The sequence below is a fragment of the Protopterus annectens genome, chromosome 8.part0, assembly GCF_019279795.1.
Source record: "Protopterus annectens isolate FY-2018-M chromosome 8.part0, PAN1.0, whole genome shotgun sequence".
In the NCBI taxonomy this organism is placed as follows: Eukaryota; Metazoa; Chordata; order Ceratodontiformes; family Protopteridae; genus Protopterus; species Protopterus annectens.
The window spans coordinates 12522010-12666188 of record NC_056741.1 but is presented as its reverse complement, the minus strand read 5'-3'; the positions used below and the strand labels follow the sequence as shown (position 1 = coordinate 12666188).

The 144179-nt window shown below is 39.5% G+C and overlaps 1 protein-coding gene and 1 non-coding gene across 2 annotated transcripts; one reads left to right on the top strand and one right to left on the bottom strand.

Annotated features, from left to right (window-relative positions):
- The first annotated feature begins 28572 nt into the window (after window positions 1–28572).
- On the top strand, window positions 28573–142764 carry LOC122807960. The gene is made up of 13 exons (XM_044078992.1): window positions 28573–28660; window positions 36841–37116; window positions 51293–51382; window positions 75033–75155; window positions 75799–75924; window positions 107257–107382; window positions 108025–108150; window positions 123820–123930; window positions 124968–125093; window positions 127580–127705; window positions 130094–130225; window positions 131132–131401; window positions 141928–142764. Exons 1-13 carry the CDS (start codon window positions 28573–28575, stop codon window positions 142038–142040), a joined length of 1833 nt encoding a protein of 610 aa, XP_043934927.1. The 3' UTR covers window positions 142041–142764.
- TRNAK-CUU lies at window positions 73711–73783 on the bottom strand. The gene has a single exon. It is a non-coding gene; the product is annotated as a tRNA-Lys (tRNA).
- Window positions 142765–144179: the final 1415 nt, after the last annotated feature.

The following is a 144179-nucleotide window of genomic DNA, read 5'->3' as shown; positions in this document are numbered from 1 at the left end:
AAAGTATGTCCAGATAAATTAACAATATAAGGTAAATTGTTACCATTTCCCCTTCTTTGAATACTGAAATTGTTGGGGACGTTGGTTATTATATTTTTGTCCATTACCACTGAATTGTCCCTCCCGTTGTCGCTTCTTAGATTTAAATCCTCCTGGGCCATTAAAGTCACAAAAAGTCCGTTGCAAACCCTCTGGATTTTACGGTTTAGGCAAGGAAGGAAAATTGGTTACATTATTGCCAACACCTTGTCCATTCTCACCAGATGTTATTGACCCATTTGTAGATACAGCAAAAGAAAAAGAACGCTGCTCTGTTTGAAAATTTGCCTGTTCAAATGACACATGACGGGATGATTTCCTCTGATTGGTCTTAGTGAGGAAAGGTTTACTACCATCATAGTCCTGCGTATCACGTAGCAATTTTTTCTTCTTTCGGGTCATAAACCTATTGGTTATGAAGAGGAAATTATTATTAATATCACTCAAAATTTTGTCCAGAAACTCAGAATTCATTTGAGTGATAATATTATGACACGCAGAGTTAATATCTTTACATAATTCACCCTGCTTGATCTTGTCACGTTCAACTAATATAGATACCCACTCTAAAGAACACTTATAAACACTTATGCACTGCAAGGACCCATCGTTGATAAAATTTACGATCTGTTTCATCTTCCATGTTAAACGGAGTGGAGGGATCTTTAAAGGCTCTCAGACCCCGAGGAGTAATGTCTAATTCAAGATATTTGGACAAACTTTGCATATTCAAAAATATGGAAGTCACTTTATATAAGAGTTTTTCCAAAGAATCACATACTCCCTTAGTCTCAGAACCCGTAGTAGGTGCAAACCTCCTTCCTACCATGAAAAACGGATCAGTTAATCGATCATTACGTTGTACCTCCCATCTATGCAAAACTGTGGAAAAGGCGATGGATTATTTAATTTATGTTATTATTCATAGGTTCATAGGTTTATACTAGGCTATCTGCCCTAAGGCATTTATAAGCCTAGCCCAAATTTTTGTGGCTTACGCCACCCCTTATATGAAAAAATACTGTGCCCATTAGTTTGTTGTGCCTCTGTCCAGCAATGACACAGAGATGATTCCCGGGTAAACCTACGATCTCCCATCCACAGGTCTAGATTTCTCTTGAACAGAGTCAGCGAGGTGCTCTGCCTCACATGGACCGGGATTTTATTCCACAGCATAGGGAGTCTCTGAGTGATAAATCTATCCCTCCAGCACGTCCTATTTATATCCGTGCTAAGGTTTAAGTCGCTTGCTCTAGTGGTTTTGGTGGATTTGGATTTTTGAGGTGGAGCATGTCCATTAATTCCGGGTTGGACATGGCCTTGTATGTCAGGCACATGTCACCTCTGAGCAGACGGTATGCGACTGAATAGAGCTGGAGTTTCTTCAATCTGGCAGCATATGACAGATTTTGGAGTCCCTTTATCCTTTTGGTGAGGAACTTTTGGGGTCTCTCCAATTGCTGCAGATGTCGGGTGAGATACATCCCGAATGGGGCATTGTACTCGATCATTGGTCTGATAAGTGAAGAGTACAGGGGAACAATAACCTCACTAGATCTGGATGTGAATCCCTTCATGATCAGGTGGGCAATGTAGAAGGTCTTTCTAACCACTTTAGCAATGTGAGTGTCAAAGAAAGGCCACTGTCAACCTGGGTCCCCAGGTCCCTGATAACCTCTTCTGTGCTTAGTGGATTGCCACCTATATGGTAGCTTGGGGTTACCTTGTTTTTCCCGAAGGGTATGACTATACATTTTTGGCGTTTAACTTCAGGCCATGGCTCTGGCACCAGCTATCTGTTTCCGTGAGTCCCTTCTGAAGGATATCCGTGTCTGATGCACTTTCCACTATGGCGCCCAGTTTGCAGTCGTCTGCAAACTTTGTCAGCCAAAGTCCTCCTATGTTGGCCTGTACTTCTGAGAAGTAGATGCCAAACAATAGGGGGCCAAGGACCGAGCCCTGTGGGACACCACTTGTGACCAGCTTGGAGTCTGACACAGCGCCAGCAACTATAACCCTGTGGGTTCTGTCCTTAAGCCAGTTTGCAACCCATCTTGTGACATATGGGTTTACATTTAAGCTGGTAAGTTTTTCTACAATACCCGAGTGGGGTATTGTGTCGAAAGCCTTTGCAAGGTCAAGGTAGGCTGTATGGACTGCCTTTCCTCATCAATGGCCTTGGTGACTGTTTCAAGAAGTCGACCAAGTTCAAAAGGCATGATCTTCCCTTGACAAAGCCAAACTGGGTCGGGTCCAATGTCTGCAAGTCCCTATATCTTTGTTTATGAGCTCCATTATGATCCTCTCCATAGCTTTGCAGACTAGACTTGTTAAGCTTATGGGGGTAATTACCATGGTCCGTAGAGGCCGCCTTTGTGGAGTGGGACAACAGTTGCCGTGACGCCACTCCTTGGGCATGTATCCTGTGGTAAGGCTGAGATTAAACAGCTGCCTTATGTGCGGGTTTAATTCCTCATTTAGCTCGTGTAGCACACAGCCGGGACACCATCCGGTCCCATTGATGCTGTGTTTTTAGCTTTAGAGAGAGCAGCTTTCACCTGCGCATTTGAGATGTCCGGGAGGCTACACTCGGCTGGGATAGTTATCTCTCCTTTAGGGGAGAGGGGTGAAGTTTGCACTGAACCTGTCTGCCAGTATGTTGGCAATGTCTGTGGGTTCAGTGATTTTTGTATCATTTTGGACTAATTTTGAGCATATCTGGGAGTTTCCACCCAGGTTCCTAACATAGCTGAAAAAGGCCTTATGATTGTCCTTTGAATCCATGGCAATTTTTCTCTCAAAATTGGCCAATTATTGTTTTATTGAACTAATTAATATAAGTATATAAGCATGTGATTTGGGTTTGTAATTTATCTTCCTTGAAGGCTTTGTGCCGAGACGTCAGAAGTGAATAAATTGGTTGGCTGGTCGTTTTATACGTAAGCCTAACCAGCCTTATCTGTAAAGCCATGGAAAGAATCATCATGGACCTAACAAACAAGAATATAGGAGACCATTAAACTCTTGACCCAACCCAGTCTGGCTTTGTTAAAAGCAAACCATGCTTGTTAAACCTGGTGGGCTTCTTTGAAAATGTCACTAAAGCTTTGGATGATGGTAAAACAGTACATACTGCCTATCTTGACTTGGCCAAGGCCGTTGATACTATGTTCCACTCAGGCATCATCAATAAACTCACCCAGCTGGGGATAAACCCATACGTCATTAGCTGGGCAGCGAACTGGCTCACAGACAGAACGCATACAGTAAAAATACAGGATTCCACCTCTACCAGCAGAGCTGTTACTAGTGGTGTTCCACAAGGATCTATACTGGGTCCACTTCTGTTTGGAATTTATTTCTTAGATGTTCAGGTAAAAATAGATGGCCTGTGGCTTACCAAATTCGCTGGACTGGGTGCAATCACTGAATCCCAAAACAATGTCACCATACTAGAAAAAGGGCTTACACAGACAAATGACTGGTGCCAAAGCCAAGGACTTAAACATAACACAAAAAATGTATTATCATCCCCTCGGTAAAGGTGAAGTCCCAGCAAATTTCAACATTAACAATACTGCCCCTAAGTTCAAACCCAGTGGTGAGAGACTTGGAAACGTAGGTTGACAGCAGCTTTAAATTCAAACATAATGTGGCCACAGTGGTGAGGAAGGCCTTCTACATTGCCCATCTCATAAGCAAAGGAATAGCATCCAAAAAGGAGGAAGTTTGGAAGTTATAACTCCTCTGTACTTGTTCCTCATCAGACCAATAAAAGAGTACAATTCTCTCTTCTATATGTACCTCACCAGACACGTGCAGCAGCTGGAGAGATCTCAGAGGTTTCTCACCAAGAAAATTCAAGGCCTTCATCACATGACCTACACACAAACAGTCTGAAGGCTCTGTCACTATACTCTGCATCGTATTAACTGCTTAGAGGCAACTTGTACCTGGCCTACAGAGCAATCTCAGACCCTGCCTTAATGGAAATACTGGTAATAACAAGAAGACAAATCCCAAACACAGCAGAGTCCGCTCACTACTTTTAATAAAATCCACACAACAGATAACTTAAAGCGCTTTTCGTCTGCCAACAAAGCAGACTTCTTCAGAAGTAATTGATACAAAGAATAAAACATTTAAATAATCACTAGCACCAAAAACGCGGGATAGTTAAATCATTACCTATTTAAAGATACATTAACGTAAAAACAATACAAAACATAAATAACATGTAAACTCTTTTTAAAAATTATAACATATTAAATCAAGATCTAAAGACCATAAATACAAACATAAACTCACTATGATGGGAGAATAGTAACCATTTAAGCATAAAACCAGACCTTAAAATACACCTTTTACCTCTGTAAACTCTTTAATTTAAGAATACTACTGATATAGTTAGTCTCATTTAAACCAGGAACATTACTTGCATCTAGTTTAATTTGCCACTTGAGTTCTAACTCTTCTAGTTTGAGAGTAACAGGACCTCCTCTGGTATTGTACTCCACTTTGTCAATAGCTAAAAATTTAAACTTGTGGTTCATATTTAATTGGATACGTTTAGCCAGGGCATTATCAGACTTGTTGCGGCTTATTGCCTACAAGTGTTCTTACATCCTATCTTGGAGTCTACGCTCCATTTTTCCTACATAAAATGCAGGGCAATGAGTACACCTGGCTAAGTAAACTATACCTTTAGAATTACAATTAAATCTTTCCCTTAATCTATATTTACAACCGAGCACTGAAAATGTATTGGTTGTATCAACATGCTTGCAAAAAATACAATTCTCACATTTGGACATTCCACCTAGTCTAAGGGGTTTAGAATGTTGTTTTTCTAAGTGCTTCAGATTCCTACCCCGTTTGAAAATTATATTTGGAGAGTCACCAAATTTGTCAAATAAGGACTGGTTACACCTGAACAGTTCCCAGTTTTTCTTTATTATTTTCACACAAAGGGTACTATGAACACTAAATGAGGTTATAAAACCACAATGCATTGGTTGTCCACCATGTAGAACTGTTACACTAAGTGGAGATGGCTCAACAGTACCAGACGTTTGCAAACTAACACCTTCAAAACATCTAGGAGCCAGCATCGGCTTAAATATAAGACTTTCTCTCTTATACTTTACTTCCTCTATTAATGCTTCAAACAAAGACTCAGGGTAACCCCGATGTAAAAAGAGCTTTTTCAAAAACTGGCATTCTTCATGGAAGTCCTCATCCTGAAAGATGATATTTGAGGCCCTAACCAGTTGTTCTTTGACAACTGACCTCTTTTGAGTTCCTACAGTTCACTTCCAACTTTAGTTTGGAGTCTGTATCATATCTGGACATTTGGCTCACTAAGAATAGGGTAATGAATAGTTACACAGCAAAGATATTCAGGAAAAAAGACTTACTCTAACACATTCTTACACTTCTCTAGTTGCCATCCTTTTCATCAAAAGAGGACAGTTGTCAGAGGACAACTGGTTAGGGCCTCACATATCATCTCTCAGGATGAGGACTTCCATGAAGAATGCCAGTTTTTGAAAAAGCTCTTTTTACATCGGGGTTACCCTGAGTCTTTGCTGGAAGCATTAATACAGGAAGTAAAGTATAAGAGAGAAAGTCTTATATTTAAGCCGATACTGGCTCCTAGATGTTTTGAAGGTGTTAGTTTGCAAACTTCTGGTACTGTTGAGCCATCTCCACTTAGTGTAACAGTTCTACACGGTGGACAACCAATGCATTGTGGTTTTATAACCTCATTTAGTGTTCATAGTACCCTTTGTGTGAAAATAATAAAGAAAAACTGGGAACTGTTCGGGTGTAACCAGTCCTTATTTGACAAATTTGGCGACTCTCCAAATATATTTTTCAAATGGGGTACGAATCTAAAGGACTTATTAGAAAAACAACATTCTAAACCCCTTAGACTAGGTGGAATGTCCAAATGTGAGAATTGTAATTTTTGCAAGCATGTTGATACAACCAATATATTTTCAGTGCTCGGTTATAAATATAGATTAAGGGAAAGATTTAATTGTAATTCTAAACGTATAGTTTACTTAGCCAGGTGTACTCATTACCCTGCATTTTATGTAGGAAAAAGAGCGTAGACTCTGAAATAGGATGTACGAACACTTGTACGCAATAAGCCGCAACAAGTCTGATAATGCCCTGGCTAAACATATCCAATTAAATATGAACCACAAGTTTAAATTTTTAGCTATCGACAAAGTGGAGTACAATACCAGAGGAGGTCCTGTTACCCTCAAACTAGAAGAGTTAGAACTCAAGTGGCAAATTAAACTAGATGCAAGTAATGTTCCTGGTTTAAATGAGACCAACTCTATCAGTAGTATTCTTAAATTAAAGAGTTTACAGAGGTAAAAGGTGTACTTTAAGGTCTGGTTTTATGCTTAAATGGTTACTATTCTCCCATCATAGTGAGTTTTTGTTTGTATGTATGGTCTTTAGATCTTGATTTAATATGTTATAATTTTTAAAAAGAGTTTACATATTATGTATGTTTTGTATTGTTTTTACGTTAATGTATCTTTAAATAGGTAATGATTTAACTATCCCGCGTTTTTGGTGCTAGTGATTATTTAAATGTTTTATTCTTTGTATCAATTACTTCTGAAGAAGTCTGCTTTGTTGGCAGATGAAAAGCGCTTTAAGTTATCTGTTGTGTGGATTTTATTAAAAGTAGTGAGCGGACTCTGCTGTGTTTGGGATTTGTCTTCTTGTTATTACCAGTATTTTGTGCCTTGTTGTCGTTTTTAATGGAAATACTGCACATATGCAAATCTTATGGGGACAAGACTCACTCGCTCTAGAGACCTTAACCTAGCCTGTAACATAAACAGGCCTTGCTGAAGAGAGAGATACATCTCCCACAGGCTGCCACTCCTCCGGAACAAACTCTCAATTCAAGTTAAACAGAGCTCCTTAATGACTATTTAAGTGTAACTTGGACAGTTGGATGGAAAGCTATAAATTCACCCCGGGAGTTTCATATATGTCCCTCTTGGATAGGGGCAGTCGGTGCTGTTCATAAGTTCACATGCTAATACAGGCTATTTCTCCTGGTCTGTGAAGGTACCAGGGTAAAACATGGCTAAGCTTGTAAAGGCCCTAGCAACCTCCTGTGATTCTATGAAATCTTGTACCTTGTGTTTGTGAGGTAAATATGCCAACTCCCAATCCCAGGTTAATTAAAACAAATAACCTCTGTGTTAACAGACTTAAAACATGATGCACAGAACACTGAAGTTTTAAATGATATATTACTTCTATTGTTAAAATTATTTTCTCTGCCTGTGAGTTACAGTTACTGTCTTTTGTGCTAACGTTAATGACTTTCCTTATGACTTCCTATGTTTCATTTTCTGAGCTACCCCAGATATATCCAAAACATGTTAGAATCCTAATGTCAACCTCTGTTTCCCATTTCTGAATTAACTATTCTGTACTTTTTCGGTTGTCCCTTACAACTAATTACAGTTTTGCTCACTTTCCACTTGCACCCTATCTCACTTTAAAACTCACATGCTCCATATACATCACTATTTACACTTTGAAAGGAAAAAATATCTTCTAATCTGCTACAACTATCCTTGTCTTTCCATTGACATTTATTTTACTCTAGTGTTAGAATCACTGATACAGCCACACCACTGCAACTGTTTAAATGAATGAATATGGGAATTGCGATCCTCACTGAATACCCACAGTCTCATGTGTTGCCACTATTAAGGCTCTGAAACATGTAAAAAGTCATTTAAAATGTCAAAGAAAAGCTAACACTTTCCTTATGAAACTGTGCCATCTTTTCATTTCACTAGGAAGAGAAAGAAGTGGTAAACAAATGCAAGCGTTAATCATACCCCTTAACCTTCCCTCTCCAAAATGAGGAACACAGTCCTTCCTGGTGTTTAAGAATCAAGATGTAGTCGATGCCAATAAGGAGATGAAAAAGCAAACCCAATATGAAAAAGAATACTTGTAGCACTGAAACCAATCCAAACAAGGAGCCACCACACGTTCCTTCTGCAAAACCGCTTTATTGACCTAGGTTTCGTCCATACGAACTTCTTCAGAATACATACTATTACTTCAACACAAGGCTTTTATATGATTTAATATATTAAATAATTACTTAATTGATGTAATTAACTTTCAATAGTGGATTCTTAAAAGGGAAATGTTCCTATTACAACACATTTCATACTTATTAGAACCCATTGTGACAACCATATATATATAAACCTAATGCATGATGTAAAGTATATATACATAATAATATATAAAAAATTGGCGACTTGTACTAAAAACTGCTGAATTAATTATAATTAACATAATCAACTATACCAATTCATAAAAAACATACCCTACTTATACTGTACATATATTTATATATTTATGTTAAAATACTTATCTTATGTTGTGTGTGTATAATATATACATTAAAATTAAAATTAATACATATAATATTACATCTAACTATTATATTTATATTGTAAGGAATTGTAACAATATACTAAAAGTCTTGTATACAATAAATATGATACTTAAATTCATAATAAAATAATTAATTAAATAGATTGAGCATATATTTAAAAACTACTAACAAGTGTTACTTTAGGTATTCTATTATATTTAATTTGATTCTATAATCCACCATTTAGCCCACTATAATCAAAAATTGATATAAAAAATATATATATGATAAATATTTTGACATAAATTGAACCATGTATATAATACATAAATATGATTGATGTGTATATATGTATGATTATTTTTATGACACATCAACTATTTCCCATAGACTCTATTCAATTTCAATAATGGCATAATGGTCAAATATTCATTTATACCTGGTGGGTTACATGAATTCAAACGTATTTGCCATTTCAATTCCTCCATGTCTAAATGGTACATTGTCGTCTTCCCTTGCAAATCATATTTAACTTGGTTAATGACCATAAATTTAAATTTATGGTCATTATTATCAATTATATGTCTCGCTAAAGCATTAGTACTCTTATGATGTCGTATATCCAAAAGATGTTCTTTAATTCGTTCTCTGAATTGTCTTTTTGTTTTCCCTATATAGAAGGCTTTACATTGTTGACACAAAGCCGTATACACTACATTTGATGTTGAACAATTATAATGCCCGTTTATCCTAATTTTACAACCATTAATTGTTATTTCTGTATCTGAGCAATATATGTGGCTACATATAGTGCATATTCCACATTTGAAATTGCTTTTGCTTCTGTTACTATGTATGTTACTATTTCCTTTATTCTCTAATATATTTTTGAAAGATGGACTCTTTTTGTATACAAATTTTATTGGACCTTGAAAAAGCTGTCTCCAAGTTGTTTCATTTATAAAAAAACCCCAATTTTTTCTAATTATATTCTCTATTTCTTTGAAACAATCATTGTAATTAATTACATACAATGGAACATTATTATAGTAATCTTTTTCTATTATTCCTTTACTATCCAATGTTGTTTTATTTATAGAACCAGTTTTTAAAATTGCAGTATAAGTTCCATTTTGTCTCTTATTTATTACTTCATTGTATATTCTAACACATAATTGTTCTGGATATCCTCTATTCGTAAATAGTTGCATAATATGTTTTAATTCTTCTATAAAATCCTGTTCTTCACTTACCATTCTGGCTGCCCTGACCATCTGCCCTTTAATTATAGCTTTTTTCTGATGGTTAGGGTGCCAGCTATTATATACATATATATACATTATATACAATGAAGTAATAAATAAGAGACAAAATGGAACTTATACTGCAATATTAAAAACTGGTTCTATAAATAAAACAACATTGGATAGTAAAGGAATAATAGAAAAAGATTACTATAATAATGTTCCATTGTATGTTATTAATTACAATGATTGTTTCAAAGAAATAGAGAATATAATTAGAAAAAAATGGGGTTTTTTTATATGTTAATGTTGTATAAATTATACACACACAACATAAGATAAGTATTTTAATATAAATATATAAATATATGTACAGTATAAGTAGGGTATGTTTTTTATGAATTGGTATAGTTGATTATGTTAATTATAATTAATTCAGCAGTTTTTAGTACAAGTCGCTAATTTTTTATATATTATTATGTATATATACTTTACATCATGCATTAGGTTTATATATATATGGTTGTCACAATGGGTTCTAATAAGTATGAAATGTGTTGTAATAGGAACATTTCCCTTTTAAGAATCCACTATTGAAAGTTAATTACATCAATTAAGTAATTATTTAATATATTAAATCATATAAAAGCCTTGTGTTGAAGTAATAGTATGTATTCTGAAGAAGTTCGTATGGACGAAACCTAGGTCAATAAAGCGGTTTTGCAGAAGGAACGTGTGGTGGCTCCTTGTTTGGATTGGTTTCAGTGCTACAAGTATTCTTTTTCATATTGGGTTTGCTTTTTCATCTCCTTATTGGCATCGACTACATCTTGCTTCTTAAACAACAGGTTTGCTGCATATATCGGTTAACAGTCCTTCCTGGTCTTCATAATGTGGAACAAACAAACAAAATGTCGTAGGGAGAGAGTATTTCCACCACAAACAGCTATGGAAAAGTAAATACATGTATTGAATTAATATGGCAATAGGCGTGACCAAACTTTCAAATAACCACGAGAATATCGCTACCGCATTTTAACTACGGCATCCGAAAAACTTACAGAAAGTGGGACTTCAAGGTGCAGTAACATAGTTTAACACAACATCAGTGATGGTTAGGGTTAATGCCCTCAAACAGTACGGAATGTTGCGTAGCCTCGAGTACCTTGTGCTTTTTTTTCTTCAGCTTTTGCTCAGACAACCTTCTCTCGGTCTCCCTGTCAGGTACTTTCACAGTCATGATGGAAGACGCAGTTAGAAGAGACACTCAGGATCTTAGGGTTATTAAGTCATCTGACTGGATCCTCCAACTGAGTGTTCCATCATGACTTGTGAAGTAAGACGGAAAGATAAATACTTAAACAAAAATAAAGCTTCTGTGGCTTGAAATCGGAAAATGTACAAGCAAACGAGGTTATGTGTTCAACCGTATACCACTTTTGCTGTATATTTTCTGATTTCAATTGAAAGAGAAAAAACAGCCATTTTTTGTACCAGGCTGTAGGGCTGCTTAAAAATAAAACAAGTTGGGGGGTGGGTGTGTGCCCCTGCGCCAAGGCCTAAATCTGCCATTGTCTCTATTAAGTCAAATGGTACATGGGTTACTCCCTCTAAAGCCCTTAACCTGGTATGTGACATTAGTAGAACCTGCTTGAGGGACAGATTTGTCTCCCAGAGGTGACCACACCTTTGGAACAGACTCACACTTTATGCCAAACAGAGTACATCATTGGCCCACTTCAGACGTAATCTGGACTATTGGATGGGTGACCATAAATCCACCCCTGGGGGTTTCACCTGTGTACCTCTTGGACAGGGGCAATAGGTGCTGATTGTGGAAATAATGGTAGAACTTGGCTAGGCTTGTAAGGGCCCTAGGGCCATTAGCCTAGTGACTTTGTATGATTCTATGATCTTATGTATCATCACAACAGGATCAGTCCTGTTTAACTTAATGAGTTAAAAAATGTTGGCAAAAAAGCAGGAGACATATTTGTATAGTTTAAAGTGTAAAGAAAGATCATGCTATGTGTTATATTGGGCAGGCATGTCAGTGCAGATTGACTAAGAAGTTAAGAAACTTTTTTATGAATATTACATGTCATAATAATAATCTAAGAGAAGAGGCATTTTTTGTACAGTACCAGTAAGACCAGAGAATGAAGCTGGATCATATTTATTTCAGTTTAGAGACTGTGTCTAGCATATTGTGATTATCATGTGAAGTTTTCAAGTTAATTGATACTGAAAGTGTTAGTGGTAGTAATGCATCTAAAGCTACATTTTTGAAATATAGGGTACCTGATGTTGTCTTACATTTTCATTGCAGTGGGGATTTCACAGTTCAAACTATAAAAAACCTCCTGAAGGAAGCCCAGAGCATTACTTATCACTGTTACTTAGATGTAAATTTAGCTTTCTTACAATGTCGAGATTTTCCCTTTGTGTATCTATTGTCAGCTTCTCTCTTAATGGTTTGTAGTCTGAAGAGTAAAGTGTTTCCAAACTTCAGCCTGCAAATGTGATTTCAGTGTCCGAGAGACTGAAAGCAATCCAATCTGTTCTATTATGACAAAAGATCCAGGTGCTTGTTTTCTTTGCAAGAGGGACAGGGAAAGTACAACAAATTCCACAGAATATCAGCCAGAAACTGATCGTTAGGAAACGCGAGTAGCTACTTTTCACTGTTTGTACTGAAGATGGAAATTTGCTGAGAAAAGACCTAAGAAATTTGCTCAAAATGAATATATCCCAAGGGGCTGTGATGAGAACAAAAGCTGTATACAAGAGGCCTCTAGCCAAGAGATATAAACTGAAAAGTGTCTAGAGAGGTATCCAAGAAGACGTTTACAGAGACGTTGCCAGAAACAAAGCCAAGAAATGTTCATCTCCAGCTAGAACATCCTGATACTTATTTATTTTTAGTTTTTATTTTCAAATGACCCCTTTTAACCATGACAGTAGTCAAAAGCAGAACAATGCATAGACATTAATTTACATAGGAAAAAAAGAATGCTCACGTTTACATATGTTTGCTGACTGAGGTTAATCTACATAAACTATATGGAGCAGTTTAATATGATACATACACCAGCACACCTGGAAATTTACAGATGCTACAACAATGACTGCTTTAGCGATAGACTTAAGGTATTCGTATTAGCTTTTCCCTTGCATATCAAACAATAGAATTAAAAATTATAGAATTTCCTAGCTATTTATAGTATACTAACTTACTGAGGCAGCCAGCAAGATACGAAGACATCTCCGGAGACTGAAGAGTACTGAACTTTTTGTATTGTACGGCTGAATATTGTACAGGTAAGATGTTTCAGCTTTCTGAATAAAATGTTGAATGAAAGTATGAAAGAATGTTAGAATGTCCTTGCATTTTGAAAAGGTGAGATGTTGACAATTACTACTGAATAGTATAAGTGTATCTGATAGTAAGTACCTGTATATTTAAAGTATGTTTCCTCATGGAAGGAAAATATGAATCTTTGCTTTAATAGACTGGATGTAATATTATGTTTTTTTAAAGGTCTGGCATCTTTGCCATATAAATATATATATATATATATATATATATATATATATATATATATATATATATATAGAGAGAGAGAGAGATAGCATGGCCTGACATTATGTATGATTACATAATTCAAAAGACATGCTGAAGAACTTGGCTGCATAGTTTCATAAGTTCATACCAGACTAATTTCCCTCACAAGCCATTTTAAGCCTAGCCAGTTTCCCTTCAGAGGTGAGAATTAAACCATGTACCTTGTGTCTGTGAGGTAAACACCTTAACCAATATTCCAGCTTCATGCATTTTATTCATATTGATAAACCATATGGTACAGACCGGGGTGCACCACATCAGGTAAACAAGTATTTTAGATGGAAAGGCGCACTGTTTCCAAATTTCTTCCCAAGAACCACATTGTCTAGAAATGGCCTTATTTTGCTCAGTAACTTTCATCCTCAACTCTGTCAATTATTTTCTGATTATAACATAAATCAACCTTAATATTTCTTTACCTGACCTAATATTTTCTCAGGAAATCACTTCCTTGTCATCCAGAGAGGTACCAAATCACCAAGCATATAATGATCTACCTTTACAGCAGTGGACACTAACCCATATGTCCAAGACAAGCACAAGGTAACGCCTAAAACCAGGAACAACAGAAAACAACAACACAGCCTAAAGAATGAAGATGGAGCAGGCATGGCACAGTAGTACATATAAATGTAAACTTTTAATGAAAAACAACAGTAAAAAAAAACTTAAGCACTTTTGTCCTTATTTGGCACTCCATGAAAGTAATTGTTCCCACTTCCATATACACATCCTTTCCAAAACATGCCTCTAGATTTATTGTCACTTCCATATACACATCCTTTACAAAACATGCCTCTATTTATTGCCAGTCAGTTATGCTATGTACCTGATCATTCATAGCCAGAATTTTTCTCTTATTTCTGTAATTTTAACTTTTGCCTGAAAAAAACATTACCTTTGCTCCACATTATAAAATTGTAAAATTTGAATATTTTGAAGATGTCAGACCCATCTTCATCCTCTACATCTTTTCTAAAACAAAAAACTGTGGTACCTTCAGGTCATTCGGTATGCAGATACAGATGTCTGACTCTCAGATGCTTAGTATAGCATTCATGCTAGTCATGAGACTAATATTTCTATTTTTACTGGTGCTGCAGTAGCGTTGTCGCCTCACAGTAAGACATTGTCCTGTTCGATTCTCAGCTAAAGCGTCTTGTGTGTGGAGACATGCGTGAATGGGCGTACCTTCGTTGAAGGTTGTGCATCAGGGCTGGCAACTTGGTACGTAAAAAAAATCTACTGCCAATCATTAGCAGACCAGAGTTCCGCTGTGGCGACCCCTAACTGGGAAAAGCCAAAAGAGACAACTATTATAAATGCAGCTAAGTAATACTTGGTCAAATATCACCAACATCTACCAACGAGTCAAAAAAGTTACTAAAAAAACAATTGCCAAGACCCTGGAAGAAAACACAATGAAGCTTATAGACAGGACGACTTAGTCAAGCCTTGTAGTCTTTGATTTAACAGTGTAGTCCACAGAAGTTCACAGGATAAAAACGCCAAAGAACAAAGCTTTTCAGCCGTTTAAATAGTTTAATCCAAGCATTCGCTTCACAGAAAAAACACTGAAATCACACTAACGCTCCATATGCAAGTACGTTTTCGTTTCAAAAACTTCCTCAGATGTGGGCTGGTAACTACATCAGTGCATATATATATATATATATATATATATATGTATATATATATATATATATATATATATATATATATATATATTATATACATCAATTAACATTTAAAACCACCAAGAAACATTTAAAACACATTCTAAATGCCTTATTTCTTGCATGAAAAGTACTATTGACCTAATTATACTAATGATAACAATCAAATATCATACCAGTTGTCTACAAGTTTGCAAACTCTTTGATACAGTCACTTTTATTACTTTAATTTAAACTTTGAAATCTCTAAAAGCTTTTAAAACCTTTTCTAAAACAATTTTTAATACAGTGCCATCTTGTGGAATAAAGTTGTACTACCATTTTCTATTATAAGGAATGTATACTTCCTAGGAATTTCTCTGACCCCAAAACTTATATAAAGTAACTGTTGTTGTGTCTTTCGGCTTTTACTGGTTAGGGGTCGCCACAGCGGAACTTCGGTCCGCTAATGATTGGCAGTAGATTTTTACGTACTGAGTTTCTGGCTCTGACGCAAAACCTTCAACAGTACTTTTTATGCTAGAACTAAGAACCATAACTGTATAATTACAAGTACTGCAATTATGGGACAGTTTGGACTGTGAGGCATAGTAACCTGAGAAAAATGAAATAGGTTGATTGCAATGGCAGAGGGGCTGCAGCCATATTCGGCCCTACCTGCTGCTGTGATTGGCCTAATTGGTTAGCATACTGTGCATACTGAGATAACCATCAACAAAAAAAAAAAAGTTACTGACAAGGTTTGTTGTTTTAGTATGCTACACAAGGGAATGGTTGCAAAGATCCTAGTAGTGTCTCTAAAACGTCTTTTTTTAAATGCAAAATACAGTTTAAGAAGTTATTAGTAAAGAATTTCTCTGCACTTTCCCTTCCCACATATGCTGGCTGAGCACATCACTTATATTTCTTGGACTCCATTTATCCTGGCAGGTAAGTACTCAGCCAAAACTCCAACCCAGAGGTGTTGCATATAAATCTTTTTTACAAAGAGTTTGTACCAAATTCGAATATTTATGATGAGAAGCAAAACTTGACTAATCCCATTTACCAACTCAGATAATAGCTAAAGTACATATCCAATGGGAGAGAGTATGAATCAGGGTTCAGTTCTGAGCTGACTGCCATTCATACTGGTGATGAACTACATTAGCAAACAGATATGATGATCTGAAGAATACTGTCTGGCTAACAAAGAGGCTAAGAGAGCAGTTGCAATAACAAAAAACAGGGCATCAGAGGCTTTCTACCAGCTTCTGGACTGTGACTTGGTAGATGGTACAAAGAAACTCTATCAGGTTGCAAGGCAAAGGCAGAAAGATAAAGAAAATAGTTTTCAGATACCCTTCATAAGGGATGCCAGCAGCAACCTGCTCACTGGTCCACAGAACACGAAGGTATATGGAAGGAGTACGTCCAACAGCTTCTGAATGAAGAAAACTCCACAGAAGCTGTACTGCCCCAGACACAGCCTGTGATAAAAGAAGAAAAGCAGCTGTGAGGGAAAGAAAGTCAGGCAAAGCAGCAAAATCAGATGAGGCCACGGCAGATATGATAAAAATGTTGGATAAGTATGGGAAGAAATGGTTCCTGTGGGTACTCATAGAAGAATGGAGAGAAAGGCGTATCCCGGATGACTGAAGAATAAGCATTCTAGTTCCAGTGTACAAGAGCAGAGGGAACTTTCATAACTGTGGCTAGTATGGAGGTATCAGACATCAGTCACACTGCAGGAAAATTCTGGAGAGGGCGATTGATAAATGAATATGCAGAGTAGTAGAAAGTAAGATGGGAGATGAGCAGTTTGGATTCGGATGAGGATGTAGCACAACCAAATCCAGTGTTTGCAGTGAGACAGATAACAGAGAAGAAGCCAGAGATGAGGAAAACGTCACCTGGGCATCCCTAAAATTAGGAGATGCTTATGACAAGGTACCATAAAGCTGATTTTGATGGATCTATATTATATGTTCGAAGAATGAAAATGTCGACTCACCTTTAGTTGACATGAAAATGTTGAAGTCGCAGTTCATCGAACGGCCAAATCATTGATTTCTTTCCAAGGGAAAGAAATCAGTTGGCCGTTCCGTTACATCAGCCCGTAACCCGACTGTTGTGCGATCACGGAGTTAGAATATTTAGTTAGTGGGGGGCACAGCCCCCCATGTTGGGGGGTGTGCATGGCAAAGCCCCCCACCAAAAAGTGTTTATTTTTTGATGGTGTTAGTTGTTGGCCTAAAGATTTCTTTCTCTTGGAAAGAAATTGGTTATCCGGCAGTTCGATGAACTGTTGGTTCGAGATTTTCATGTCGACTAAAGGTTAGTCGATGTTTTTAGTGTTCGATTATATAACATAGACCCGATTTTGACAGTCTATGATGGTCTGAAGTCATCAGAAACATTGGTAGAATTAGTGCAGGCTATGTATAAGGACCCAATGACACAACTATGAACAGTGTTTGGACTCACAGTGGGCTTCCCAGTGGGAGACGGCATGCATCAGGATTCAATTCTGAGCCCATTGTCATTCATACTGGTGATGGACTACATTAGGAAACAAGTTGGATGGGACAGATCAAAGTTGCTGTAAACAGACAATGTGGCATTGCAGGCAGACTCTGAACAAGAACTTTAGTGAATGAAGAACAGATAAGACAGTTGTAATGGCAGCAAGGTTAATGGTTTTAAGTATCTGGGGGGGGTTGTTAATGAGAAGAGAAGTCTGAATGAAGAGATCAAAGCTAGGATCAGAGGGGCTGCAGTCAAGTGCCATAGAGTGCCAGGGGATAGTGTGTGATAGAAGAAGATCCAAAGAAGCTGAATACTAAGATGTATAAAAACAGTGGTGTAACCAATACTTGTGTATGTTACAGAAACCTGAGAAATGAAGGAAAAGCAGTTGAGGAAGCTTGAGGTGACAGAGATGAAGTGAATGAGATGAGAGTGGTAGGATCTACACCATGGTTTAGGTAAAGAACATGTGTCTTCAATGCAGAATCCCAAGTAGCTCCAATTACAGAAAAAGTCAAAGGGAACAGCTTACAGTGGTTTGAGCACGTGCAGGAAAATTTGAGAGAGACAAGAAGAAGTCAAGAGGAAATGATATTCAGCAAACAGATGGAAGGATTGTATAATAGAAGAAATGTGACGGTCAGGCTTGACTTTTGAAGAAGGTAGGAGAGTGGTAATGAACTGCAACTGCGACAGAGATAGAGACAGTTGGCATGACATGCTGACCCCATGTAGAAATGGGGGAAAAAAGGGGGAAGATGATGATGATGATGATTTTGATAATGCAGCACTTTGTGTACATATGGTTGCATCCAGACAGACACGGAGGCAAGCATGTGGAGAAGGCAGCAGGGGGAGATCTGTCAGTGCCCACAGCTCCAACCAAGGCTGATGTGTACATTTCATAGAAAGGGCCAGTCAGTTTGAGTTAGTCTGAATCTGAGCCATGGCTGTTGAGAGATAATTGGCTTTCCCTGGAAGTTGTTACTTCAAGGAGGAAAAGAAATGAGGTAGTCATATCATAGCATAAATTAGCAACATCACTGTAGTGTCCAAAGATGTCAGTCTTATTTTGGAGAGGGAGTTGGTAACTGTAACAATAAGGAGCTCAGAAAGACTTGTATATCAAGACTATACTTTGCAGAACCTGAGTGAGGAGGGTTCCGGCGTGTAGCTCACAAGGCATTTCCCTGCGAGCTACATAGCCGAAACCAAATGGCTGCAGCAGCACTTTGCTGTAGAGCAATACCACTGAAAAGCATTGCCGCTGCAGCTGTAAACTATGAACGGAAATATTCTACCTGGTGGTGATCCTTACAGACAGCTGCCTGTCTGTATTCAAGCAGAGACAGCCGTACCCGATGCACAACACATTCCTTATTCTCATTCAAGGAATGCTTTTATGTCATTATTTATTTATTTTGTCAGACATCTGCAGTCCATGTCTGAACTGCCTGCAAACAGCTAAAGTTAACTTTGAACCTAACACCACTCTTAAGTATTCAACTGCGGTACCACCTTTATCATTCTTATAAGAAAAGCGCAGTCCGGGTCTGAACTGTCTGCAAACAGCTAAAGTTAACTTTGAACCTAACACCACTCTTAAGTATTTAACTGTGGTACCACCTTTATCATTCTTATAAGAAAAGCGCAGTCCAGGTCTGAACTGAATGCAAACAACTAAAGTTAACTTTGAGTATGTGTCTGCCTGTTTGACCAAATATTCATTTTACCCTGGAGAGCACTCTGCTTTCGCTTGTAAGCAGCCGCCACCCCCCACACACACACACACACACACACACACACACACACACACACACACACACACACACACACACACACACACACACATTCATCTTCCACTTTCTCTCTTATTCCCTTCTGTTAGCAAATAGTATCCATAACTGATCAATACTGTGTGTTTGTTAATTTAAACTGAGACCACAGTAGCCTACTGATACAAGGTTATCCTGTTTTTCCACCTGAGAAATGGTTAAGAAATGACTTACAGTTTCAAGGCAGTCCTTGGTCAATTGTGATTGTTTCTTAAACACAAACTTGTCTTTGCTTTGGCTCATTAGCAGCAGTAGAAAGAACTGCCTGCTCACACCCTTGTTCTCCCCTCCCCCTTCCCTGTTTATTACCTTAAGACAATCCCAAAGTTAATAAATATTACCTGTGGCAGGCACCATTTTTAAAACTACAACCACCCTTGTCACTATCATATGTTCATTTATCAGTTAACTCTGTTAACTGATTGTTTCCAGCCCCCTCATAAGAGCAACTAACAGGGTCTCTACCCCCTTCGCTCCCCACCCTGCCCCTATTCCCTCCCGCCCCAGTGGTCCCACCTTTATTACACTCACAAACCCCTCCCATCTTTCCAATAGCCAACCACAGCGCTAACCCAACACTACCTCCTCCATCTTCCCACTACTATCACACCTCCTCAACTAACATGTACAAGCATACCTTACCTATGCTCACTGCATGCACTCTCCTTGCATATCTTACATCCTACCAAAGCTCCATCATTCCCCACTCAACCACTACCACTGTACTACTACTCACACCACCACTCATGTCTCACCCTCACTCAGCTCCCCTCCCACCAACTCAAGAACCATCCCTATGCACCCCCCACATATTCTACCAACTATATTACTCAAACATAAAGCATCCCTACAACTTAACATAGTAACCCTCCCACCATACCTATTACCCACAGAGCACAATCATAAAGTTTCCCTTATAAACAAACACATTCAAAAACTGAGAAAACTAATAACCTCATGCATATCAAAACTAGCCCTAAGTGGAGACATCCACCCCAACCCTGGCCCTATCATTTCCAACCCCAGTCCTCATAATCAGACTAGAAACCACAACTTCTCCCATTTTACAGCCAATAGAAAGCCAAGTGACTTCATTCTACTAAGCCTAAATATTAGAAGTATATCCAACAAAGTCCATGAACTCCATGCCACCATAGACTTGTACTCCCCAGATATAGTCATCCTGACAGAAACCTGGCTAAAACCTCACATTACCAGTGAACAAATACTCCCTACAGGTTACAGCATACTAAGAGTAGACCGGCTAAACAAGAAAGGAGGCGGTGTAGCTATAATATTTAAACAGCATCTAAACATCCAGATCTTAAAATCTTCAGCTCCACAATTAGGCAATGAAGAAATAATATATACCAACCTCAAAATAAACCAAAACAAAACCATCAAATTGGATGCTACTTCCCACCTGGCCAAAACATCCCTCCAATAGAAAACCTCCTCAGCTGGTCTACCCACCATCTCCCCCAAGAAACTATCATTTTAGGTGATTTCAATATTGACTGGCAATCCTGTTCTGGCAACCATCCAACCCATCATGTAAACCTTCATGGCTTCACCCAACTAGTCCAGTTGCCAACCAGGATAAATTAAAAACTCCAGCAAGCACACTACCCTGGACTGGATACTTGTCAGTAAGAGCCCCCAGTCATATATAACAGGCTGCTTATCAGATAGCCTCAGTGATCACTCCCCAACATTCCTACTCAAAAAATACCTATACCAAGCTAAACCTGTCATCTACCATCAAATACGTAAAAAACTAAACTTTAACCTACTCACATTCATCTCATCCCTCTAAGAATGTAACTGGCATCCTCTAAAGTACCTCAGTCTTGATGACGCAGTTGAATTTTTTAATACTACCTTCCTGAGCATCCTTAATTACCATGCCCCCATAAGACTTTCCAGAACCAAAGCACAACCCTCCCCATGGCTACAAAAAACCACTAAGTCAGAAATGAAAAACCGGGATAAAGCCTGGGAGCACTGGCGCAAAACCAAAACCCCCTCAACTAGACAGAAATTCCTAGAACTACGCAATAGAGTCAAAAATCTAATAAAACAGGACAAATTCCAATACTACCAGTCTGCCCTAGACTCCTCACAACACAGCCCCAAACAATTCTGGTCCTCCATAAACTCCATCCTCCACCCAGTTAAAGTCAGTACCCCTCCTCCTAACATCCCTCACTCCTCAGAAAATATTGCTACCTCATTCAACACACTCTTCACACAAACCATACTATCACTAGTTAAACAACACAACCCCCCTCCCCTCCAACCCACACCTTCAACTAGTAATTTCTCCACTGCCTTTTCTTTTTCTCCTGTATCTACCTTCAACATAAAAAACTCTTAACTAAACTTAAACCCACCAAATTAGCAGCAGACAACCTCCCAAGTGAATACCTACAAATTGCAGCTGATGCTCTGGCCTACCCAGTATCCATCTTGATTAACCGATCTCTGTCAGAAAGTTACGTTCCTACACTGTGAAAAGTATCACATATAATTCCCCTCCACAAAGGCGGACCCTCCACAGAACTAACCAATTACCGCCCCATAGCTATTCTCTCTCCACTCTCTAAAATACTAGAGAGATGCATACACACTCAGCTCTCAGACTACCTCCTTACTAACAACCTCCTTTCCAATACTCAGAATGGTTTCCGACCAAACCATAGCACCACCACTGCCTTACTCTCCTTTACTAACACTATCCTTCAGCATAAAAACAATGGCTATCTCTCCTCTGCTACTTTCCTAGACCTATCTAAAGCATTTGACATGGTCCCACACGAACAACTTATCTTTGTCCTCAGTAAACTATCCTTCTCTCAATCAGTCACCAACTGGTTTCAGAGTTACCTGTCTGACCGCCAACAATCTGTTGTATGGCAGAATGACATATCTCCCCAACTACCTGTCTCTATAGGGGTTCCCCAAGGATCCATCCTTGGACCCCTACTCTTCTCTGTTTACACCAATAATCTAGCCTCTGCCACCAAACATGGCACACTCATACAATACACAGATGACTCAGCCATCATCTGCTCAGCCCAGTCCCTACCCAAACTGCAAAAAGTCACACAGGAAGCCTTTTCCTCTGTTGAAACTTGGTTATCCGATGCCCAATTAATACTCAACCCAAACAAAACTAAACAACTCATCTTCCAACCCACCAAACATACTCAAAACAACTCTCACTTTAACATCACAGCAAAAGACAGTACCACTATATACCCAACTGAACACACCAAATTGCTAGGAGTGGAAATAGACAATAAACAAAAATTTGACATTCACATATCCATGACCATAAAAAAGTCCACAAAAAACTAGGAGCGTTATACAGAAATAAGCTTCTCACCAAAGCAGCAAAGATTTCAATATCAAATTCCCACCTTATCTCCACACTACTTTATGCCTCTCCAATATATACTAACCTAAGGCAATGCGATCTAAACAAGCTAGAGACCTGCTACAACAAAATCACCAAATTCACCACAGGGGCATCCTACCGTAGTCACCACTGTCTCTCACTTGCTGAACTGAGCTGGCTTGAACTCCCTCACCTCCTTCAGTGGTATCAACTCTCACTCGCCCACAAACTAGTAAACCATCCACTAAATGTCCCATCCCTCCAGAATCTACTCCAACCCTACCGCACCACCAGACCACTAAGATCCAGCAACAAAAATCACTTGCAGATCACTAAAGCCAATAACTCTGCTGGTGATGCACTATTCTCTTGCACCATAGCCAAATTATGGAACTCCCTCCCACCCACAATTACCTCCATACCATCATGCACCCACATCAAAACTTTACTAAATGCGCACCTAAAAACATGCTGGCTATGCCCTTGCAACTCCCACTCTAATATCACCCACCCCATCCAACCACTACCTTTCTTTCCACTCCACTAACTACCTTGATTATAGCAAGCTCAGATGCTCATAAGCCTAGTACTTATTATATAGCAGGAACTTCTTATTGTAACATTTATTAATGTCTGTTATGTACTTCACAGATAAAGATTCTAGTTGTCTACTGATATACTATGTTCTTCATCTGTAAATATGTTGAATATGTTGCAAGTAATTGCTATGTTAAATTGTTAATCGCTATGTAATCCAATGTAACTACTGTCTGTTTATTTTAACTGTGGAGCTTTTCTCCCCGGGCCTCCGCTGAAAATGGACCTACGTCCAGTCGGACACTCCCGGTCAACAAATGTAAATAAATAAATAATAAAATAAATAAATAAATAAATAATGTATGTACAGCTACTATCTCTTAAGGCTCTTTAATTTTAGCACACATAGAATAGAAGTCATTTCATTCAAGCCCACTGGAAAGCAAGCATTGAGTCTAAGCTGCCAAAAAAAGTTCCAATTTCTCCAACATAAGTGTAGACGCCTCTCCTCTACTATTCATCTCAATTGAGTCGATGGCCTTAAATTTGAAACTGTGGTTAGGGGTTTCAATGCAGTGTCTAGCTAGTGGGCTCTCCATTTTCCTTTTGTTAATGTAATAAACATGTTCGTAAATCCTTTCCTTAAACTTACTGTCAGTCTTGCCTACGTAAAAACTAGGGCAGCACTGACATAATGCTACATAGACTAAGGCTTTGGAGTTACAGTTAAACTTGTTCTTCAGGAAATAGTCTCGCCCCCTAATAATGAATTTTGACCCTGTAGCAATGTGTCGACACTGGTTACATGCCTCACATTTAAATGCCCCTGGGGTGCCTCCAAAAGTGCTGTTACTACTTTCAGTAAGTTTTTTTAGGTCCCTTCCTTTTTTCCAGGTGGCCAGCGGTTTGTCTCCCAACTTTCCTTGTATATCCCTATCGGACAGTAACAACTGCCAGTTTTTGCCCAGTATTGTGATCAGGGTTTCATAATCTAAAGAGAATGTAGTCATGAATATCAAACAATTTTGCTCCCTTTGTGGTCCAATACTATTCCTAACTATGGGGTTACTCAGTTCTATCTCTACTGAGACATTGGTTTCCAAAATGTGAGCTGCTCTCCATCCTTGGGAGAGGATGGGTCTGAAGTGGCCAGAGGCCCTTTTACTACTCACCTCCGTTATAAAGGTCAGCAATCGATTCAATGGGGTACCCCCTCTTGAGGAACATGGACTTCAAAAGTTCACATTCCTCAAAGAAGTTGTCATCCTCTGTAGTCATCCTGGCCGCTCGTACCAGTTGGCCCTTCACTACACTCCTCTTCTGGTGCAGCGGGTGAAAACTAGTGTAGTGTAAGAATGAGTCAGAGTAAGTACTCTTTCGGAAAATCCTTGCTAGATATTTTTTCTGGGCTCTATCTTTAGATAGTTCAGCATCCAAGAAGCTCATAGAATCTATGTGGAAGTTACTAGTAAACCTGAGAAAGGTGGTAGACCTATTAAACTGCTCCAGAATTTCAGCAGCTAGTTCAACACCCCCTTTAATAATCATAAATATGTCATCTAAAAAAGCAGGTGTAATAATAAATACACTCATTCAGTTCAGGGTTATCAAATATGGTGTCTTTTTCCCATTTGGCCATGACTAAATTGGCAAAACTAGCTCCACAAGGGGAGCCCATAGCTACACCAATCTGCTGTCTGAAAAATTCTTTTTCAAAGGTAATATAGTTATTGGACAGTGTTATACCTAGCAATTCCTCCACCAATCTCAGTTCTGAATGTTCTGCCCCTTTAAACCTCATATGGTCGATAACCCATTCTATTCCCAAGGTTTGTGGGATCACTGTGTACAGATTGCAAACATCCACTGTTAAAAAATAAAAGTGCTTATTATAAGCTAAAGAGTTAATACTCATCAAAAATGTCCAAGAGTCTTTGCAAATCTGAGGTTCCAGGGCCACAAATCTCTTCAGAATGTCATCTATCACCTTAGCATAAGAATAGGTGATTGATTGTCGAGCGTCCACTTAGGGGTGCATAGGTGGATCTCCTTGATTCTTGTGGATTTTAGGTATTCCAAAAAGTACAGGTAGTCTAGGTGATAGTACTGACAAATAGTTAAACATGTCAAGGTCGATGAGTAAGTCAATGAACATATCATTCAGGAACATTCTGATACGGTTGAATGCTATGTTCAGTTCGTTCAGGCTCACTTTAATATATGCGTCACTTTCAAGTATCTTCTCCATTCTTTCCTTGTAGTCCATTTTGTGCATAATGACCAGTCCACCCCCTTTGTCAGGTTTCATTAGGCGGACTGGTAAAAGTCTAAAGTTGCTTAGAGCTTTTCGTTCGTTCTTGTTCAAGTTGGCCCTTAATTCAGACGTGTTGACGGTTAATAAAAGCTCTGAAGTCCATTTCACACATTCTTTCAAATAGTAAAATGGACGGATGTAAAGGAGGATTAAATATACTAGAAATACGGAAGTTTGGGTTCCCATTGTGGTTTCCGTTACCCAACATTAATTGTAAATTGAGCTTTCTAGTGTAAAGTTTAAAGTCCAGTAATAAGGACACTAAATCAGTAGCATGTGTTGGAATGAATGTAAGTCCTTTTGCAAAAATTTCAACTAATAGAGGGTTGATAGTGTATTCGGTAAAGTTGTAAATTTTAAAATCTCTGCTTTTATTCATTACAACTTTACAAGAGGGATTGTTTCAACTGGCCCTTTGATGAAAGGTCACCTCTTGTTCCTGTTGTTGTTCCTCCTCCTTGTGTTGTATTTCCTCTGTTGCTTGGGGGTAGATTTGTTCACCCCCTGCCCCCAATGGTTCATGGAGTTTTTTGGAACATTATTTGAACTCATGCCCGCCATCTGAGAATTGTTGCCCTCATCATCCTGGTCTGTGAAGTAGTTGTTTTGGTGGGCTTCATTCTCATTTAGTGCCCCTCAGTTTCTAGACCCTGGTAAACCCTAATTTTGATTGCCGTTACTATTATCAGATGTACCCCTTATGGTATTAAAACCTCTAGGGGCATTCCATATTTGTGATGGGGGCGGGTCTGGGTAAGCTGTTCCATTTGCATAGTCCCTCCGGTCTCTATTCATTTTCCTAATTTTAGTGTCCCTAGTTTTTGACAGTAAGCTATTAATACTGGTGAAAGTCCTGTTATATTCAAAATGGTATCTTTGGAAGTCAAGGTCCCTTTTAATTTCTTCGTCGAGGGTACTAACTTCACTAGATAATTCATTAATGTGTACCTGATAATGCTTGGACATAATCTTCAATAATTCTAACCCTTGAGTGTTGAAAAATGTCACTAGCTCCATGTGAAAGGCAGAATCTTTAACTAGTCCAGTAGGATACTGCCAGAAACGTAAGCCTTTCAGCACAATCTTCTCTTTAAGACATTCACTAAAGTAGTTCACTTCCAGTTGTAGTTTTCTTATTTTAACAAGTTTAAAATCAAACAGTTTTAGTTTCTCCACAATACTCACACTCCCAGTCGCCGGTTGTCCCACTAAGTTGTCGGTAATGTTGTCAGCAAGTAGTTTAGGCTCATCCCTGAGCCATGAATTTAAGTCTGGGACTCCAATAAGCCCTGGTGTAGTGTGCCCTGCCATGTCGGCAGGTATTGTGGGTTGAATTCCACGGTCCCTCGCTTCAGTAACACTACCGGTACCAGTATTCAGATGAGTGTTTCTCAAAGTTCTCGTCACATTGGTACCTGCATTAGAAACAGTAATGTTGTTCATGTTTGAACTTTCCTCCATTCGGGTGTTTTGCGATAAAGTATCCATGTGTGTAGCCAGGTCGTCCAGCCTTTGAGTCATAACTTCAGTTATTAAGGTCAGGTTCCCAACTTCAGTTTGGGTTTGAATCTGTGTTAGAAATGGACTCTCAGTGCCGTTCGACTCCACAAGAGACATGTTTACTAAAAACGTCCAAAAACTAATAGGCACAAGACAAGGCGAGCGTACACTGCAAAGTCCAACAAGGTTTAATAGCTGAGTAAAAATGAGTTTACAGCAATCAGTAGTCTGGTGCACACTCCGGTAACTGCCAAGCAATAAAAAGTTAAAAACGATCTGGCTGCACAGAATCCAAGTCACTTAATCGTAAGTTTAAGGAGAGGATTTACGAACATGTTTATTACATTAACAAAAGGAAAATGGAGAGCCCACTAGCTAGACACTGGAATGAAAACCCCTAACCACAGTTTCAAATTTAAGGCCATCAACTCAATTGAGATGAATAGTAGAGGAGAGGCGTCTACACTTATGTTGGAGAAATTGGAACTTTTGTGGCAGCTTATACTCGATGCATGTTTTCCACTGGGCTTGAATGAAATGACTTCTATTCTAAGTGTGCTGAAACTAAAGAGCCTTAAGAGATAGTAGCTGCGTACACACTATTTTTGTTGGATGGTTAAATAATAGATGCTCATTAGCCCTAGGGAGGTTATAATTGCTAAGTTACACCCATCTTTTATAGGTTAAAAGAAACATTACACAACACAGTTTTTTATGAAAAGATTACTACTTCCATGGGTCCCTGAACATTAGCTATAAGTAAAGTGAACTAACTACAATTTTAATTAATACTATTTAATTTACTACATGTTCCGTTACAAGACAATAGAACTTTGTTTTTTTATAAAACTAAGGCACTCATTTTACCTAATGACTTAACAAAAACAAACTGCTTGACTTCAGTATTTTAGGATTATACCTTTAAATTATGTGACTGTGCTTAATTGGCTTAATTGTATTAACAAGTATGAGTCACTAGGATAGCACTTAAACTTGGTTTTTCTTTCTGAGCACTATTGTCTGAAGAAGTTAGGAGAAGTGTTTCCTAACGAAAAGCGCTTTGCACTTTGTGACTTGGATTCTGTCCAGCCAGATCGTTTTTAACTTTTTATTACTTGGCAGTTACCGGAGTGTGCACCGGACTAGTGATTGCTGTAAGCTTGTTTTTACTCAGCTATTAAACCTTGTTGGACTTTGCAGTGTACGCTCGCATTGTCTTGTGCCTATTAGTTTTTGGACGTTTTTAGTAAACAGGTAATAAGGATGAACTAGACACCTTTTTCAATTAGATTAATAGTCTAACCTCATACTTTAAGTTTACTATGAATATGTCACTTACAAATATACCATATTTAGATGTGCATATAGAGAGGTTGGATAATGGTTTACTCAACACAGGTGTTTATAGGAAACCCTGTCATAAAAATGCTTCGCTACATAGGAATAGCATGCATCCTGATTTTGTCTTTCAGAATATAATTAAAGGACAAGCTATGAGGATATCTCTACTTAATTCCAGTAATGAAACATATAAAGGTGAGTTAGCTGAGCTACAAAATAGACTACTTCACAGGTCATATAGTTTAAAAGAGATTTTGGAAGGGATAAATGGGTTAGATATACTTAGGAACAACCAAGTGGCACCATTCTCCGTCGATAGAAAAGTTTTAGCTAATACTGAGAATGACTCTATGAGTGACCCAACATGTACCGAAATGAAAGTTGTATTGTATTATACACAAGATGTTAATATGATCAGGAATATTTTTATCAAGCACTGGATATTTTAACTGTTGATTCAAGTATTAAGAATATAGTTGGAACTATACCACATTTTACATATAATGAATTTACACAGACTTCTGTGTTATCCATCAGTTGATAGGATGACTAGTTCACATATGAATTGTTTTGTACTATGCCTTGTAATAGATGTAATTTTTGTACTATGCCTTGTAATAGATGTAATTTTTGCCGTTATATAGATAGTAGTGCTTCCTTTATACATCCACTGAGCTCTCAGAAGTATGAATTTAAGACCACAGCGACATGTGATTCCGAACATGTTGTATATTTGGCTACCTGTACGCTATGTCCGGCATTCTGTGTCGGCAAAACTGACAGGAAATTGAAATATAGGATCAGAGAACACCTATACAATATTCGGATTAGATCTTGTAAGAATGCCCTTTCTAAGCATGTTATTGAAACATTAGAAGATCATGTGTTTACGTTTTTAGTAATATATATTAATATACCGGGCCAAAAAGATGGAGATGTTAGGAATTTTACAGAAAAATGTGAGATGAAGTGGATTATAAGACTTAGGGCAGACAAGAAACCAGGTCTCAATGATAAGGTCTCTATGAGACCCATGTTAAAAGGAAGGAAATTACAAATTAAATAAAATTAAATAATGTTATGAGGTTTCATACATATATATTTATTTTATGGTTGATTTTAATAAATGTTTAGTTTTTAATTATAATTGTATAAGTTATATATAAATGTGTTTTTGATTGTTACTTAAAGAATGTATTGCTTTTTATATATTACAGGAAGTTATGTTATATGAATTAAGGTATTTAAGATGTCGCCTTTTTTAAAAAATGTTGTTGGCCTGAGGAAGCCCAGAAGGGTGAAAGCACTTGCTATTAAAGCTTTATGTTGGAGCCTATTCGTTTTCTTGTTTGATTCATCGCTCTATTCAAGTCCATGCTGTTTTATGTGGAATACTGTTTTCAGCCTTGGTTTGTTCCTGAGCTCCGTTTATTTCTTCATTATCCATTTTTGGTATCACAGGAACGTTAACACCTGGATAGCCAGCTTTGTGGTTTTATTTTTTGAGAAATATATACCTTTACAATGGCATATTAAAAGTCTGAGAAATATGTACCTTTGCAATGGCATATTAAAAGTACATATTTTCAAGATTGCTTCATCAGGTCTAATCTACCAGAAACTCCGGCTAGTGTCTAATATTGAAAACTACTTGATATCAGGCATAGTTGATACAACCTTTGTAACTCTTACCAATGGATAATTCTTTTTCTGAATCATTCTGTTCAGGTCTTGGGGAGTCTATGTAGATTCTGAACTTGTCCCGATTCACAGCTGTAACCACAGTGTCAAACTGTTCAGTAGACTCTAAGCAATAACCGATGACATGGTGTGGTATATTGACGATTTACCCACGGTTGGTGTGGTTTAATCATGAGGGCGAAGCCCGAGTGATTAAATAAAGCCAAACGTGGGTAAATTTCAATATACCACAACCACGTAGTTGGTTATTGCTATTATACAATGACATTGTTTAAGAAAAAAATACTTTCTTTTCTTAAATAATGTCTTTGTATAACAGCACATTACTGTTCTTCCGCTGGTGTACTGAGCATGCGTATGGGATTTCCATCCCATGCATACCCAGTACATCAATGCTTTGAAACGGAAGCAATGGAGAAAAGAAAGTCTCCGTTGCTCCGTTTTTTCTTTTTCTTTTTTATTTGTTAAAAAAAAATGTTTTGAGCACTTTATACCAATGGAAAAAAATCCGGGCAAACAAACCTTTTCCCATTGGTATATTGTGGGATTTATAACGGGCACGCTGGCCAATCAGCATGCACGTTTAGGAATATTAATGGGGGTCATTGTATAATATCATTTTAACAATTCCACCTAGATTCTCAGTTCTTTTAAACTCTTGTCTTGCTCTTTCCCTTAGAGCTGTTGTTACTTTCCTAGGAGCAATGGCTACTGATATTGCATCAGGTGGTATTTTGATATGGAATACCCCTTGGAAACATCCATGCCAGTAAATAAATCTGCATGTTTTTTGCAAAAAATATAATCAACTGCATCTGATTTTGGAGCTTTGCAATTAATCTTCACAGTTTTCTGCTGACTGTTTGCTTTTACTTCAATGTTATAATGATACTGAAGTAAAAAGGTCTGTCATTAACAAGGACGAGAAACTTCTACAAGAGACTACCTGAGGTGCAGGTTGCAAGCAGAGATGTTTGAATTTCTCTGTGTAGGTCACCAACTCTTTTAAATGTCCACATATGGACAGTTGTTAAGCCATCACAGTACTCATACAGTAACAGGGACTGGAGTCTGCTTATTGACCTGCACTTTAATAAATGTGTTGTTGTTTTATTACTTCAACGTTTTGTCTTTATATGTGGAACAGTGTAATGCAATGTTCTGAAATATTCAAATGTCCTTGCAGTGCCTAAAATTAAGTACAGTACAGCATTTGTTTTCTACTGAAGCAATACTTAGAAACATGCCTCTCAAACTCTTAGCACAAGAAATCAGGGCACAGCCAAAAATAATGGAGGACAAAGGTCCAAAATCAGGGACAAATTTTAAATATTGCTCTTATAAACTTATAAAGCTGTTAGAATAATGGTTTTCCATTAGACTATATTTTCTGAAGGATATGAAGTCTGAAACTCAAATATATGACATTATTTACTGACTTCAATTTTCAGTGATTTGTCAGCAAACCACAACTTTTATGAGGAACAGACCAAAAATCTGAGGCAAAATGTGGACATTCTGCAAAAATATGGACAGTTGTGATGTATGCTCAGGAAATGTAGTACACATTGCATAACAGTTTCATGTCTTTAAATACTTTTATGTAGAAATCTTGAAAGTTAAGTGGGCACTTTTAACTTTTCAGAAGAGCAGTGTAATGCACACACACACACACACACACACACACACACACACACACACACACACACACACACACACACACACACTTACATAGACAGACAATGTAATCTAGTTCCAAGGGAATGCAGTCAAGCATTAAGGTCAGAGCACAATTTCCTTAAGGAAGAACAAAGCAAAAAAAGTGGGGGTGGAACCTTGTTGTACAGGAATGATATCAGCATACAAACTACTAAAATAAACTGTTGTCATGACTTCTTATGTAAGATCTGTATAAAAAATCACTTTACATTCTTACTAAAATAAGAAAACAACATTCCAGCTAGTATTGGTTGTTTAAACCCCCTGCCTCCGTTAGCAATACGTGCTAACCCTAACCCCTCCCCTAACCCTAATGTGCACTTTAACTTCAGAAAAGCCCTTCTCATAACACTGCTTCTGTTCAGGCAAATTTGAGATGAATGTAGGCAGGTTATGGGAAGTACATTGGAAAGGAAATGTGTTTCCTTTTTCAATGTATTGATTATCAATGTATTACTTGGACGATGTAATGAATGCTCAGCATGTTGTGGTACGTGTTTTGTATGTTGACAAAGTGACATATCTACTATTTATTATATAATTTTATATATATATATATATATATATATATATATATATATATATATATATATATATATAGGTCTACTTAAAAACTCCAAAAATCCACTTGTTTGAAAATGAACAGTGGATCCTCGGTTTCGCGAAATGGTTCAACGAACCATTCAGGAAAATGGGTGCCAAAGCACACTACAGTGGGGAAAGGGAATTTACATGTTTCCCCACTGTAGTGCGATCTCAGAGTTGGTATATTTAAGTAGGGGGGTGTGGGGGTGCAGGGGGGCTTGCCCCCCTGAAAAACAGTGTTTTATTGTTTTTTATCTGTTCAGTGAACCGATGTTCGTGAAAGTGCACTTTTGCGAAACTGAGGAGCCACTGTTCGTTTCCGAACAAGTGGTTTTTTGGAGTTTTTAAGTAGACTCATATATATATATATATATATATATATATATATATATATATATATATATATATAAGGGTCAACTGAAATTCATTGACTCTACCTTTGGTCCGCATTTGTTTAGCTGACAAAATTTAGTTGACTAAACATGACACACTGGTGCAGCAGTAGCGTTGTCACCTCACAGCAAGAGGTTCTCAGGTTCACTTCTTAGCTGGAGTGCCTTCTTTGTGGAGTCTACATGTCTTCCCTGCATTCGTGTGGGTTTGCTCTGGTTTCCGCCCTTGACATAAAGACATACGTCTGGAGTATTTCTCCACCGGCCTCTGTTGAAAATTGGCTTTGTTCCAAGTCGGACTTTCCCAGTAAACAAATGTTAAATAAATAGTTGACAGTTTTGTGAGATTGCACAATGGTTGAGGTAGATAAATATGCCTTTTCTTTGAGAATGTATGATCTTAGAGTTAGTATGTAAAATTAGCAGGGGGTGTCCTAGCATGGGGGGGGGGGTCTGCCCTTCTGCAAAAAAAATGATGTTTTAATATAATTTTTCTTTTAATAATCCTTTTTAGATACCATTAGCAAATTCCGTGACTCTGACTACATAGCAGCCGCCCTCTTTCTAGATCTATCTAAAGCATTTGATAGTATATCCCACTCTATCCTCTCTCAACTTTCTTCTTTAGGGCTGTCTTCTCAGTCTCTCAATTGGTTTAAAAGCTATCTCTCTGATAAGGAACATGCCGTCAAATGGCAGTACTCCATCTCTCCATACCTCCACAATTCTACTGGCATCCCACAAGGTTCAATCCTTGGTCCCCTTCTATTTAACATATTTATAAACAACCTACACCAAGTTTTACCACATACCTCCCTAGTCCAATATGCAGATGACTCAGTTATAGTCTCTTATGCACCCAACCCCAGTATCCTTCAACAAAGGACACAAATAGCCTTCTCTACTGTTGAATCGGGCTCCACAAAAACATCTTTCCTTAAACGCCAAAAAATAAAACTAACTTATGCTGTTTACCCCACAAAAACTACCTCTATCAAATTACAAGACTTTAACATTCTCTTGCTAAACTCAATAAAAATTGAAATCGTAGCCAGGACTAAACTTTTAGGAGTCATAACTGATGACAATCTAAAATTTGATTTACATATCCAATCCAACATCTCAAAAACTCACAAAAATTTGGGCTTCTCTACAGGCATAATAATTTCCTCTCTCCTTCAACAAAACAAACTTTAGCCCTCTCCTAGTTACTTCCGTCTCTAATCTATGATGCTGCATTTCTAACTAATCTGCAGTCATCCCTCAAACTAAAATTAGAGTCTTACTACAACAAGATTGCCAAATTTGCTTGTAACTGTCGTCACTCACCCCATCACTGTATTGCCCTAAGAAATCTCCAGTGGCTCAAATTCCCCCATTATCTACCACACCTTCAACTTACTACATCCTGCAGGTAAAGTCTTATACTCCTGGAAAATTGCCAGGCTATGGAGCAATCATCCCTCCTCCATCCATTTTGAGCTGTACCCCGTTAAATTTAAAACTGCCCTACACAAGCACCTTCTTTCCAACTGGATATGCAACTGCTTCACTTTGTCTAATGCTATCACCTAACTCTCATTACCCTAGACTCAAACCCTGTACTGCCCTTCTTAACTTTCTAACCACCTATACCATACTTTTCCTCCAACCAGATTGTCCCTGACAACCCTACTCAACCACTACTAACTCTTTTATGCTTTACTTTAAGCATTCTAACTACTAACTATAGCCTCCTGCGGCTTTAGTCTTGTTGTTTTTGTCCCTGCTTTCTTATTGTCCCCTCCACTTAATTTCAGATACAAAATCTTTAACTATTCTACACTCAGACCAAAGTACATTGCTTCATCTAACTTGATTTTCCTGATACTTTTAATTCTGTTTAAATTGCATATTTTCCCCATTCTTTGAATTTGCCTACATTTGTCTTTTTGTATCAGCTGATTACCATATTTTGCATTGAAGTGATTCCTGTAAATATTGTAACTACATTGTTGTAAATTCCTTGTATGGTAATTACTTTGTATTGTTCATTGGAGCTTTTCTTCCCGGGCCTCCATTGAAAATGGGCTCTGTTGATCAGCCCAGTGGACTCTCCCAGTAAACAAATGTCAATAAATAAATACTTATTTTTTTTTAAATTTGAAGTTTTGCATCTGTCAGTATTGTCGATTGGTGCATGTGTAGTGGTGTGCCAACATTTACAAAGTCAACTTTGTAAAAATCAATATTTGGGGGTTTCATTCAATTGCCAACTGGCGGTGTAAACCTTGGTTCTAGACTATTGTCAGTGTTGCAGTGACACCCCAACCTGATGTGTAAAAATGGAAAAAGGGTTGTGGATGGATGAATGGATATATATATATATATATATATATATATATATATATATATATATATATATATATATATATATATATATATATATATATATATATAAACATATATGGGTCCATGTCAGATGGACGAAAGCACAGTTCAACAAAGACCACAACGCCAAGATGACTCCACCAACAGGACAAATCCCCGACAATGGTAAGTAGTGCGGACAGGGAGTTAATCCCACTCCCTCACTGTAGTGCGATCTCAGAGTTGGGATATTTAAGTAGGTGGGTGTGAAGGGCATAGCCCCCCACATGGGGGTGCATGGGGGCTTGCCCCCTGCTATACATGTTGTAATGTGGATTTTGAGTGTATTACAGAAATGGGAATGTATTCCAGTCCATAATACATTGACTTATTGACATGGACCCATATATATATATATATATATATATATATATATATATATATATATATATATATATATATAGATCCATGCATACATACATACATAGATATAGATTTTATATATATATATATATATATATATATATATATACATACATACTATATATATATATATATATATATATATATATACATATATATACATATATATATATATATATATATATATATATATACATATATATATATATATATATATATATATATAGATATAGATAAAGACATACATAAATATAGATATATATCTATTTATATATAGATATCAATATCTTATCTATCTCTCTCTCTCTCTCTCGCTATATATATATATATATATATATATATATATATATATATATATATAGATATATATATTTATCTTTTTAGAGGTTTGGTGCCACTAACCTCTAACACTCATAGCTGTTAATGAGCTGTTAAATGTGCCCAGGGTACAAGGTTTGATTCTTTCCACCCCTATTTGCTTACCGTGTTACTCTGAGCAAATCTGTTAACCAGACCATGCCCCAGGGTTGCCTCTGTAAAGAGACAGTTATGTCCAGTTCATAATGTATGCCATGTGATCTAGATCTGGTATTCTGCCACTGTTACACAATCTGACATCCATGTCGATGAAGCTAATCCCATATAACTAGTTAGTGTCCTCACTCTGTCATCCTGGTATTCCAGATGCTACATCAACCTAATGAACATTGACCTTTATATAAATGAGGGAATACATGCTTCTGTTCCATTAAAATAAATATACAAACATAAACTAAATCCATTGCCACATATTATCAGGGCAGCATCTGTGAAGAACTGTGGAAGACTCATTATCAAATCACATTCAAATCTGTAACTGTATAGTTTGGTTAAATGTGTATGCAGAAAGAATCAAATAAATAGTTGTTTAATGCTGGAATAAATACACCTGGAGATGTTTCAAAGTGCCTACAGTTACAGTTGTACCTTCACAAGCATCAGGAGTTTAATTGAATTCATATCCCAGTTTGTTGCAAATTCATACCTGTATGATTTAAGGCATACAGTGTGTTCGGTCTGTTAGAAATTCATTGAAGCCACTGAAAACATTTAGGGTTACAGCAGTTTAAATACCTGGATTGATTTACCTTGTTTCCCAACCCATGATGCAATTTTGATACTTTAAAGGATAATACATGTAATTTATATTTTTACTTTCTGTTTCAGGGAACATGAGTTGGCTGAATATTACAGTAGAAGATAGAGGAATGGACAGTTTAACTCTTCACTGGTCACCAGTCTCAAAATACATCCGCCGCTATCGTATTCTGTATGGTCCAGTTGATGGAGGACACATCCAAGAAGTCATGGTGGATGGTAAATGGGATGGTGTCATCCTGAGAAATCTAAATGCTTCAACAGAATACCTCATCACTCTTACAGTTAACTATGTGTCAGGAAGAAAAAAATACTTCTCTTTGACTGAGACAACAAAACCTAGAGGTAAGCTTCAACAAACATAAGGTAGTACTTCCAGGGCAATATATACATCAGGGTAAAGAACTAGTAACAACTGGTGTGAACAAGGGATAAGAAAAAATCAAGTTTGGAAAAGAGTGTTAGGATATTTAAATGGGTTACATCTGTTTATATCAATGAGAATTGGGTTGCAATGGGATTTGTCAGTCATGTTTTCTTCAATCTCAGTTTAGTTTTGGTGGGACTGACGAAGCTAGGGAGTGGGGATGTTTCCCTTTGCCCTGAGCATGCATGACCTCATATTTAGTATGTTTAGAGATGCAGGAATGTGTGTGGGCATTTAGGGGGCTTGCCGCCTAGAAAAAAGTGTTTTCCATTCATAGTCATTTTGACTATTGTTCAGTTGACTAATTAATATGCTTCCATTTATATACTATTATCCAAGTAAGCAATGTAGGAAGGCAGTAAGGAATATAAAGGACAAGTGCCATTCATAGACTATCAGGTAACAGACTATCATAAGTCTAGCCAATAACCAGAGGTCAGAATTAAACCCTGTACCTTGTATCTTTGAGGTAAAGACCTTAACCCTTATGCCAACTCCTACTCAGGAAAAAATCTATCACTGTAGCGGACAACAAGCTTCTATCCTTGTGCACCATTGGTTACTGCTATCCCATCTGTTAAACTGTGCAGTTATATAGTATGCAGTCCTTGAAGACATGAGGCCTAAATATTCTGGAGCAAAGCAATGGTATGATTTCCGGCCCGCAGCAGAAGCATATCTTTCAGGTGTTAATCACTAATACCCATAGCATCAGCTTTTAAAAATTGTAGTAGAAGACTTAAATAGAAGCTGTTAGTATTTTACACTATAGGTCTGCAAATACTGGCCCTATATTATTGCTAATCAAAAATCTTATTATGGACTTAGTCTGTGACTTTGTGAGTGATACTAATACTATACTGGGATTTGGGAACATTAATAAATTGTGGTTGGAACAAGAATAAATATATGTGTAAAAATCAAAGCAAAAAAGTATTAGAATAAGTATATGAAAAGAGATTATTAGATATTACAATATGTATCCCAAGATAAGAGGGAAATGGGGTTATTGCAGAAACATTCAGGTGCTGTCTGTGGATCAGCAAAGTGCTTTGGGGAAAAAGGCTTTTAAATTAGCAGCTATACCTGCATGCAGAACACAACCAACATCTGAGAGGAAAGCTCAGGCCACAATGCAAGGAGAGTAGTAAATATATGGGGCTGCCTATGAATAGGTCATGTGTTCAAAACCAGCAAGGAAATTTATGAGTACATGATAGAAATAAAAGAGAATTCTAGTGAGAGTCATGAGAATCTGAGTTGTTATTTAATTAGGATTTATGGTATCTAATGTGCAAAGAAGTGAGCAGACCCGTACAGCCAGACCATCTTTATCTGTTGTCAAAGGCTGACTTTCTTTCTTTATATGTGAGCTATTACTACACGTTTTTAAATCTAGCAATTCTAGAATAAAGATTTTTTTTTTATTTGGCACGGGATTAAATTCACGCTGTTGGTTTGCTTTTTCTGTATTTATGCTGACCGGTTTATGCAGACTTAGCCTCTTCCAACAGAAGATAGTGTGTGTGTGTGTGTGTGTGTGTGTGTGTGTGTGTGTGTGTGTGTGTGTGTGCGTGCGTGCGTGCGTGTGTGTGTGTGTGTGTGTGTGTATGTTTATATGTAAGGAGGTACACACTAACTTTGTTCACAGATTCTCCATCATGAGACACTAGAAATGCAAGACTTTTTACAGTACTCCGGTTTCTGTCTACCTGGAGGAGATGCAGTCCATAGTTATGTAGTGGCAATAGTTCTGTGAGATCTCATTGCTGCTGTAGCTCCTACCTTCCCCAGCACGTCACTCTGGTAGATGGAGTAGGAATACCGAATGTGAAAACCTCACAGCTACTGCAGTTCCTGTTAATCTCAGGTGCCGTTATATTTAGGACTGAATATGGGAAGCTCTATGATGTTGCAGTTTCAACATTTGCCAGCAGGTGTCACCACTGTTTTATAATCCTGGATGTGGGACGTTCACTGCTACAACATTCCCTGGAGAAAATCAAAATATGTTCATCTGGCAGAAAAGAAAGTGCACACAATCAGTGTATGTAACTAAGAGCATTCGCTGTGGAATCTTGTTGATACTGTACTGCTAAACTCTCCCAGCAGGAATCACAAGTAATTTTGATGGCAGTCCAGAAGAAATCATTGTCAGTAACTATGTTGACATATTTTGTGCAGACATACCTCTAGCATGCCCAAGAAAGTTATGTGACTGTTGAATGCATGAAATACCATTAATCAAGTCAATTTTATGCAATGGACTACTTTGTTGAGAAATTAAGATAACAGCAAAACGGTGAACTGAAAATGTTTATTAAAATAATTTTATATTTCGTGTAATTGTTTTAATTATTTATATTTTTTAAAATAATGAAGTTTGATGAAGTAGAGGCAGTTCTCCCTCATCGCCTATGTGCACTGCCTTTGTAATCTAACCAATGCAGGGTCATGCTGTCTTGGGACAAAGTACTAGTTCTCCATGAACGAGTCTGTCACCTAGGATGGACACAGTTAATCATACACATTTGTTGCAGATTACCCCTTTCTCCTTTACCCTACTGATCCAACTGTGTCATGCCTATATTATTTTAGACTGTATTATCCACCCCAAGTAGTCATTCTACCTGTCAGACACACTTTCACTTAAATGGTACACTCTAATGTCTACACTAAACCTGGAATCTTTACAGCAGGTAATCTCCTGTCTTTGCAGCCTTTTCTCTTTTCTCTGTTCCCACACGCAGGTATATACTATGCCCATATTACATTTTATGTCTTCCCTCCTTTTCTCCACGAAGTGCAGTGCTAAACATCCAAGTCTTTCCTTATATGTACCCCTTTTAGCCCCCCTAAGTATTCTGCTGATTTTTATGTGCACCCTGTCAATTAGTGCCGTTACTCTTTATGTTTTATAGGGCTTGCTGGACTGAGATGAGGCCTCACCAGTGCTTTGTATAGGGGGGATCCTGCACGTATGTCTCTTGAGACCCCCTCCTACATTTTCCTCCCCTGCATTTATTATCATTTGCTTTCACATTCTCACACTATTCCTGCCTGGTCATGTATCCCAGGTTCTTCTTCGGCCCAGTATCTGGATGTAAGATCACCACCAACTTCTGCAGTGTCCCAGGATAATCTTTCCCTAGAAGCAGTTTATTGCATTCCTCTGGGATAAATCTCATCTGTTGTTTCTCTGACCAAGATGACAGCTTGCTTTTATTTTTAACTGCGTTCTCAGTTAATTAGTACCCCCACCTCTGGTGACATCCATAATATTTATTATCTTGTCTATAGCCAGTAGTGCCTATTCCAGATATTTACGTCTTGAATAATGTAGGCCCAAGGATCAGCCTCATAGGTTAAGTATAGTAATGATCACAACCTTTCTTTTTAATTCTCTTACCTCACTGGCATTGTTTGCATTCTTCCTTTTAACCATTTTTATGCTCACAGATATATGTTATAGGTTCACTTATACTCATTTTATAGGTTTGTAGGTAACTACTAAGCTAGCTGCCATTGTGAGGCATTTTAAGCCTAACCAGTTCCCTTTTAAAGATGAGAATCAAACCTTGCACCTTGTGACTTCTAGGTAAGCAACTTAACCATTATACCATCCCCCACCCCCTTTTCCTCTACCCCTACCCATCTCTGCGTACTCACTGGGTCAGAGTGTGGTATGTAACTGAAGGCCTTGCTGAAGTACAGGAGGGTAACAGCCACAGGATATAATTCATCTGTCTACCTCATTATATAGCTTAGAACTGGATCAGACTGGTTTTGATATCCTGTGTTAGCTGATGTACAGTCGATTGCTGTCCTTCAGAAATTATGAAAACCCCATTCTCAGAATTTTCTATAAACTTTTTCCTAGTACTGAGGCAAGAAAGAATGAACTCAGTTTTCCAAGCATGATCCTAGGTACCCTCATGGCAGAGTTTAGGCCTGCTCTTCCTTAGTAAGGGATCTGTTGAAAAGGTTCTTGAGAAGCTCTGTCATGATCTAGGTCATTCGTTCAGAAATATAGCAAATGAATAAGAACTATGTTAGATGGCTAGACTAAAAATCCAGCACACTGGATACCAACAGTGTGATTTGGCAGACTCTGGGGAAAACAGAGCACCTCAATAATCTTGTGGAAGAGTAGACTCCTTCATACTAATTGTGATGCCCCAACACTGGCCAGTAATCAAAGAGCCTCAATCCTTACCACTGTCAAAAGCTGGGGACTTACATACTGGTAGGATGACAAGTACACACACAATAAAGTGCAATTTCCCTTAAGATCACACAGAGATCACAGTCAGTCTGGGGATGGTTTCTCCTTCTTTTTTCATATTCCCAGTAAGACTCCCCACTGGCACAGCTATAGTGTTGAGATCTCAGCCATGTGGCCAAGCTAAGACCTCCAGCACCCTCTCTGTCCAACCAGTGTTTCGTGTCCCTGCCCAAGTAGCTGACACACACACACTTTGAGATTTGATTTATATACAAGCACACACAGACACCTGGGGAAGGCTGCCACAGGCTTATTAGCTATGCCTCCCTTTGCTCATACTATAAGATAGTTCCAGCTGCTACCAGCCAACTCTTTATCAGCTACTTAAGGCCCTTAACAGTGTCTAATCCTACTGTGTAATGTTACTAATAATCCAAACAGTAGTCTGACCAAGCAAGGCTATTTAGAAGTGACCTGTACAGTGTCACCAAATACATATGCAACTACTCTAAGAGATTAAATATGTCTCATAAATTTCAGCCACAAAGATAGGTTTAAATATATTTAATAATAAATAATAAAAGAAGAAGATAATACTCAGTACACAGACACAGTTACTTCAGAGTTCAGAATCACAGGAAATATTTTAAAACAACATTGCAGGACAGTCTCAAATAAATACAAAAAACATCTAAACTAATATTTACTATATTCCTATCTATATCTAAATGAGATACTGTGCCCTAACTCTTACTTACAGCAAGACAAGTGCAGATGGTGATGATGAGTGGATGTTCTTGCTAGGTCCAAGACAAAATACAAAAATGCACAGTCTCTCTCTCAGAGAGCTCTTAAATTAATATCAACTATCATTGCTGGGTTGCCTTTGATGACATCACTATTTGTCACCTGACTTAAGTTTGCAAGCTACCCCCCCCCCATTGTAGCATCTGACATCTCCTTGTGAAAAAAACATAGCCTTCAGATGTTTGCAGTTGCTAGAAGACATAAAGCAATAAAACACTTACAAAACAATGCAGAAGGTGCCCTAGTTCTAGACATCCTGTCTCCTTGCTGCATTGAAACTAACTTTTATAACACAATCGTAAAACAATTTAATTACAACTTATTTTCTTGAAGTTTTGCATGTTAACTCTATGTTCCAGTTTCTACTATTAAAACATAAATTTGCGCAGTTATATAGTTTATATACATTTCTGTTCTTTTCCAGTAGGGTACACTCTGGATGGGTCCGCTTCTAAATCCTGAAAGCTCATAATATTGAAATTCAAAATACCGAGTCCAAAATCTTGAAAGTTCAAAATACTGAAAACTCAAAATACTGAATTTCATAATATTGAAAAAGACTACAGGATACTAGCACTTACTATATTCCACCAAAAGTACATAGAGAAACAAATAAAAGACGAAGCATATTAGTTTACTCCAACTATTACCAGGGGAGCAAACCCCCTGCACCCCCCTGCTACTTAAATATATCAACTCAGAGATCGCACTTTATTACACTAAGATGAGTTATGTTGTTGTATACCAAATTAAAAGGGAACATGATTAAGGTTACAACAGGCAGTCATGAAGCATGTATTGGTATGTTTATCATTTTCTTCTGTGGAGTGCAGTCTTGGAGTTGATATATTTAAGTAGCGGGGGGGCTCCCCCCTTTTTATAGTTGGAGAAGAGTACTATGTTTTATTATGTGGTTGTGTTGGAATATTGTAAGTGTTGGTGTACTCTGTTTTTTTTCGATATTATGAAATTCAGTATTTTGAGTTTTCATTGTTTTGAATTTCAAGATTATGAGCGTTCAAGATTTAGAAGTGGACCCACTGTGGACACATCCTTGAAGCTCAGTACTGTACAAACCCTGTTCAGCACACACTTTTGTACCAGTAATTTAATATACACATAACATATTGTTGTAATACATTTGGTAACACAAGCAATTGCATCCTGCTGATATTCACAAATGACATATAACTATTTACAAAATTCCAGATAACTGGGCTGGCAGTATCTCCTTTTGTTACATTTCTATATAAATCATATTAATATTCTCAAATGACATGTAATTATTTTCAAAATTCCAGCTAGCTGGACTGACAGTATTTCCCTTGTGTCACACTTCTTCCCCCCAAAACACTCAAGCTAGTTTTTCAGGTGACCCTTGAGAAACGTTGCTTGAGAGGGATAAGCCTATATGGGAACACATTACCCCATTCCCTGTCTTGAGATTCCAGCTGCCTTGGCATTGCTGTTCCCAGTACAGTGCTGCACTGTCCCATCATATGCCTGCAACCCTAGGCTCCACCATAATAATTTGGGATTTGGCTGGCTGGCTCCCTGCTGCCATAGATCCCCCTCAGACTCCTCCTGCGTTGTACTGCAGATACTTAGCACAAGGGCCGTTGTCATGGTAAGGTTTCATCATGTTAACATGGTACAGTTTGTGCCCCTGCCTCCTGCTTAACAGTTCTACCATGTAGTTAACATCACTGACCTTCCTTACCACTTTGTAGGGTCCCTTCCAAGCTGCCCGCAGCTTGTTGTGTCTGACAGGAATGAGAACCATTACCTGTTGCCCTACATCATACTCTCTAGATCGAGCATTCCTATCATACCAGACCTTTTCCTGCTGGTGGGCTTCTGCCAAGTTCTCCTGGGCCAAGCCCACGAGTTCCCCAAGCCTTGTCCCAAGGTTTAAGACATGTGCCACAACAAACTCCTTGTGAGATTCACACTCACCGTCCCACTCATCTCAAATCAAATTTAGAGGTCCCCTCACCCTATGCCCATACAGCAACTCAAAGGGTGAAAAACCTGTGGATTCCTGGGGCACCTTTCTGTAAGCAAACAACAGATGGGGCAAATATTTGTGCCACTCCCTCTTAAACTGGTCTGCAAATGCCAGGAGCATGGTCTTGAGTGTTGAGTTTAACCTCTCAACAATAACATTACTCTGGGGATGGTAAGGGGTGGTCTTTAGGCGCTTCACCCCACAGTGCTTCCACAAACAAACTAACAGGTCTGACATGAAATTGGCACCACTGTCAGTCAGTATTTCTTTTGGGAAACCTACCCTGCTGAAAATCTCTAACAAAGCATTTGCCACCTTTTCTCCCTCAGTGGAAGACAGGGCCACTGCATCAGGGTATCTGGTAGCATAATCTACTACCACAAGGATATACCTTTTCCCTGTGAACCTTGGAGTACTCAGGGGCCCCACAATATCCATAGTTACCCTCTGATATGGCTCCTCCATTACAGGCAAATGCATCAAAGGAGCTTTCACCTTGTCTCCTGCCTTGCCTACCTCTTGACACTGCTCACAGGTCATGCAGTATCCTGTTACGTCCTTGGAAATCCCAGGCCAATAAACGTTCTGCATAATATGTCTCTTTGTACATTTTACACCCATATCACCAGCAAAGGGAATATCATGGGCTGTGGCTAGAAGTGCCAGATGGTAGGCTCTGGGCACTACCAACTGCTGTAATCTTTCACCCTCTAGCTCTCGCTCAAGGGTCCAATCTCTGTACAGTAACCCTTTGTCCCAGTATACAGATTCCCATTTCCCTTGAGAATCAGGTGCCTCACTGGCTACCTCCCTCAAACCTTTTAATGTAGGATCTGAGAGCTGAGCCTGTCTTATCTCTCTTTGTAACCCTCCCCAGCTCCCTTCCACAGGAAGTCTGGTATTCTCTGACAGTGGTGCCTCACTGTCAGCCAGGAAACTTCTACTCATCTCTGCCCTTGTAGCCACCCTTTCTAAGGGATCATCAGTACCCACAAGCAGCTGTGGCTCACCTTCTGTCTCACTGCTACAGGATAGCTCCCTCCCTGAAGTAACCACCTCACCAGTTCTGGCTGCAAGTGTGCGGTCTGTCTGGGTCTCCCCCAGGCTACCAGATTCACATGCTTGTCTCCAAGCCTGACTGCATGTCACTGCATGCACACAAGGTACTGCATTATCAAAATCATTCCCATATCTGCAGGGATATCCTCAAATACACCTACTTGTTGGCTTCCTTTTCTACCCTCCCAGTAAAGGTGAACCCTAGCCAAATGTATTTGGAATGGGGTCCTTCCTAAAGCTCTGACTGGAGTAGACTACCCAAGCAAGTAGTGCTCCTCTTTAACCATGGCAGGCTTCACAATGGTTAGGTCAGAGGCTATGTCTCTCTTAGCAGTGGCCTCTTTCCCATCCACTAATATAGGTTATAACCTCTTGTGGTACTTCGGTACCCTTGTTGTCTCCAGACAACTTAGTGCTGGCATTCTGTCATTCCCACTTACTGGCTCTCCCACCATTTGTTCCTCAGCTTGCCTCCATGGACATCTATATGCTACATGGCCCCATTGGTTGCATTTAAAACATTTAACCCTTGGTCCTGGACATGTACTTGTACTAGTGGCTTCCGCTGCAACTGGTGGACTCTGTTGTGGCAGTCTAGGCTGCCGACCATGGGTTCCCTTAGACTCATGAGCAGCACTAAGTGTCCCTTTCCTGTGAAGTGATGCCGTGTTTGCTAGGTATAGGTCTTCCTTCTTCTCCAACTCATTTGCAGTATTGTATTGTCTATCAGCTAACCAGCTGCTCATGTCCTCAGAAAAATTGCTAAGGGCTTGTTCCCTCACCCAAAAGTCTGCCAGCCCTTCAAAAGTGGTGACCTGACATCCACTCATCCACCTATGAAAATAAGTGCTTAGTTCAGCAATATATTCACACACACTTTCATCTGCCTTGCGTCTGTGCTCACAAAACTTTTTCCTATAAACTTCAGGTGTTAACATAAAGCATTCTAAAAGACAGTTTTTTACAATATTGTAATTTAAGCAATTAGTATCAAACAATTTAAAAATTGCAGTTACAGCTTTACCATGGAATAAGGGGGTCAGGAAACGTACCCAGACCCCTTGGTTAACATTATACCTTTTACATACCCTTTCAAACATAGGAATGAAACTATCAAAATTATCCCCCTCTGTAAATTGTGGAAGAAATTTACTGACCTTTGTTGCTTCTGGGGTTTGGTTACTCCCTTCTCCATTACCTCCATGACCCTGGTGAAGAGTCAGCACCTCCTTTTCATGTTGCCTCTGCCTCTCCTTCTCCACAGCCCCTAGACATTGCAGTTTCTCATTTTCTTCAGCCTACAGATGTCTCAGTCTCTCTGCTGCTTCTATTTCCAAATGTTTGGCCACCAGCTCGTCTCTTTAACTCCAGATGGATTTTTAAGTAATCTGTGGAAAGGTTGAACTGTCCATTTTCTGAGAGTTGTACATCTCCAAGGACAGCCTGGTCACTGGTCTGCAATGCAGCTGTACCCACAGCTACAATAATTTCTGGCCTTAGTCAAGTTGGCATGCACCAGTCCTTTAGCCTGGCACATCTCAGCCAACTGGCTCTTTGTCAGCTTGCCGTACTCCTCTGCTGACATGCTTGCCTGTTCTCCGTGACTAACTAAGCTAACAAAAAAAAATAAAACAATTGTGATATGAACTCTGAATGTTCACTGCATGGCTGATTGAGAGTACAAATGCCTTTAATAACCACTGTACACAGAATACAAGAATTCAATATCCACACCACTACTAGCCAATTAATATGTGATGTGGATATCCCACCACTGTCCACCAATTAATATGTGATGACCCTGCACAGGCCCAATAATCAAGGAGCCTCAATCCTCACCACTAGCACACACAATAAAGTGAAATTTCCCTTAAGAGCACACAGAGATTACAGTCAGTCTTGGGCTGGTTTCTCCCTCTTTCTCCAGATCCCCAATAAGACTCCGATCTCAGCTGAGGGGCCAAATCAAGACCTCCAGCACCCTCTCTGATCAACCAGTGCTTCATGTCCCTGCCCAAGTAGCTGACACACACACACTCTTTGAGATTTGGTTTATATACAAACACATACACACACTTGGGGAAAGCTGGCACAGGTTTACTAGCTATGCCCCTTCTGCCCAGACTATAAGGTAGTTTCTACTGCCACCAACCCCTACTTATCAGTTACTATAAGGCCCTTACAAAGGGTGTCCAATCCTACTGGGTAATGTTACTATTAATCCAAATGGTAGTCTGACCAAGACTTGTAAGGCTATTTAGGAGTGACCTGTACAGTGTCACCAAATACATATGCAAGTATCCTAACAGTTTAAATATGTCTCACAAATATCAGCCACAAAGCTAGGTTTAAATATATTTAACAATAAATAAAAGAAGAAGACAATACTCAGTACACAGACACAGTTACTTCAGAGTTCAAAATCACAGGAAGTATTTTAAAACAGTTTTGTAGGACAGTCTCAAATAAATACAGAAAATATCTAAACTAATCTTTACTATATTCCTATCTAAATCTAAAAGAGATACTATGCCCTAAATTTTACATACAGCAAGGCAAGTGCAGATGGTGATGATGAGTGAATGTTCTTGCTAGGTCCAAGACAAAATACAAAAATGCACAGTCTCTCTTTGAGAGAGTTCTTAAATTAATATCAACTATTACTGCTGGGTTAGCTTGGATGACATCACTTTTTGTCACCTGACTTAAGTTCCCAAGCTAACCCCCTCCCCCCATTGTAGCATTTGACTTCTCATTGTGAAAAATACATAGCCTTCAGATGTTTGCAGCTGGTAGAAGACATAAACAAAGGACGGCGCAGTGGTGCAGCAGTGGCGTTGTCACCTCACAGTAAGAGGTTCCCCAGTTTGATTCTCGGCTGGAGTACCTTCTGTGTGGAGTCTGCATGTCCTCCCTGCGTTCATGTGGGTTTCTACCAGGTGCTGCAGTTTCCTCCCACATTACAAGGACATGCATCTGGAGTGTTTCTCCCCAGGCCTCCTTTGAAAATTGACTTTGTTCCTAATCGGACTTTCCCAGTAAACAAATGTTAAATAAAATAAATAACTAAAACACTTACAAAACAATGCAGAAGCCCCTAGTTCTAGACATCCTGTCTCCTTGCTGCATTGAAACTACCTTTTATAACACAATCGTAAAACAATTTAATTACAACTTATTTTCTTGAAGTTTTGCAAGTTAACTCTGTATGTTCCAGTTTCTACTATTAAAACATACATTATACATTTGCACAGGTATATAGTTTATATACATTTCTGTTCTTTTCCAATAGGGTACGCTTTGGACTCATCCTAGAAGCTCAGTACAACTGCATCATGCTTGTATTTACAAATGACATATAACTATTTACAAAAATTCCAGAAAGCTGGGCTGGCAGTGTCTCCTTTTGTTACATTTCTATATAAATCATATTAATATTCTCAAATGACATATAATTATTTACAAAATTCTAGCTAACTGGGCTGGCAGTATTTCCCTTGTGTCACACTTATAGCTATATCTTTTGTATCCCCTATTAATTAGAACCAAACCTGAGGTCATTGCAGCTTGTAGCAGGAGGGAAGGATATTTGTCTGAATACATTAACCCCTCCAACTGTATCCCCAATCTGCAATGTACTGTGTATGGAATGAACATGGAATAGGCAGTATACTTGCAAAGGGAAAACTCACTGGCAAACTGTAAGTAGAATCACACAGAAATCTGCAACTAGTAAAAAAACAAAAAACACACACATACAAAAAAAAAAAAAACAATAATAAAATAAAATCACAGAACCAATGCAACAACATCCCACCAATTTTCAAATGGTCCCTATCCAAGTCATCCATTACAAACAGTTTGAGCTTAACAAAGTGTTGTCCATCTCTGGGGCTGTGCAATAGTGGTACTCCAGTGCCTGACAGCCTGATAAGCATCCCTAGGGGTAACCTGTCCAGTCCTTCTACCTCATCCTTACTAAGTTCCCATAAACTCCCATTTGTATTGTTTTGTCATCTCTCTAGTCGTTTGTCTGCTCTAGATCATTCCTACCTACGCTGATACTCTACTAATTTCCCGCCTTTTGATACCAATTTAAAGAATTTATTTGGAATTCTAGTCCGTGCATGTGCTTCCATTTACCAGCGTTGCATTTCCTCAGTTCACTAATTTCTCCCCTTGCTGTTCTTTTTTATTCACATATCTATATAACATTTTCTTCTCCTGCCTATTACCTTTGACCACATCCCTTCTACAACCCCCTAATCCTTGCTATCTTTACTGGGCTCTATCATCCTTGCTTTATCATAGTTTTTTTTTCTGTTTTTGTTCCCATAACCTATACTTCCTCTTTACCGCTTATTGCTTATTTCTCTCTCTTCCTTAAAATACTAAGGCTGAATGTTTTCTTTTTTACTCTCCCTATTTTCAGTCATTTCACTGTCCTTTGCCACACTGGCATTTCAAATGTCTCCAACACCAAGCCTACCACACATAATTTTGTTTTAGTCATCCATCCCTGCCCTTCCCATTTCTGTAATTTTTCCATAGTGGACTACTCTGTAGTCCTGTACCCGACACAGACTCTAACCTCCCCAGCCCTAGTGAAGCCGTAAACCATTAAGCTTTGTGGTCACTATTAACCAGTGGTGGCCTCCCCTTCACCTTCAGTGGTGGCATCTCCTCCTCCTCTAGTTTCAGGGTCATCTTCACATCCTCTTGTTCCCCTAAAACTATATTCACTAGTCTCTGCATTCTTGTTGCCTCTTTTACTTTTGCATGAACTCTTTAATGAATATTACTCTTTTAAACCTCCACACCCCCAGCATGTGTGTTGGATCATTCCTGCACACCCCCAGCATGTGTGTTGGATCATTCCTGCACACCCCCAGCATGTGTGTTGGATCATTCCTGGACACCCCCAGCATGTGTGTTGGATCATTCCTGCACACCTCCAGCACGTGTGTTGGATCATTCCAGTTGCCTTGTGGTATACTGAAATCCCCCTGATAATGAATCTTTTCATTGCCCACCCACATTATGGATTATGAAATGCTACAGCTGGAGTCTAGTAGTTCAGCATCCACATGGTAATTATCCTATCCATTCACCCCATGAATGATGGAATGTTCCTCTTGGCTGGTTGATCACCCCCCCCCCCCCACATGATAATCATCCTTATCTCAATACCAGTTCTGACTCTTCATTCTTTTTTTTTTACTTCTTTATGCTCTTTGTTGGTTGTCTTTAGGGTGGGTATTTTACAGTGTTTATATCATCTAGCAGTCTCATTCTGCCCCTTTGATTCTAATTGCCAGGAAGATGACATGAACCCCTATGTTCCTCATTTCTTTATCCTCCTACATGTTTTAACTATCTCCCCACATTGTTACAGCTCTTCTTCTGTCTTTCTTATTCTTTCATTTCTAATTAATCTGTGGTCTGGGGTTATTTTGTCACTTTATTTACTGGTGTATACTTAGTTTTCTGGGATACCTCCATGTCCATCTTTCTTGCCACTATCAACACCAGAAGTTTAGATGTTTGACCACAGGTTCCTAGCATTTTCTCAGCAGGACCAACTACCATTCATTTTATTTAACATTTGTTGAATATTTATTTAACGTTTGTAACCAGGAAAGTCTGACTTGGAACAAAGCCAATTTTCAGCAGAGGCCCTGGGAGAAACGCTCCAGATGCATGTCTTTATAACATGGGAGGAAACCGGAGCACCCGGAGGAAACCCGCACAAACACAGGGAGGACATGCAGACTCCACACAGAAGGCACCCCAGCCAAGAATCAAACTGGAAAACCTCTTGCTGTGAGGTGACAATGCTACCGGTGCACCACTGTGTTTTGTTTACACTGCATCCCTTTTAGTTTGTTCCTTCTTCCTCAAATGACCAAGGTATGTTTTTTTTTCTCTGTAATGATACTGTTTTATTTTCCTGATCCAGAAATATATAAAGCACAGCATGTTCTTCTTCAACCAGGTGGCACTCCCAGGAATGATGTAGGAGAACATATCAAGGAGCATTCCCAGTTACTGGAGCCCCAAACATTTTCAGTGGAAAACAATACAGGTAATGATACACCAACACTATCTGCATGAGGAGTTATACATTTAGCACTTACCGTGTCTGTTATAATTGTTATAATTGTTATTATTATTTATTATTATTATTATTATTATTATTATTATTAGCAGTAATGGTAGTAGTATTGTTGTCTACTTCACTTAGTCCCAAATGCTGCCTTTCCATTCCCTTTAGTTTTTATCCATGATGACAGAACAAGCATGACTATTAGCACCATGTACAATAATGATGATTTATATTTCTCTGTTTGCTAAAGTCAGTGGTATTAGCATTACTGTCTTTGAACCCATGCCCCTAAATCTCAGGTGTTCTCATACTACCAGTACAGTATACTTTGTCAGGCAGTAGCGAAGAGTATAACAGCTGTGTTCATTAATACTTTGTGTCATGGTAGGAGTAATATTTGATACACATTTCAGTAGGTATTTGTAATCTTTATTTAGTTCATAGGATCATAGGAGGTTGCTAGGCTAATGGCTTTGGGGCTCTCACAAGCCTAGCCAAAAGTTTATCCCCAAAAAAGAAACCTCAATCAGTACCTGTCACCCCTGTCATTGAGAGACACAGGTGAAACTCCTGGGACAGATTTGTGGAAATACTTCCCAGCTCGTACATTTTGCATTTGAAAGTTATGTTCTCCCATGCTCAGGATAGCTTCTCTGTGGCTGAGCTGGACTTGGAGCAGTGACTCCTGGAGGACATATGGGGTGTTTTCTCTTGGAATGAGGAGGCATAAACGTTATAGTCACTTGATTATATTTATTTACACTTTGTTGACTGGGTTAGTTCCACCACAGGGTAAATTTGGCCATGGCATTGGGGAACTTCCACTACCCTTTTTGAAAGGTGCCCTGGGATCTTCTACATACCCTTGAGCTACCATCAACTCAAGCAGATTGGACATTGGTTTAACATGTTATCCAAAGGATGGCACACTCAGGAGTGCAGTACCCTCCTTCCCCATGCTGCACTGCAGTGTCAGCAATCTATCTACCTGGTGTGGGAATGGAACCCACACCCTTCTGCAGATATGCTACCAGTACTGCTTGAATGAAATTAATCATGCATCCTTTTCTGATCAGTGGTCTAGTCTGAGATCTCTCTTACAATGTCACACTGGTCTATCATTTCCCACTGGAACTGCTTGTAGTCTTTCATTCTTCACTTGAAAATCTGGTTATCCATCTATCACAGTGCATAGCTTTGCTTGTTTTTCCCACCAGTGGTCAGTGGTGGTAGCAGTCAATCACTTCTTGTATACTCTATATTCTTATAGACTTACATGTCTAGCAACTGGCTGTAGATCATAGGTTCATAGATTCATAGGTGTTTAATAGGCTAAAGACCACAAGGGCCTTTTTAAGCCTAGCCATGCATCCCAAATTTCTGACAAGTTCTGATACCCTTGATAAGTGTAAGCATAGGCCTGGGAGATTAACCATTTACAGGTTACCTGTTTGTATCAGACCAGGGATGAATTTCTGGTTTCCCATCCAATTGTCCAAGTTGCACTTGAATTGGATTAGGGAGGAACTCTGCTTCACATGGATGGCAAGCCTGTTTCATAGATGGGGTAGGCTCTGGGATACACATCTATCTCTCCAGCATGTCCTATTTATATCACAGGCAAGGTTTAAGTCTTTAGAATGGGTAGTTCTGGTACTGTTTGTTTTGTGGATATGCAGGAGGTCCATCAGAGTGGGGTCTGACAATGCCCTGTATGCCAGGCATAGATCTCCCTTCAAAAGCCTGTAGGAGACAGAATACAGAGATAGGGCCTTGAGGTGGTCTGCATAGGACATATTACTTATGCCCTGTATTCTTTTAGTGAGGAACCTCTATGGATGTTCCAGTTATTGGATATGCCTGGTTAGGTACATACCAAAGGGGTCATTGTACTCAATGATAGGTCTGATGAATGCTGAATACAGTGGAACAATAACATCCTTGGACTTCGATGCCATACATTTGTATGCCTTTCATCTGTTTCTTGAGTACTTTTGATTGGTTTATTTGCCTTTTCTAGGTGTTGTCCCATTTTAACAATAAAAATGTACTTCTGAGACTCAATGAAACATTTTGTTTGGATTGCCATTTGCCAGTTGTGTAGTCTCTAGTTAACACCAATTTATCTAAGGAAAAACTCTCCCATAGTTATTTAACAAGTATATTACATCTGCATTTCTAACAAATATCTGGTTTCACTAAGTGAAGGCTAGAAAACAAATCTATTATGGATGTTGTTTTGGTGGTCTGTCTTGTGTGGTCCATTAGAGGTTATACATTTTACAGCTTTCTTGAACATTTGCACTTGTTCTTTCATTCAATCCATTTCTGATAATGAAGTGCAGGCAAAAATTCTTTTTTGGTTCAGAAATGTTTTGAATTTTTCTGATGTGAACTATGCATATTTATCACTAAACATTCCCTGTAAGTCTGTAACCCAGACATATTTAAGGGCGAGTACAGGGGAAACAATACAGAATGAGGGGAAGCGAAATGGGTGACATCGGTACACAAAATTGGGTTATAATGATATGTGAATGTTGGCGGGGGAAATGTTTAGAGTGTTTAAATTTGCCCACAGGCAAATGTGACAAAAGTGTATAAGATGTATTTCTGACATAAAACCTGCTAGACTGATATAATGATAATAAGTGTGAATGTCAATCCCACAGTTACAGACATAATTAATAATCAACTTACTGATAAAGGATGTGATTGGGGCCTAAAGCTGCAGTGAAACAAAGTGGAATGAAAATGTGATATACATGTTGATAAAATGTTGACCTGAGACTGCAGTTTGCAAGGACAGAAGATACATTATGGGACGAATGCATAGAATACAGTCATAGACTATCAGGATGTATATACAGGGAATTGACGTATGAAAGCTGACAGCACCGCTGTATTATCCATCCCACCATGCATATACCAGAACAAAAGGACTTTACAGCAGTAATATCAGGTAGCTCAGAAATGGATGTCTTTTTGCAAGGAAATGACAGTGGTACCAGTAAGAAAGGGGTTCATCACCTACAAAAGTGTAATAGATAAGTGTTGTATGGTTATGTAATTGATGCATGCCCATCTAATAATAAAGAATACACATATGTGACCAATGACAAAACTGAGTGGATGATATGTCAGGAGTCCAGTTTTGCTATTGCTGATTTGCAGAAATGTCTGACATGCTAATACCGGGCATGCTCACATACGATTACAGGGAACAGTAACAAAACAATAGAAAGTGTTGTAACAGAGGACCAGTCATATTTCCTGATGGGGTTGCTGCATGCCATACAATAAGACACCTTTATGGGATCACACATCTGCCAGTAAGACATATATTCTGATGGAAACAATTGCCATATGAAACATGTCTGGAGGATGACATGCAATACACAGCATAGTTATCTTCTGAATAGGTAATGCATATGAGCAAGGAATAACCAAAGAAACATTTGCATTTGTCCTTTTAAAACACATGCATGAACAGATATCGGAGAGATGTATAACAATCGTGGGAGCCACAGACATTTACATATCAGACACGTAAGGAAGAACACCCTTGAAAGGCGTACAGCACTATCATACCATATAAGGTGAACTAATGATCTACCAGGTATGAAAATGCATGAAAAAGCTGGCCCTATGAGTGTGTGTAAGCCACTGTAGTCTGACACATTTGTCTGACTGACAGATGTTATCAAATTCATATCCCTGCCTTTTATACAAGGGGGTCTCCAGACCTCTGTATTGACTGCATATCCCACATCAGATAACAATGGAGGCTTCACAAATAACTGAACTGAATGTATGTGTCAACCCAGGAGGTATGGATATAATAGGAACTATCAGATTTAGTCAGAATGCCAGAAAGGAGGGGCCCATGTTACTGTCCACATAATACTGAACATTACACTATGACTGATTCTTTGACAAGGAAGCTGTTTACGTCATGTAGGACACACATTGCCCCAGAAGTGAACACCTGTCTACCTGCATAGGCATAGTATGAATGCCAATACTCAATGCATATGCCACAGGAGCACTCCCAGCATGACATGCCCTAAATAAACATGTATATGCCATACAGTCACAGCCACTGATGATATATCATTGTTCAACATAAAAATAAATAATAATAACTAGATACAATAGTGTTTATGTAATGTCAATGCATTCATCTAAACTTGCCCCTGTTGGGAATTAAACAGCAAACAATTTTACTTTGCTGACTAGTGACATCTGAATGAACTACAAGCTCCACAGTGGAAGCCTTGTAACTAGTATGACAATTCACTGATGCTAACTTATTACATCATCTGTGTGTGTGTGGTAAAGGATATCTTAGATGCAAGCGATCAAGGAGGTTTGTTACAATGTCAATGGACATGTTATCAATGTGGTGCTTGCCAGTCATGCATTAAGTATAATGCCCAAGAATGCTAACAAGCACTGAATGTAGATGTTGAATGCATAAGCATTTGACAGACACCACATGATATTTTGCAGGATGAATACACCACAGAAGAAATGTCACTACAGTTGTGACGTGTGGTTATATGAAAACATTACATCATGTACTTTCTACAAGGGATATGTGTGTCTATGATTGCTGTAGTACATCAACAATAGACAGCATGTTGTCTCATTCCCTCATACCACAAGATAACAGTTCCTGCATATGTTATGTATGGAACATGAATGTCATCATTTCTCCAAATAAAAGCTTTTATAAGATGGATCAACATCTGTATGTGTACAAAGCCAATGTGCATGACAACAGTGTTATTGATATGTACAGTCACAATAAGACTGACATAGTGTAGTCTGAGCAGTAATGGATTAACTTCAAGTAACTACCTGAGATCACAAGCTAAACATCATATCCTGAATCACAAGTGTCAAACAACCATGCTAATGTACAGCTGAGATGGTGCACAGTTAAATGGATGACATCACCAGTGTTTATTACCTGGATGTTTATGCTAAAAAGTAATCAAAGTGCACAACAACACAATGAGACACATTGCAAGTATGTTAGCAGTATGTAATCATTGTGTGGACAAAAATGTTATCTTCCCTGGGGATGCTAGGATTTCCTAGTATCACAGAATGCCACTCTATTCAGTTTCATAATTCAGAGGGCATATAAAGGTGGTTGTGAGGTTGCCAGTGCTAAATGACACTAATAGCTGTTATTACTGAAGCAATGATGGAACTTAACCACCTACCTATCCACTTACAGTGTCTATACAGCAGATTATCAGCAGCCAGTGCTATAGGAGACTAATGAATACAACTGATACTATAGCATCTATGAAGGGATGGCATAAGTAGTGTATTAGCATGGAGATGTATCTGGTAGCCAGCCAGGGCTTGTAAATGTTCCCACTACATATGTGTGTGAACCAGTCATGACTCCATTGGCAGTCACACTTGTAGAAGTTATGCACTTCTGTATTCGAGCATCCTACCTATCTAATTAAACGTTATAGAGAATAGTGCAAGACATGCAGACACAGCAGGAGACTTCTGACATTCAAATAGCTTCAGTTTACTTGCAAAACAATGATCTCATCAGTGTGTTGAACCAGGGGTGTACATAGACAATATAATGTTGTAATTGTTATGCTGTTACTGATTCCACAAAAAACAAACAAAAAAAAAAACTGACATTTGAAGAATAGAAACATTCTTCCCTCACCTCACTTAATAAATGTTTGCATCACTTTCCCTCTAAAACCATTAAATGGGTATTTTTCAACCCTTGACACTGTTATTTTAAGCATTAATGTTCAGATTTGTTGACATAGTATTGCTTAAATAAGCAAAGTTTCCTTTACATAATGCATAGAAAATTGTAATCATTACATTACAAACAGCATGCATAGTTACACCCTTGTGCAGCAATGAAGTCATGGATGTGAAAAGTGGGCTTAGGCGAAGGTGTAGTCATCTTTGATTTAAAAAAAATATATATATCCAGAGTAGGGTAAATAAGCACATGCTCACCTAACTGTAAATGACGTCACACACAAGTCTACCTTGCTGGGTATTGAACATCCTACCTGTCTACTCACACAAATTGTATTACTTGCGAGTGCTACATGAGAAGTCTGATTCTCAAGAGAGAGATTTTATTTTTGTCAAGATGTCCTTATTAGTGTGTTTGATGCAGGATATTTCAATAAAAGACTGTATAAGGAAGCTATGTGCACGCACAAACACACACACACACACACACACACACACACATGGAAGTTTTTCATGGCAAGTACTGAACCTCCTACCTATTTAAGTTACATAATCTAGAGAGCACTGCATTACTTGGAAGTGGGACAGGAGAAGTCCGATTCTCAGGGGAGAGATTGTACGTTTGCAGGATGTGGTCTGTTTCAGAGAGGATAGTACTGTAAAACAGGGATAAAAGAGTTGTGAGAACAGTTAAATGTGTTATTCTTAGGAGAAGTGGATACAATAACAAGTGATACACACAGTCTCTCACACACACACACACACACACACACACACACACACACACACACACACACACACACACACACACACATACATGTCCTTCATATTGGGCCCTGACCCTCCTACCTATCTAAGTTACACAACCTAGAGAGCAATCTAATAGTCACAAGCACAACAGGAGAAGAGCAACTGTAAGGGGACAGATTGCAATTTTGTCAGGATGACCTCATCAGTTTGTGTCAGAGAGGTTGTTACTGTAAAATTAGGGATAAGGGAGGTGTGAAAACACTTAAATGCATTATTCTTAGTGGAAGTGGATACACCACCAAGTCTCACACACACACACACACACACACACACACACACACACACACACACACACACACACACACACACACACACACACACAAGTCATCTATGCTGGGTATTGGCCCTCCTTCCCTGTTTAGGTTACATAATCTAGAGAGCAGTCTGCTAGTTGTAGGCATCACAGAAGATGGACAATACTTATGTAAAACTCGACATTGGAGTATTTGTAAAAGCAATGCTTTGAAGAGATGGTACTATGCATCCCAGGTCATGCAACGAATGCATATGTGTGCACAGGACAATGGAACGTCACTATAATTGTTACACGTAATGACATGATTTTATAATGAAATGTAGATACTGCCCTTACTGTACACTGTGTTACTGTGAGAGACATTGACATGTTCCACATAATGTGCTGACATACACATTGACTGTTGCACACCACTGGATTATCAATCAAACATTGCAGTGATATCATTATTGTCTCATACGTACACTATGTGTATTGGCAAGACAAAGATGCAGCTTGTACATAGGACAGTGTACTGCAGAAAGACAGTGATGGATTTGGTGAAAATAGGTTAACCAAGCTGGTAACACAGTGCAAGTGTAGACACTGTAGAGCAGACATATTACTTTACATGAATGAAGTGAGTGAGTCAACATCATTCAAAAATATGAGCAACAGTAATACACACATATGCAAGTGATTTTATATGACATAAATTCATTGTCATGTTTAGGAAGGCTGACATACATTAGCCTGTGTTTATCTCTAAAACATTGATCATATATGCTAAACAGCACATTTTAATTATGCAAAGCTTATTCATACATTGCTTGCATGAAATATGTTTAGCATTATCATTTTTCTTGCTGTTATATTCCTGTTCAAAATGTTGTGAGAAATGTGCTTCTTGCATCCTTTTAAAAATTACTCTGTAGCTGGATTTTAACCCTTAATAGGCTGTATTATTTATTAAAAGTCACAGCCCTTCCACCTTGTGCTAGAGAGAACATCTCTGTGACAGGTGGAATTTCTCCTCTCAATACTGTCCTGAATGCTGAAGAAAGCACACAATTATCAGGTGTGCTACCTAAGGCAGCCTTGACTGATTTTTTTCCTTAGGTAGTGCATTCTGTTTTCACCCTGCCAAGTGAAGAACAGATGAACCTTAAAAATAATGTAAATAAAAAGACATATTGCGATAAATTGCAATGTGATTTCTACACAGGGCTCAAACAATGCTTCATGTGCCTTATGTAACTCGATTCACTTCAGTTACTCTCTTGTGCCACAAAATTTGGCATATGTTAGGTGCATTCACTGAAGCAAGTACTCTCCCTGTTGCATGTGACCACACAACTATGCCAGATGGGCTTGAGCTACCTAATGCAGCCTAGGTAGTGAACCCTGTTTGTGAGCTGCCAAGTGGAGAGCAAATTTTAAAGGCATTAGAAGAGGAATGTATAATAGAGAAATTCAGAAAGTGAATGAAATGTAGTGCATGGGTGTATGTAGCAATGACCAGAGTAAGAAGTGCCTTCAAATAAACAACTCTTCTTTCTTGCATCCTTGCAGCATCCGGCATGTACTGTGACACATTTCAGAACTGTAATTAATAACAAAGTATGTGAAAGTGAATAGACTAATGATCACATGTTAGCAATAGTGACAATAGTTGATTTTAAACAACAATGCAATGGTATCAGAAAATGTGATTAAATATATATTCAGAAACCCCCTATAAAAATGTCATGTAAGTGGATTTGAACCATGCATCTAATATCATTTATCTATATGCACACTGCACTTACATCTTGTGCAATGCAAAGAAAGTTACCTGTCAGGATATTTTCTTCCTTGAGTACTATCCAGAGTGCTGATGGCCACACAATGCCACCTGGCTGGTCTGCACTACCTATAGCAGCATAAACTAATTTTTTCATTTTTTTCCTTAAGCAGTGAATGTCATTTTCCCACTGCCAAGTGACACACAAATTATACAAGAAAAAAAAAATTATTGTAGAGCGAATATTTTACATGCACATGTTTGACCAAACATGTTATGTTGCAAAAGGCTCCAGTATGTATTTGAACCCTCAACAAAGAGCATTGAAAGTAATAATTTCACACTATTTCCAAGAGTTGCCACAAACAAGCACATATATCAACAAGGTGATAGGGTTTAAATGTTATGATAATGTGACATATCAATTCACACTGAAAGTGTGATAGAAACAAGTTATGAAAGTTCTTTCACATTTGACGGTCAATGTCTGGATGTTTGGGATATTGCAAAATGTTAGCATAGCTATGTACTCATAAAATGTGAAACAAAGACTGTAAACACAGCAGGTATATCTCTTTCTTTCTGTATGGTGCCTTGTTCCATTATCTATGCTTTCATAATAGCAAATCTTTCTATGTTTTATTGCCATATGTTATCTTTATCTATGCTTAAAGTACTCCCTTTAATATGAACACTTCTTAATAAAGGGCAGTAACTGCCATCATTAAAGTCAGCATTTGAATGTTAAGACTGTTGATCTCCTAAATAACTGCATGTACTTTCAGACTTTTTGGTAAGTGTCTTCTCCCTGACATACCATCAGTGTCCTTTAAAGAGGGGAGATTGTGAAAGATGATTGTTTTTGCAGTCAGAGGAATTATAGACACCTGAAAGTCATTAACAGTTCTCAGTGCTTGTCCATGCATTGTTAGGGGGTGTGCATGTAATTGTGTAAGTACTTATACCATGTTAACATTCTCTGCACTTAGTGTGACCACTGAAAAGCATTTGTATAATTTTAGATGTATTTACTTTGGGTCTATATTAGATCACCGAACGCTTAAAAAAGCGCACAGTGATTAATCGACTCTATGTAAGCGAAAGCTTAAAATATCAAAGCAACAGAAACCCAAATTTTTTTCCTAGGGAAAGAATTTGGTTGTCCGTTTCTGTTGCTTTGGTATTTTCAGTGCTGTGGTGGAAAGTTACGGGTCGGGTTTAGGTAAGTGTGCGATTGTGTGGATGTGAGTGTTAGGGCGGGTTAGGTGAGTTAGGGTTAGGGCGTGGGTTAGGTATGTGTGCGATTGTGTAGACGTGAGGGTTAGGGCAGGTTAGGTGAGTTAGGGTTAGGGAGCGGGTGAGGTGAGTGTGCGATAGTGACGGACCTTAGGGTTAGGGTTTGGGTTAAGGTAAGTGGATAGTTAGTGGTATGTGTATAGTTTAGTGTAGGGTTAGGTGTCAGATTTTAGGTGTATGTGTGAGGATTGCTGTTTGTTTGGTGTGCTTGTGTCGTGTGTATGTGTTTTGGAACAGCAATTTATTTCCTTAGGGAAAAAAATCGCTGTTCTGACAGTTCGAGATTGTAAGCTTTCATTTACATAGGATCGATTAATCATTGTTCGCTTTTTTAAGCATTTGGTGATCTAATATAGACCCTTTACTTTTACAGAGGAGACATTACTGACATAACTGTATACCTCAGGCAAAAGACTACTTAGGGACATAGAAGTATTTGCATATGAGAATAATCAATTATATAACATTCTTTTTTTCACAGGTTCTACACTTACCTTGTTGTTAAATTGAATTAATAACAGGTTACACAGACTGATACTGTTCAACTGTATATCGTATTTACTGAAAGATTTATTGAAACAAGCCGACCAAGCACTACTGTCAAGATTTTTATATTTTCTTTATAACACAGATTACTGTCACATACACTGCACTTCCTCAGATGACTCAAATTACAATATGTCTACCAGACAGTTCTTTACAGTCACTTGTATCTAGTTTCAAATTTTGTCCTTGATGAAACATTCTTTTCCTGTATTGAAACATTCTTTGTCTGCATCCTCATCTCATACAGAGAAAATCATTTCCTCAGCAAGCTTAAATGTTCTTTCATTGATAGGATAGTCTGTAAAATTGTCTGCTGTGTTAGCCATTTCCTTGAGCAGGTTTATTCACTTGAATATCTGTATACATTCAGATGTTTATGATATTTCAGCAAGCCTCTGTTGTCAATGCCATTTGTTACAAAACATTAAGAAGTATAATACTTTTTGTTCCACACAAGCACATTCTGTTAAGCTAATCATACTTGTTTACTACATATTACTTTTCTGTACTTGCAGATAACTGTATTTATGTGCTGTTTCTAAAAATATCACACTATTACTATGATAGAAAGCAGTTTTACTAAACCTCTGTTACTGTGAAAGAAAACAGTTCTACAAATTATGTATATTTTTCTATCAAATACATGTTATTACTATGAGGAACCAGTTTTACTTTATATAATTCTATTGCATCTCATTACTACAGGTAACAGTTGTGTTCTTGTGTGGTTGTCCCTGTCTGATGCTATCAGAACACAGTCATTACATGACTAAGTAAAAATTGTGGTGTCTGATAGGCATCAGTTTTCCTATGTATATGAGCATGGGATCTTAGGTTTTCAGCTAGGTAGTGATTGTGTGTGCTATCCTTTGCCTTTTAGCCAGAGCCAGGGCATACTGTGTATGCCTTCTTTTGCAAGCACCATCTGCAGCTTGTGGTTCTCCCTTAGACTCCTCATCTGTACCTGATGCTGCTGCTGGTTGTAACTGCGGTCCTGCCCCTTGCTGTCTTATTGAAGCTGTTTCCTGATAATTATGTTGTGTAACATGGCACAGACCTTAATTGTTTCAGCACAGGTGCCTGGGTTATACTGCACTGCATCTCCTGATGTGTCTAGACACTGGAGCCTTGATATAAGCAAGCCAAACACATGTTCTATGATATTCCAAGTTTGAGCATGGGCCTCATTGTATCCTTGCTTAGTGGGACTGAGTGGGTTTCTCATGGGTGTCATGAGCCAGTACTCCAGTTAATAATCTGCAGCCCTCACTCGATACTCTTGAGAAATGTAATCCCTAGCAAATTTGGTGTACAAAATCACAAGTATACCATATGTGTGAATCATGAAAAACTACCTGGGTTACCTGGACAGACATTTAGATGATCCCTTCTGCATTACAGACAACCTGAGAGTTTTTGCAGTGGTAACCTTTTCCACTGATGTATCTCCTTCCCTGTTCCCCAGGTGGGGTTTTTGTTTCTATGTGTGTCGAATCTATGGCCGCCACAACTTTAGGGAAGTGTGTTATTGCACAAAACCCATGCATGGTTCTTGCTGTCTCCTGTGGTGCTTGTGGGAAACAGATGTGCTCCCTTTCATGCAGTAGCATTGCATTGAAAAACTGATGTAATATTCTAGAGACTGACTGTGACACCCCCAGTATATCCCGTGTAGTTCTGTGGAAAGTACCCGTAGCTAGTACACATAATGCTACACATACCTTCTTTCCACTGTGATGAGTTTTCCATGATTTCCCTGAGGTGGGGGCGGTAGAGTTTGCATATTGCTTCCAGTATTTCCCTGTCCACCCCAGGCCTGACATAGGGGCGGTAGAGGTTGCATATTACTTCCAGTGTTTCCCTGTCCACCCTAGGCCTGAGGTGGGGGCGGTAGAGGCTGCATATTGCTTCAAGTGTTTCCCTGTCCACCCCGTATCGTTCACCCTTTTTGTTCTTTTCTGAGGTCTGGCAGCAGCAACAGCAGCAACTTGATCTAAAGCCTGTTGCACAAACAACATGATAATAGTAGCAGCAACCATTTAACATGTTTTTTTAAGTGTAATTGTGCCTGTATTCCAAAAGGTTTTGGCATAAACAGCAAGACTACACCGAGTGTACATGATTGCTTTATGGCTTCCTGAATAGGTCCGCCATGTTGGATTGATTAATTAGCAAGTACTTCAGCTTGTTATGTTGTCATTAGCGTATTCTGTTGTTTTCCTTTGTTTGGCAACTCTACATGTCTTGTAGAGTCGCTTAATGTATAACAAATAGTGCACTATCATGTTGGCGATGCTGCACAATTCCAACACAATCACTGCACTTCTTATAGCTCTTTATGAATCCTGGCCATTGTATTTAATATTGATATTGCCACCATATAGATTATTTCAAGCCATTCTGAATGCATCTGCTGTAGTTAGAAACTTTAAGTCCATGAAAGGATTTATAAATTCTACATCAGTATATTGTCATGGTGCATTTCTCATGGTGGATGGATACTGGCTCCTCAGGCTTTTCATATGAAAATTGTAACGGTCTGTCAGTGCAGCCATTTTGTTTGCTTTTTCATATTTAGTGTCAGATGCATGTGTCTTCTCAGGACCAGGGGCAAGCAGTGCAACTTGTCTGCCATCTCCATAAATACCACCATATTCTTGTAGTAACTATGACAACTGACAGCAAAGGCAGAATCAGCATAAATCTGATTCTGCATAAGTACTAGCTGTATTTTTCATTTCTCAGATCAGAGTAAGAGTTTTCATGTGCATGAGGGCACAGTTACATTTATCTTTTGTTAGTGACCTTGAAGTAAATGCAGTGGGTCTCTGTACCATCATTCATCCCTGTGTTTAGTTTATATAGATCATTATTTGTAATATTCCTATTGAGCCACTGTAGCTAGATAGCATGTGCATCTACATACTGAGCATGTGCGAGAACAATGGCATTTTGTACGGATAGCCAGAGTGAGTGCAAGCATGAATGGAGATGCACATGCGAGTGTGTTTGAAGTAATGTATGAGCCAGTTAGCTTAAATACTTGTACTTATTACAGTTCCTGACAATGTTTATGTACAATAAATATCTTGAACCCATACACTGTTTCATTGTCTCTTTTGAATGCACGAGACAAGTGACATGGTGTCAGAAGTGGCATGTCTATAATGACATGGTGCCAGAATGGGATCCAAAGTTGAAGCAACGCTCAAGCATTGAACCAAACGGTTAGAAGTGGGGGAATATACCAGAGTGAACTCGCAAACAGGTCAGCGGTTATTCAAAGGTGCTTAAATTCTTTTAAATGATTTTTCAGTCACCAAATAAGAGGCAAAGCATTTAAAATATTAAAAATAATTACCGAGCTAAACTAAATGTCCAAAATTGAGACATACTGATAAATGTATTCGAAATAAACACAAAAGTGTTCAAAATAACTTCCAAAATGTTTAAGATGTATGAAAGGGGTAAAATGACCTCATTTTTTAACAATGTACTACTTTTTTGCATTAATTAAAGCTATTCAAAATGTCCAAAGCTTCTGGAATGTTTGCAGTGTTTGCAGTGTCAAAGTGAAGCCTTTCTAAAGAGATTGTTGTGCATTTGTGCATATTTACAAGTACCTGGCCTATGCTTATGTTTAAACGTATTTTGTTGTAATGGCAGAGTGATTTCACAGACCTGAACCTCTGGTGTTTGATAATAATATTGCTGAGAACTGGAACATGTTTGAACAAGAATATGATATTTTCATACAAGCTGCTTTTTCTGATAAAGGCGTATGTACAAAAGCATTTATACTTCTTAATTTAGCAGGCTTGGAAGCCATTGAAAGGGAGCACACATTTGTGTACGTATCTGCCCTATATGCAAGGGAATGGGAGAACCACCATATTGTGATACAGGCTGAAATGTGGGAAGACCCCGAGTTCTTAAAACGGAAATTTAGAGAAATTTGTAACCCTCAAACGAATATTACAATGGAAAGGCACAACGTATTTTACACAAGCAATAAAAAGCCTTGTAAAACTATAGCAGCATACATCACTGACTTGAGAAATAAAGCAAAAATGTACAGATATGGTGATTTGCAAGATGAGTTAATAAAGGACTGATTTGTATGTGGTGTTAATAAGGATGCAGTGAGAAAGATTTTACTTTGAGATAGTAATTTAATGTTGAGCAAAGTCATAAATTTAGAGCTGAAAAGTTGATACTAGATCCAATTTCAATGTTATATCAGCACTAATGTGTGACAAGGTGAAAGCTGGTAAAAAACTTGATTCAGTGAATTATGCAAAACTAGTTGCTTGATATGGTGAAGGCTGGTAAAAAACTTGATTCAGTGAATTATGCAAAACTAGTTGCTTGATATGGTGAAGAGATTCAAACTGTTGGTGCAGTTATTCTCACTTGCCATTCTGCTGGAAACAGCTATGACTTGCAGTTTCGCATAGTCCAAAGACACGTGCAGTCACTGTTAGGCCTCAGAGATAGTTTGAGAATGGGACTGATTTCATTCAATAAGGAAGTCCACCATATTTTTTCCCCTAATTTAGGACATATAGATATTGTAATGAGCGTCTTATGTATTTTTTCTTGTTATTATAATGTTTCTGTTTACATTGTAACTGCATTTAAGTGGAGTTTTTCTCCCTGGGCCTCCACTGACAAAGGGCTACTCAGCTCAGTCTGACACACCTGGCCAACAAATGTAAAATAAATAAATAATAAATAAATAAATAAAGATTTGTCAAATATACAAGCTTATAGAAAAGCGCACAAGTATGCTTACAAATGAGAAAAGTATGCATGCTGTCTGTCATACAGTGTCTGCTAGTGCGAATGTTGATAGTGTGAGACACAAAGCTAAGATGAATAAGAGATATAAGCAAAAGAATGTGGCAGTACCCAGTTTTAACCATAAATTGAATGGGGCATCTACAAGTAATCTTATTGTTAACTGTCGTAATTGTGGAGGCAAGCATGAACCTGAATGAGAGAAGTGCTTAGCTTTTGGTCAGCGATATCACAGATGTAAATAATGCAATCATTTCAAAAAGCTTTGCAAGTTTAAACTGGCACATACTTTTAATAAAAAGAGAGCATTCACAGATGCAAGTAGATCAGTTAGAAAGCCGTGAGCAAACTTTTTATGTTGATGGTGTATCTGTGACTGATGAAACGATTAATACAGTAAACTATCAGCCAACTGGTAATATGGGAGCAAAGGATGAAATGTTTTGTACTGTTCAGATTAATGGGAAATTTGTAAAGTTTAAAACTGGTACTAGATCTAATTTCAATATTATATCAGCACAAATGTTTGCAAAGGTGAAAGCTGGTGAAAAACTTGTTTCAATGCACTGTGCAAAACTAGTTGCTTGTTGTGGTGCAGAGATTCAAACTGATGGTGCAATAGTTCTCACTTACCATTCTGCTGGAAACAGCTATGACTTGCAGTTTTATGTATTCAAAAGGCATATGCAGTCATTGTTAGGCCTCGAACCAGGGTTGCCAGACGTCCCTATTTGGGCGGGACTGTCCTGAGATCAGCAGCCTGATCCTGAGTCCTGCCCTGCCGGTTTAAATCCCGGCCAGCCTCCGCTTTGTTTTTTTTTGTTTTTGATTGGCCCGTATACCTGGCATACAGGCCAATCAAAAATCGCTAAACACGGAGCTACTTCTGTTGAATGCAGAACTGCAATGTTCCGCATTAAACATGAGAAGCTCCGTGTTTAGCTGGTATACGGGCCAATAAAAAATCGCTAAACACAGAGCTACTTGTGTTGAATGCGGAACTGCAATGCATTAAACACTAGAAGCTCCGTGTTTAGTGCAGAACTCTGTTCTGCATTAAAGATTTTTTTTGTGCTCTTCACTTGCCGTGAAAGACTTTTTTTTTTTTTTTGTCCCTACCTGGCTGGTTGGAAATCTGGCAACCCTGCCTCAAACACACTGAGAATGGGACTGATTTCATTTAATAGGAGGTTCACCCTATAAGTTTGAACAACCACAATAGTTTTACACAGAATATTTTTTGTGAATATGCTGATATTGTCAAAGACAAGCTTGGCAAGCTGCCAGTCACATATTCCATGAGGTTAAACCATGAAGTAAGCCAAGTTGTCCAACCAGCAAGGAAGATTCCAGTAGCAGTGCAGAGCAAAGTAAAAACAGCACTAGACAAAATGGTGAATTCAGGTGTAATAACTCCAGTAAAAGAACCAACTGAATGGGTATCCTTCATGGTCGTAGCTAATAAGAAATGCTCAGATGAAATTTGAATATGTATTGATCCTATAGATTTAAACAAAGGGCTTAAATGTCATTATCTGATGCACACAGTAGATGAAGCAGCAGCTCTCATGCCAAATGCCACTATTTTTATTCAGTCTTAGATGCAAAAAGTTCATTTTGGCAGATTTTGCTGGATTACAATTAATTGTTAACTTCTTTCAGTATGCCATTTAGAATGTACAGATTTTTGAGAATTTGGGATAAATTCTACCATTGAAGTATTTTAATGTGCAATAGAACACATTTTTTCAGGTTATCCATGTGCTATCATAGTAGACGGCATTATTGTAGGGGGCAATGGTGAAGACGAACTTGATAGAAACCTCAGTAAAGTTCTAGATCATGCATGTGAATGAAGCCAGTCTTAAACTGAATTCTCCAAAATGTAAATTCAAGCTGAGAGAAGTTACTTATGTGGGTCATTTGTTTACTAGTTCTGGCTTACAACCAGATGCATCTAAACAAGCTGCAATTCTTGAGATGCCAGTTCTAGATAATGTCACTTTTTTGCAACGTTTTCTTGTTATGGTGAACTATTTAGGAATGTTCATCCCACACCTGAGTGAGCTTTCAGCACTGTTACATGAGTTGACATGCAAAAATGTAAACTGGTCCTGGTTGGAACAACACCAAAGAGAATTTGAAGTTCTGAAACAGAAAATGTTGGTCAACCCACTTTGAGATATTATGATGTTCACAAGGCAGTAACTCTTTCATGCGATGTTTAAAGTATGGTCTTGGTGCAGCATGTCTTCATGAAGACATACTAGTAGCCTATGCATCCAGAACTAATACCCCAAACTGAGATACAATATGTGCAAATTGAAAAAAAAGCTTTGGCAGTAGTGTTTGCATGGTTGAATTTCCATGATTATATTTATGGCAAAACTGTTCAAGTAGAGACTGATCACCAACCTCTAGTGACAATTCTGAAAAACCCAATTCATTCAGCCCAAGCACGTTTGAAATGCATGATGGTAAAATTGCAAAAGTACAATTTCAATATTATCTACACAAAAGGCAAATATTTATACTGCAGATGCTTTTTCGAGAGCACTCAGATAAACTACAGAACAGCATGACAATGAGAAATCAGACCTGGAAGTCTTGGAAGTCAAAAAATTTTCCTCATCACATCTTGATCAGTTTAGACAACACACAGCTTTAGATTCTGTTCTTCAGAAGCTGACACATGTTATTAGTTAAGAATGGCCAGTGCGACAAACCAGTCTACCACTTGATGCCCAGAAATATTTTCCTTACCAAGACGAGCTCATGATGGAAGATGGAATCATCATGAAAGGTCCTAAAGTAGTAATTCCTACAATGCTACAACAGGAATATATCCAGATTTTACATCATGGATACCCGGGCATCGATTCTACCAAAAGGGCAAGAGGCATAGTATTTTGGCCTTCTATGTGAAAAAATATAGAGAAGGAAATTCTAGCATGTTCTATGTTCAATAGTACTAAATTGCACCAACTAAAAGAAACACTTCAGCTAAACCAGATTCCTGAACTACCATGGCCACCAAATCAATGACTGCTACTGATATTTTCAAATGGAAAGGTCAACATTACTTAGTGTTACTAGACTGTTACTTGAATTGGTTTGAAATTGACCTTCTTCCTAATCTAATGTCCAGCACTGTCATCACAAAACTGAAGAGCATTTTTCTGTGCATGGTAATCCACACAAGGTGATATCTGACAATGGTACGCAGTTTACAAATTAGCAGTTCAAGAAATTTGCTGAAGTTTGGGACTTGATCCATGTTACTAGTAGTCCTGAATACCCCCAGTCCAATGGATTAGCTGAGTGTGCAGGCCAAAGTTCAAAATGTTTGTTGGAGAAACCTAAGAAAGATGGTACTGACATTTGTCTTAACCTTCTCATTCTCAGACGCATTCCCCGAGATAACTTTCTTGGTTCACCTGCTCAAAGATTACTGTCTAGACAGACGAGAGCAACCTTGCCAATCAGTAAACCATTACTGATCGAAATGCAAAGAACAACAAAGAGATCAAAACCCAACTTTTGAAGAAACGTCAGTCACAAAAGTTGTACTACGATAAATCTTGCAAACCTCTTAGACCACTAAGACTAGGAGAAATCGTAAGTATGCAAACAACCAGAGGTTACGACTGAGTGGGTGTTATCAAAAATATCTGTGAGAAACCAAGATCTTATATTGTTCAATCAGGGGGAATGGAATTTTGAAGAAACTTAAGACATATATTTCCAAAAGCTCTATTTCTCAGAGCGACCTTACACGTGTTCCATTTCGCAGGACAGTGTATTTTCCTCAAATAATCCTGATGTTATCCCTAAAGTTCCTACTGAGAAGAACTCCCCAGAGACTGTCCCTGTTGCGTAACCCAGTCACAGCTTTTATATAACCAGATTGGGTAGATTTTCCAGACCCAATCCAAAATACACAGCTACTTCGACTGGAGTTTGATTTGTTATTAATATTGAAACATTATCTAGCATATCCATTGTTTTGTTCTCCTATTGCATGTTGAAGAAATCAAAGAGAGAGGATGTACATCGTTATGTATGTTCCTACTGAGCCACTGTAACTAGATAGCACATGCATATAAGCACTGAGCACATGTGACAACAGTGCCATTTTGTACAGTCCGCCAGAGTGTATGCAGGCATGAATGGAGATGCACATGGGCATGTGTTTGAAGTAATGAGTGAATCAGTTAGCTTAAATACTTGTTCTAATTACATTTCTTGACAATCTTATGTACGGTAAATATCTTGAACCCATGCACTGCTTCATCGTCTCTTTTGAAAACAAGAGACAAGCGACAGTTTAGAACAGCACTGTTCCTTAAAGTGACTTGTAACATGACAACCATAATGGCAAAAATGGTTCAAAGATTGTTATAACTTTAACTGACATTGTCATTTATTTTTCTCTGTGCTTTCTTTATCTGTGCCTGCTGACCACCCACCCCATTCCTACTGGCCCTGAATCCATTCATTCTCCCACTGCTCAAAAAGCCCCCTTTATGGGTAGAAAAAACTGCTAAAATGGGGATGTCATTCAGTCAGTCATTGAGGTTGCTTGCATCCTCTCTTGCACCAATCCCAACCCCTGCTAGCTGATGTCAGACTCCTTGTAAATATGGTGTCTTACTTCTCCCTCCCCATGTGTTTGAATACTCGCCCACATGCAGATGTGAGCCACCACCACATTACTTTTTCATTCCTGTGTGTGGCAATAACTTCTTATATTGTTGCAGAGAAATTACAGACAAAAGGATCTTCTATATGCAATTGCATCTTAAATTTTAGTCACGCTACTTGTGACTGGAGTTATCCAGATAATTTCTGTTAGCGTCATGCTGCTGATAGGTTTAAGGAAATTAAATTGTATGGCTCATTACTTATGTAAGGCCCCATTTTGTCTGATCCTGCATTACCGTATCCACCAATTTGTACAGTTTTTACTGTAACTTGTCGAGTTACAGTTTGCACCAGTTCAACAGGAACAACCTCTTAAAACAAAATGAGGGGACAGGGGCATTTCTCCACACCCCAAACTTTTATATACCTTTTGCATGCCAACTCCGTGGTCACACAAATACAATAAAAGGAGATATCTCCCCAAAGAAAGGAATCACTGTTTGCACACTCATAGCAACTGGACTGGTAGTAATTTGTATGAAAGGGTCACCAGGGGAGTCTGCACTAAATGAAGAGTAGAAAAGCATTTAGCACATGTCCATTGTCCCATGTTTATCCATCCTGCACTATTTGTTTGCCTAGCATTCCACGTTAATAGTGTCCACTAATGGATGCTCTCAGTGGCATTTTCAGTATTATTTTGTAGATTAATTCAACATTTATTAGCCTTGACATCCTGCTAACTGCACTCTCTTCTGCGACCTACTGTAATTCTAATCTTTCTCTGGCTACTGAATCTCTGGATCCTACTCCATTTAAGACTTCATTATATGTTATGTTTTCCTCAGAAAGTAATCACCTTTGCACCTTTTTAGAAATTGAACAGCTGTATCTCTTAGTACATCTCTTTCAATTGTTCACCAAACTGGCAATGTTTTGTAATCTACACTGCTGTTAGCAAATGCTATGTGTTCAAATGTTTCTTCAAAGTCTCTATAATTTCTTTAAATGTTTTTTATTTGGTCTAGCTATTGTCACCAAACATTATAATGGTCTGTTTGTTCTGGCACACACTATGTTTCACAACACTGGAACTATTTTTGTATTTGAGAACGTAATTTGCTGTATAATACACTTAATTCTTACATAGTTGCCTAATGTTGTATGCTACCTTAAAAAGCATTAATATAGCCAAGATGCTTAGTCTTTTTAAAGGTCTATCCATATTTCAGTCATAGGCATTTACTTTAGGTCTCCCTGCCTCACCCAAACTAGTACATATGCACTTTTTAGGGTCTTTCTCCCCACTGTGCCTGTGAACCATCAAGCCTCCTCTTATTTGACCCAAGTCTACTCATTCTTGAACAGAGAAGACCCCCAGATCAGCTGACTGGGAGTTGTCTGAAGGTAACATCACTGAGGCAGACTTCAAGGAGTTCATGTTCTTGTAGAAATTAGTTTCTTTGTAATTTAACCAAGTTTGATTTCTTATTTTACTTTAGTTTTGGGGGGGGGGTCAGAGTGCAGATACACAGAAAGGTCGGAGTGACTGCAGGTGAAGGTTTATAAACACTGATTATAGTGGAGGCTCTAGCAGAGGGTCACAGGTACACAGGGTCATAAATTCATACCAAGCTATCAGTATAAACTTAGCCACTGCAATTTCCACTACTTCCCCCTCTATCTATAAGGGCTTAAGAACATAGCCCATGGGTGAATTTATTTATCCCCATCCACTCATCAAGGCAATATTAAAGAGAGCTAGGTAGCTACTTTGCTTGATGTGGATTGTAAGCTTATTCCATAGGCAGGAAATCATTTGGTTGTGACATGTATTGTCCTAACAAGTTCTGTTAGGTCTGAGTGTGTAAACTTAGGTCCTTAGAGCAGGTATTGGTGCTACATCCCATTTTTCAAATGTGTAAGAGGTTAGTCAGGAGTGGGTCTTTCCTAACCCTGTATGCCAAGCAGAGGTCACCACTCAAGAGACTATAAGAGATGACGAAATGTGCTCTTAACCACTCTGTATAACTAATGGAGCTTATCCCTAGGAATTTTTTTATAGGTTCATAGATTAGTACTAGGCTAACTGCCCTTGTGGGCCATTTTAAGCCTGGCCAATTACCCCATGTAAGAATCAAACCCTGCACCTTGGGTCTATAGACTATCGCCCACAAATAAACACCTGTTCTGTATTTCAAACCCAAGACCATCACACCTGTAGATCACTGCATTAACCTGCCTCCCCACAGCTCTTTAAATTAGTACCAGACTAACTTTCATTGTGGGCTATTTCTAGCCCTGCCAATTATCCCATGTAAGAATCAAACCTGCATATTGTGCCTATAAGTTAAATACCTTAACTACTATGCCAACCTCCCACAGGGAGAATTCTGAGTTTTGCTCAATGTGGATAATTTCCCCTTAAAAGTGACACACCCAACATGGGGCTTGAACCCATGACCCTAAGATTAAGAGTCTTATGCTCTACCAATTGAGCTAGCCAGGCTACTTTTTTAAGGAATGGTTTTGGTTGTTTTCAAGATGTACAATATGATTACATAGGCACATGCCAAAGGGATGCTCTTGCATGGGCCTAATTAGAGAGGTGTAGAGGGTACAATAAATTCATTTGAACTTGAGGATATGCCATTAATAATTAGTTGAGCAAGGCAGAAGGATTTCCTGACAATATTTGATATTTGGTAACCAAATGAAAGTTCAGTCTATGTATGTGCAAAGGTCTCCAAAGACAGGATCAGCTTTGTGGAGGATATCATTTATGTGGTTAAGTGCATGACTGTTCCTCTTTCCCAAAGCATACTATACTACATTTTGTATCATTGAATTTGAATGTGTGGTCATGACACCAAGCAGTAGTGTGGTTCAGATTCACATGCAAAATACAGTATCAGTAGGAGAGAGAATGACAGAACTCAGTTTGCAGTCTTCGGCAAACATTGTCAGTTAGAGACCTTTGACATCAGCTTGAACATCAGAGAAGTACATGTCAAAGAGGAGGGGACCCAATACAGAATCCTGTGGGACACTGCTGATGATCACTCTTCAAGACTTGGACGACAGCCATAATGGTGCCCTTACACAAGGGCTGCAGACCAATCAGTCCCACTAGTATTATTTGTGAGGTCATGGAGGGTATTGTTACAAGACTCATAAATTATCATATCAGCAGCCTACAATCTACTGATTGTAGTCAGTTTGACTTGTAAAAGTTAGATCCTGTCTACTGAATCTGGTGGAATTCCTTGAGAGGATAGCTGTAGCAACTGATAAAGGCCAGTCAGAGTGCATAGTCTTTCTGAATCTAGCTTAGACTTTTGATACTATTACACACACTGGTATTATCAAAAATCCATCCACAACTTCTTTTTACCACTTTTGCAGTGACTGTTTTCAGCCAATGAGAGCGAAGCGGGCACACAGAGCAGGAAGTCAATTTTTTAAGATGTGCACTGAGAGCAGGAAAATTGAAAATATTGCACCTTTTATAAATTAATATTAAACTTTTCTTTAAAATTATTATTACGTGGCCTGGCCCCCCAGGCCGGCACCAGGCCGTAGGCAACTGCCTAGGTCTCCTTTTACTGGATCTGGCCCTGCAGCGGTCACTGTAGGCAATGGTATAGGAGCACTAAATGTGGATTTGAGTTCACAGCTACTGCCATCCCAGACTGTCTCAGCATGGGTCATGATGTAATGTGTGGACTAACCTGTTATTCTTTTTTTTTTATTTTCAGAAATCTATAAAAAACAAGTGCCTGTTCCAACAGGAGACACTGGAGGAAATGGAGTAGAAGAACAGACAGCAATGAGTCCACATTTACAGCCCTCACAGCCTGTTCCAGTGGAAATCAACACAGGTAATGACATAATCTGCCTCTTTAACCTGGCTGCATGCATTTGATTTACTTCTCCAACCTGTTTACTGCAAGAGTAAACTTATCCAGTTATGAAGTATGTCACATTTTCACAACTTTCCAATATTCCATCAATCCACCCTCCAAACAACCCTTCTTCTATAACATCATAAGCAGACAGCACTCTGCAAGGAGCAGGGAGGTCTTCCTTTACTGTACTTTCCTTCATTACTTGCATACCGTAACTATGTATCGGTTTTATATACTACAGCTCAGTTATACAGTGTAACCTAGTTTGTTTCATTTAGCATGCACATGTATCATTGCTATCACCTTTGTTTCTGTCGGTATATTATCATATCGCAGGTGCCTTTGATTGTTGGCTGTTGTTTTAACACAGTTCTCAGTAACAGCTACTCCCACAGGGATCACAGAAGGTAATGGTTTAGGAGGACTGACTGCAGTATAACTGATAACTCCCACAGTCCCACCTTTTCCCAGCAGGGGTCACTGTAGTTAATGGTACAGCAACACTGATTGCAGGGGAGAGCTCAAATTTACTACAGTCCCAACAGCAAGGATCACTTGTAAAGTAAAACTGTTTTTTCTTTTGTCCTTTTTTGCAATATTTTTTTTCTTTCTCCAGGAATGGATAAGCCGCAACAAGTTACTGCTCCATCAGGAGGTGTTGGAGGTAATGATGCAGAAGAGAAGGCCAGAAGGGACTCACAGACTCTACAGTCACAGCATGTTCCAGTTGAAATCAACAGAGGTAATGGTATAACAGCATTCTCTGACAGGGGACTTGTGCATTATGTAGTCCTGGCCTCTCTCTCAGCAGGTAGGTTAGGTAAAAGTGTCAAAACACTGGCTGTGAAAGAAACTGACAACTAATACAGTTCTAGAGTCTTCCAGCAGGGGTTCACTGTAATTAAAATAGTAGGCACACCATGCAGAGCTCACAGCCACTGAAGTCCCAGCCTCAGTCCATGCACCAGGTACCTTGTAGGTAAACATATGGGAGTACTGCAGTGATACTTTGCTTTTTTTATAGCTCTGAAAAACAATAGAAGTCCCATAACATGCAGCTGTAATTATAGAACGATGTCAAGCAATGGTAAAGGACCAGTGGCATAGAGGTATAAAGTCATGTGGCATAGATGGATGAAGTCAAGTGGCATAGAGGGATAAAGTTGTGTGGCATTGATGGATAAAGTTGAGTGGCACAGAGGAGTAAGGTTATGTGGCATAGATGAATAAAGGTGTGTGGCACAGATGGATAAAGTAGAGTGGCACAGAGGAGTAAAGTCATGTGGCATAGATGGATTAAGTCGTGTGGCATAGATGGATAAAGTTGAGTGGCATAGAGGAATAAAGTCATGTGGCATAGATGGATAAGTCATGTAGCATAGATGGATAAAGTCGAGTGACATAGACGGATAAAGTCGAGTTGCATAGAGGGATAAAGTCATGACTATGACTGAGGCAAGTTGAGTTTGATTAGTGGTTCAGGGGCCTGTTTGAGCTAGTAAGCGGGAAGGGAGGAATGAATCAACACTACCAGCTCGCCTTTGATTAGGGGAGGTTATGGAAGCATACGGAAAGCACATATTCTTTTGATAGACATCCTGATGGAGACTGGGAACTACAGCACAGCTCTATCTGCAAGCAGATTGGGGGGCAGTCTTGGGGTGGTTATCTAACTTGTGGAAGTGAATGACAATCTGTGTGCTAAACCCTGAATATGTTACTGAGCATGTAATGTTGGGAGAGGGTGTAATGAGGGCACCATTCCCATCCATCTCGTCTCTTACCATTAGGGGTAGGAATAATTTGTAGCTCCAACTCTTACTCATCTCGAATCTTACGATCCTAGACACGAATAGACTGTAGTTACAACTCCCAGTCATATTGACCCTTACCTTCAGATGCATGAATAGGCTGTAAGTACAGTTGCCAGTCATATTGACCCTTGCCATCAATGGAATTAGGCTGTAAGGTTTCACTTCACAAGGAAAACATGAGAGAGTGGAGTAGCAGGGGGGAGGTTTGATGGTCATGGAGGGGGGTGGTGGTAGCAAAAATAAATAAATACATACAGTACATAAATAAAGGCACAGGAATATCTGAATAGTGAGGTGGGGAGCTCATAACTGTTATAATCCCAATGTCTCCCTGTAAGGGTTCACTGTTGGTACCTTGAAGGTACACTAACTGTGGGTTGAACCCCATCTTTCTGCAGTCCAGTTCTCCTCTAGTGGGGTCATAGTAAGTAATTCTGATAAAGAACAATCCATGTGTGTCACAGTTGCTGCTGTCACAGCCTGTTCAATGGGAAGCCAGTAGAAACAATGGCTTAAAAGCATTCTCTGCAGGGAAGTCACACATTCTGCCACTACAGCCTATTCCAGTATATAATATATTTGGATAGGTATATGACAAAGAGGCATTATATTTTAGTCTATTGTGGGCCTAACTATGGAGAAGTAGAAAGGTATGTTTAACTCCTTTGATCTGGAGAACATGCCAAGATCTATAATAAATGCAATTCACTTTGTGATAAATGCAGGAAAGTTCCTGTGTGCCACACCATACGATGCTCCAGTTTGAGAACATTGTGATGACACAAGGTATTAGTGTGGCTAAGGCACTCTTGCAGGATATGGCTATCTGCAGAAAAGTTAATGATGGTGCTGAGTTTGCAGTCATTGGCAAACTTTGTCAGTTATAGACCCTAGACATTCACTTGAACATCGAAGGAGAATTTCAATAGTGTGGACCCAATATGGAGTCCTGTAGGACACTAGTCCTAACTGATGTCTTCAAATATAGTGTGTCACTAACCTTCACTCTGTGTGTGTGTGTGTGTGTGTGTGTGTGTGTGTGTGTGTGTGTGTGTGTGTGTGTGTGTGTGTGTGTGTGTGTGTGTGTGTGTGCGTGTGTGTGTGTTCTGTTTTTGAGCCAGTTCGCAATTTAATGGGTTACACATGAGCTTAAATTTGAGACAGTGAGGTTTTTAATAATATTAGAACAGAAAATAATATCAAATGTCTTAACTAGATCAAATAGACAGTGTACAGCGATTGGCCATTATCAACAACCTTAGCCACCCTCTCATAGACATCCATCAGCAGGCAGGACCTAACCTTTACAAAGCCAAAATGAATATTATCGATATTTATGAGTTCCATAATACATATACTCTATACCTTTACAGATCCTAATAGTGAGACTCAATGATCTGTAGTTTCAAGGGTCAGTGGCAGCACCCCCTTGTGTAGAGGTACCACTATGGCAGTTCTTCAAGTCTGTGGCATGTATCTAGTGGGCCGGCTGAGGCTGAAGAGGTTTTATAAAGGCTATGTTTGGTGCTAACTATGGAATTACCTGGAATATTGTCAGGGCTCATAAAGCTACTTATTTGGTTTGCAGAGTGCACTTAATGCCTGTTGAGTGGTAATTATTGTGGAGGCAGTGAATGAAGAGCTATGTGGAAAGACAGGGAGCAGATGTTAAAACTGCAATTCAATTTACCTGTTAGTATATTAGCAGTGTCATCTAGTATGGGCTAGGTTTTGTTATTTGAGATGGGGTCTATGTAATATTGAGTGTTTCTTTCGAGATTCCTAAGTATAGATGATAGAAATCCTCATGTAACTAAACTACAAATCCAAAAAAGGATCACATTAAGGTGTTTCTACTCAAAGCCAGAAGTTTCAACAACAAATTGGCAATTCTTGAGGAGGCTTTCCTGTGTTGAGAATGTATCCATATCTGTGAAATTACTGAAATGTGGTTTAGATGTTCATAAAACATTCACTCCATCTCTGGGTTTTGTGACTGTCATGCCTTAAGACCTGATGGGAATTGTGGTGACAGCCCCTATATTTGTTAGGGACCATATCACCTCTAGGCAGATACCCAGAGACCTACAAATGGAACTCAGTTAACTCCAAATGAAACTAAACAGGACCAAACTTCAGTTTAAAGCCTGTTGCAGGACACACTCTATAGGTTCATAGGTTTGTACTAGGCTAATGACCACTAGGGCCTTTTTAAGCCTAGCCATGCATCCCAAATCTCCCTTGGTGGAGAAAGCAGGGGTTTGGGATATGAAACATTTACTATCAGGAGCCTGGGAGATGAACCATTTACAGGCTGCCTGTGTTCATTAGAGACAAGTGCCAAATCAGGGGTGAATTTCCAGTTCCCATCCAATTGTCCAAATTACATTTGAATTGGGTTAGGGAGGAACTCTGCTTCACATGGATGAGAAGCCTGTTCCAGAGAAGGGGTAGTCTGTGGGTTACATATCTGTGTCTCCAGCATGTCCTATTTATATGGCAGGCAAGGTTTAAGTCTTTAGAATGGGTAATTCTCATGCTGTTTATTTTGGGAGGTAGGCAGGAGGCAGAAGGTTCAGCAGACAAGGGTCAGAAGATACCTTGTATGCCAGGCATAGATCTCCTCTCAAGAGCCTGTAGGAGAATGTAGGCATAGGGTTTGAGGTGTTCTGTAAAAGACATATTATTCACACCCTGTATTCTTCTCTGTGGATGTTCCAGTTGTTGGATGTCCCTTGTTAGGCACATACCAAAGGGGACATGATACCCAATGATAGGTCTGATGAGTGCCGAATACAGTGGAACAATGACCTCCTTGGACTTGGATTTCATACCTTTGTTTATAAGTTGCACAACATAGAATGTTTTCCTCACTACCATAGATAAGTGATGGTTGAAGGTTAATTCATTATCTATGTGTTTACTCAAGTGCTTGACAACTTGGTTGACTCTTAGGAGTGTGTTATCAATATGGTAGCTACCAGGGGTGGCCAACTTCCCAAAGGATACTATTATGCATTTCTTGGCATTTAATTTTAGTCCATGGCTTTGACACCAGTTATTTATCTGTGTCAGCCTTTCTTGGAGATTATTAGGGTCAGTGGGGGGAAGTCTATGACTGCTCATAATTTGCAATTGTCTTCAACTCTGGTCAGCCAAAGGCCCTTGATATTGGCCTTGACTTCAGAGAAGTAGGTGCCAAAAAGGAGCAGTCCCAGGACTGATCCTTGAGGAACTCAGATAGTGACTGGCCTCTTTATAGTGGTGGACTCCCCAATTCTAACTTCCTGAATCCTGTCTATGAGCCAACTGGCTATCCACTAGGTGCATAAGGATGTACATCTAACCATTGAGTTTGTCAGCAATGCCCATTTGGGTATTGTGTCAAATGCCACGTCCATGTCAAGGTGGGCTATGTGAACCATTTTGCTTTCGTCCTTTGCTTTGATGACCTTCTCAATGAAATCCACCAGGCTGAATAGGCATGACATGCCTTTGAAGAAACTAAACCAAGTTGGGTTCTGCATCTGGAGTTTCCCTTTGTCATTACCGATCATTTCCATGACAATTCTTTACATGGCTTTGAATGTGAAACTAGTGATACTTATGGGTCTATAGTTTCCAGGGTCTGTAGATGGCCCACCTTAGTGCAGAGGGATGATAGTTGCTGTTAGCCTGTTTGGTGGCTGTGGTTAAATAGTGATTCCAGATGGCATTTCACATATTAACCTTAATGGCTTCTCTCAGACCATCACTTCCTCAACCAGAATTAACAAACCAAACCAAAAAGAGAGCACCTTAGATTGGATAGTCATTAATAATCATCACCAAACTTATAGAGTACAAACAATCAAACCAAAAACCACCTCCAGAGGAAGCCTAGATAGGCAAAAATAGTAAAATGAAAAAAAGGCTTCCACCACAGCAAAAAGTTCACTGAGAAATTCTGTCAAAATGTAGGCTTTAATAAAATGAAGAAATAAAAAGCACAAATTGTGCTGTTCAAGTTGCAGGTCAAACAGGATAAGCACTTTCAGTTAAAAAACCTTCTTCAGATCCTGGTGTGTAGACCTGACTTACTGCTGTTAAATAAAGATCCTTAATTGCTCAACCAATCACATACAGCAATCAGATGCACGCCTTCCTTAAGCCTCCATTTCATTTCTTAATTAGGTTTCTCTCTTTCAAAATAGGTTTAATAGGAACTACTCTGTTGAGCCCTGGAAATAAATTAGCTCTGAGGTTCATGATCCATTTGCTTTCTTCCTTTTCAGTTTTGTTGACAATGTCTCCTCCATGGAGGTTAGTAGTCACAGTTGAGTCACAGTTGATCATCAACTAATAGGCCATCTCACTCAGCACAACACACTAGCCAAATGCCAACATGGCTTTAGGCCATATCATAGTACCACTACTGCCCTCTTAGCCTTTACTGACACCATTAATAGATTCCGCAATAACGACAAACTCTCTTCAGCTCTTTTCATTGATCTGTCTAAGGCCTTTGATATGGTAAACCACTCATTGCTTATTTATCTTCTCAAATCACTTTCCCTAGATTCTCTATCTGTAAAATGGTTCACTTCCTACCTGAGCAACAGGCAACAGGCAGTGCTCTGGGAAAATAAACTATCATCTCACCTGCCAGTCACACTGGTGTACCCCAGGGCTCCATTCTAGGTCCTCTCTTATTTTCAATCTTCATTAAAGATCTCTACTTAGCTATTCCCAGTGCAACTGGTATACAATATGCAAATGATTCAACATTAATCTGTACAGCCAAATCTGCATCTGAACTGCAATCCCAAACCCAGAAGGTATTTAACATAGTTGAGACATGGTTTTTGAAGCGGTGCCTCCTTTTGAATCCCAAAAAAACAAAGCTCCTGCTCTTTACTCCTACTCGCAGGTCAACACCAATAGACTTCTCAGTAATCTCTAAACATGGCACCCTCATATCACCAGACTGTACTACCAAACTACTAGGGATTACAACAGACAACAACCTTAACTTTGATACCCATATTAACAACATTATAAAATCAGTTAACAAAAAAATGGGCTCCCTGTATAAAATGAAACCCTTCTTAACACCAACAGCAAGAACTACCATTGCCCACTCCCATTTAATCTCTACTCTTCTCTATGCCTCACCAATATATACCAACCTTTCCAAAAATAATCTTCTCAAACTAGCTACCTCCTATAACAGCATAGCCAGATTTGCCACTGGTAAACCTTTCAGAACCCATCACTGTCATAATCTCAAACAGCTCGGGTGGCTTTAACTACAAAATCCGCTTCAATTCAACCAACTTACTACTGCCAATAAAATCCTTTACCAACCTAACAATACTCCAATACTCCTAGACCTCATAACCCCTTATAGAAATCTTAACGCCTTGCATTCATCAAATAAACTACTAATTAACATCAATAAGGCTAACAACATAGCAGGAGACTCTCTGTTCTCAAATATAGTTGGGAAAAAGTGGAACCTTCTACCTAGTGAACTTCCTTCCCTTCCTTCCTTATCACTCTTTAAACAAAAAATTTAAATCTTCCTGAAGACACACTGGCTTTGCCCTTGTAGTAACCCAGACTAAACAATCATTACTGCTTCTAGTATCTTTACTAACTCTACTCACTCTTCTAATTACTGTCCTTCAGTGCAACATGAAAGCACGTCTTCAGATATTTGAAGCTGTATTAGCTACTAGTGTATGTAAATAATTAGCTCTAAATATTGTAAATAGTTTTATGAAATTGGTAGTAATATTTCATCTATGTCTGTTTTTTTGTAACATTATTGATCTTGTCTGTTCATGTCTGTCTTGGAGCTTATCTCCCGGGGCCTCTACTGAAAATGGACATATATCCAGTTAGACTAGCCCGGTCAACAAATGCAAAATAAATAAATAAATAAATAAATAAATAAATATTTAGAAGGCAGCCTGGGATGTTGTCTGGGCCCATTGATGCAGTGTTCTTGGCATTAGAGAGAACATTGAGGACCCATTCCCAAGTCATAGTTGCTAGAGTTATATTTGATAGTATTTCCTGAGGAGAGGCTGGATGGGGGGAGAGAAGTTGGTTGATGAAAGACACGACTCCAGGGCCCCCAGTCCTCATCTGAAAGAAAACACATAGTAGGCAATCAATCTGCAGACTATTACATATCTAGCCAATAACCAGACAGTGACCAAAGGTGAGAATCAAACGCTGTACTTTGAGTTTGTGAGGTGAACTCTTTAGCCATTATGTCAACCCCCACCTCTTATATGGTCAGGGGAAGGAGAAATTTGAAAATCACGTAAGGTTCCTAAAGGTACTTGATGAACTCCCTATTAAGAAGAACTCCATTATTTTGAATTTTGAGAGACTTTAACTACCCCTTAATAAACGGAAGTACACACAACTTCCAATTTAGGATAAACCTAAATGTTTTTTTTTTTACATTTAATAAACTAAAAGTCATTAAACCAGTCTATTAAAAAAAATAGACAACATAATATTCTTGACCTGGTCCTTATAAATGCAATTTCTTTATGTACTTTCCCCCTGGCATCTCTTTCCTTGGTTAAGTCAGATCATAAATTAGTGACCTTCTCCTTTAAAATCTCTAAACCAAATATAATCAGTATCTCAGAATTCAAGGATTTCACACATACTAATCTGATTAAATCCTGTGATGAAATTTCAAAATTCACTTATAGAAGCATCACCCTAGAAGTGGCCACAGCACGTAGCTTCACAAAGGAGTCCTATGTCCAGTTAGATAAATGCATAACAATTGATCTTCAACCAAATTTAAATATAATGGGAAATTAAAAAAACAAACCATCTTGGTGGTCTAGCAACATAAATGAAATCTACAACAAAAGAAAACAAAAACTCCTTAATGTATGCAGCACATCAAAAGACCCTTATAATCAATGATAACATCAGAAAATTGATTAAAAACTTTAATAATACTATTAGGTATACCAAAGCAGTCTGTGAACTTAGCATCTGAATTTAAGGACAATTACAAGTCCTTCTTCAGCTATGTTAGGATACATTGCTCTGAACTTATTCATAATGGCGTCACCTACTCTAAACCAGCAGACACCTCCAAAGCACTAGAAAATTCAGTGTGAGTTCTAACTCAGATGACTATCTAAAAATTTCCAGATCTCCCCCATCATCACTAAAGAACATGCTCTGAAAGTGCAGTTCAAGACTTAAAATCCTTCCTCCATGGGACCTGACAGTATACCTTGGGTGTTTAAAAAACAGTACTAAACAATCACTGATACAATTATTTAACCTGAGTTTAGCCACTGGCTTTGTTCCTGAGGTTTGGCACACAACAGTAGTGATGCCACTCCACAAGGGTGGCCCTAACACTGACCATGGAAAGTATAGGTCCATCTATCTGATGAGTGTTACTTGCAAAGCCATGGAATGGATCATATTTTAACTGACCTGATGAACATGTGGTAAAGGCTTTGAACCGGAAGTTTCTGTGGTACAGGCTTTGATTCTGTCAGCCCTTATTCATTTACTGTGTGACCTTATGTAAGTCACTTAACCAGGCATTGCTGCTCCTGGGTCACCTCAGAAAAGGGACTGTATGTGCAGTAGGCCTATTTGGTTACATATGGGCATTGTTGCTATTAATAGTGTAATAACAATGATGATGATATTAATAATACTAGTAATACTAATATTAATACTAATAATAACAATCTTTTCTAATGAATCTGGTTACCTGTTTCAAAAGGGCAATGCAGGCTATTGAAAATGGTCATGCTGTCTACACTGTGTGCCTTGACCTGGCAAAAACATTTGACTTCCTGTATGCTAGAATAGTTAATCTTAATGCATTACAAATAGATCATTATGTGGTCAGATCATTGGATCATATGATCATAGGATGTTAGTAGGCTAATGACCCTGGGGCCCTTACAAGCCTAGCCAAGATTTAGCCCCCAAAACAGTATCCTAATTGCTTTTGCTTGATTGATTTAGATCTATAATATTTGCTAGCTTCTGATCTGTGTTGAAAGTGCTATTTTTCCCCCACCCTGCCCTCTTTATTGGTGTTTTCTTTTTATACTTGATGGCTTTGCAGTTGCCCGCCCCTACTGTATATTTGATCTGTGACACTCCTCCCAGTCTAGTGTCTTTAGCTCATTCTACCTAATACAGAGAGAAGAAAAAAAAATGTTTGCACTTTATTCTCGGCTGGAGTGCCTTCTGTGTGGAGTCTGTATGTCATCCCTGCAGTTGAGTGGCCTCCGAAAGACGTGCGTGAATGGGCGTGCCTTCACTGAAGGCTGGCAACTTGGCATCGTAAAAATTGACTGCCAATCATTAGCGGACAGGAGTTTCGCTGTGGCGACCCCTAACCGGGAAAAGCCAAAAAGACAAACATTCATCTGCTTACTGTGTTTGTGTTTCTTCCTACTTTATTACTTATTTTACTTTTGCTGCCTGTTCGTAAAAGTATTTAATAGCATTTATTCTGCTGCATTTATTACTTGTTAGTAGCCAATTAAACTGTGACTGTTATTCTAAGCCTTTGGATTACGCACTTGGGCTTCAGACCAGTTGTTTCACATTAGGAAGGTTTGTGGTCTGCATTGTTGTGGCAGGACAGGTAGCTTACATCCTTCTGAGTTGGGAGTTGCTGATTGAAGTCTTTGTGTCTGTTCTAAAGTGTATTCGTTCTGGTTTAATCACTTGGGCTTTGGGTCAGTTTTTTTACATTAAGAAGGTTTGTGGTCTGCACTCTTGTGGGAGGCTGGATTCTGCCCTTCTGAGCTGGGAATTTCTGGTCACAGGCTTATTGTGCCTGCTTATTTGAACTGTTTCTTTTTGAAATTGGTGCGCCTTGTTGCTGTAGAATAGACCAGATTCAGGCCTGCTGAATCTAGCTTTGTTTGTATAACTTGAGCACTGACCCAGGCCATCTTTTTTTTTGGAGAAGGTTCCCCTGCACCCTAGCAGCAGGAGTGTGCGGTTATAACTTGTCTGATTGAAGACTGCTGGAGCAGGGCTCAGTTTTGAGCTTTTTTCTGGTTAATTGGGTAACTTGTTTAAATCAGTTTGTTCATTTTTTATTGTTTTATATATATATATATATATATATATAAATAATTGCATTTTATTCATCTGCTTTTACTGTATTTGTGTTTCTTCCTACTTTATTACTAGGGGCATTGACTACAACTCTGATCTGAGATATATAACAATAAGTATCCTTTTCTGTGCATTTAAAGAATTTTTTTGATTGTATCTGCTTTATTTTCTGAAAAAAAAAAACAAAAAAAAAATACTTAAATACTTGTTTCCTACCTTTCTAAGCTAGTATAGTCCAGTTTTCAGGTTAAGAGCTGAATTCAGGGCTGTGTTATAAATCTCTGTGTTTGCCCATACCTTACTTGGATAGAAGGAAGTTTCTCTGTTTACCTGTGAGAGAGGGGAGCTTTGAGCAGCCTATCTGTCCTGGAGGAGTGGTTTCAGCCCAGAAATTAGTAGTTTATTGGTCATTTTGGGCAGATTTCTATCTCTTTCATTTCCCTACTATAAATACCGCATTTGCCCGGTTTTGCACACCAGGCAGTGCCAGTTAGCTGGGGTATAACTATTCCCGGCTCCACAAAGTCTCCCCTTCAATTTTTCCCTTGGAACTAGACAAACTTTCAACTTAAGCACTTAAGCCATTCATTTCTCAGCCCGGCACCTGCTCAAAACTCATAGCAAGCACTTATAAACCCTAGCACTAGACCCTCCTATACTGTACAGAAGGACAAGGCTCTCTATTCACCCTTACCAGACATTCAGTAAAACAGTTCACTGTACCTATCCAGGCATGTCCAAATGGCAGTTTTAGGTGTACCCTCCAGTCTAACTGCCTCATGTACACAGACAACCCTCTCCTCCTACCACCAAACACTAATACATGTGAGAGATGCAATTATACAGCCAAACTGGAGGCTAAGCTGTCTCAACCTAAGGCTGGATCAGACAGTCAAGAGGAGAAGGGAAATACTTACATCACACCACCAGTCTCACATAGACCCATTAAACAAGCACCGGCAAAAAACACACGTAAATACACGAAAACATACTCAGAGGCTCTAAATAAAAATCTGCAAAAGCAACAGAGACCTCCAAAGCAGACATCCAAGCAACCTCCACCCCCCCAACACAAATCATGAAACACATACTTTACAAAACCAGTGTGTCATGCAATCATAGCCCTTAAGGCAAAATAACATACCCAACATACTAGTAGTAGGTGAGTCTATAGTCAGGCACACTGATGTCCCACTCACTAGGCTGAATAAGGAGAAGGTTACTGTTAGCTGCCTGTCAGGTGCCAGGATCCGCCACATAACACAAGCACTCAGGTCACTCCAGAACAAGTACAAATTTGACTCTGTCATTGTCCATGTTGGTGTGAATGACCTGAGCTGTACCTCCCTGGACTACATGAAAAGAGACATGGAAGAGCTCTCTGACCTTGTAGCCCAGGCCCTGACCCTCAGTAGCATTCTGCCCTAACCAAGAATTATATCACGGTATAAAGAAAAAATTATCAGTTTCAACAATTGGCTAAGTTTCTGGTGTCATTCAAAGGGGATCCAGTGTCTGTCCACCTGGGATGACATGCTCAACAAGCCACACTGCTTCGCTAGAGATGGCTTGCACCTGTCACCCTTAGGCTTTCGAATACTGGCCAAGGCTCTTGCCACCCCCATAGTGCCTTTTTTAGGCAAGGCTCAAAAGACAAACTCACTGCCATAAATAGCACAAGTAACAAAAAACTGAGGGTAATGCTACTCAATGCCAGACATCTAAACCTCAAAATGCACGCACTCAAGGCACTCCTCAGTATGGAGAAAATCGATATATGTGCAGTAACAGAAACCTGGTTTAAGGCTCTAGAGAGCACCCCAGCACTACCAGGCTACAACTCATACCATACATTTCGGCCACAGATCCCAGACCGAAATACAAAAGGTGGGGGGCGTATCCATATTCATCAAGGATACCCACACCTCCAGGTTAGTGGCACAGCATGATGCTTCAGAGATTATCCACATGCAACTAACAACAGGCAAAACTGCAGTTCAAATTGTAGCTTGCTGCAGATCACCCACCATGTCCCAGGACCCCCATTCCACATTTCTGGAAACACTGGGAAATATAAAGGTCCTACCAAACACCCTGATATTGGGTGATTTCAATTACCAAAACATTAACTGGGAAAACTACTCAAGTACTGACTCCCTTGCCCAACATTTCCTAGAATTTATAAACTCCTGGATCAACTGGTCAACACTCCCACCAGAGGTGACAACATATTGGACCTGGTCATCACCAACATGGGCAACCGGTACTCCACACCAGAGGTCAACACCTTGCTGGTTAGATCCGACCATACACAAATCACTTTGGATATCCACATTCCGGCCCATCCCTGGACAAGGAAACCACCGTGAAAAACTTTTCAAAAGCAAACTTCACGTTACTTAAGACCAAGGTGGAAAGTTTCAAAGCCCCCATGCTAAAGGGTAACGTTGTCCAAGATGCAAAATCCTTTACTAATGCATTCTGTGGGCACCTACAAGAATGCATGGATCGCGCTATCCCAAGCCAAACCAAGACTCACTCCTCCAAGAAAAGGAAACCAGTCTGGTGGACTCCTGCCCTAAACAAGCTATACAATAGAAGGAGGAAACTAGTACAGAAAAGAGTAAAATCCCAAGAAGAGAAGACATCCCTGATCAGTATCAGCAAGAAACTACGATCCCTCATAAAATTATCCAAGGCGAGTTTCGAAAGAAAAATTGTCAAGGACTCCAAAGCTAACCACAAGCCATTCTTTAGCTATGTCAAGAATCTAAGTGGCAATGCTCAGATCTGCTCGGAGTTAATGCAGAATGGTACAAAATACACTGAACCGACTGATATTGCCAACATCTAGGCAGACAGGTTCATTGCAAACTTCACCCCCTCTCACCCCCAAAAGGGCCAATAACCATACCAGAAGAATGTAGAGCCCCTGAAATCACAGACACTCAGGTTAAAACAGCCTTCTCCAAAGCCAAAAACACAGCATTAATGGGACCAGACAGTGTCCCAGGCTGCGTCCTACACAAGCTCAAAATTAACCCCTCACCAAACTCAGCCTCTCCACAGGTTACGTACCCATAGAGTGGCGCACAGCAACGGTTATTCCACTCGACAAAGGTGGAGCCACAACAGTCCCCGGGAACTATCATCCTATAAGCCTGACTAGCTTGGTCTACAAGGCTATGGAGCACATCATCATGGAACTCATTAACAGAGACATTGGGAACCTCCAAACACTGGACCCTACCCAGTTCGGCTTTGTTAAGGGCAGATCATGCCTCCTAAACCTGGTGGACTTTTTTGAGACAGTTACCAAAGCTATAGATGAGGGAAAGTTGGTACACACAGCCTACCTAGACCTCACAAAGGCCTTCGACTCCATTTCCCATTCTGGTATTATAGACAAGCTCACCAGCCTGAACATAAATCCCTACGTCACAAGATAGGTTACCAACTGGCTCATGGACAGAACCCACATGGTAAGAGTTGCAGGAGCTAGGTCTGACTCTAAACGAGTTACAAGTGGCATTCCCCAGGGCTCAGTCCTAGGATTCCTCCTGTTTGGCATATACTTCTCAGAGGTAGAGGCAAGCACAGGAGGACTATGGCTGACCAAGTTCACAGACAACTGAAAACTAGGGGCTATAATTGACTTTCTGGCTGACACAGACATCCTCCAAAAAGGTCTAACTGAGATGGATACCTGTTGCCAAAATCATGGCCTCAAGCTAAATCCCAAAAAGTGCATAGTCATCCCCTTTGGAAAAAAACAAAGTACCCACAAACTACCACACAGGTGCTAGTCCCCTAAATACAGAAGACATAATAAGGTATCTGGGGAACCAAGTAGAAAATAATCTTTCCTTTGATAATCACATTGCCAAAGTGGTTAGAAAATCCTTCTACGTGGCCCACCTTATTACAAAAGGGTTTGCATTCAGATCAAAAGAGGTCATTGTGCCCCTCTACTCATCACTCATCAGACCCATCATAGAGTACAATGCCCCATATGGGATGTATCTTACACGACACCTGCAACAGCTGGAAAGACCATAGAAGTACTTCACCAAGAGGATCACTGGCCTCAAACAGATGCCCTATGCAGCTCGACTGAAGAAACTCCAGCTGTACTCGGTTGCATACCACCTACTCAGAGGTGATCTCTGCCTGACATACAAGGCCATGTCCAACCCAGAACTGATGGACACTCTCCACCTAAAGAAAAGCTTATCCCCTCCAGCCACATGGTCTAGGGATATAAATCTCACCACAACAATAAATAGGACATGCTGGAGGGATAGATTCCTGTCCCAGAGAATTCCCATGCTTTGGAACAAGATTCCAATCTACATTAGGCAGAGCTCCTCGCTAACACTCTTCAGGAGAAATCTTGATGAGTGGATGGGAAACAGAAACTTTGCCCCGGGGATCACGTCAGTGGCTGTGCTGGACAGAGGCACAGGGAACTAATCTAAGGGGGCAGCGAAAGCCAACACATTCTGGCTAGGCTTATAAATGCCTTCAGGCAGATAGCCTAGTACCTACCTATGAACCTATAAAAAAGAAACCTCAGTCAGCACCTGTCACCCCTGTCAATGAGGGACAAAGGTGGAACCCCAGGTACAAATTTGTGGTTTCCCATCCACTCATGAAGGTAGTGCTTGAAGAGGGTCAGTGAGGTACACTGTTAGACATATATGGGAGGTCTGTTCCAGAGATGGGGCAGCCTCTGAGAGACAAACCTGTCTCTCCAGCAGGTTTTGTTGATGTCACATATTAGATTTAGGCCAATCGAGCAGGTAATGTGCGAGGAGTTAGACTTATGGATATGGAGCTTCTCTAGTAGGGCAGGGTCTGATATTGCCTTGTAGGCGAGACACAGATCACCTCTAAGCAATCTGTATGATACCGAGTAAAGTGATAGTGATTTGAGCCTGTCCACATAGGACAGGTGTTGAAGGCCATGGATTCTCTTTGTGAGGTATTTTTGTGGCCTTTCCACTTGGTGCAGCTGTTTGGAGAGGTACATACCCAACGGAGCGTTAGACTCAATTATAGGTCTAATGGGGCAGGAGTACAGAGAGGTAATAACCTCCTTTTTTCTGGATGCATTCCCTTTACTTATGAGATGAAGCAAGTAAATGGCTTTTCTGACCACTGTCGCCACATGATGGTCGAATGTGAGATTGTTGTCAACCAGAGTATCCAGGTGTCTCACTACGGGTTGTGTGCTTAGGGGGTTGCCGTTGATGTGGTAATCAGCAGGGGCCATGTTTTTGCTGAATGGTATGATAGTACATTTTTTTTGCATTTAACTTAAGGCCATGACTTTGACACCAGTTATTTGTAGCTCTGAGACCCTCTTGCAGTATGTTAATGTCATTTGGGCAGTCAATGACAGCTCCCAACTTGCAGTCATCTGCAAACTTGCTCAGCCACAGGCCCTTTGTCTTTGCCTGGACCTCTGAGAAGTAGATGAGAAACAGTAGGGGTCCCAGGACAGATCCCTGGGGAACTCCACTAGTGACAGGTCTGCTGTCAGAGGTGATGGTACCTATTTTGACCTTGAGGGTCCTATCCTTCATCCAGTTGGACACCCATCTGATAAGATAGCAATTAATGTCAAGTTGTGTCAAGTTGTGTTAGCTTTTCGATGATGCCCGAGTGAGGGGTTGTGTCAATGGCCTTGGCCAGGTCAAGGTTAGCTGGATGTATTGACTTTCCCTCATCCAGGGCCTTGGTCAGCTAGGTTCAAGAGGCAAGATATGCCCCTGCCGAATCCAAATTGGATGGGGTCGAGTGTTTGGAGATTGTTATGTCCTTGCTTATGACATCCATAATAATATGCTCCATGGCTTTACAGATCAGACTTGTCAAGCTAATGGGGTGATAGTTTCTTGGGTCAGTATGGGCACCACCTTTGTGCAATAGTATGACAGTGGCGGTTCTCCACTCTGCTGGAATGAAGCCTGTAATTAGGCTGTAGTTGAATAGGTTGCTCAAAGGCGAAGCTAGTTCTTGCTGGAGATGGTGTAGAATACAGCCTGGGATATTATCGGGTACCATGGAAGCTGTGTTCTTTGCCTTGGATAGGGCCTTTAACACTTGATCTATGGAGATGTGAGGTGTGGGACAAGTATCGGGGGATGGATAGCAAATTGACTAAAGAACAGAACCCACATGGTGCTGCATGTGAGAGTATGTAGGTGACCAGTGTTGTCCTGCAGGGTTCAGTGCTGGGACTTCTTTTGTTCAGCATTTACCTTTCTGATACTCAGACCATGATCCAAGACCTCTGGCTAACTAAGACTGGAGATGACTGTAAACTGGAAGTTGTTGTCATGTCCTCCACCTGAACTGGAAGTTATAGTCATGGCCTCGTCCTGAACTGGAAGTTATTGTCGTATCCTCCTCCTGAACTGGAAGTTATAGTTATGCCCTACTCCTGAACTGGAAGTTATTGTCATGTCTTCCTCCTGAACTGGAAGTTATTGTCGTGTCTTCCTCTTGAGCTAGAAATTATTATCATACCCTCCTCCTGAACTGGAAGTTATTGTCATGTTCTCCTCCTGCTGCCCTTCAGCAAGATCTTACAGTCATAAACATCCACCATACTATAAACAGGCTCAAATTAAATGCTAAAAAATGCAATATTCCCACATTTGGTAAATAACTCCTCCTTCCAACATAAAACATGGACAACACCCCACTCCAAAATGAAAATGCTGTTTAAGACCTTGGAAGTTGTGCTGAGAATGCTCTCGTCTTTGATCATCATGTTACAACAATAATCAGAAAGTCCTTCTACTTAGTATCACAGGACTATCATCCAGAGCTAAAGAAGTCACGTTATATTCAGCATTGATTCTGACAGTTCTCGAACACAATGCCCCATTTGGGATGCACCTCACTCGACACATTAAATAACTAGAAAGACCAAGAGGTTCCTAAGAAGGTACCTGATTTAAAAACGTAACTACTAGAAAAGAGTGGAAGTGCTGTCCCTTCGTTCAGAAGACTCCTGATGGGTGAGTTATGTCTTGTCTTGTGTGCCATCAGGGACCAGTGGTCCTGGATTTCTTATATCTTCACAAATTAAATAGTCACACAAATATCAGAACCAGTGATCTAAATTTTAATTGGCAAATAAATAAAACATGGTGGAAAGATGGATTCATTATGCAGTGCCTTCCCCATCTGCGGAATAGACACTCACTGCAAATGAATTAGTGTGATATATTATCTTCCTTAAAACTGGAAAAAGGGGTTGTGCATCGATGGATGGATGGATACATTATATTCCTTAAAATGGGAACTGGATGACTGGATGGGACAGGTTACACTGACGAAGATACTGTTCAGCTGCATATTCGTATTTACTGATTCGTATTTACACTACCCTCAAGAATTTTATATTTTCATTATAACACAAATTACTGTCACATACACTGCACTTCCTCAGATGACTCATATTACAAAATTTCTACCAGACCGTTCTTTACAGTCACTTTTTTCTACTTCAAACTTCGTCCTTAATGAAACATTCTTTTCCTATATTGAGGCATTCTTTGTCTGCAACCTCATCTCATACAGAAAATCAGTTCCTCAGCAAGCTGAAGTGTTCTTTCATTGATAGGACAGTCTGTAACTTTTTCTGCTGTGTTAGCCATTTCCTTGAGCAGGTTTATTCACTTGAATATCTGTATACATTCAGATATTTATGATATTTCAGCAAGCCTCTATTGTCAATGCCTTTTGTTACAAAACATTCAGAAGTATAATACTTTTTGTCCCTCCAAGCACATTCTGTTAAGCTAATCCTAATTGTTTACTGCATATTTCATTTCTGTACTTGCAGATAACTGTATTATGTGCTGTTTCTAAACATATCACACTATTACTATGATAGAAAGCAGTTTTACCAAACCTCTGTTACTGTGAAAGAAAACAGTTCTGCCAAATTATGTATATTTTTCTATCAAATACATGTCACTACTATGAGGAAACCAGTTTTACTTTATATATTTCTATTACTTTTCATTACTACAGGTAACAGTTTTGTTCTTGGGTGGTTGTCCCTTTCTGATGCTATCAGAACACAGTCATTACATGATTAAGTAAAGATTGTGGTGTCGGACAGGCATCGGTTTTCCTATGTACATGAGCATGGGATCTTAGGTTTTCAGCTACGTAGTGATTGTGTACGCTATCCTTTGCCTTTAGCCAGAGCCAGGGCATACTGTGTATGCCTTCTTCTGCCAGCACCATCTGCAGCTAGTGGTTCTCCCATAGACTCCTCATCTGTACTTGCTGTTGCGTCTGGTTGTACCTGTGGTCATTGTAACTGTGGTCCTGCCCCTTGCTGTCTTATTGAAGCTGTTTCCTGATAATTAGGAATAAGGGTTGGGAGGGTGGCCTAGTGGTTAAGGTGTTTGCCTTACAAAGACAAGGTGCAGGGTTTGAGACTCACAAGGGATAATTGGCTAGGCTTACAATGGCTCGCAAAGGCAGTTAGCCTAGTACTAACCTATGAACCTATGAACCTATAATTATGTTGTGTAACATGGCACAGACTTTAAGTATTTCAGCACAGGTGCCTGGGTCATACTGCACTGCACCTCCTGATATGCCTAGACACTGGCACCTTGATATAAGCAAGCCAAATACATGTTCTATGATATTCCAAGTTTGAGCATGGGCCTCATTGTATCCTTGCTCAGTGGGACTGCATGGGTTTCTCATGGGTGTCATGAGCCAGGACTCCAGTTCATAATCTGCAACCCTCACTAGATGCTCTTGAGAAATGTTTGTGAAGGGCCAATCTTGTCTCCTGAACCTGATTGACTTCTTCAAATCATTCTCCAGAGCCGTGGACAAGGATAAGGTGGTCCACACAGCCTATCTGGACCTTGCCAAGGCCTTCGACTCCATCCCCCACTCTGGAATCCTAGATAAACTTACTAAGCTGGGCATTAATCCCTACATCACTTGATGGGTTGCCAACTGGCTTACTGACAGAACCCACACTGTAAAAGTAGCCAACTCCAAATCCAACTCCATACAAGTGACAAGTGGAGTACCTCAGGGTTCAGTCCTGAGACTACTCTTGTTTGGCATCTACTTCTTTAAAGTACAGGCCAACACTAAGGGATTCTGGCTAACAAAGTCTGCAGATGGCTGCAAACTGAGAGCCATTATTGAATCCCCAAATAATTGGATATTCTACAAATGGGCCTTACAGAAACAGATGCTTGGTGCCAGAGCCATGGACTCAAGCTGAATGCCAAGAAATGTATAGTTATCTCCTTTGGAGAAAAACATGTACCCATGAATTACCACATAGGTGGCAGCACACTAAACACCGAAAGTGTGATAAGAGACTTAGGGACACAGGTGGACAATGGTTCCCCCTTTGATAACCACATTGCCACAACAGTCGGGAAATCCTTCTATGTGGCACACCTAATCACTAAGGGCTTTTCATCCAGAAAAAAGAAGGTCATTGTCCCACTGTACCCATCCCTCATTAGACCCATTATAGAATACATACGCCGCATTTGGTATGTACCTCTCAAGACATCTGCAACAACTGGAAAGGCCGCAGAAATATCTCACTAAAAGAATCACAGACCTAAAGCAGATGCCCTATGCTGACCTTCTAAAAAAACTCCACCTATACTCTGTCACATATCATCTACTCAGAGGTGATCTCTGCTTAACATACAAGGCCATGTCAAACCCAGAGCTGTTGGACATGCTACACTTAAAGAAATCCCAATTCCTCAGAGCCACACGCTCCAAAGATCTAAACCTTGTCATCACAATGAACAAAACATGCTGGAGGGATAGGTTCCTGACCCAGAGACTCCCCAGACTCTGGAATGGACTGACCATACATGTCAAGCAAAGCAACTGTTTGGACCTCTTCAAAAGGAACCTTGATGATTGGATGGGAGATAGGAAATTCACCCTGGAGATCACGTCAGTCACCCTGCTAGACAAGGGTCCAGGGAAGTAAATACTGTGGGAAGAAATAGCCAGGGAATTGTTATGGCTAGGCTTGTATAGGCCCTAGGGCTTATAGCCTAGTGCCAACCTATGTCACCCCTAGCAAATCTGGTGTACAAGCTTAAGAGTATGCTGTATGTGTGAATCATGGAAAACTACCTGGGTTACCTGCACAGACATTTAGATGATCCCTTCTGTATTACAGACAACCTGAGAGTTTATACAGTGGTAACCTTTTCCATTGATGTATCTCCTTCCCTGTTCTCCAGGTGGGGTTTTTGTTTCTATGTGTGTCCAATCTATGGCCCCCAAAACTTCAGGGAAGTGTGTTATTGCACAAAACTCATGCATGGTTCTTGCTCTCTCCTGTGGTGCTTGTGGGAAACAGATGTGCTCCCTTTCATGCAGTAGCATTGCACTGAAAAACTGATGTAATATTCTAGAGACTGACTGTGACACCCCCAGTATATCCCCTGTAGTTCTCTGGAAAGTACCCGTAGCTAGTACACGTAATGCTACACATACCTTTGTTTCCACTGAGATGGGTTTTCCATGATTTCCCCGAGGCCTGGCCTGAGGTGGGGGCGGTAGAGGCTGCATATTTCTTCCAGTGTTTCCCTGTCCACCCCATATCATTCACCCTTTTTGTTCTTGTCTGAGGTCTGGCAGGAGCAACAGCAGCACCTTGATGTAAAGCCTGTTGTGCAAACAACATGATAATAGTAGCAGCAACCACTTAACGTGTTTTTTTAAGTGCAATTATGCCTGTATTCCAAAAGGTTTTGGCGTACACAGCAAGACTACACCGAGTGTACACGATTGCTTTATGGCTTCCTGACTAGGTCCACCATGTTGGATTGATTAATTAGCAAGTACTTCAGCTTGTTATGCTGTCATTAGCATATTCTGTTGTTTTCCTTTGTTTGGCAACTCTACAAGTCTTGTAGAGTCGCTTAATGTATAACAAATAGTGCACTATCATGTTGGCAGTGCTGCATGATTCCAACACAATCACTCCACTTCTTGTAGCTCTTTATGAATCCTGGCCGTTGTCTTTAATACTGATATTGCCACCGTATAGATTATTTCAAGCCATTCGGTATGCATCTGCTGTAGTTAAACACTTTAAGTCCATGAAAGGATTTATAAATTCTACATCACTATATTGTCATGGCACATTTCCCTTGGTGGACAGATACTGGCTCCTCAGGCTTTCCATATAACAATTGTAACGGTCTGTCAGTGCAGCCATTTTGTTCTCTTTTTCATGTTCAGTGTCAGATGCATGTGTCTTCTCAGGACCAGGGACAAGCAGTGCAACTTGTCTGCCATCTCCATAAATACCACCATATTCTTGTAGTAACTATGACAACTGACAGCAAATGCAGAATCAGCATAAATCTGATTCTGTATAAGTACTAGCTGTATTTTTCACTTCTCAGATCAGAGAAAGAGTTTTCCTGTGCATGAGAGCACAGTTACATTTATCTTTTGTTAGTGACTTTGAAGTAAATGCAGTGGGTCTCTGTACCATCCTTCAACCCTGTGTTTAGTTTATATAGATCATTATTTGTAATATTCCTATTGAGCTACTGTAGCTAGATATCATGTGCATATACGTACTGAGCATGTGCAAGAACAGTGCCATTTTGTACAGTTAGCCAGAATGAGTGCAAGCATGAATGGAGATGCACATGCGAGTGTGTTTGAAGTAATTTATGAGTTAGTTAGCTTAAATACTTGTTCTTGTTACAGTTCCTGACAATGTTTATGTACAGTAAATATCTTGAACCCATACACTGCTTCATTGTCTCTTTTGAATGCATGAGACAAGTGACATGGTGTCAGAAGTGGCATGTCTGAAATGACATGTGCCAGAATGGGATCCAAAGTTGAAGCAACACACAAGCAGTGAAGCACACAAATAGAAGTGGAGGAATATACCAGAGTGAACTTGCAAACAGGTCAGCGGTTATTCAAAGGTACTTAAATTCTTTTAAATGATTTTTCAGTCACCAAATAAATGAGGCAAAGTGTTTAAAACATTCAAAATAATTACAGAGCTAAACTAAATGTCCGAAATTGATACATACTGATAAAAGTATTCGAAATAAGCACAAAAGTGTTCAAAATAACTTCCAAAATGTTTAAGATGTATGAAAGGTGTAAAATGACCTCATTTTTTAACAATGTACTACTTTTTTGCATTAATTAAAGCTATTCAAAATGTCCAAAGCTTCTGGAATGTTTGCAGTGTTTGCAGTGTCAAAGTGAAGCCTTTTTAAAGAGATTGTTGTGCATTTGTGCATACTTACAAGTACCTGGCCTATGCTTATGTTTAAACGTATTTTTTTGTAATGGCAGAGTGATTTCACAGACCTGAACCTCTGGTGTTTGATAATAATATTGCTGAGAACTGGAACGTGTTTGAACAAGAATATGATATATTCATACAAGCTGCTTTTTCTGATAAAGACGCATGAACAAAGGCATTCATAATTCTTAATTTAGCAGGCTCAGAAGCCATTGAAATGGAGCACTCATTTGTGTACACACCTGCCCTGTATGCAGGGGAGAGGGAGAACCGCCATAATGTGATACAGGCTGAAATGTGGGAAGACCCAGAGTTCTTAAAACGTAAATTTAGAGAAATTTGTAACCCTCAAATGAATATTACAGTGGAAAGGTACAATGTATTTTACACAAGGAATAAAAAGCCTGGTAAAACTATAGCAGCATACATTACTGACTTGAGAAATAAAGCAAAGACTTGAGAAATAAAGCAAAAATGTGCAGATTTGGTGATTTACGAGATGAGTTGATAAAGGACAGACTTATGTGTGGTGTTAATAAGGACGCAGTGAGAAAGATTTTGGTTTGAGATAGTGATTTAATGTTGAGCAAAGTCATAAATGTAGAGCTTAAAAGTCGATACTACATCCAGTTTCAATGTTATATCAGCACTAATGTGTGACAAGGTGAAAGCTGGTAAAAAACTTGATTCAGTGAAGTATGCAAAAGTAGTTGCCTGATATGGTGAAGAGATTCAAACTATTGGTGCAGTAGTTCTCACTTGCCATTCTGCTGGAAACATCTATGACTTGCAGTTTTGCACAGTCAAAAGACATGTGCAGTCACTGTTAGGCCGCAGAGATAGTTTGAGAATGGGACTGATTTCATTCAGTAAGGAAGTCCACCATATTTTTGCCCCTAATTTGACTAAGACTTATAGATATTGTAATGAGCCTCATGTATTTTTTCTTGTTATTATAATGTTTCTGTTTACATTGTAAGTGCATTTAAGTGGAGTTTTTCTCCCCAGGCCTACACTGAAAAAGGGTTACTCAGTTCAGTCTGATAGACCTGGTAAACAAATGTAAGATAAATAAATAATAAATAAATAAATAAAGATTTGTCAAATATAGAAGCTTATAGAAAAGCGCACAAGTATGCTTACAAATAAGAAAGGTATGCATGCTGTCTCTCATACAGTGTCTGCTAGTGTGACTGTTGATAGTGTGAGACACAAAGCTAAGATGAATAAGAGATATAAGCCAAAGAATGTGGCAGTACCCAGTTTTAACCATAAATTGAATGGGGCATCTACAAGTAATCTTATTGTTAACTGTCGTAATTGTGGAGGCAAACATGAACCTGAATGAGAGAAGTGCTTTGCTTTTGGTCAGCAATATCACAGATGTAAATAATGCAATCATTTCAAAAAGCTTTGCAAGTCTAAACTGGCACATACTTTTAATAAAAGATAGCATTCAAAGATGCAAGTAGAACAGTTAGAAAGCCATGAGCAAACTTTTTATGTTGATAGTGTATCTGTGATTGATGAAACGATTAATACAGTAAACTATCAGCCAACTGGTAATCTGAGGGCAAAGGGTGAAATGTTTTGTACTGTTCCGACTAATGGGAAACCCATAAAGCTTAAAGTTGATACTAGATCTAATTTTAATGTTGTATCAGCACAAATTTTTGCCAAGGTGAAAGCTGGTTAAAAACTTGATTCAGTGCAGTGTGCAAAACTAGTTGCTTGTCATGCTGAAAAGATTCAAACTGATGGTGTAGTAGTTCTCACTTGCCATTCTGTTGGAAACAGCTATGACTTGCAGTTTTATGTAGTCAAAAGACATGAGCAGTCATTGTTAGGCCTCAAACACACTGAGAATGGGACTGATTTCATTTAATAAGGAGGTTCACCCTATAAATTTGAACAACCACAATAGTTTTACAGAATATTTTTTGTGAATATGTTGATATTTTCAAAGACGAGCTTGGCAAGCTACCAGTCACATATTCCACGAGGTTAAACCATGAAGTAAGCCAAGTTGTCCAACCAGCAAGGAAGATTCCAGTATCAATGCAGAGCAAAGTAAATGCAGCACTAGACAAAATGGTGAATTCAGGTGTAATAACTCTAGTAAAAGAACCGACTGAATAGGATCCTCCATGGTTGTAGCTAATAAGAAAAGCTCAGATGAAATTCGAATATGTATTGATCCTAGAGATTTAAAAAAAGTGCTTAAATGTCCTCATCATCTGATGCACACAGTAGATGAAGCAGCAGCTCTCATTTCAAATGGATGTTAGATGCAGAAAGTTAATTTTGGCAGATTTTGCTGGATTACAACTCATTGTTAACTACTTTCAGTATGCCATTTGGAATGCATAGATTTTTGAAAATGCCATTTGGCATAAATTTTGCCAATGAAGTATTTTAATGTGCAATAGGACAATTTTTTAGACGACATTAATGTAGGGGGCAATGGTGAAGACGAACTTGATAGAAACCTTAGTAAAGTTCTAGATCATGCATGTGAATGAAGCCAGTCTTAAATTGAATCCTCAAAAATGTAAATTCAAGCTGAGAGAAGTTACTTAAGTGGGTCATTTGTTTACTAGTTCTGGCTTACAACCAAATGCATCTAAGCAAGCTGCAATTCTTGAGATGCCAGTTCTAGATAATGTCACTTCTTTGCAATGTTTTTTGTTGTTATGGTCAACTATTTAGGAATTTTCATCCCAGACCTGAGTAAGCTTACAGCACTGTTACATGAGTTGACATGCAAAAATATAAACTGGTTCTGGTTGGAACAACACCAAAGAGCATTTGAAGTTCTGAATCAGAAAATGTTGGTCCACCCACTTTGAGATATTAGGATGTTCACAAGCCAGTAACTCTTTCATGCGATGTTTAAAGTATGGTATTGGTGCAGCATGTCTTCATGAAGACATACCAGTAGCCTATGCATCCAGAACTATACCCCAAACTGAGATACAATATGTGCAAATTGAAAAAAAAAAGCTTTGGCAGTAGTGTTTGCATGGTTTAAGTTCCATGATTATATTTATGGCAAAACTATTCAAGTAGAGACTGATCATCAACCTCTAGTGACAATTCTGAAAAATCCAATACATTCAGCCCCAGCACGTATAAAATGCATGATGATAAAATTGCAAAAGTACAATTTCAATATTATCTACACAAAAGGCAAATATTTATACCCTGCAGATGCTTTATCGAGAGCACCCAGACAAACAACAGAACAACAAGACAATGAGAAACCAGACCTGGAAGTCTTGGAAGTCAAAAAATTTTCCTCATCACATCTTGATCAATTTAGACAACACACAGTTTTAGATTCTGTTCTTCAGAAGCTGACATGTTATTAGTTAAGAATGGCCAGTGCGACAATCCAGTCTACCACTTGATGCCCAGAAATATTTTCCTTAACAAGACGAGCTCATGATGGAAGATGGAATCATCATGAAAGGTCCTAAAGTAGTAATTCCTACAATGCTACAACAGGAATATATCCAGATTTTACATTGTGGATACCCGGCTATCAATTCTACCAAAAGAAGGGCGAGAGGCATAGTATTTTGGCCTTCTATGTCAAAAAATATAGAGAAGGAAATTCTAGCATGTTCTATGTTCAGTAGTACTAAATTGCATCAACAAAAAGAACAACTTCAGCTAAACTAGATTCCTGAAATACCATGGCCAATGAATCAATGGTTGCTACTGATATTTTCAGTCCAATGGATTAGTTGAGTATGCAGTCCAAAGTGCAAAACGTTTGTTGGAGAAACCTAAGAAAGATGGTACTGACATTTATCTTAGCCTTCTCAATCTCAGAAGCATTCCCTAAGATAGCTTTCTTGGTTTCCCTGCTTAAAGATTACTATCTAGACAGACAAGAACAACCTTACCGATCAGTAAAGCATTACTGATCGAAACGCAAAGAAAAACAAAGTGATCAAAACCCAGCTTTTGAAGAAACGTCAGTCACAAAAGTTGTACTACGATAAATCTAGCAAACCTTTTAGACCACTAAGACAAGGAGAAATCGTAAGGATGCAAACAACTAAAGGTTACGACTGAGTGGGTGTTATCAAAAATATCTGTGAGAAACGAAGGTCTTATATTGTTCAATCAGAGGGATTGAAATTTAGAAGAAACTGAAGACATATACTTCCAGTTTTTGAACCAATGATGCAGCAGATTGCCTCTGCCAAAGGCTCTATTTCTCTGAGCGACTTTACACTTGATCCCATTTCACAGGACAGTGTATTTTTCTCAAATAATCTTGATGTTATCCCTGAAGTCCCTATTGAGAAGAACTCCCCAAAGACTGTCCCTGTTGCGTAATCCAGTCACAATTTTTATATAACCTGATTGGGTAGAATTTCCAGACCCAATCCAAAATACACAGTTACACAGTTACTTCGACTTGAGTTTGATTTGTTATTAATATTGAAATATTGAAATATTATCTAGCATATCCATTGTTTTGTTCTCCTATTGCATGTTGAAGAAATCAGAGAGAGAGGATGTACATTGTTATGTGTAATGTTCCTATTGAGCCACTGTAGCTAGATAGCACATGCATATAAGTACTGAGCACATGTGAGAACATTGCCATTTTGTACAATCAGCCAGAGTGAATGCAGGCATGAAAGGAGATGCACATGGGAATGTGTTTGAAGTAATGAGTGAATCAATTAGCTTAAATACTTATTCTAATTACATATCTTGACAATCTTATGTACAGTAAATACCTTGAACCCATGCACTGCTTCATCGTCTCTTTTGAAAGCATGAGACAAGCGACAGTTTAGAACACCACTGTTCCTTAAAGTGAATTGTAACATGACAACCATATTGGCAAAAATTGTTCAAAGATTGTTGTAACTTTAACTGACATTGTCATTTATTTTTCTCTGTGCTTTTTTTATCTGTGCCTGCTGAACACCCACACCATTCCTACTGACCCTGAATCCATTCATTCTCCCACTGCTCAAAAAGCCCCCTTTATGGATGGAAAAAACAGCTAAAATGGGGATGTCATTCATGCAGTTATGTAGGTTGCTTGCATCCAGTCTTGCACCAATCCCAACCCTTGCTAGCTGATGTCAGACTCTATGTAAATGTGGGGTCTTACTTTCCCCTCCCCATGTGTTTGAATACTCACCCGCATGCAAATGTGAACCACCACCACATTCCTTTTTCATACCTGTGTGTGTCAATAACTTCTTTCATTGTTGCAGAGAAATTACAAACAAAAGCATCTTCTTTATGGAATTGCATCTTAAATTTTAGTCACGCTACTTGTGACTGGAGTTATCCAGATAATTTCTATTAGAGTCATGCTGCTGTATAGGTTTAAGGACATTAAATTGTATGGCTCATTACTTATGAAAGGCTCCATTTTGTCTGATCCTGTATTACTGTATCCACCATTTTGTACAGTTTTTACTATAACTTGTCGAGTTGCAGTTTGCACCAGCTCAACAGGAACAATCCCTCAAAACAAAATGAGGGGACAGGGGCATTTCTCCACACCCCAAACTTTTATATACCTTTTGCATGACAACTCCACGGTCACACAAATGCAATAAAAGGAGATATCTACCCAAAGAAAGGAATCACTGTTGGCACACTCATAGCAACTGGACTGGTAATAATTTGCATGGAGGAGTCATCAGGGGAGTCTGCACTAAATGAAGAGTAGAAAAGCCTTTAGCACATGTCCATTGTCCCATGTTTATCCATCCTGCACTATTTGTTTGGCTAGCATTCCATGTTATTAGTTTCCACTAATGGACGCTCTCAGTGGCATTTTCAGTATTATTTTGCAAATTAATTCAACACGTGTTGGCCTTGACTTCCTATTAACTGCACTCTCTTCTGCGACCTACTGTAATTCTAATCTTTCTGGCTACTGAATCTCTGGATCCTACTCCATTTAAGACTTCATTATATGTTATGTTTTCCTCAGAAAGTAATCACCTTTGCACATTTTTAGAAATTGAACAAATATATCTTTTAGTACATCTCTTTCAATTGTTCTCCAAACTGGCAATGTTTTGTCAATCTACACTGCTGTTAGCAAATGCTATGTGTTCAAATGTTTCTTCATAGTCTCTATAATTTCTTTAAATGTTTTTAGTTGGTCTAGCTGTTGCTACCAAACATTATAGTGGTCTGTTTGTTCTGGCACCCACTATGTTTAGCAACACTGGAACTATTTTTGTATTTGAGAAAGTAATTTGCTGTATAATACACTTAATTCTTACATAGTAGACTAGTGTTGTATGTTGCCTTAAAAAGCATTAATATAGCCAAGATGCTTAGCCTTTTTAAAGGTCCATCCATATTTCACTCATATGCATTTACTTTAGGTCTCCCTGCCTCACCCAAACTAGTACATATGCACTTTTTAGGGTCTTTTTCCCCACTGTGCCTGTGAACCATCAAGCCTCCTCCTATTTGACCCGAGTCCACTCATTCTTGAACAGAGAAGACCCCCAGATCAGCTGACTGGGAGTTGTCTGAAGGTAACATCACTGAGGCAGACTTCAAGGAGTTCATGTTCTTGTAGAAATTAGTTTCTTTGTAATTTAACCAAGTTTGGTTTCTTATTTTTCTTTAGTTTTGGGGGGGGTCAGAGTGCAGATACACAGAAAGGTAGGAGTGACTGCAGGTGAAGGTTTATGAACACTGATTATAGTGGAAGCTCTAACAGAGCGTCACAGGTACACAGGGTCATAAATTAATACCAGGCTATCAGTATACGTTTAGCCACTTCAATTTCCACTACTTGCCCCCTCTATCTGTAAGGGCCTAAGAACATAGCCCATGGGTGAACTTATGTATCCCCATCCACTCATCAAGGCGATATTAAAGAGAGCTAGGTAGCTACTTTGCTTGATGTGGATTGGAAGCTTATTCCATAGGCAGCAAATCATTTGGTTGTGACATGTATTGTCCTAACAGGTTCTGTTAGGTCTGAGTGTGTAAACTTAGGACCTTAGAGCAGGTACTGGTACTATATCCCATTTTTCAAATGTGTAAGAGGTTAGTCAGGAGTGGTCTTTCCTAACCCTGTATGCCAAGCAGAGATCACCACTCAAGAGACTATAAGAGATGACGAAAAGCGCTGTTAGCCACCCTGTATAACTAAAGGAGCTTATCCTTAGGATTTATTTTATAGGTTCATAGATTAGTACTAGGCTAACTGCCGTTGTGGGCCATTTTAAGCCTCGCCATTTACCCCATGTAAAAATCAAACCCATCACCTTGGGTCTATCTCCCATAACCTGTTCTGTATTTCAAACCCAAGACCATCACACCTGTAGATCACTGCATTAACCTGCCATGTCACAGCTGTTTAAATTAGTACCAAGCTAACCTTCATTGTGGGCTATTTCTAGCCCAGCCAATTATTCCATGTAAGAATCAAACCCTGCATCTTGTGCCTATAAGTTAAATACCTTAACTAGTATTGGGTCTTGAACCCATGACCCTAAGATTAAGAGTATTATGCTCTACCAATTGAGCTAGCCAGGCTATTTTTTAAGTAATGGTTTTGGTTGTTTTCAAGATGTACAATATGATTAGATAGGTACATGCCAAAGGATGCTCTTGCATTCTATTATGGGCCTAATTAAAAAGGTGTAGAGGGTACAATAAATTCATATGAACCAGAGGATATGCCTTTAATAATTAGTTGAACAAGGTAGAAGGATTTCCTGACAATATTTGATATTTGGTAACCAAATGAAAGTTCGGTATATGTATGTGCAAAGGTCTCCAAAGACAGTATCAGCTTTGAGAAGGATATCACTTATGTGGTTAAGTGCATGACTGTTCCTCTTTGCGAAAGCATACTATACTACATTTTGTATCATTGAATTTGAATGCGTGGTCATGACACCAAGCAGTAGTGTGGTTCAGATTCACATGCAAAATACAGTATCAGTAGGAGAGAGAATGACAGAACTCAGTTTGCAGTCTTCGGCAAACATTGTCAGCTAGACACCTTTGCATCATCTTGAATGTCAGAGAAGTACGTGTCAAAGAGGAGGGGACCCAATACAGAATCCTGTGGGACAATGCTGATGATCAGTCTCCAAGACTTGGACAACAGCCATAGTGGTACCCTTACACAAGGGAGCCAATAACTGACCCTTGGGACTACAGACCAATCAGTCCCACTAGTATTATTTGTAAGGTCATGGAGGGTATTATTATGGGACTCATAAATTATCATATAAGTAGCCTACAATCTACTGATTGTAGTCAGTTTGACTTGTAAAAGTTAGATCCTATTTTCTGAATCTGGTGGAATTCCTTGAGAGGATCGCTGTAGCAACTGATAAAGGCCAGTCAGAGTGCATAGTCTTTCTGGATCTAGCTTAGACTTTTGATACTATTCCACACTCTGATATTATCAAAAATCCATACCCAACCACTTTTGCAGTGACTGTTTCCTGCCAATGAGAGTGAAGCTGGCACACAGAGCAGGAAGTCATCTTTTTAAGATGTACACTTTGAGCAGGAAAATTGAGAATATTGCATTTTTTTTTAATTAATAATAAACTTTTCTTTAAAATTATTGTTACATGGCCTGGCCCCCAGGCAAGCACCAGGCCCTAGACAACTGCCTAGGTCTCCTTGTGCTGGATCCGGCCCTGCAGGGGTCACTGTAGGCAATGGTATAGGAGCACTAAATGTGGATTTGAGTTCATAGCTACTGCCATCCCAGACTGTCTCAGCATGGGTCATGGTGGGTGGACTAACCTGTTATTCTTTTTTTTATTTTCAGAAATCAATAAAAAACAGCAAGTGCCTGTTCCAACAGGAGACACTGGAGGAAATGGAGTAGAAGAACAGACCACAATGAGCTCACATTTACTGCCCTCACAGCCTGTTCCAATGGAAGTCAACAAAGGTAATGACATAATCTGCCTCTTTAACCTGGCTACATGCCCTTGTTTTACTTCTCCAACCAGTTTACTGCAAAAGTAAACTTATCCAGATATAATGTATGTCACATTTTCACAACTTTCCAATATTCCATCAATCCACCCTCCAAACAACCCTTCTTCTATAATATCATAAGCAGACAGCACTCTGCAAGGAGCAGGGAGGTCTTCCTTTACTGTACTTTCCTTCATTACTTGCATACCTTAACTATGTGTCGGTTTTATATACTACAGCTCAGTTGTACAGTGTAACGTAATTTGTTTCATTTAGCATGCACATGTATCAATGCTATCACCTTTGTTTCTGTCGGTATATTATCATATTGCAGGTGCCTTTGATTGTTGGCTGTTGTTTTAACACAGTTCTCAGTATCAGCTACTCCCACAGGGATCACAGTAGGTAATGGTTTAGGAGCATTGACTGCAGTGTAACTGACAACTCCCACAGTCCCACCTTTTCCCAGCAGGGGTCACTGTAGTTAATGGTACAGCAGTACTGATTGCAGGGGAGAGCTCACAGGTACTACAGTCCCAACAGCAAGGTCCACTTGTAAAGTAAAAGTGTTTTTTCTTTTGTCCTTCTTTGCAATGTTTTTTTCTTTCTCCAGGAATGGATAAGCCGCAACAAGTTACTGCTCCATCAGGAGGTGTTGGAGGTAATGATGAAGAAGAGAAGGCCAGAAGGAGCTCACAGACTCTACAGTCACAGCGTGTTCCAGTGGAAATCAACAGAGGTAATGGTATAACAGCATTCTCTGAATGTGGACTCATGCATTATGTAGTCCTGGCCTCTCTCTCAGCAGGTAGGTTAGGTAATAGTGTCAAAACCCTGGCTGTAAAGGAACCTGACAACTACTACAGTTCTAGAGTCTTCCAGCAGGGCTTCACTGTAATTAAAGTAATAGGCACACTGTGCAGAGCTCACAGCCACTGAAGTCCCACAGTTCTAGAGTCTTCCAGCAGGGTGTCACCATAATTAAAGTAGTAGGCATACTGTGCAGAGCTCACAGCCACTGAAGTCCCACAGTTCTAGAGTCTTCCAGCAGGGCTTCACTGTAATTAAAGTAATAGGCACACTGTGCAGAGCTCACAGCCACTGAAGCCCCACAGTTCTAGAGTCTTCCAGCAGGGCTTCACTGTAATTAAAGTAATAGGCACACTGTGCAGAGCTCACAGCCACTGAAGTCCCACAGTTCTAGAGTCTTCCAGCAGGGCGTCACTGTAATTAAAGTAATAGGCACACTGTGCAGAGCTCACAGTCACTGAAGTCCCAGCCTCAGTCCATGCGCCAGGTACCTTGTAGGTAAACATAAAGGAGTACTACAGTGATACTTTGTTTTTTTTTATAGCTCTGAAAAACAATAGAAGTTCTAGAACATGCAGCTGTCATTATGGAATGATGTCAAACAATGGGAAAGGACCAGAGGCATAGAGCTACAAAGTCATGTGGCATAGATGGATAAAGCCGAGTAGCATAGAGGGATAAAGTTGTGTGGCATAGATGGATAAAGTCGAGTGGCATAGAGGGATAACGTTGTGTGGCATAGATGGATAAAGTTGAGTGGCATAGAGGGATAAAGTCTTGACTATGACTGAGGCAAGTTGAGTTTGATTAGTTGTTCAGGTGCCTGTTTGAGCTAGAAAGGGGGAAGGATCATAGGATCATAGGTTAGTACTAAGCTAACTGTCCTTGCGAGCCATTTTTTTTTAGCCATTTATATCCCTTGTGAGATTCAAACCCACCTTGTGTGTGTGTGAGCAAACACCTTAACCACCCCACCACCACCTCAAGGGAGGAATGAATCAACACTACCAGCTCGCCTTTGATTAGGGGAGGTTATGAAAGCATACGGAAAGCACATATTCTTTTGATAGACTTCCTGATGGAGACCGGGAATCACAGCACAGCTCTATCTGCAAGCAGGTTGGGTGGCAGTCTCAGGGTGGTTATCTCACTTGTGGAAGTGAGTGACAATTTGTGTGCTAAACCCCAAGTATGTTACTGAGATGTAATGTTGGGAGAGGGTGTAATGAGGGCACCACTCCCACCCATCTCGTCTCTTACCATTAGGGGTATGAATAGTTTGTAGTTCCAACTCTTACTCATCTCGAATCTTACCATCGTAGACACAAATAGACTGTAGTTACAACTCCCAGTCATATTGACCCTTACCTTCAGGTGCACAAATAGGCTGTAAGTACAGTTGCCAGTCATACTGACCCTTACCTTCAGGTGCATGAATAGGCTGTAAGTACAGTTGCCAGTCATATTGACCCTTACCGTCAATGGAATTAGGCTGTAAGGTTTCACTTCACAAGGAAAACATGAGAGAGAGGAGAAGCAGGGGGAGGTTTGATGGTCAGTGGGGGGGTGGTAACAAAAATAAATAAATACATACAGTACATAAATAAAGGCACAGGAATATCTGAATAGTGAGGTGGACAGCTCATAGCTGTTATAATCCCAATGTTTCCCTGTAAGGGTTCACTGTTGGTATCTTGTAGCTACACTAATTGCAGGTTGGACCCCTTCTTTCTGCAGTCCAATTCTCCCCTAGTGGGGTCATAGTAAGTAATTCTGATAAAGAACAATTCATGTGTGTCACAGTTGCTGCTGTCACAGCCTGTTCAATGGGAAGCCAGTAGAAACAATGGCTTAAAAGCATTCTCTGCAGGGAAGTCACACATTCTGCCACTACAGCCTATTCCAGTTTATAATATATTTGGATAGGTATATGACAAAGGGGCATTATATTTTAGTCTATTGTGGGTCTAACTATGGAAAAATAGAAAAGTACGTTTAACTCCTTTGATCTGGAGAACATGGCAAGATCTATAATAAATGCAATTCACTTTGTGATAAATGCAGGAAAGTTCCTGTGTGCCAAACCATACAATACTACATTTTGAGAACATGATGACACAAGGTATTAGTGTGGGTAAGGCACTCTTGCATGATATGGCTATCAGCAGAAAAGTTAATGATGATGCTGAGTTTGCAGTCATTGGCAAACTTGGTCAGTTATGGACCCTAGAAATTCGCTTGAACACCGAAGGAGAATTTCAATAGCGTGGACCCAATATGGAGTCCTGTAGGACACTAGTCCTAACTGATGTCTTCAAAGCTAGTGTGTCACTAACCTTAACTGTGTGTGTGTGTTTTCTGTTTTTGTGCCTGTTTGCTATCTAATGGGTTACATAGGAGCTTAAATTTGAGAGGGTGAGATTTTTGATAATATTAGAACAGAAAATATCAAATGTCTTAATGAGATCAAATAGACAGTGTACACTGATTGGCCATTATCAACAAGCTCAGTCACCCTCTCATAGACATCCATTAGCAGGCGGGACCTAATGTTTCCATAATACATATACTCCTTACCTTTACAGATCCTAATAGTGAGACTCAATGATCTGTAGTTCCAAGAGTCAGTGGCAGCACCCCCTTGTGAAGAGGTACCACTATGGCAGTTCTTCAAGCCGTTGGCATGTATCTAGTGGGCCGGCTGCGGCTGAAGAGGTTTATAAAGGCTATGTTTGGTGCTAACTATGAAATTACCTGGAATATTGTCAGGGCTCATAAAGCTACTGTTTTTGGTTTGCAGAGTGCATTTAAGGCCTGTTGAGTGGTAATTATTGTGGAGGCAGTGAATGAAGAGCTATGGGGAAAGACAAAGAGCGGATGTTAAAACTGCAATTGAATTTACCTGTTAGTATATTAGCAGTGTCCTCTGATATGGGCTAGGTTTTGTTATTTGAGATCTGGTCTATGTAATATTGAATGATTCTTTTGAGATTCCTAAGTATAGAAAATAGAAATCCTCATGTAACTAAACTACAAATCCAAAAAAGGATCAGATTAAGGTGTTTCTGCTCAAAGCCAGAAGTCTCAACAACAAACTGCCAATTCTTGAGGAGGTTTTCCTGTCTTAAGAATGTAGCCATATCTGTGAATTTACTGAAATGTGGTTTAGATGTTCTTAAAACATTCACTCCATCTCTGGGTTTATGCCTAAAATGCCTTAAGACCTGATAGCAACTGTGGTGACACCCCCATATTTGTTAGGGACCATATCACCTCTAGACAGATTCCCAGAGACCCACAAATGGAACTCAATTAACTCCAAATGACACTAAACAAGACCAAACTTCAGTTTAAAGCCTGTTGCAGGACACACTCTATAGGTTCATAGGTTTGTACTAGGCTAATGACCACTAGGGCCTTTTTAATCCTAGCCATGCATCCCAAATCTCCCTTGGTGGATAAAGCAGAGGTTTGGGATATGAAACATTTACTATCAGGAGCCTGGGAGATGAACCATTTACAGGCTGCCTGTGTTCATTAGAGACAAGTGCCAAATCAGGGGTGAATTTCCAGTTCCCATCCAATTGTCCAAATTACATTTGAATTGGGTTAGGGAGGAACTCTGCTTCATATGGATGAGAAGCCTGTTCCAGAGAAGGGGTAGTCTGTGGGTTACATATCTGTGTCTCCAGCATGTCCTATTTATATGGCAGGCAAGGTTTAAGTCTTTAGAATGGGTAATTCTGGTGCTGTTTATTTTGTAGATATGCAGGAGGCAGGAGGTTCAACAGACAAGGGTCAGAAGATGCCTTGTATGCCAGGCATAATCTCCTCTCAAGAGCCTGTAGGAGAATGCAGGCATAGGGCTTTGAGGTGCTCTGTATAGGACATATTATTCACACCCTGTATTCTTCTCTGTGGATGTTCCAGTTGTTGATGTCCCTTGTTAGGCACATACCAAAGGAGACACAATACCCAATGATAGGTCTGATGAGTGCCGAATACAGTGGAACAATGACCTCCTTGGACTTGGATTTCATACCTTTGTTTATAAGTTGCACAACATAGAATGTTTTCCTCACTACCATAGATAAGTGATGGTCGAAGGTTAAATTATTATCTATGTGTTTACTCAAGTGCCTGACAGCTTGGTTGACTCTTAGGAGTGTGTTATCAATATGGTAGTTACCAGGGGTGGCCAACTTCCCAAATGATACTATTATGCATTTCTTGGCATTTAATTTTAGTCCATGGCTTTGACACCAGTTATTTGTCTGTGTTGGCCTTTCTTGGAGAACATTAGTGTCAGTGGGGGGAGTCTATGACTGCTCATAATTTGCAATTGTCTTCAACTCTGGTCAGCCAAAGGCCCTTGACATTGGCCTTAACTTCAGAGAAGTAGGTGCCAAAAAGGACCAGTCCCAGGACTGATCCCTGAGGGAATCAGCTAGTGAATGGCCTATTTGTAGTGGTGGACTCCCCATTTCTAACTTCCTGTGTCCTGTCTATGAGCCAACTGGCTATCCACTAGGTGCGTTAGGATTTGCACCTAACCATTGAGTTTGTCAGCAAAGCCCACTTGGGTATTGTGTCAAATGCCATGTCCATGTCAAGGTAGGCCATGTGAACCATTTTGCTTTCATCCATTGCTTTGATGACCTTCTCAAAGAAGTCCACCAGGCTGAGTAGGCATGACATGCTTTTGAGGAAACTAAACCGAGTTGGGTTCTGCATCTGGAGGTTTCCTGTGTCATCACCGATCATTTCCATGACAATTCTTTACATGGCTTTGAATGTGAAACTAATGAGACTTATGGGTCTGTAGTTTCCAGGGTCAGTAGATGGCTCGCCTTTGTGCAGAGTGATGAGAGTTGCTGCTAGCCTGTTTGGTGGCTGTGCTTAAATAGTGATTCCAGATGGTATGATAAGTCATGTTTCATTCTATTTAGAAGGCAGCCTAGGATGTTGTCTGGGCCCATTGATGCAGTGTTCTTGACTTTAGAGAGAACATTGAGGACCTGTTCCCAAGTGATAGTTGCTAGAGTTATATTTGATGATATTTCCTGAGGGGAGGCTGGGTGGGGGGAGAGAAGTTGGTTGATGAAAGACATGGCTCTAGGGCCCCCCAGTCCTCATCTGAAAGAAAACACATAGTAGGAAATCAATTTGCAGACTACTACATAGGTTCATAGTGTCATTGGTTGGTACTAGACTATTGGCCCTAGGGCCTATACAAGCCTAGCCATAAAAATCCCTGGATATTTCTTCCCACAATATTTTCTTCCCTGGACCTTTGTCTAGCTGGGTGACTGACATGATCCCCGAGGTGAATTTCCTATCTTCCATCCAATCGTCAAGGTTCTTTTTGAAGAGGGCCAATGAGGCACTCTGCTTGACATGTATGGGCAGTCTATTCCAGAGTATAGGGAGTCTCTGGGTCAGGAACCTATCCCTCCGGCAGGTTTTGTTAATTGTGATGACAAGGTTTAGATCCCTGGAGTGTGTGGCTCTGAGGGATTGGGATTTCTTTAAGTGGAGCATGTCCAACAGCTGAGGGTTTGACATGGCCTTGTATGTTAAGCAGATATCACCTCTGAGTAGACAATATGCCACAGAGTATAGCTGGAGTTTATTTAGACGGTCAGCATAGGGCATCTGCTTTAGGCCTGTGATTCTTTTAGTGAGGTATTTCTGCGGCCTTTCCAGCTGTTGCAGATGTCTTGTGAGGTACATACCAAATGGGGCATTGTACACTATAATGGGTCTAATGAGGGATGAGTACAGTGGGACAATGACCTCCTTTTTTCTGGATGAAAAGCCCTTAGTGATGAGGTGTGCCACATAGAAGGCTTTCCTGACTGTTGTGGCGATGTGGTTATCGAAGGTGAGACCAATGTCCACCTGTGTCCCTAAGTCTCTCATCACACTTTCTGTGTTTAGTGTACTGCCACCTATGTGGTATTTCATGGGTACATGGTTTTTCCCAAAGGGGATAACTATACATTTCTTTGCATTAAGCTTGAGCCCATTGCTTTGGCACCAAACATCTGTTTCTGTAAGGCCCTTTTGTAGAATATCCACATCATTTGGGAATTCAATAATGGCTCCCAGTTTGCAGTCATCTGCGACCTTTGTTAGCCAGAGTCCCTTAGTGTTGGCCTGTACTTCAGAGAAGTAGATGCCAAACAAGAGCGGTCCCAGGACAGAACCCTGGGGTACTCCACCTGTCACTTGTCTGGAGCTGGATTTGGAGTCAGCTGCTTTTACAGTCTGGGTTCTGACAGTAAGCCAGTTGGCAACCCATCGAGTGATGTATGGATTTATACCCAGTTTAATAAGTTTATCTATGATTCCAGAGTGGGGGATGGGGTCGAAGGCTTGCCAAGGTCCAGATAGGCTGTGTGGACTGCCTTACTGTCATCCACAGCTCTGGAGACTGATTTGAAGAAGTCAATCAGGTTCATAGATAGGTTCATAGATTAGTACTAAGCTAACTGCCCTTGCGAGCCATTTTAAGCCTAGCCAATTATCCCTTGTGAGACTCAAACCCTGCACCTTGTGTTTGTAAGGCAAACACCTTAACCATTAAGCCAAGGAGACAAGATCGGCCCTTCACGAACACAACCTGGGTGGGGCCCAGTATTTGAAGATTGCCATTGTCTTTGTTTATAAGTTCCATGATAATGCATTCCATGCCCTTGCAGATCAGGCTCATCAGTCTGATGGGACGGTAGTTCCCGGGATCCAAGGTTGATCTCCTCTTATGGAGTGGGATAACTGTAGCTGTGCACCACTCAATGGGCCCGAAACCTGAGATGAGGCTATGATTAAACATGACACTTAGATGAGATGCCAAGTTCATTTTGTAGTTCATGTAGTAAACAGCCCAGGATGTCATCTGGTCCCATGGATGCTGTGGAGGGTGCTGTTTCTACCTGTGTGGCCATGATTACAGTTATTTGGCAATCTTTTGGTATTGAGATGGGCCATTTAGGGGGTGAGAGGGGGGTGAAGTTGGCACTAAATCGATCTGCCAGGATACTGGCAATATCCTTGGGATCTGTATATTTAATACCTTTCTGTTGTAGCTCAGAACAGATCTGAGCATTGCCATTTAGATTCTTGACATAACTATAGAATGCCTTGTGGTTTTCTTTGGAATCTTTGGCAATTTTATTTTCGTAACTAGCTTTGGAAGATTTTATGAGGTATCTCTGCTTCTTACTGAGGCTGGTAAGGGAGTTTTTTGCATCCTGGGATTTTTCTCTTTTCTGCAACAGTATCTTACTTCTGTTGTATAGTTTGTTTATGGCAGGGGACCACAAGATTGGCTTCCTTTTTTGGAGGAGAGCGTCTTGGTTCTATTTGGGATGGCACTATTCATGCACAAGTGGATGTGCTCATACAGTGCGTTAGTGTAGGACTCAGCAGTCAAACTTTCAGCTCTCGTCTTCATAGGTGTCATGAAGTTTGTCACTTCTCACTTGAGTAGCATGAAGTTGGCTTTGGAGAAGTTTTTTATGAAGGTTTCCTTACTGGGGGGTGGGGGTGGGATGTAGATGTCAAGGATAATTTGCTTATAGTCAGACCTGACCAATGAGGGGGTGACCACTGGTGTGGAGCATCTATCACCCATGTTGGTAATGACCAGGTCTAGGATATTGGAGCTCCTCGTGGGACAATGAATTAGTTGATCCAGGGAGTTGGAATTTATGAATTCCAAGAACCGTTGGGAAAAGGTGTTAGTACCCAAGTAGTTTTCCCAGTTAATGGCAGGGTAGTTGAAATCACCCAGGATTTGGGTGTTTGGTTGTATCTTGATATTTTCTAGTATGTTTAGAAAGGTGCAGTAAGAGTCCTAGGGCATGGTGGGGGATCTGTAGCAAGCTACAATTTGGATTGCAGTCTTACCTAGTGTTAGCTGCACCTGGAGAATTTCAGATGCATTGTGTTGGGCAACTAGCCTGGAAGTGTGAATATCCTTGGTGAATATGGACACTCCTCCACCTTTAGTGTTTCAGTCTTGGTTTGGAGGCCAAAAAGTGTGGTAAGAGTTGTAGCCTGGTATTGCAGGGGTGCTCTCTGGACCCTTGAACCAGGTCTAAGTTACTGCACAGATATCGATGTTCTCCATTTTTAGGAGTGCCTCGAGAGAGTACATTTTGAGGTTTAGACTTCTAGCATTGAGTAGCCTTACCTTCAGATTTTGCATGCTTGTATCTGTTACAATGGTGGTTTTTGTCCTTTGAACCTTGCCTAAAGAAGGCAATATAGGGGTGGCAAGAGCTTTAGCCAGTAACCTGAATCCCAGAGGTGACAGGTGCAGACCATCTCTGGCAAAGCATCGTGGTTTGTCGATCATGTCATCCCAGGCAGACAGATATTGGATCCCCTTTAAATGATACCAGAAGCTTAGCCAATTGTTGAAGTCAATCATTTTGTCCTTATACTGTAGTATCATTCTGGGCGAAGGCAGGATGCTACTCAGGGCTAGGGTCATACCTGCCTGGGCCACATGACCCGAGAGCTCTTCCATGTCTCTTTTCATGTAGTCCAGGGAGGTGCATCTCAAGTCATTCACTCCAACATGGACAATGACAGAGTCGTATTTGTACTTGTTGTGGAGTGATGCATGCATTATGTAGCGGATCCTGGCACCCGACAGGCAGCTGACTGTAATTTTCTCCTTATTCAGCCTGGTGAGTGGAACATCAGTGTGCCTGACTATAGAGTCACCTATGACTAACGTGTTGGGTATGTTGTCTTGCCTTAGGGGTTGTTGTTGGGTGGCACACTAGTGTTGCGAGCTATGTGTTACTTTGGTTGTGACTGGTGTTTGTTTGCGTTTCAGTTTTGGAGGTCCTTGTTGCTTGAGCAGGTTAATGTTAAGGGCCTCTGCATATGTGGGTTTAGTGTTGCTATGTGTGGGTGTTAATTGTGTGGGTTTTGAAGGGCTATGTGTTGCTTAAGGTGTAGTGCAGGTGTTAACCTTCTCCTCTGGACTGTCTAACAAAATCTTGGCTGGAGAGAGCTTTGCTTCCAGTTTGGCTATGTAAGCGCATCTCTCACAGGTTGTATTGTTGGGTGGTAGGAGGAGAGGGTTGTCTGTGTACATGAGGCAGCTGCTGCATTGCCCCAGTATGCCCAGATTCACCAGGTGGACAGGAGAAATCACCAGAAGCTGACCCTTGGAGATGCCTGTTTAGGTGCTTTTTTGTATCTAGCCAATAACCAGACAGTGACCAAAGGTGAGAATCAAACCCTGTACTTTGTTTTTGTGAGATAAACACTTTAACCATTATGTCAACCCCCCGCCTCTTATATGGTCAGGGGAAGGAGAAATTTGAAAATTATGTAAGGTTCTTAAAGGTACTTGATAAACTCCCTATTAACAAGAACTCCATTATTTTGAGAGACTTTAACTACCCCTTAATAAAATGAAATACACACAACTCCCAATTTAGGATAAACCTACATTTTTTTACATTTAATAAACGAAAAGTCATGAGACCAGTCTGTTAAAAAAATAGACAACATAATATTCTTGATCTGGTCCTTATGAATACAGTTTCTTTGTGTACTTTCCCCCTGGCATCTCCTTCCTTGGTCAGATCATAAATTAGTAACCTTCCCCTTTAAAATCTCTAAACCCAATATAATCAGTATCTCAGAATTCAAGGATTTCAAACATACTAATCTGATGAAATCCTATGATGAAATTTCAAAATTCACTTATAGTAGCATCACCCTAGAAGTGGCCACAGCACGTAGCTTCACAAAGGAGTTTTAGGCCCAGTTAGATAAATGCATAACAATCGGCATTTTCAACCAAATTTAAATATAATGGGAAATTTAAAAACAAACCACCTTGGTGGTCCAGCAACATAAATGAAATCTACAACAAAAGAAAACAAAAACTTCTTAATGTATGCAGCACATCAAAAGGCCCTTATAATCAATGATAACATTAGAAAATTGATTAAAAACTTTAACAATACTATTAGCTATACCAAAGTAGTCTTTGAACTTATGTTAGCATCTGAATTTATGGACAATTTCAAGTACTTTTTCAGCTATGTTAGGAGCCATTGCTCTGAACTTATTAATAATGGCATCACTTACTCTGATCCAGCAGACACTGTTAAAGCACCAGACAATTCAGTGTGAATTCTAACCCAGATATCACTGTCTAAAAATTCTCAGATCCTCCCCATCATCACTAAAGAGCATGCACTGAAAGTACAGTCCAAGACTAAAAATCCTTCCTCCATGGCACCTGACAGTATACCCGGGTGTTTAACAAACAGTACTAAACAAACACTGATACAATTATTTAACCTGAGTTTAGCCACTGGCTTTGTTCCTGAGGTTTGGCACATAACAGTAGTGATGCCACTCAGCAAGGGTGGCCCTAACACTGACCATGGAAATTATAGGTCTATCTATCTGATGAGTGTTACTTGCAAAGCCATGGAATGGATCATATTTTAACTGACCTGATGAACATGTGGTAAAGGCTTTGAACCGGAAGTTTCTGTGGTACAGGCTTTGATTCTGTCAGCCCTTATTCACTTACTGTGTGACCTTATGTAAATCACTTAACCAGGCATTCCTGCTCCTGAGTCACCTCAGAAAAGGGACTGTATGTGCAGTAGGCCTATTTGGTAACATATGGGCATTATTACTATTAATAGTGTAATAATAATGATGCTATTAATAATAATACTAGTAATACTACTAATAATACTAGTAATACTAATAATAATACTAGTAATACTAATACTAATACTAATAATAACAATCTTTTCTAATGAATCTGGTTACCTTTTTCAAAAGGGCAACACAGGCTATTGAAAATGGTCACTGTCTACACTGTGTGCCTTGACCTGGCAAAAACATTTGACTTCCTGCATGCTAGAATAGTTAGCAATCTTAATGCATTATAAATAGATCACTATGTGGTCAGATCATAGGATCATAGGAGTTAGTAGGCTAATGGCCCTGGGGACCTTACAAGCCTAGCCAAGGGTTTATCCCCTAAAAAAGAAACCTCAGTCAGCACCTGTTGCCCCTGTCAATGAGGGGCAAAGGTGGAACCCCGGGTATAAATTTGTGGTTTCCCATCCACTCATGAAGGTTGCGCTTGAAGAGGGTCAGCGAGGTACTCTGCTTGACATGTATGGGAAGTCTATTCCAGAGATGGGGCAGCCTCTGGGAGACAGACCTGTCTCTCCAGCAGGTTTTGTTGATGTCACATATTAGATTTAGGCCTATCAACCAGGTAATGCGCGAGGAGTTTGACTTATGGATATGGAGCATCTCTAGTATGACAGGGTCCGATGTTGCCTTGTAGGTGAGACACAGACCACCTCTAAGCAATCTGTAAGCAATCTGTTTGATATCGAGTAATGTGATCGTGATTTGAGCCTGTCCACATAGGACAGGTGTTGGAGGCCATGGATTCTCTTTGTGAGGTATTTCTGTGGCCTTTTCAGCTGGTGCAGGTGTTTGGAGAGGTACATACCAAACGGGGCATTAGACTCAATTATAGGTCTAATGGAGGAGGAGTACAGAGGGGTAATGATGAAGCAAGTAAAATGCTTTTCTGACCACTGCCGCCACATGATGGTCGAATGTGAGATTGTTGTCAACCATAGTACCCAGGTTGTGTGCTTAGGGGTTTGCCATTGATGTGGTAATCAGGAGGAGCCATATTTTTGCTGAATCGTATGATAATACATTTTTTTGCATTTAATTTAAGGCCATGACTTTGGCACCAGTTATTTGTAGCTGTGAGACACTCTTGCAGTATGTTAACGTCATTTGGGGAGTCAATGACAGCACCCAACTTGCAGTCATCTGTAAACTTGGTCAGCCACACGCCCTTTGTCTTTACCTGGACCTCTGAGAAGTAGATGTGAAACAGTAGGGGTCCCAGGACAGATTCCTGGGGAACACCACTAGTGACAGGTCTGCTGTCAGAGGTGGTGGCACCTATTTTGACCTTGTGCGTCCTATCTGTCATCCAGTTGGCTACCCATCTGATGAGATAGGAATTAACATCAAGTTGTGTTAGCTTTTTAATGATGCCCAAGTGGAGGGTTGTGTCAAAGGCCTTAACCAGGTCAAATGACTTTCCCTCATCCAGGGCCTTGGTGACAGTCTCAAAGAAGTCAGCTAGGTTCAATAGGCAAGATCTGCCCTTGATGAATCCAAATTGGGTGGGGTCAAGTGTTTGGAGATTGCCTATGTCCTTGCTTATGACATCCATAATAATATGCTCTGTGGCTTTACAGATCAGACTTGTCAAGTTAATGGGATGATAGTTTCCCAGGTCAGTAAGGGCACCACCTTTGTGCAAGGGGATGACAATGACAGTTCTTTACTCTGCTGGAATGAAGCCTGTAATTAGGCTGTGGTTGAATAGGATGCTCAATGGCAAAGCTAGTTCTTGATGGAGATGGTGTAGAATACAGCCTGGGATATTATCAGGTCCCATGGAAGCAGTGTTCTTTGCCTTGGATAGGGCCTTTAACACTTGATTTATGGAGATGTGAGGTGTGAGACAAGTATCAGGGGATGGATAGCAAATTGGCTAAAGAACGGAACCCACATGATGCTGCAGTGTGTAGGTGACCAGTGTTGTCCTGCAGGGTTCAGTGCTGAGATGTTTTTCATTCAGAATTTATCTTTCTGATACTCAGGCCATGATCCAGAACCTCTGGCTAAATAAGAATGGAGATGACTGTAAGCTGGATGTTGTTGTCATGTCCTCCACCTGAACTGGAAGTTATAGTCATGTCTTCATCCTGAACTGGAAGTTATTGTCATATCCTCCTCCTGAACTGGAAGTTATTGTTGTGTCCTCCTCCTGTTGCCCTTCAGCAAGATCTTATACTCATAAACATCCACCATACTAAAATAGGCTCAAATGAAATGCTAAAAAATGCAATATTGCCGCATTTGGTAAATAAATCCTCCTTCCAACATAAAACAATGACAACACCCCACTCCAAAATGAAAATGCTGTTTAAGACCTTGGAAGTTGTGCTGAGAATGCTCTCTTTGATCATCATGTTACAACAATAATCAGGAAGTCCTTCTTCTTAGTATCACAGGACTGTCATCCAGAGCTAAAGCAGTCATGTTATATTCAGCATTGATTCTCACAGTTATCGAGCACAATGCCCCATTTGGGATGCACCTCACTCGACACGTTAAATAACTAGAAAGACCAAGAGGTTCCTAAGAAGGTACCTGATTTAAAAACTTAACTACTAGAAAAGAGTGGAAGTGCTGTCCCTTCATTCAGAAGACTCCTGATGGGTGAGTTATGTCTTGTCTTGTGTGCCATCAGGGACCAGTGGTCCTGGATTTCTTATATCTTCACAAATTAAATAGTCCCGCAAATATCAGAACCAGTGATCTAAATTTTAATTGGCAAATAAATAAAACATGGTGGAAAGATGGGTTCATTATGCAGTGCCTTCCCCATCTGCAGAATAGACACTCAGTGCAAATGAATTAGTGCAATATATCATCTTCCTTAAAACTGGAAAAAGGGGTTGTGCATGGATGGAAGGATGGATATATTATATTCCTTAAAATGGGAACTGGATGACTGGATGGGTGGGTGGATGGGTGGATGAATGGATGGATGGATGGACAAACATACGTATGGATGGATGGATGGACAGATGGAAAGATAGATGGGTGGCTGGATGGGTGAATGGATGGATAGATGGATGGAAAGATAGATGGATGGCTACATGGATAAATGGTGGGATGGATGGATGGATGGATGGATGGATGGATGGATGGATGGATGGATGGATGGATAGACAGAAAGATAGATGGATGAATGGAGGGATGGATGGATGGATGGATGGATGGATGCATGGATGGATGGATAGATGGATGGATGGATAGATGGATGGATGGATGGATGGATGGATGGATGGATGGATGGCTGCAGGGATGGATGGATGGCTGCAGGGATGGATGGATGGATGAATGGAGGGATGGATGGATGGATGGATGGATGGATGGATGGATGGATGGATGGATGGATGAAGGGATGGATGGATGGATAGATAGATGGATGGAAAGATAGATGGATGGCTAGATGGATGAATGGATGGAGGGATGGATGGAGGGATGGATGGATAAATGGATGGATGATATAGTATCTTCCTTAAAAGGGGGACTGGATGCCTACATGGCTTGACTGGTCTGTCCCTCCTCAAAAATATAAGGTAAGGTTAATGGGTGGGTACTGTCAAGGTGTTAATGAAGAGGTGGAGATATTCATTTCATATTTGTCTTTGTTACTTTTAATCTTTTGCCTTAGCCCTTTGTAGACCTTTTTGAGACTATTTCTGGTATGGGGGACTAAAATGCATTCAGTGTTGCAAGAAGTTTTCTTCCTTTCATTGTACGGTTTGTTGACATTGATGGGCTTGTTCTTAAACTTGCCATTGTACTTATGATGGACAGACACTGCTGCATCAATTGAAGGCATGAGGTGAGAGTAGAAGTCAGCGGTATAAGTCATAGGGTTCTGAAAAGGGAGGTTTTAAATTGCATTAAATTGTCTAATAACAATAGGGGAATACCCTGGAGAACTCCCTGAAAACTTTAGGGCTGGATGAAGTTCTCTTACTGAGAAAATGACAGTGTGTTTGTTGTTTCATTTAATCATAGAGAGGGCGACCTTGGGCATTATCAAGGAGATTGGAGCCTCTGCTTTGTGAAGGCTTTATTTGGTTAAGGGAGTTGGTGTTAATGGAATGACTATGCATACTTGTTGTTGGCTGTGTAAGTTGCAAGTTAATGTATGAGTAGTTGAAGTTGCCGAAGATTATTGTATTACACTCTGTACTTAGGGATACAAGCTGGATGAGATGGGTGTCAGAGACAGCAGGATACACAGATGAGGTTACATAATTGCCCATAATACGATAGCTGTACTTGTTTATCAACACCGTGAAATCCAGGAGTTCAGTGTTATTATCATGTTGAATTTGCTATGAGGTAATGGGATTGTGTATGACTACAGAAATTCCCCCATCCTTGAAAAATGATCTGAATGATTGATAGGCACTAAACCCAGGTAAGAAAGGAACATTCTCAGTACTTTGAAACCAAGTGTCAGTAATTATGTGGATTGGTATTTGCTCAAGGAATAACATGAGGGGATGTAACTAGTTAGGTAAATAGTAGATAGGTAATAATGCAAAATGGTGCTAATGATACAGTGAATGAAACAGATAACATGTAATAGAATCAGTCAATAAGTGAGCTGGAAACAGTTGAGTAAGTCAAAGCAGTATGGTACAATGGAATGAGTGCAGTAAAATAGAAAGTTGAAGCATGAATAAGAAAATGGCCTTATTTTGCTGTTGCAGGAGTGAAAGAAAGGAGTACTGAAGGGTGAAGTACTGCATTCCTAGCATCATCCAGCAGGGGTCACTGTAGGTATTGGTATTGGAGCACTGAATGTTGATTGGAGCTCCTAGTAGAGGTCAATGTACGTGATTATGCAGGAGAACTTACTGATGGGGAACTAACTGTTATGTTTTCTTTACTTTTGCTCTAGAAATGTATAAAACACAGCAAGTGACTATTCCAGTGGGAAATACTGCAGGCAGTGGAATACAAGAGCAGACCAAAAGAAGCTCACAGCCTGCACCAGCGGGAGTCAACAAAGGTAATGACATATGCCTTATCTTTACCCTGCTTCGGACACCTGGTTTACTTTCCAGACAGTACTGTCTGAGAGTAAATGTATCTAAGTATCAAGTGCAACATTTTTATATCACTCGGGTATCCTACTAACCCACAAACATCTCTTCCTCTACATCATCATAAGCAGACAGCACTATGCAAGGACCACAAAAATCTGACTTCACTGCCTTATGTCTTGGCTGAGTATGAGTATACTGTGCAGTCTGACTAGTTTAATTTCTTGTAGGATGAATATTTATTTCATTCTTATTTCTAACTTTATATTATTGAACTAAAATGCCTTTGATTGCAAGTTTTTGCTTTCTTGTAACACATTGTTTTGTTGCTTTATCTATAATGAGTTTGTGGCTGAAAATGGACCCTTGTGCCTTAATCCATCTAACTGCACATAGTAGAGGTCACAGTAAGTAATTCTTTAGGAGCTAGGAGCACTGACAGAAGTAGAAATGACAGTTGCTGCAATCCCACACTTTCCCAGCAGGGGGCATTGCAATTAATGTTGTAGCAGCACTGACTGCAGGGAGGGCAGCCGCAGTGGTGCAATGGTTAGTGTTGCTGCCTCACAGCAAGAGGTTCTCCGGTTCGATCCTCGGCTGGGGTGCCTTCTGTGTGGAGTTTGCATGTCCTCTCTGTGGTCACCTGAGCTTCCTCCGGGTGCTCTGGTTTCCTCCCATGTCCCAAAGACATGCTGTAGGTGGATTGGACACTCTATATTGGCCCTAGGCGTGAGTGAGTGCATGTGTGTGCCTTCTGTGGAAGTTTGGGTGCCAGACTGGCAACTCGACACTGTAAAACTCCACTGCTGATCATGAGCAGACAGGTGATCTGCTGTGGCGACCCTTAACCGGGAAAAGCCGAAAGAAGAAGAAACAACACTGACTGTGGGGAGAGCTTACAAGTGATACAATCCCATCTTCTACTAACAAGGATCACTTGTGAAGTAAATATGACAGAGAAGGAGATTTTTTTTCTTTGTAATAATTATTTTTCTTTCCCCAGAAATGTATAAACCGCAGCAAGTATCTGCTGCAGGAGGCAACACAACAAGTAATTATGCAGAAGAACAGTCCAGGAGGAACTCACAGCTACCACAGCCACAGCGTGCTCCAGTGGATATCAACAGAGGTAATGGGATAACAGCATCGTCTGAAGGGGAGTTATGCATTCTGTAGTCTCAGCTTCTCTCAGCAGTTTGTTTAGGTAATAATGTAGGAGTATAGGCTGTGCAGGCAACCAACAACTACTACAGTTCCACCTTCCTCCGTCAGGTAGTTTATGTTATAATTTAGAAGTACAGGCTGTGGAAGAAGCTGACAGACAAGGGATTTTGCATATAAATGCAGTGGCGTACTGCAATGGCACTTTATTTAACTTTGTAACTCATGGACATGCAGATGTAAGTAGAAGTCATTGTCTGTAAAGGTATAGAAATAGCCCCATTTGTTAAAGTTCACAAATAAATAACAAAGAATTTTACCTTTTAGTCTTGAGTCAAGAATAACACTTAAGGGTGTGCAAAGTACTGGTTTGTTCCACAAACAGCACTGGGAGACTACCTACTCAAATTTCCAGATCAGTCTCCAAGAACAAAGGAAAAAACACTACACATATATGTTTTCTTATTAATTTCATGCATGCAGAACTTTGATATTACATTACTTTCAGTGAATCAGTGTATTTAAAAATGTCCTCATCGCCAGTGATTCTTTTTTAGAGATTCACGTGAACACTTCACAAGTATGCATTTTAAAACATAGACCACCTGGTCTAAAATGTAGTATCTTTCGATCTTGTAACATTTAGGACCAGTACACACTATCTTACAGACATCCTTGCAACGACTCATCCCCAGCCTGAGAAGGCCAGAGCATACTGTTAATTAATCTGGTTTCCTCAGATACTTGGCACAATCAAGCATAACATAATATAAAATCCCTTAACTCCTTCAGCACTTATCAGTTATCTGTTAGTACAATGTAGTTTGCTGATAGAATGCAGTTGTTATAATATAAGGCTACTACTTATACAAAAAAAAATCTCTTGCATAATCATGCATCTGTATTTAAATTTTTCTTTGACATAAACATATCACAGACATTTATTTGACTCATTTGTGAAGAAACTGCAAGTTAAAGTGTATTTAATGAAGAATAATCATGAGACATAATATTTTTCCGTAACACATTGAAGCAGAAGTTTAAATCCCTGAATATGACTCGGGTGATCCAAGTTCAATTAGCTCCTCTGGCACCTGCTTGAGCTGGCAAAGGGGAAGGGAAGGCTGAAGTATTGCACTCTGCTCTTGTTTATTCAGGGGGTGAGGGTGTTGGATCAGGTGTTTGGTGTGCACATTCCTGTGCCTGAATCCATGGTGGGGACTGTAAACAACTTTGCAGTGTTGGCTGAAAGTGGAACAGGGTAGTCTTGAGGGGGTTCCATCATTTTTGGAAGTGTGTGACCCCCCCCCCCACCTTGCTTATGACCATCACATACCAACCTCTGAGCATGCTACTGCATATGCACTGTGGGGTTAGGATGTAAGCAGAAAACCACAATCCCCTACATAAATGACAGCATCACGCCTAGCCTGCTTCACCCTTGCCTCAAGGGGAAAGAATTGGCAGTAGGCCTTTTGCCCGTGGAGGAATGAATGGCCCAAGTGGCCAGTAGAAGGAATGCTTGATGGTTGGTGAGGAAGATTGGAGCAAAAAAAGCAGTAATGGCTCAGGAATACACTACTGGTGGAATAGCTACTGTAATCACAGGCTCTCCCAGGGGTCACTGTTGATAACAGTGTAAGAGCTGTAACTGTGGATTGGACCTCATAATTGCTGCAGTCCCATCTTCATCCAGCAGGGGTCATTGTAGGTAATGCTGTTCCAGGGGAAGTCAGGTAAAGAACAGCATAAAAGCCTTCTGTACAGGGGAAGTCAGACATCTGCAGCTATGTCCTCTTCCAACAAGAGCCATTGTAAATACTAGCATAAGAAAACTGACCACGAAGGCAGTATGAATTACTGAGTACTTTAATTGTCTCATGGCGGGTGATATTTTAGATGATGGTGTAGTTGAACAAGACATGGTGTGTTAACAGTTGATGCAATTACAGTCTGTTTCAGACACAATCAACCACAGGAATGGTATAATTATTTGTTTGTGTCTTTCGGCTTTTCCCGGTTAGGGGTCGCCAGAGCGGAACTCTGGTCCGCTAATGATTGGCAGTAGAGTTTTACATGCTGGCTTGCCAGGCCTAATGCACAACCTTCAACGAAGGAACGCCTGTTCACGCATGTCGCCACACAGAAGACGCTCTAACTGAGAATCGAACAGGCAACGTCTAACTGTGAGACGACAACACTACCGCAGCACCGCCACCGCATGGTGTGCAAATGAACTCTTAATTTCTGCAGTATCAGGTGCTTCCAAGGCTGATCATTATTCACAGGAATAGAAAATCACTAAATGACTGTCGGCTGGTGTGGGATTGAGGGGGGTCTTGTTGCTAACTTTTTGCATCACAGATCTCTGTAATTAAAAGTATAAGAGCAATTGTTGAGCAGGAGTTTCTTCTTCTTGTCTGCAATAATTTTTTTTTGTTTTCCTTGCTCCAGAAATATACAAACCGAAACAAGTGAGTGTTCCAACAAGAGTTACTGCAGGTAATGGTGTACAAGGACAGGCCAAGAAGAGAACACAGCTACAGCAGCTGCAGCCAGTGTCAGACAAATTCAAGAAAGGTAATAATGTAAAAGCATTCTCTGTAGGTGACGGTACACAATCTTCCGTTTTTGTCTCTTGCAATAACAATTACTGCAGGTGGAGGTGTACAGGCACTGAATGAAGGGAGAGGCTGTACCTACAGCCAGTATTTCCCATTGAGAATCACTAGTGAAGAAGCAATGACAGAAGGGAGAAAATAATTAATGCAATCTCAACCTCTCCTACCAGGGGGCACTGTAGGTAACACTACAGTAGCACTAGCTTTAAGTGAAAGTACACAGTTTATGCAATTCTAATCTCTTCCTGTAGGATGTCACTGTAGAACTGTGTTAGCACTCTTGGAGGGGAGATAAGTTTCTGCAGTCCCAGGCCACCACAACAGAGGGCCCATGTCAGAATAAATTGGAGGTCTGACTGTGTGAAGGTGGGATAATACAGTATGATAGCTGATTGAGTGTAATTATGTCAAAAGCATTGGCTATAGCAGTGTATTGGGGAAGAATTATGTAGGAACAGTGAATATGGCTGGTCTATACAGATACTGCAGTTCCAGCTTCTGTCAGCAGGGGTCGGAGTAATTAACTGTGCAGGTAGACAAACCTGTGATGTTCATAGCTAGTGTAGATGCACCCTTTTCCAGTGGAAATCAGCAAAACTAATGGCAAGCAACACTGCCTGCAGCACAGCTTCAGCAATACCAGACTCTCCCAACAGGTAATCCCAGGTATCGGCATAGGTGTATCAACTGTGATGGATAAGAAGAACTGTATTTTATTGTTATTCTATTTATTAGTTAATTGGGTATAGATATAATATGTAAGTGTCTTTTTTTCAATGGGCAATCTGGTAACACTTTTGTATTCAGAGTTAAACAATGGATAAATCTAAACTGAAGGAATTCAACTCAGGACTCCAGGAAAAAACTTGTTAGCAGCTCATAATACCCTTAAATCCTCCGAGCTAACCTGGCAGATATAAAAATGTATGAATATTGCACAAGAAAATGGCAAAAAGCACCAAACCTTCACTAAAACCAAGTCCAAGGTACCCAGGAAAGATACCACCAGCAGAACAGTTCCAGTTCTGAATTGGAACTGCTCTGCTGCTGGTATCTTTCCTGAGTACCTTGGACTTGATTTTAATGTATGAATATTGACTTTGTAGGTGGAAGTTGGGGTGCTTAGCACTACTAATGCAGTCCCAGTATTAACAGGCAGGTATCACCCCAATATCAGCACTGAAATAAATAGGACATGCTGGAGGGACAGATTCATAACCCAGAGGCTCCCTTCACTCTGGAATAAAATCCCAGTCCAGGTTAGGCAGAGTCCCTCATTGACTCTCTTCAAGAGGAATCTTGATGAGTGGATGGGAGATCTTAGGTTTACCCCGGGTATCACTTCTGTGTCACTGTTAGACAGAGGCACAGTATACTAACCTCGAAAAAGGGCATAGCAACATAAATTTAAAATGGGTGGCGAAAGCCAAACACACTCTGGCTAGGCTTATAAATGCCCTAGGGCAGATAGCCTATATGAACCTATGAACCTATGAACAACTAATAAAATAACCCATGCCTGCCTTAATTGTATGTACTGTAAATAGTAATAATATAGCTAATAATAGCACTTTAGTACTTGCATTTATAATTACAAATAGACTAGCATACAAATATATTGTCTCTACTTTGTCACTGTACAACTCTGTGCATTCTTTAGTTTACGTACAATTTTCCATTTGTGTATTTTGTTCACAGTGCCCAGGTTATTACCAGCTCACTTACCCAGTTATCAAACTGAAATAAATATATAAATAAATAAATAAGTAATAAAAGAACCCTGACTCTAACTGATATACCAACAAAGTTCCAGTAATATGCATAAAAAAACAAAAAAACTTTGTGACGCGTTCACAACTTCCACAATTCCAGGCACTGCCAGCAGGGGTCAGTGTAGGTAATAGTTACACATACTGAGCAAGGTTAGATTTTATTTCTCTTTTCCCCAGTTTACTTATTTTTAAGCTCCAAAAATATAAGAGACAGCAGATGTCTGTCACAGGAGAAGCCAGTGAAGGTGATGGTTAAAGACTTAGCTGTACCCGAGATGTCACAGTTTCTGCAGTCCCAGTATTCCCAGCAGGAGTTGTAAGAGTATTGACTGTTGGGGAAGGGAGTTCCTAGCAGGGAACATGGAAGGTAATGGTATAGATTTGGAGATGGAACTGATAATTTCTGGAACTTGAGTCTATTCCAGCAGGAGATTTTGTAGATAGTGGTGCAGTATTGTAGGAGAGCTCACAGATGATGAACTGTCAGCCTGTATCAGGAGGCATTTATGTAGGTAATAACAATGAACAGTGACATTTTTCTGTGCAATAATCCTGTTGTTGCTTTTTTCTGCTAGATTCAAAAATGCATAGTTTTCCACCTGCGCCTTTCCCAGCAAGAACCAGAATAAGTGATACTGTTGGACAGCGGGCCATTGGGAGGTCACAGTTACTGCAGCCACAGCCTTTTGGACTTGAGCTCAGCAAAGGTAATGCATGAAAACATCATTTTCAAATGATTTAGCCCTTCTGCATTTTCCATCTATACCCCAATGTGTGTGGGTGAGGAGGATGGCAGGAGTGGCGTGGGGTAATAGTGTAGAAATAGTAACAGGGAGAGCTTATATATGTACCTCACCCAGCTTGTCTTAGCGGGGGTGGCAGTGTAGGTAAAAGTGTGGAAACACTAATTATGCAGGAACTTGCAGCCACTGCAGTCCCAACAACTCCCAGCAGGGGTCACTATAGGTAATACTGTAAGAACACTTAGGGATCTTCCAGGAGGAAATGCCATTGATTATACTGCAGGAGTACTTACTACAAGGTGGGGGAAGAGCTGACAGCTGTTGCAATGCAGTTCTAGGCTAACCAAGCAGAAAAATCATACACAATGCTTTGGAAGAGTCAGTAATGTGGAAGTTGTCATCTACTTTCCTCTTTTTCCAGAAGGTTTCACTGAAGGTAATGATATAGGAGCACTGATTTTGGGGGGGGGGGGGTTGCAGAATAGGCCTATAGGGCTCAAAGTTGGAGCACTAAAGTTTGTGGAATTAACAGTGACTGCTGTTCCTATGTTTGCCAGCAGGAGTCACTGTACATGATGTCACAGATGAACACACTGAAGAGATCTCAGATCTACTGCACCCACTTCCTTTTTCTTGAGGTAATGGTTTAGAAGCTGTGTGCATGGGGTAGAGCACAGCAATTGCCCGCTCAGCAAAAGTGCTGCAGCGAATAATGCAATGATTTATTGGGGTGGTTGTGAGGGTTATGGATGTTATAACCCCAGTGAATGCTTGCAGTATTTCCTACAGATAATATTATAAAAGTACTGATTATGTATGTGGTTTGTTGATAAACAGTGCTGGTTGTTTGTTTGTTTTTTCTCACTGTAGAAATGCAACGACCACAACATCTGATGGTAACAGACATCACTTCAAATAGCATGTCAGCATCTTGGGCTGCTCCTAACGAATGGGTCCTGCAGTATCATGTCCAGCACATTAAACCAGGGGGCCAGTCTTCTGTTGTCACACTTTCCAGCCATATCAAACAAGTGTTCCTTCAGACTCTCCAGCCCGACTCCCTCCACGTAGTGTGTGTAGCAGCGCTGTACAGGAAAGGACGAAGTGACAGTGTCTGTGAGAGGGCAAGAACATTATCAGGTATATGCAAAGGAAATTCTGGGAAGCTGCAGTGGGGAGAAAAACAGATACAGAGTCAGTGAAGAGAGAAGGTTGACAGTGAAAAGAAGGAATAGAATGTGAAATGTAAAAGAAGAGCAGGTAAAGTAACTGAGGCAAAGACATACCGTGAGAAAACGAAATGGAAAATGTAGGCATAAAGAAAGGTGAGATGCAGCATTTAGCAGAGGGATGGATAAATTCAATAAGGCTACTTTTTTTTCTTTTTACAGAAACAACTTTCTGAGTACACCCTGCAGCTTACAATAATATCTCTGAGACTGTCTTTTTTGCTTTAACACCAACTCTACTGTCCACATGCAATTTCTGGTCTATCTAGATTTAATTGCTTGTTTCATTTGTCATTTTCTCTGACTAACAGTCCTTCATGGTTTTTGTACTGTAATTCTTCTTCTTTCGGCTTTTCCCGGTTAGTAGTTGCCACAACGGATCACTTGTCCGCTCATGATTGGCAGTGGAGTTTTACAGTGTTGAGTTGCCAGCCCGGTGCCCAACCTTCCACAGAAGGCACACACACACACACACACACGCACTCACAACTAAGGCTGATTTAGAGTTCCCAATCCACCTTCTGCATGTCTTTTGGGATGTGGGAGGAAACCGGAGCACCCGGAGGAAACCCACGCGTCCACAGGGAGGACATGCAGACTCTGCACAGAAGGCACCCCAGCTGAGGATCGAACCGGAGAACCTCTTGTTGTGAGGCGACAATGCTAACCACTGCACCACCGTGGCCGCCCAGGTTTTTGTACTGTAATTAAAATTCAGTAATCATAGTTAACTGCTACCAATTGGCTGAGCCAAAAATGTTACAATAGACCATCGATTATCTGAAACGTTTGTTATCCGAACCAGCCTTCCAAAGTTTTCAGGTAGGAAAAATCATAAAGTCTGAATATAACATTATATGTATTCGACTGCACATGTTTTTTGAGCTTGTAGCCAGCTCGTGTGTGAAAAATATTCTTTATTGTAGATTGGAATCACTGAATGGTTGAAAAGTATATTCCTGCATACAGAAAAAAGCAAGATTTTATTATTTTTTTTACCCAGTTCAATTATATGTTTGATTATGTGAACTACCCTTGGTCCCAATTAGTTTGGATAATCGACTCTGTACTGTAATTGTACTAAGTAGCTGTGAAAGTCACTGCAAGATCAGCCCAGCAGAGTGTGCATACTGCCAGTTTATCAGACAGTGGGTGTATTCTCAGTCATGTTCTGGATGACAACTGGTAAGCATCCATCCATCCATATCCCCTCTTTCCCATTGTTGCACATGGGGTTAGGGTGTCACTTCAACAGTTACAATCATCTAGAGCCAATGTTTGCACCACAAGGTGGCTAGCCCTGCCACAGTACTTCATCCACACTACACTTATTAGTAATGAATTTCTGGGAAAGGTTTTTATAGTGAAGTATGTATGGTCCCATCCAACAACCTTGTCACATCCACATAAAAAAAAATCAATGGAAATGCATGCCAGAAACCCCAAGAGATCTCGTCAGCTACCCTCCCAGATAATCTATAGATCTTCCAGGTAACACATTCTCTTATTAATACTAAGAAAGCTGTTAGTAATGTCATCATAAATACAACTATGTTCAAAATACTTCATGAATATACCCAAATCGCAGTTCATATGCTTTAAAGAATTTTTGCTGCTCTGAGCAGTTTTATAATTTATTGTTTAATGAACAGATTTCAGTATAGAGGTTAGCAGACATCATTGATAGCATGGGCCAGAAGCACAGTGGACACTGTAGTCTTATCTGCGGAATGCACAGGTTCAGTCTGACCACATTGTTAAATTTGTTGATATTACTATTCTGATATTCAGAAGGTAAGATCTGCTATTCAAAGTTATTGTCTAACTTTGGTGTGATATCAGTTTTTGAGTTCACTGTTACCAGAAACCTGTCAGGTCTTTTACAGGAGAGGTACAAATTTACTCCAGTTATTAGGGAAACTCAAAAGAAGCAACTTCTTTTAAACAGATCCCAGCAGTTCAGAATTTTTCTTGGTAGGTTGTGCTCCTTGTAAAATTTGTGATTGCATGTATAAGACTATATCCTTTTGTACCATTAACCCAAACAGTGACATAAAATGCCTCATAACTTGCAGTATTATCTGGATGTTTTATGTAGTGCATTGCCCCTTTGGAGCATTATATGCCCAACAAACTTTCTGTCCATTTATGAATGGTATCAGAGAACATCTAAGTGATAGCAGATAAAAGAAGATAAAAAACTAATGAATGTTAATAAATGTCCACTGCTGCTTTTTGTTGTATCAGAATGGCTACATGCACCAGTAATACTTCTAATGATTCCAGTTTACATGATGAACAAGATTACTGGGAATAACTGTGGGTCTAGTTACCCCTGGATTAAATTATATGTATTAATAGATATAGACAGATATAGCTATATATCACTGCATATATTACACCTCTACTAACAGGATAAAGGAATTGTATATTATAACTTTTTTGTGATTTAAATTTAACGAGATACTTTTACACCTGTATTAAATTATAATTTTTTTAGAATGTTTCCAACTTATACATTTATGTATACACTCTAGGGTCCCATTAATTGCAGAATGTAGATAAGATGGCAAGAGAGGATCGGCTATAATATTTTTCTCCACTAGATAACACCAGGTCCTCTCCTTCCACCTCTTTTTCTGACATTAATTCTCTATCTATTCTTACTTCCTGTACTAAACTTTGAGTATTAATTACTTCTCTCTATTCCCCTACTAATTTTTCACCCCCATTTTATTGACCCAACTCCTCTCCCTACTCCACCCCCTTCTCCCTCCCACTCTCTAATCCCGTCAAACTAACTGCTATCACAACCTCTCTAGACCTGCATTAAGTACTCTTCAGCATTTTGCACTACCTTACTACTAATCACCTCCTACTAACATTGCCTCATCTGCCAAATGACCTCTTAATTTTGTACAGCTATGCTGACCTATTTGACCTTCTTCTATTGCCCTTTCTTGTATGTAGTTGAATTCTACTCTCAAAACCATACAGAGAATTAATTACTCACTGGCTATCTTCTTGTTACTTGTATAACTTGTGCAGTGAACGTAATACTAGTTTATCTTACTGTGAAATTTAATTTAGTTTTTACTGAGAAATTTCCAGTTATATATTTTCTTTTGTGAAGCTTTTCTCCCCGGGCCTCTGCTGAAAAAAGGCACAAGCTCAGTCAGACAATCCCAGTCAACAAATGTCAAATAAATAAATAATACATTTTTGAAGGAGTATTTTACACTTGGCTATTGCTTTTTTTCTGTTTGTTGTTCTATAATAGTTATACATATGCATATATATTAAAATGGGAGCGCTACGGAATCCTGAAAGCCCAAAATCCTGAAGACCAAAATCCTGAAAGTTCAAAATCCTGAAAACTCAAAATCCTGAAAACACACAGGATATCAACACTTACTACAATCCAGCACAAGTACATACAAAAACAAATAAAACACAAACCATATTACTCTTCTCCAAGTAACTTAGTGCACTGAAGTGCAATCTCAGAGTTGTTATATTTAACTAGCAGGGGGTGCAGGGGGGCTTGCCCCCTGCGTATAGTTGAAGGGTAATATGTTTCTATATGTACTTGTGCTGGAATATAGTAAGTGTTGGTATCCTGTGTGATTTCGGGATTTTGGCCTTAGGATTTTAGGCTTTCAGGATTCTGTAGAGCTCCTGTGGTACGTCATCAAGAATAGAATTAATATAGTCATTCACCATACGCACGCTCTCCTTGTTAAGACGCTAAAGACTCTCCAACCGTTTCAATGATGTAATTCAAATATGCTGGCATACACCACCACCAAAATTATTGGCAAATCAATCCAATAGTAAAAACAAACGTTTTTATTCAAGAGGACAATAAGTGAGCGCTTTCGCCAATAGGCTTCATCAGACTGTTACAATGGCACTCATGCAACACAGTTTAAAAACAGTTTCCTTCACAGTAATTGGTTGAAAGCCATCTAACATTAATTAATTATTCATGAAGCTTAAAAAGTAATTATGGCACAGCCAAATATATGGGAAAACAATGTAAACTGCTGTCTTAAAAACACATATAGATAAAGACATATATATTGATATAAGCATCACAAATACTTTAAAAACATACTAAAATATGTATACATACATAAACAAATACAAAAAATAATACTAATTAAAATCTACAATATATATAATTTGCCTAAAAATTAATTGAACTATTTAGGTCTGGGGATCCTTCTATTATTCAAAATTGGTTTGATTTGAACTTTATCGTTCAAACCAGGTGGTTCATCAGCTTTTAACCTGATTATCCATCTCACTTCACATTCCAATGTCAAACTAATAATATCACCCCCTCTATGATTAGAATATACTTTCTGGAGAACACTAAATTTAAATATATGTTGTTTTCCTAAGGCCTGTTGGTGTTTGGCTAACGCATTCACGTCTGAACCCATCCTAATATTATAGTTATGTTCTCTGATGCGATCTTTCAGGACCCTATTGGTCTTCCCTACATAAAATGACGTGCATGTAACACATCTTGCAAGGTAGACCACATTTTTGCTGTTGCAATCAGATTCTGTGTCGAAGTGAAACCTATAATTTGTAACTGGATGAATGAATGTAGTTTCCTCATTAATGAAGCAGCAATGATTACATGCACCACATGGCACCGTATTCTTATCTTTTCGGGTCACCACTTTTTCAAAATTTGCCAACCTGGGTTTACATAATATCCTTTTCAGGTTAGGTTTATTCCTAAAGGCAAAACGTGGCTTAGGTCCCACCATTTCCACAATTTCCCTATTAGAGGATAGAATATCCCAATGTTTAATATACAATTCCTTTATCCTACTGGTATCCCTAGTGTAAGACATAACAGGTCTTACTAACTCTCCAGAAGAATGTGAAGGTGTTACAAATCTTTCATTCATTTCTGAAAAATAGGGTTTAGCTGTTGTCATGCGTAATCCGTTAACCTCAGATATCACCATCTCAATTAATTCTATTTCATACCCTCTTTCAATAAACCTCTTTTTCAACTGCTCCACCTCAGTCACATATTTATAATCTAAAGGATTGTATCTAGAAGCTCTTAAAAATTGACTTTTCATAATATTATAAAAGACATGGTGTGGGTGCATGCTGTTTCTGTGGAGTAATGTGTTCCTGTAGCATAATTTTCTATGGATAGAAGTATTTAAAGCTCCATTCTCTAGCCTAGACACTTCTACATCTAAATAAGAAATCCTAGTGTCTGAATACTTTAGTGTAAACTTCAGGAAATTGGTAGACGAATTCATATGGTCAACAAAAAATCCCAAAGTCTCAACATCTCCAAGCCAAACAAAAAAACAAATCATCCACAAACCTACGGTATAACCCAACATGTTCCTTAAAGAGATCATGGTGGAGCAGAAATTCTTCTTCCCAAGCTGCCATGACCAGGTTGGCGTAGCTATTGGCACAAGAAGTGCCCATAGCTACGCCATCCCTTTGGAGGTATATATCTTCACCAAAGACAAACACATTGTTGCACAATATAGTTTCAAGATATAAAGCAATTAAATCAATCTTCGTAACTAGAAAATCTGAATGTGACGATAAATAGGTCCTTATATAATGAATGCCCACATCATTGGGTATCACAGTAAACAGGCTGACGACATCTAATGTCACTAATAAATAATCAGTATCATCATCCAAGTCCTTGGTGTATGCATATAAATTCAATAAAAACTGCTTACTATCCTTAAGTGTGAAGTTATTCATGTCTACTAATGGTCTTAAAGTTGTTTCCGTGTAAATGGATAATGGTTCGGTGACCCACCCTTGTCCAGCTACAATTGGTCTCAATGGTGGTTTAGTGCTAGATTTGTGTACCTTCGGTAGGCCCTGGATAATGGGTAACACAGGGTGGTTTACTTTAAGATATTTATATAACTCATCAGTTATACTGGAAGACATAACCAAGTCATCCAATGTATAATAAACATCGAAAACCTTCGGTTTCACCACTTCCATATCAATTTTGAGATAGACTTTATCATCACCTAAAAGATGTAACATTTTCCCATTATAATCAACCAAATCCATTAAAACAATTGGGCCTCCCTTATCTGCAGGTCGAATTATTCGACCTGCAGATAAGGGAGGCCCAATTGTTTTAATGGATTTGGTTGATTATAATGGGAAAATGTTACATCTTTTAGGTGATGATAAAGTCTATCTCAAAACTGATATGGAAGTGGTGAAACAGAAGGTTTTCGATGTTTATTATACATTGGATGACTTGGTTATGTCTTCCAGTATAACTGATGAGTTATATAAATATCTTAAAGTAAACCACCCTGTGTTACCCATTATCCAGGGCCTACCGAAGGTACACAAATCTAGCACTAATCCACCATTGAGACCAATTGTAGCTGGACAAGGGTGGGTCACCAAACCATTATCCATTTACACGGAAACAACTTTAAGACCGTTAGTAGACATGAATAACTTCACACTTAAGGATAGTAAGCAGTTTTTATTGGATTTATATGCATACACCAAGGACTTGGATGATGATACTGATTATTTATTAGTGACATTAGATGTCGTCAGCCTGTTTACTGTGATACCCAATGATGTGGGCATTCATTATATAAGGACCTATTTATCGTCACATTCAGATTTTCTAGTTACGAAGATTGATTTAATAGCTTTATATCTTGAAACTATATTGTGCAACAATGTGTTTGTCTTTGGTGAAGATATATACCTCCAAAGGGATGGCGTAGCTATGGGCACTTCTTGTGCCAATAGCTACGCCAACCTGGTCATGGCAGCTTGGGAAGAAGAATTTCTGCTCCACCATGATCTCTTTAAGGAACATGTTGGGTTATACCGTAGGTTTGTGGATGATTTGTTTTTTGTTTGGCTTGGAGATGTTGAGACTTTGGGATTTTTTGTTGACCATATGAATTCGTCTACCAATTTCCTGAAGTTTACACTAAAGTATTCAGACACTAGGATTTCTTATTTAGATGTAGAAGTGTCTAGGCTAGAGAATGGAGCTTTAAATACTTCTATCCATAGAAAATTATGCTACAGGAACACATTACTCCACAGAAACAGCATGCACCCACACCATGTCTTTTATAATATTATGAAAAGTCAATTTTTAAGAGCTTCTAGATACAATCCTTTAGATTATAAATATGTGACTGAGGTGGAGCAGTTGAAAAAGAGGTTTATTGAAAGAGGGTATGAAATAGAATTAATTGAGATGGTGATATCTGAGGTTGACGGATTACGCATGACAACAGCTAAACCCTATTTTTCAGAAATGAATGAAAGATTTGTAACACCTTCACATTCTTCTGGAGAGTTAGTAAGACCTGTTATGTCTTACACTAGGGATACCAGTAGGATAAAGGAATTGTATATTAAACATTGGGATATTCTATCCTCTAATAGAGAAATTGTGGAAATGGTGGGACCTAAGCCACGTTTTGCCTTTAGGAATAAACCTAACCTGAAAAGGATATTATGTAAACCCAGGTTGGCAAATTTTGAAAAAGTGGTGACCCGAAAAGATAAGAATACGGTGCCATGTGGTGCATGTAATCATTGCTGCTTCATTAATGAGGAAACTACATTCATTCATCCAGTTACAAATTATAGGTTTCACTTCGACACAGAATCTGATTGCAACAGCAAAAATGTGGTCTACCTTGCAAGATGTGTTACATGCACGTCATTTTATGTAGGGAAGACCAATAGGGTCCTGAAAGATCGCATCAGAGAACATAACTATAATATTAGGATGGGTTCAGACGTGAATGCGTTAGCCAAACACCAACAGGCCTTAGGAAAACAACATATATTTAAATTTAGTGTTCTCCAGAAAGTATATTCTAATCATAGAGGGGGTGATATTATTAGTTTGACATTGGAATGTGAAGTGAGATGGATAATCAGGTTAAAAGCTGATGAACCACCTGGTTTGAACGATAAAGTTCAAATCAAACCAATTTTGAATAATAGAAGGATCCCCAGACCTAAATAGTTCAATTAATTTTTAGGCAAATTATATATATTGTAGATTTTAATTAGTGTTATTTTTTGTATTTGTTTATGTATGTATACATATTTTAGTATGTTTTTAAAGTATTTGTGATGCTTATATCAATATATATGTCTTTATCTATATGTGTTTTTAAGACAGCAGTTTACATTGTTTTCCCATATATTTGGCTGTGCCATAATTACTTTTTAAGCTTCATGAATAATTAATTAATGTTAGATGGCTTTCAACCAATTACTGTGAAGGAAACTGTTTTTAAACTGTGTTGCATGAGTGCCATTGTAACAGTCTGATGAAGCCTATTGGCGAAAGCGCTCACTTATTGTCCTCTTGAATAAAAACGTTTGTTTTTACTATTGGATTGATTTGCCAATAATTTTGGTGGTGGTGTATGCCAGCATATTTGAATTACATCATTGAAACGGTTGGAGAGTCTTTAGCGTCTTAACAAGGAGAGCGTGCGTATGGTGAATGACTATATTTTATTACTTTAGAGACACGCTGCTCCTTGGCTCCGTTTGTGTGCTGTGCCTCCTTTTGCTGTGTAAGAATAGAATTAATGTTGCATGATGTAATAGAAGTTATTTACGCATTGTGGGTGAAGATGGTAATAGCTAAACTGATGAAGGCATGTCATTGGTGAAACTGTTTTTGTTTGTTATCAGAGTGTCTAGATATGATCAAAATGTGAATAAAGGAAGCTGCTCCAGAGACCTAGAGGGATAAAGCTCTAGCTATAGCCCAGTCGGCCTGGGTTTGATTAGTGGCTCAGGGGACTGACGGAGCTGCAGGGAGGGATGGGTGTTCCTAACCAGGGTGAGAAGGTGTTCATCATCAATAATGGTTCCTTAGGGGAGACATGATTCAGTGAGAGGAGTTGACCTTGATCAGAGACTGATGAGCATGGGAGTCAAGCATGTATTCGGTAGGGCATATAACAACTGAGTCCAGATGGAAGTGGAGACAACCAAGCCCTCAGGACACCCTTATCATCTATGATTGTCCCCAGTAATATGACAGTAAGTCTAGGGGTGGGAGATAGACTGGTAGACCCAGCATGGATGTAGAGCAGAGCGGACCGGGCCAGTGTAATGATGTCCCAAGGGAGACAAAAAAAAAAAGAAAATGTGAATAAAGGCCGCAGTCTTAAAGTACCACCTCCTTTGCTGGTTTTGGCTTATGTTTTAGTTGATTTACAGCCATGCAGTAAAAGTGGTCCTTTATCAGAGTGATGCACACCACTCGGTTTGTGATTATGTCCCAGTCTCAGCTAGCATTCTGGGTGCTGTTGGAGCCATCTCGAGCAGACTGAGAGTGAGAGGTTAAAATTTCCAGGGGAAACCCTGGTCCTCCACTCTGCAAAAATGGGCTAAGAGTGCAAATCCCATCAAGGAGTACTTAAATTCCAAAAGAACACCATGACTGTGCAGAATCATGTACTGGGCTCAGCTTGGCATAGTGGAGCACTGCACCATGCTTATTGTTTGAAGGGGGGGGGGACTTAGGAGCATCCAAAAATATTCCTCACTGAATGATGACCATGGTTCCCACCTCTCCCTTTGGGGGCATTTGTCACTGGGAGTTGACATAATGTTTAAAGTGTTTACCTCATAGACAAGAGGTACAGAGTTTGATTCTCACTAAGGGGAATGGTTTGGCTTAAAATGATCTACAAGGGCAGCTGGCCTAGTACTTATCATCTGGCAGTTGGTGCAGAGGTTAAGGCTGTGAGCTGTAGTTCCCATGATACAAGGTTTGATTCCTTCAGCCCTAATTTATCTGTGTTGGAGGTTGGTATAATGGTTAAGGTGATTACCTCATGGACAAGAATAACAGGGTTTGATTCTCACTTAAGAGAAATTGGCTAACCTTAAAATAGTCCACAAGGGCAGCTAGCCTACAACTTGCCTATGATGCTGGAGTGAATGCTGCATTAGTGGACAGAAACTTGATGGTCACAGAGGGAATGGAGACAAATGTTTATTTTTAATTGACATAATTCACATTTCTCATAGTAAACAATTGAGTTACTTCCTGTTTATTCTAAAGCTGAGAGGAAGCCACACCATGATACCATGATGATCCAAAATTGGAAGTTAATGATTTTTGTTAGTTCTGATATGCCAAATGGGTTTCAGGTGGTTCTAGTGAATGAGCTGAGATTTGTACATGAATTCTGTTTCATAGTCAGCTCAGTTTAAAGTGACCTGCCTAGAACTGCACAGATAGCGTACAGCTACGCCAAGATTCAGACCGAGGTTGCTGGGGCTCTTGTAATGAGAGTTTCTCTGTTCTAATTTCAGGATATTTTAATGAATCTTAATTTTGATATTGTTTTGTAACTGGTGTTATTTTATATTTCTGCTTCCTAGCACCTTTGCCAGTGAAGAACTCCAATTGCCAATATGCAATGCACTACAGGAGAAACTGCAGACGTCAGTACCTGCTCTGTCAGCCATGGATGGCCTACAGAAATTGCCTGTGATTAAATGACTTTGATGACCTCTTGTTTGTGTAATGACTTTGATGACCTCTTGTTTGTGTACTTTCCAAGAACTGCATTTTATGTGGCCGAATGAAACCCTGTGTAGAAAAGGACAATAATTTTGTTATGCCAACAGTGCCCCATTATGAGGGTTTGTTTACATTACTGCTAGTTATAGTGGCAAAGTCCTGTATTATAACATAATGCCTTTATTTGGCCCTTGATAATATGACCATATCAATGCTAAACTAGTGCACAGACCTGAACAAAATGGACAGTGTCTTATGATAGGGAGGGCCCCATCATAGGTGCATAGGTTGGTACTAGGCTATCAGCCCTAGGTCCTATACAAGCCTAGCCATAACAATTCCCTGGGATATTTCTTCCCACAATATTTACTTCCCTGGACCCCTGTCTAGCAGGGCGACTAACGTGATCCCCTAATTGATCTTATGATGTACCAGTTACACGTCTGAGGTGAACATGTGGATGCAGAACCTTTCTGAAAGACCATTCGTATGAGGACACCATATACCCATCATTGCAAGTACTAGTGAGAAGAAGTGTATGCAAGCCCTCAGCCATCTCACTTCTTTCTTCCTGAAGATTAGAGGTCGGCAACTGAAAGACAAGCATTGACATTTTTAATTCCTTCAGTAACAAATGTTTTGTTTTGTTTTAAGAACTGTAATTAATATGTAATAAGTATGGCCTCTTGGTTAAAACAATTGATTGACATGACAGAAATGCATAGTGCTTTGCAATAAGAGAACATCATTACTGCTGTCAAACACTTACATTTATATACATATATATATATATGTATTTATGTATATATATATATATATATATATATATATATATATATATAGGTTCCATACACTAGATTGAATTTTCACTAATTTGAAATAGTGTATGGAATGCTCACTGCAGCAAAAGTGCACTTAATCGAAAGTGCACTTATGCGAAGTTCAGTACAATGAACGGGTGTTGTACTGAACTTCCGTTCAGTACTCACGGACCTTAGGGTTAGGGCATGGGTCATAGTAAGGGGATGACCCGTACCCTAACCTTAAGGTGCGTGATGACTACAATGCAGTGAAGGACATAGCAATGTCCTCCACTATGGTGCGATAGTCACGAACCTTAGGGTTAGGGCATGGGTTAGGGTAAGGGGATAGCTTTACTAACTATCCCCTTACCCTAACCCGTGCCCTAACCGTAAGGTCCGTGACTATCACACCATAGTGGAGGACATAGCTTGTTTTTTATGTCCTCCACTGTGCTGCGGTGTTTTTGGTGAAGTGCACTTATGCCAAAGTTCACTTTTATTAAAGTGAACTTTCGCAGAAATGAGGCTTCATATTACAAGTTCGAAGTAGTGAAGTTTTGTTTTTGTAATAGGAATCCATATATATATATATATATATATATATATATATATATATATATGGGTACCTATCAGTTCACCGACAGGTCAAAACATCGCCACTCACATCTTCGACGCCAAATCATCGACACTTCATAACATTGACGTTTCAGGTAAGCGATCTTCCCCCTCACAGGACCCATGGTAGCACTCGTTTCACTATTAAGAACGTAAGGACAACGCTGTCAGGGTAAATTTTAAAGAATGACGTAAACCTTACGCGTTATAACAGAGAAACGAGTGCTACCATGGGTCCTGTGAGGGGGAAGATCGCTTACCTGAAACGTCGATGTTATGAAGTGTCGATGATTTGGCGTTGAAGATGTGAGTGTCGATGTTTTGACTTGTCGGTGAACTGATAGGTACCCGTATATATATATTGATATATATATATGGGTACGTATCACTTCACCTAAAACTAATTTCACCTAAACTCATTTCACCAAGACTATATCACCTAAAGTTCATTTCACCTAAAACTCATTTCACTGACCAGTAGTACAATAAGGCAAATGAAAGGTCTATGCCCTTTTCCCCACTGTAGTGCAATCCTGGTGTTAGTATGCTGGAGTTAGATGCCTGAAATACAAAGATTGTAGGCATTTGGTATAGGTATAACTCTACTCTTTTTTACAGTAATATTGGAGGTCACAGTTGAATCATAAGTCATCAGTGATTTTTATGTCTGTTTCATTTCAACATGAAACAAG

What these genes read in the sequence shown, in the direction of transcription:
- LOC122807960 (XM_044078992.1), top strand. Translation starts at nt 28,573, where the DNA reads ATGCATCCTGATTTTGTCTTTCAGAATATAATTAAAGGACAAGCTATG. An exon ending in TGAGACAACAAAACCTAGAG is followed by an intron (nt 37,117 to 51,292) that starts GTAAGCTTCAAC and finishes TTCTTCAACCAG; the next exon opens with GTGGCACTCCCAGGAATGAT. An exon ending in TCCAGTGGAAATCAACACAG is followed by an intron (nt 75,156 to 75,798) that starts GTAATGACATAA and finishes TTCTTTCTCCAG; the next exon opens with GAATGGATAAGCCGCAACAA.